The following is a 130613-nucleotide window of genomic DNA, read 5'->3' on the forward strand; positions in this document are numbered from 1 at the left end:
GGCCCGTGTGATTGTGACAGGGCTGTCCTGCAGATGTCTTATGCTGCTTGTTGGAGATCCAGCTGGCTGCTTCTGCTAATCAAAGATGGGCAGTTCGTGTCCTGCAGTCTGAGTCTCTCTGCAGTGTCCAAAACAAGGTATGCTGCACCTGCCACCACCAACTAAAAACTATAATAATTATATTGTGCTGGGGTACCTTCCAGGCTCCCATAACTAATGGAACAGGTGACCAACATTTCAAGGCCCAATCATTACCTGATGGCGTATTCTGTGAGGCCACACCCCCTGTGATTCCACACTCCTTATCTGGGAGCACACGTGCCTTAGGTGCATGTAAATATAACTATTACCGTTCGCCTATCATGGTGCCCCCCCCCCCCCCCCTTTCATTTTCGTCTGGATCTGCCCCTGGCCTCAAGGACATAGACTTCCTAATCTCAGCATGCAGTTTAGCTATCTCCTCCTTCAGCAAAGAATTACATCCACTGCACTGCACTAGCTCAAACAGTGTAACAGATGCTAATGGTATTGGAAATATTTGTGTTCCTGTTTGTGTATGTTAACTCACCTCTTTCTGTATTCTGACTCACCTGCTCCTGTTTCAAACTCACAATTCACTAAAGTATTCAAGCTTCACTATAGTATGCAAGCTTCTCTCAGTGAAACAGTGACGCAACTTAAGTTTAAGAGTTAAGACATTTATTCAATCTGTTTTGGCCGCTGCCTTATTTCCTGGGTCACTCAGACAGTGGCGAGGGGGTCCGCTTTGGGGTGAAGGGCTCGGAGAAGCCCTGGGAAACCATACTCCCCCGTGAGCTGCAATAGCGCTCGGTCTCCAAGTTTTCTGGTTCTCCGTTCTGGATCTGTGGAGAACCGGCCTGGTCTCTCAGCTCCCCTTCCTCGTACCAAGAGCTGAGTGGGGTAACAGAGAAATGGGCCGAGCTTACGATGCTCCATGGGGCGCCTCTTGATGCTGGGGGCGGAGTCAGGGCCCTTACTGCATTGTGAAAGGATTTCAGAGCTCTCTCTCTGCGCTGCCTCTCTTGGCGCTCTCTTCTTTCTCGACGACGCTGCTGCTTGCGCAGATCTTTCACCATCTTCTTGCGAGAGTCAATAAGGTTCCTGGCACACATGGGACAGAAAACAGCAATACGATGAGAGAAAGTATCTGTGGGTTGTGCAATTTGTGCAAAGGGAAGAGGCGGAGATTTGTGGGACAGAAGCAGAAGCGGAGGGACAGAGCAGACGAGAGACAAGGCTTGAAGTTTCCCTCTGACGTGTCCACATGCAATGAGAAACATTCAGGCACATCCTACGTGCTTATGTTAAGACCTCCATATACCTGCAACTGATTGTCGCAATGCTCCAATTCCCGCACTACTGGGTCGAGGGATCGGGATATTCAACAGGCCAGGGCCGAAACTAGGATTTTCAGTACCCGGGGCAAGGTAGTAGTTTAGCTGGCCGGGGGAGCCGGAAAAGTTTTCAGCGCCCTCTCAAATACAGCGCCTGGGGCACGTGACACCTTAGCCCCCCCTAGTTACAGCTATGAACAGGCCGAGAATCATTATTCCCCGATCCCAACCTGAAAATAGGCCTCCGATCGGCGGATCCCATGTTATCAGGGAATCTGGGAAAGGCAGTCCGATGTACAGTATGGAGTCTTTTAGCTATTATACTTTCAACATCTTAAGACATATTGGGGTCTATTTACTAAGCCTTGGAGAAAGACAATTTTTAGGACGGGATCGGCAAATCAAAGAAATTGAACATGTTGAATACCCCGATTCCCCAACCTGGACGTCAGCGGATCAAAGAATTGCAACAAGTCAGTCTGAGGTATAGGCATAAGTGCCTACCTTGCTGCGCCCTCCTCCGGGAGGCTGCAGTGTGGTAAACTAATGGGTGCGTGCCCGGAGGCAATGTGGGCGGTCAGGGGGCATGGGTGACGGGGAAAGTTTGGGGAAAGTTAGCAGTCCGGTGGCGTGGCATCATATTTGCGTCATCGTGGGCCCGCCCCCGCTAGACAGTGCAGAGAAAACAGGCACTGTACAGCAGGGGCGGAGCTACGATTAAGCGATTCTGTGCGAATCGCGTCATCGTATCCCCCTCGGACCGCCCACTTGTTCTCTGCTGTGGGCGGCCGAGGGGGAGTGCGGGGGGCTGCCAGCAAAAGCAGGACAATTGCCCCCCTTTCCGGGGGGCTGGGAGGGCCACCCGAGTTTCTGGAGCTGAGGGAGAGCTCGGAGACAGTGGACTCAAACGCATGACAGCCAGAGAATGGAGAAGCGTTTGCGCCAATTTGGTGACCACAGGTTACAAAGCAGATGCAGGTGTCTTAGAAGCAAGTAGATGTCTATTAGCTCAAATAAAAATGTTATAAAGAGGACAGTAATCTCAGCTGAAGCTGTTGGGAAATCACACAGAATGCAGCTTTTTCAGATGACACAGAACCAGGGGCTGGCTGGCAACTTTCAGCCTGGGGGCAGACTCAAGCAAGTGGCCCAGCTTTTCACAGGGAATGCAGTGAAAAAATTAGGTGCGAGTTTACCAAAAATCTCGCACCTGTGCCACTCTGAGGGGGTAACTGGGCATGCGTGTGCACCGCAATGCGGACACGTGTCGGAACAGCAACAACGGGCATCGCCAGTCAGCGACGGGATGGTGCGAAGAATCCGTTCGCACGGGCTTTCACAAGGTGATTGACAGAGAAGAGGCCATTTGTGGGTGGCAACTGACCGTTTACTGAGAGTGTTCGGGAAAACGCAGGCGTGCCCAAGTGTTTTCAGGGAGGGTGTCTGACGTCAGCTCCGGCCCCGATCAGCCCATTCATATCGCACTGGATGAGTAAGTCTTGGCTTGCGCAGAGACTGCAGAAAGTGGACTTTTGCAACCAGTAGCGGATCTTGCCACGGGCAAGCAGGACTTTTGACCGGGGCGCCGCCTTCCGGAGGGCGCCGCACCATGGCAAGATCCGCTACTGCTGTGCCCCCAGCTGCCCGCTGTGTCCCTCTGCCGCTGCCCGCTGTGTCCCGCTATGAAGGGAACTAGACGCTACGCATCTAGTTTCCCTTCGTGGAGAGGACCTCTACTGTGCGGTGCGCGATGACGTCATCGCGCACCTCACAGCAAAGGTCCTCTCCACGAAGGGAACTAGACGCTACGCGTCTAGTTTCCCTTCGTGGAGAGGACCTTTGCTGTGCGCACCGCACAGCATTTCAGCGGCGCTAATCTACTGTACAGGGAGCGTAACTGACCACGCCCCCTGTATGAAGCCATGCCCCATTTGCCGCCCGGGGGCGCTAAAAGGGCTGGAACCGGCCCTGTTTGCAGCTCAGCTACACATGCGATTGCACACTTACACTGTGAATTTACACTCCCCCTGTAGGTGGCGACTATCTGATCGCAGTACAGCAAAAACTAGCAGCCCAGCGATCAGATCTGAGTTAGGACCATAGGCGGATCCAGAGGGGGGGCACTTGGGCCCGTGCCCCCCCTGTCATTTCTAACTTCTTTTTTGTTTCAAAAGGAGAACAGCAGCAGCACTACTGCTATTTCTGTCACTCAGATTTGATAAAAGAGCCGGCAGGCACTAGAACCCACCGCGGCTCTAACAGCAAGTCCGTGTGGTAACCAATGGGGAGGCCCCCTGCTCACAACGCAACCTACCTCCCCCACTGCCAGCCGTCCAGAGTCCAGCCCAGGCACGAGGTTCAGATGCCAGCATCGAGCAAGACTGTTACTTATGACGGCGCAGAAGGCTTCATTAGCCCTCACTGCACCGCACAGTTTCCCAGCGCTTCCTCCTCCACTTCCTTTACCACCATGCTAGGTGCAGTCACACTCAGCCTCAGCTTTGAGAAGGCGGCCCGTGTGATTGTGACAGGGCTGACCTGCAGATGTCTTATGCTGCTTCTTGGAGATCCAGCTGGCTGCTTCTGCTAATTAAAGATGGTCAGTTCGTGTCCTGCAGACTGAGGGGCAGATTTATTAAGCCTGGTGAAGTGATAAAGTGGAAGGTGATAACGAACCAGCCAGTCAGCTCCTAACTGTCATTTTTCAAACCCAGCCTGTAACATGGTAGTTAGGAGCTGATTGGCTGGTCCTTTATCACCGTGTAATTTATCACTTCACCAGGCTTAATAAATCTGCCCCTGAGTCTCAGTGCATTGCCCAAAACAAGGTATGCTGCACCTGCCACCACCAACTAAAAACTATAATAATTATATTGTGCTGGGGTGCCTTCCAGGCTCCCATAACTAATGGAACAGGTGACCAACATTTCAAGGCCCAATCAGCCTTTACATCAGGGTGAAACATTGTCAATAAACTAGCAGGGATGCACTCCTACAGCCAATCATTACCTGATGGTGTATTCTGTGAGGCCACACCCCCTGTGATACCACACCCCTTATCTGGGAGCACGCGTGCCTTAGGTGCATGTAAATATAACTATTACCGTTCCCCTATCATGGTGCCTCCCCTTTCATTTTCTTCTGGATCCGCCCCTGGTTAGGATCCAGAAGAAAAGCAGCGGCCAGGAGAAGCAGGCGGCCCTGGAACACTTAAATTGCACTGGACCGGGGGGCAGATGGCACCCTGCCCCCCTGTCCAGATACCCCCTGCACAGAACAGCTTTTATGTTACAATGCAGCAGCAGTAATACAGCCGCCCTGTCTCTTTAAACCAGTCCAGTTTCAGCCATGCAGTTTGCATGTACCCCAGATAGGAAACCTGCACAGTATATTTACATTGTAATAAGAAGAGAGGAAAGCATTACCCCTTGGAGCACAAGGTAGCGAGAGAGAAAGGCTCTGTGTCTACCAGGAGTCTCATTAAGATCTCCCACCAAAAACACCCCCCAGAAGGTTTGTTCTGGGTCTTGACGCTCTCCTCTGTCCAAAATGGGCTTCCAGAGGGAGCGTGGCCCTGACCCAGGACAACAGTCCCCTGGCTGATGCTACCGGAGCCCTCACTGATGTTTGTACGTATATTTAATTGGCTATAAGAAAGTGCACCCGCAGGGTTTTCAATGCTGCTAAAAATGCCTGGGCCACCGGTCTGTGTTTGCCTCCCAAGACAAATACTGGGCAGCTAATCAGAACACTGTGCAAAGTTCCCCTTCTCACCTGTAGTCTATAGTTCCTGTCTGATCTCTGTCCAGTCTCTCTATCAGGGAGTCCATTTGGACAGCATCAAGGGGTACACCAGCCATCTGTGGACAACAAATTGTGGCAGCAGAGGGTCATATTTAAGACAGCAACCGTACTATCACTACACTCAGTATTATTATTATTCCTGAGTTTACTGATATCTGGCTCATTCTGCGCTTCCTTTACCAGTTTGAGACGACGCGGCTTGGTCCGAGGTCTTCAGCTCCTCTCTCCCTATACTATTACTCGCTGAAACTAATACACACCTTTGAAGTGTGTCATCTCTGTGTGGATAATACACAATTTACCTATTCACCTCAGCGCCAGTTAAATGTTTCCAGGACGGGGCCCAGGGAGCCTAGTATAGAGTTGGCCATCGACCATCGATGGTTAACCACCAATGTTATATGGTCTTGCCATCAATGTCAGGGAGCCAATGTTCCACCATCAATTGTACAGAGCCCCCCAATGCCAAGATGTGAAGCCTAGATGCACCCCCTGAAGATCAACCCCAGGCTCTGATTGGCCCACAGGCCAGTGAGTAATAGAGCAGGGATGACCATCCATTGGTGAGTGAAACGCTCAATGGTTCCCCTCTGGACAGTTTTAGAACATCGAGGTAAACCCACCGATGACCATCCCTAGGCTAGTGCTTTTTGGAGATGTCACTACACGCTGCATAAAGTGTCATTGCTGCATTCAAAATCCATATCTACAATTTTTCAGAATCTCCAATAGACAAATAGTGGTTGAGGAAGTGAGTGCACAAAATAGGGCCACATCACAACAGGAGCCTGTCCGTCCGTGTCAGAGCAGCGTCGACACAGCAAGACAGATCTGCCAAACTTCTGTATTGAGTCTTCCCCTAATCAGACCTTCGCCTTAATAATCTATTTTGACTGATTTTTCCCTCCTGACAAAATGTTAGGCCTTTTCTGAAGACTCATCTATTCAGACAGCTTATTAAATCCCTGAGCCCCCCCCACTTACTCCACTACCCAATAACCCCCCTCCCACACATTGCAATATACATGATATATACCACCTCTCTATTCTGTTTTAGTCTATAACCACCTCCTGTTCTAATGAGCGGATTCGGTTTTACTCGGTTTTACTCGGTTCTCAAAACCGAATCTTATTGGCTCACGGATGTCACGTGTTTTGGATAGCCAATAAGATTCGGTTTTGAGAACCGAGTAAAACCGAGTAAAACCGAATCCGCTCATCTCTTCTAACTGATTACCATCCTCTATTCTGTATTGTCCAATTACACTTCCCCCCTTAATTCTACATGATTTCCTCCCTCTATACAGTCCAATCACACTTAAATATATTCTTCTTCCGTACTCACAGTTTCAGTCCTATTAAACCAACAAAGCTGCGTGACCGGATCTTACAACCCATGGAGAACGTTAATCTGGACTAATATATATGTGACACTTAACCTGCAAGAGGGGCAACGTTATCTCTTGGTCTCTTTGCTAATACCCAGCATTGTGTTATTAGTGACGTTGTCCCCATATATAAATAATACTTATATGGTGTTCAGGCACGAACAACGATCAGATCTGGGGAACTAGTGGAGTCCTGAGGATTTCCCGAGTTTACTGGGCCAACACCTGTCACTCAGGTCCGCTGAGCCCTTACGGGGGTGTCACACAGGCACCTGTGCCTCACACTCACCGTAATGTATCTGAGAAAGTCACTGACAGGGACACTCATGGTGCCGTCTTTGTCCATGTTCTTGAAGAAATCCAGCATCCGGAGTTTCCGTTCATCCAGGAAATCCTGCAGGGAGGCAGAAGCGGAGTCAGCTGAGGATAGGTCTCACCGACTCGGGAATACAGGGCCCAGGAGGCTCTAGCGATGTTCTTATCAGTGGCTCAGGCTGGGCCTTCACTGTTCATTGCTTATTATTATCATTATTATTGTGTTAGGAGATTATCTCTTTGTTGTTCCTGCTGGTCATCTATACAGCTACACAGCCCACCTTACCTTTAACCCTCCCCCTCAGCCACACTGACATCATTGGCTACATGGCCCCCTCACATTCACCATCCTCCCCCTTATCTACCCAGTCTCCCTCAACTACTGTACATGGCCCTCACCGTTGCATGATCTCCAAAAGCTACACAGCCCCTCCTCAGACACATGGCCCCCTGCGCAGCTACACAGACCCCCTCACCTTAACCATCCTCCCCCTCATCTACATGGTTCCCTCAACTACAAGACTCCCTGCTCAGCTACACAGCCCCCCTCACCTTCACCATCCTCCCCCTCATCTACATGGTTCCCTCAACTACAAGGCCCCCTGCTCAGCTGCACAGCCCACCTCAGCAGCACTGACCTCCTCAGCTGTATGGACCCCTTCATCTAAAGTTCATGGCTGCCCTAACCTGCACCACCCTACCCCTCATCTACACAGCCCCCCCCCCGCAGCAACACTGAGCTCATCAGCTACATGTTCCTCCCCATTACTACATGGCCTCAGCTACATAGCCCTCCTCAACTGCACCACCCTCCCCCTCATCTACATGGTCCCCTCAGCTGCAAACTCCTCCACCTCAGTTATACTACCCACCTCAGCTACAGTACATGGGCAACCTCAATTACATGGCCCCATCAGCTACTCGGCCCTTATAAGCTACAAAGCCCCAATTAGTTACATGGCAACCTCAGCTACACGGCCCACCTCAGCTACACAGTCCCCTTTAGCTACAAGGCCCCCACCAGCTACAAGGCCCCAATTAGTTACATGGCTACCACCTTGGCTACACGGACCACCTCAGCTACACAGTCCCTCAGTTATATGGCCCAATCAGCTGCACGGCCCCTATCAGATACATGGGCCTCATCAGGTGCACGGCCCCCACCAGGTACATGTCCCCAACATGTACCTGATGGGGTGTAATGGTTAGCATTACTGCATGGTCCCATCAGATACATGGACCCCATCAACTGCACAGCCCCCATCAGATACATGGCCCCATCAACTGCACCTTCCCTATCAGACACATGGGCCCCATCAGCTGCATGGCCCCCATCAGACACATGGGCCCCGTCAACTGCATGGCACCCATCAGACACATGGGCCCCATCAACTGCACTGTACCCATCAGACACATTGGTCCCATTGACTGCATGGCCGACATCAGTTGGATGGCCCCATCAGCTGCATGGCCCCCATCAAATACATGGCCCTTTAGCTACATGGCCCCTCAGCTGCATGGCCCCCATCAGATACATGGCCCCCATCAGATACATGGCCCATCAGCTGCATGGCCCCCATCAAATACATGGCCCATCAGCTGCATGGCCCCCATCAAATACATGGCCCATCAGCTGCATGGCCCCCATCAGATACATGGTCCATCAGCTGCATGGCCCCCATCAAATACATGGCCCATCAGCTGCATGGCCCCCATCAAATACATGGCCCATCAGCTGCATGGCCCCCATCAAATACATGGTCCATCAGCTGCATGGCCCCCATCAGATACATGTCCCATCAGCTGCATGGCCCCCATCAGATACATGGCCCATCAGCTGCATGGCCCCCATCAGATACATGTCCCATCAGCTGAATGGCCCCCATCAGATACATGTCCCATCAGCTGCATGGCCCCCACCAGATACATGGCCCATCAGCTGCATGGCCCCCATCAGATACATGTCCCATCAGCTGAATGGCCCCCATCAGATACATGTCCCATCAGCTGCATGGCCCCCATTAGATACATGGCCCCTCAGCTGCATGGCCCCCATTAGATACATGGCCCCTCAGCTGCATGGCCCCCATCAGATACATGGACCACATCAGCTGCATGGCCCCCATCAGATACATGGACCACATCAGCTGCACGGCCCCTATCGGCTGCATTGTACCCCCTCACCTACTCTGCATTTGGTCATGCTGCCATGTATCTGCGGGGAGGACATATGGGCACATCTGTACTTTGGATAAATGATCATTGCTGGGCTGTTTACCTGTGAGAAGTTTCTCTGAGGATATAGAGTGTATTATATAACGTCCTCTAGCTCTGCGGTGAGATGCATCACACTCTGTGCCTTACTGTGATGTATAATATGTGTTATCTTCCAGCACACGCACAGTGTTCCATGTATGTCCATGGGGCCTGTAGTATGGCCTATATAAAGGACGGTATCCGGTCCTTAGGTCGACTCTCATTAGGTCGACTACTATTGGTCGACATGCATTAGGTCGACATGGTCACTACGTCGACGTGGGGAAAGATCAATATGAGTTTTTCACATTTTCTTTTAATTTTTTTTTTTTTAGCTTTTTCATACTTTCCGATCCACGTGGACTACGATTGGGAACAGTAACCTTGCCGAAGCATGGTGAGCGAAGCGAGCCGTGCGAGGGGACACGGTGCACTAATTAGGGTTCCCGGTCGCTTTACGAAGTAAACGACACCAAAAAAATGTTAAAAGCGCATATCGTCCTTTTTCTATGTCGACCTAGTTACTGTCTATGCTGTGATCCCCACCCTAGAGGACACAATGTCAGACACACACCACGGCGTTACACAACACACATATACCCATCACCTGAATGTCAGACACACACTACGGCGTTACACAACACACATATACCCATCACCTGAATGTCAGACACACACTACGGCGTTACACAACACACATATACCCATCACCTAAATGTCAGACACACACTACAGCGTTACACAACACACATATACCCATCACCTGAATGTCAGACACACATCACGGCGTTACACAACACACATATACCCATCACCTGAATGTCAGACACACACCACGGCGTTACACAACACACATATACCCATCACCTGAATGTCAGACACACATCACGGCGTTACACAACACACATATACCCATCACCTGAATGTCAGACAAACACTACGGCGTTACACAACACACATATACCCATCACCTGAATGTCAGACACACATCACGGCGTTACACAACACACATATACCCATCACCTGAATGTCAGACGCACACCACGACTTTACACAACACACATATACCCATCACCTGAATGTCAGACACACACCACGGCGTTACACAACACACATATACCCATCACCTGAATGTCAGACACACACCACAGCGTTACACAACACACATATACCCATCACCTGAATGTCAGACGCACACCACGGCGTTACACAACACACATATACCCATCACCTGAATGTCAGACACACACTACGGCGTTACACAACACACATATACCCATCACCTGAATGTCAGACACACACCACGGCGTTACACAACACACATATACCCATCACCTGAATGTCAGACACACACCACGACATTACACAACACACATATACCCATCACCTGAATGTCACACACACACTACAGCGTTACACAACACACATATACCCATCACCTGAATGTCAGACGCACACCACGACATTACACAACACACATATACCCATCACCTGAATGTCACACACACACTACAGCGTTACACAACACACATATACCCATCACCTGAATGTCAGACGCACACCACGACATTACACAACACACATATACCCATCACCTGAATGTCACACACACCACGGCGTTACACAACACACATATACCCATCACCTGAATGTCAGACGCACACCACGGCGTTACACAACACACATATACCCATCACCTGAATGTCAGACGCACACCACGGCGTTACACAACACACATATACCCATCACCTGAATGTCAGACGCACACCACGGCGTTACACAACACACATATACCCATCACCTGAATGTCAGACGCACACCACGGCGTTACACAACACACATATACCCATCACCTGAATGTCAGACACACAGCACGGCGTTACACAACACACATATACCCATCACCTGAATGTCACACACACACTACAGCGTTGCACAACACACATATACCCATCACCTGAATGTCAGACGCACACCACGGCGTTACACAACACACATATACATATCACCTGAATGTCAGACACACACCACGGCGTTACACAACACACATATACCCATCACCTGAATGTCAGACGCACACCACGGCATTACACAACACACATATACCCATCACCTGAATGTCAGACGCACACCACGGCGTTACACAACACACATATACCCATCACCTGAATGACCCTCATTGGATCTGGACGTGCTGCAGACTTTTGTGTGATAAATCCTTGTTTCCCCGCATACAACACACGCAGTGCAGGACGGCAATTAGAAGCTGCTTCCAAGAGTGAAAGGAATTTTGGGTTGACCAGAACATTCTGGGGAGACACGAAGACACAATATATATATTATTTACTCTATGTAGCCCTTACATTACACTATATATTACTCTATATATTTTCTCCCTACTCACAGAAATGTCCAGTTCTTCAACCTTATTGTCCTGCAGCTTGGTTACTGAGCTCAATAGGGTGATAGCGCCCTCTACTGTCAGGGGGTTCCGGGACAGCTGCAGGTTGGAGCAATCATAGCACAATTACTGGAATGGGTTCTAGTAGAACTGGGGTCACCCTTTTATACCAAAATCAGTGACATGCAGGATGAGTGGCTAGCGCCATGCTCTTATGGACTCTGAACGCCATTATTAATCCTCCGTGGCTTTTCTACAGGTGGTTGCTCTGCACAAGACCTAAGTCTCTCATCCACACTCATTACTCGCCACCATTCATTAGCAATTCCCTAGCTCGAAAATACCAATTGCATTTGCGTACGAACATGAATTTGTTACCTTTAACACGCGCAGGCTGTCGTTATACTCCAGGCCTTTGCACAGAAGCCTAACACCTTCGTTGCTGATCCGGTTGCAGCTAATGTCGAGATGAAGAAGGGAACTATTAACTCTTAGAGCTTCTCCCAGCGCCAGTGCCCCCTCATTACCGAAACCATTGTGCGACAGGTTCAGGACCTTCAGCATCCCGTTCACCTGCATAGAAGACAGGCGAGAGATGCAGATAAATCACAGGACACCTTGTGCATACACATATACCTAGGGGTGTAGTATGGTATGCCGGCGGTCGGGCTCCCGGCGACCAGCATACCGGCGCCGGGAGCACGACCGCCTGCTTACCGACAGTGTGGCGAGCGCAAATGAGCCCCTTGCGGGCACGCTATTTTATTCTACCTCCAGGGGGGTCGTGGACCCCCACGAGGGAGAATAAGTGTCGGTATGCCGGCTATCGGGATTCCGGCGCCGGTATACTGTGCGCCGGGATCCCGACAGCCGGCATACTGAAGACCACCCATACCTAGGATTGCACAGGTTCCATTGTATGATTAGAAGAATAACAGGAAGCCGTACACCAAGGCCACACCGCTCCCAATAGATGGATATGTTCTCCGCAATCGCACGGACCCATCCAGTTGCAGCCCAAAAATGCCCATATCACGCACAGAGTGAATCCTCCACTCTCACATCCTCCATGAAGGTGGGTATGCAGGTGTGGCACATACCCAGTCTGCAATTCCTTTTTATGGCGCATACACTGGGCCTAATTCAGACCTGATCGCAACAGCAAACTTTTTCTCTAATGGGTAAAACTATGGGGGTAATTCAGAGTTGATCGCAGCAGCAAATTTGTTAGCAGTTGAGCAAAACCATGGCCCTCATTCCGAGTTGTTCGCTCGCAAGCTGCTTTTAGCAGCTTTGCACACGCTAAGCCGCCGCCTACTGGGAGTGAATCTTAGCTTATCAAAATTGCGAACGAAAGATTAGCAGAATTGCGAATAGACACTTCTTAGCAGTTTCTGAGTAGCTCCACACTTGCTCGGCAACTGCGATCAGTTCAGTGCTTGTCGTTCCTGGTTTGACGTCACAAACACTCCCAGCGTTCGGCCAGACACTCCTCCGTTTCTCCAGCCACTCCCGCGTTTTTCCCAGAAACGGTAGCGTTTTTTCGCACACACCCATAAAACGGCCAGTTTCCGCCCAGAAACACCCACTTCCTGTCAATCACATTACGATCCCCAGAACGAAGAAAAAACCTCGTAATGCCGTGAGTAAAATACCTAACTGCATAGCAAATTTACTTGGCGCAGTCGCACTGCGGACATTGAGCATGCGCATTAGCGACTAATCGCTCCGTTGCGAGAAAAAAAATAACGAGCGAACAACTCGGAATGATTCCTCATGTGCACTGCAGGTGGGGCAGATGTAACATGTGCAGAGTGAGTTAGATTTGGGTGGGTTATATTGTTTCTGTGCAGGGTATATACTGGCTGCTTTATTTTTACACTGCAAATTAGATTTCAGTTTGAACACACCCCACCCGAATCTAACTCTCTCTGCACATGTTACATCTGCCCCAGCTGCAGTGCACATGGGGGGTAATTCCAAGTTGATCGCAGCAGGAATTCTGTTAGCAACTGGGCAAAACCATGTGCACTGCAGGGGAGGCAGATATAACATGTGCAGAGAGAGTTAGATTTGGGTGTGGTGTGTTCAATCTGCAATCTAATTTGCAGTGTAAAAATAAAGCAGCCAGTATTTACCCTGCACAGAAATAAAATAACCCACCCAAATCTATCTCTCTCTGCACATGTTACATCTGCCCCACCTGCAGTGCACATGGTTTTGCCCAACTGCTAAAATTTTTCCTGCTGCGATCAACTTGGAATTACCCCCCATGTTCACTGCAGGGGGGGGGGGCAGATGTAACATGTGCAGAGAGAGTTAGATTTGGGTGCAGTGTGTTCAAACTGAAATCTAAATTGTAGTGTAAAAATAAAGCATCCAGTATTTACCCTGCACAGAAACAATATAACCCACCCAAATCTAACTCTCTCTGCACATGTTACATCTGCCCCACCTGCAGTGCACATGGATTTGCCCATTAGAGAAAGATTTTGCTTTTGTGATCAGGTCTGAATTAGGCCCACAGTCTGCAGATCATCGCAGGATGTGTCGACTTTAGTCCTATAGATTATACAGCATTTTTAAAGAATATTGCACCTTTAATGCCAGTAGAGCTAATTGGACTTTATCTGGCTCCTGAATATATTCCTCCAATTCTGAGATCATATAGTGTATATAAAGGGCTGAGTTTTTCTTCTGATATTTAATGTTATATTTATTATTATTATCTCATGTATTTATTCCATATGAATTCATGTAATTATCATGAGTATTACATTTGTGTATTTATTATAATCCTTGAGTCTTGAATTTTATTCAGCCACATTGGGGTCTTAAATTTTTATTAGCGCTGGTCTTCAAAAGGTTGTATCGGGGGGCGTGGCCTGGCTAGCATAGAGGAAGGTCGGGTCTCTGCTGAGCTCCGGCTGGCACTGTATCAAAACCCACTTTTTGACCAGATTTGGAGGCCCACCGACAAGGGACTAGTCCCCTAAGCCCCACCACTACACCCACCACCTGGAGGAAGAAGCTGCGGAATCGGGGGGGCCCTGCGTTGCCCCCTGCGGATTGCGGCCTACCTCCACCCCAGAAGCCGGGGCCTCGATTTTGGAGCTGTGCCGGCGTTTCCTGGGACCCGGTTCGGCGACCCTGCAGACTCTCCCACCCACCTGAAAGGCTCTCCCTGGCACTGGGGGACTCACCCACCGGGCGCTGATCCTCGCAGGAGACCAGGGACCGGACGATCGGCGGGAGGTAAGGGCCGAGAAGTGTCTGGCTGGCAGCCGGCGGCCATCTTGCGGTTGGCGCCGCCCGGCCTCTAGACTTTACCTGGCCGATTCCCGACCTCTCCAGGCGCCTGCCCTTCCTCCCCCGTCTCACACAACACTGCAAGCAAGATCTAGCAAGATCTCTTCCCCCGCTGGCGGGGATCGACGACTGGGAGTCCTCCGGTGGACCTAACTCTCACTGATAAGCGGCGGCCATCTTGGGACTGGCAAAGCACCCATCAAACTCCCTGACTGGTGCTGGCTGTAACTAAGGCTCCCTCTTGTGGCGAATACTGGTATAGTCAACTCAGCCACTATACTTATATCTCTATAACCCTGCCTGTTCTCCTATCTCCTGAAGCCAGCACCTACTCCAGAGAAAGGCCGACGGAATAGCTCTAGCGGCTGCGTGCGGCGATTATCATACCCCGCACCCAACACTCAGACCCGCAGCTCCATCCCCCCTCTCCTGCGACCTCAATCAATCACTGGCTCTGTGCCCCTCCTGAGACTGAAGGGATCTCCTCCACCCCTGCCACCCACCTCGAAGCCCCTATACGCTCTCTTGGGAGGTGCCGGCTTGGACCACCCTCAACCTCCGGCTCTCTGCAACCCGCTCCAGCGGCGGCCGCTTGGTGAGTCTCTGGGACCGTGGTCCCTTCTGCCTCCATCCACCTAAACTCCACCGAGGCCTCCACTGGCACCCACCTGGGAGCCGCTTTCACATCACCCTGCGGTCCTCTCCCCCGCCGGGTCCCCGCCCCAGGGCTGCCCCGATCGCCGGCTGGTCCGTGCCCGGGACGCGTCCCTGTGGTCCCCGAGCGGTGGAGATAGTCTCCGGGATCCCCTCTCCTGCGACTTCGGACTCACACTCTCCAGTCCGGGCCGGGGTGCCCTCCCTCTGCTCTCGTGGTCCTCCCTGGGCGGACTCCATCTGCCGGGCTCGGCTGATGACCACACCGTAATGTCTCCTTAAGGCCCCCGAGTCACCTTCCCTGGCCCTGAGCCTCATAGCGGGAGCGCCACCCCCATTCCTCACCCTACTTTCCACCTACCCCCCTACGCCCCCAAGATGACCAGGGGTAACAAAAAATCCCAGGGGTCCGACCTCACACCATTTCTGACCAAAAAAGGCACCCCAGCCACGAACAGGCCTGACAATCCCGGCCCCTCTCAGGCCCCCTCCGAATCGGAGGCCGAAGATGACGATCTCACGCCCCTCACCCGTAAGGACTTCCTCTCCCTCCTTAAGGAGATGCGGGACATTAAGTCCTCAGTCCAAGCTCTACACTCCCTGAAATCCGATATAGCCGATATCGGCTCCAGAACTGACCAACTCGAAAGAAGAGTCGAAGAGGTGGTAACGTTCCAGCAAACAGCAGAGACCGAGTTGCATCAACTCCGTCAGGATGTTGCCCACCTCCGGGAGGAGAACGAGGACCAAGACAATAGAGCAAGGAGAAATAATATGAGGATTCGGGGTATCCCTGAGGAGGTCGAGGCATCTCATCTTGAACTCTACCTTAAACGCCTTTTCGCACACCTATCGCCCGACACCCCCGAGGAACATCTCCTCCTGGACCGAGCCCACCGGGCCTTGCGGCCGCGCTCCCAGGACTCTTCTCAGCCCAGAGATGTCATTCTCCGAATGCACTACTTCACTGCAAAGGAGGCCGTTATGAGGGAGGCCCGACGGCTGGGATCTGTGACTTTCCAAAACACCCCACTCCAGATTTTTCAGGATTTATCCCCGCTAACCTTAGCTAAACGCAGGGACTTCAAACCCATCACTTCCCTGCTCTCCCGTCACAACGTGAAGTACCGTTGGGGTTTCCCTTTCCGGATCTTAGTGTGGCACCAAGGGAAGCTCCTCACAGCTAGAGACCAACCTGAGGCCCAAACACTCCTCTCCAAACTGGGCATCCCCGTTCCTGACCAAGATGTCCACTCTCCACGCCTCCCACCACGGACACAGCGAGATTCACTTCGGTCTCCTCGTTCTGAGTGGTTCACGGTGCCGTCCTCCGGGGCCTCCCAGGCCCCACCTCCAGTGCCCTGAGAACTCTCACCTCTCTACGCTACAGCACCCTACATTGAATTGGGACGATCACTTCTGGTCGTACCCCCCCACCTGAAGTGCTACATTACCTTAGGTTCTTAGTGACCTTACCTCCTGACCCCTCGGTTGCTTCACAATAATATTGTTGTTATCCTCTATTGAAATGTTACATCGTTTGGTAGTTTAAATGTCTAACTGCCCACATATTCAAAAGTTACTCTCTTGATATGTTCCCATGCAGATACTTGACCCACTCTTTCCCCTCCTCCCCCTCCTCCTATTCTCCGCCCCTTGGGGCGGGCGCTCCGGCTATCATCTCTTCCTGTCTTCTCTCCAGCTCTCTCCCTCAGGTACCCCCAGGGGAGGCTTGCCTCCTGTCTTTCCCCGAGCGGCTCGTGACCCGCGATCGGGGCCCCATGCCGCGCCCCCACAGGGCCCCGGGCCCTACCGCTGACCTAGGTGCTTCCCCAACGCCTAGTATTCCTTCCCCTTGTCAGCTTTACCGGTCCTGGCCTCCTCCGCCAGACGACCAACCACCCCCCCACCCCCTCCGGTCCTCTTCCCCTACCACCCCTCCTCTGACCACACTCTCTCTCATTTCATATATCTTCGATCTGTCTCCCCCTCCCCCTTCTCCACCCCCAACCACTCCCGCCCTTTCAAATCCGACCACCTCACTGCTGCCTGCCCATGGGTCTCCGGGTACTCTCCCATAATGTGAAGGGCTTGAACAGCCCTCAAAAGAGAGGCAAGCTATTTACCTCCCTTAAACACCATAGAGGCGATTTGATTTTCCTACAGGAAACTCACTTCGTGCACGAATCTCACCCTACCCTGCAATGTAAACCATTTCCCGTTTCCTTTCATGCCTGCGATCACCTAGCCAAAAAACGTGGAGTAGCGATCTTAATTGCCCGCCACCTGTCTTTTGAACTCCTAGACTCTCATGCTGACAAAGACGGCCGATTCCTTGTCCTAGTGGGTAAACTCAACAATAATATATGCACCCTGGTTAACGTTTACGCCCCTAATCAGCGACAGGAACGGTTTTTTACAAGGATAGATAATCTCCTCACTCGAGTCCGACAGGGCGACCTTATACTTGCAGGTGACTTCAACTCCGTTCTCAATCCACAGCTAGACCGCTCTACCTTTCCCCCTACTCCTTCCCCGTCAGACTCCCTTCGCTCTAGATCCCTCCTCCGACTCATGCGATCCCAACTTCTCTACGACTCCTGGAGGATAAAAGACCCCTCTGCCCGCGACTACACCTTCTACTCTGCCCCGCATAACTCCTACTCCCGCATTGATATGGTCCTGCTCAGTCATGATCTTGCTTTGAACCTCCGCGATGCCCATATCCACCCACTGATCTGGTCCGACCACGCCCCCATCTCCTGCGACCTCGCAGGTCTGGCTTCCCGTCCTCGCCCTATGACATGGCGCCTCAACGATTCCCTCCTACACAACCCTGAGACAAAGTCCCATCTCCAAGACAAAATCTCTGATTATTTCACCTTAAATGACTCCCCCGATATTTCTAGACCCACCCTCTGGCTGGCGCACAAGGCTGTCCTTCGAGGACACCTCATCAGCCTAGCCTCAAAAGCTAAAAAGCAATCCCTTTCCCAATACAACAGGCTCTCCATTAAACTCCATGCACTTGAGACCCAACACAAGGCGTCTTCCGACCAGGCGGTCTTGTCCGAACTTCGCACCATTAAAGCGGAACTCGATCTTCTTCTTACTACACGGGTGGCCAAGCGCCTTAAGTGGCTTCGCCAGTCCTTTTATGAGAAGGGTGACAAGGCGGACAGGATCCTGGCGGCTCGACTCCGCTCCACAAGAGCCAAAACCAACATTGTCACTATCAGAAACTCTCTCAACCAACTTATTCAGGACCCCACAGCCATTAGAGCTGCCTTCCAATCCTACTACACCGACCTATACAACCTTCCGCCCCCTCCACCGGGCTCTTCCCCCCAACCTCGATCCGACCTTATCTCCCACTTTCTCTCTGCTTCTAAACTACCCAGACTACCCCCGGACGCCTTGGACCTTCTCAACGGTGAGATTACGGTGGAAGAAATCACCCAGACTATACTCATGCAAAAAACCGGCAAATCTCCGGGCCCAGATGGGTTCACTGCTCTCTACTACAAGAAATTCTCTGCCCTTCTCTCCCCCCACCTACACTCTCTCTTCAACGGGATTGTCCAAGGCGACCCTTTTCCCCCTGAGATGCTAGAGGCTAGAATTGTGGTGATCCCCAAAGAAGGCAAGGACCCCCTTAATTGCGCAAGCTATCGCCCCATATCCCTCCTGAACCTAGACCTGAAAATCTTCGCTAAGATCCTGGCCAACCGTCTTAACCCATACCTCCCTTCCCTTGTTCACTACGACCAAGTAGGCTTTATCCCGGGCCGCCAGGCAAGAGACAACACCAGACGTGCCATTGACCTTATACATATCTCTAATTCCAGGAGATGCCCCACGATCATGCTTTCCTTAGATGCCGAAAAAGCATTTGACCGGATCTCCTGGGACTTCTTGAGACCCACCTTGGAGGCCTATGGCTTGTCCGGTGGCTTCCTCACCAGCATCCTAGCATTATACTCCACCCCCTCGGCCACCGTCCTTATCAATGGTACCCCATCCGCCCCACTTAGCATCTCCAATGGCACACGTCAGGGCTGCCCCCTCTCCCCCCTAATATTTGCCCTTATTATAGAACCCCTTGCCTCTCAAATTAGAACACATCCAGATATACACGGAATAAAGGTAGGCCCCACAGATCCCAAAATCTCCCTCTTCGCAGATGACATCCTACTCTCCCTGACCCAGCCCCTTATTTCACTCCCAAACCTATTCTCGGTTCTACAAGCCTATAGCCTCATCTCAGGCTACAAGATCAACTACTCCAAATCTGAGGCCATGATGCTACATATCCCCCAACACCAGGCGGAGTCCCTTCGCACCAATTTTAAATTTAAATGGCAACCCTCAAAGATAAAATACCTAGGGATATACCTAACCCCGCGTTACGACTCCCTCTTCCGGGAAAACTTCCCACCCCTTCTTACCAACACACTAGCCGACCTGACCTCTTGGAACAGTCTCTTCATCTCGTGGCTGGGCAGGATCATAGCAGTTAAAATGACCATAATCCCCAAATGGCTCTACCTTTTCCAGACTCTCCCTGTGGCGGTCCCGGCCCCCTTCCTCCGCAATATCCAACGAGCCCTTGTGCGCTTTATTTGGAACCACAGACCTCCCCGCATTGCTGCCAACACCCTGAAAAGAGCAACCTCCATGGGAGGCAGAGGACTTCCCGATGTCAAATTATACTACCTCGCCTCCCACTTATCCCACATTGTCACTTCCTACGCTCCTCCAGGATCGGTTTCTTGGCTGGACATCGAAGCAGCCTTCATTGGCATCCCAGATCTGACCCCCCTATGGGGACTCCCCTCTGCCTCTCGACCCCCAACCTCTAAACTTCTTCCCACCATCAAATTCAACCTCAAAACCTGGGACACCCTCTCTCTGAAGTGGGGTCTCACTACTACACCCTCACCCTTAACCCCCATCTGGCAGAACCCCATGTTTCCCTCCGGACTCTCAGCTACGAGATCCCGGACGTGGATAACTCTGGGCCTTAAATTCCCAATCGACTTTGCCGATCGAGGCCAATGGCTGTCCCTCCCGGACCTCCAGCAGAAAACCCCCTCACAGCCACTCAACCCCTTTCAATTCTTACAAATACGCCACTTTTTAACCTCCCTCCCTTCCACCGCCTTACTCCGTGCCCTTACTCCCTTTGAATCCCTATGTGTCAACTCCCACTCCTCCAAAGGCACAATCTCCCAACTTTACTCTCTCCTACTGGATTTTTCCCTGCCCCTATCCCGGCCCCATGAACTTGCATGGGAACGGGACCTCGGGCCCCCACCTGAAACTCAGGATTGGGAGGACATGAGACTAGGGATTGCTAAAAGCTCTATTGCCACCGCCTTTAAGGAAACGGCCTACAAAGTTTATTACCGCTGGTACTATACCCCCGACCGTCTTAACAAATTTTTCCCGTCCTCCTCTCCAGCCTGCTGGAGGAACTGTGGGGAGAGAGGTACTATGCTCCACATATGGTGGACCTGCCCGGTTATCGTCCCCTTCTGGGATCTGGTCCACTCCCTCCTCAACTCACTTCTAGAATCCCCTGTAATGAAAGACCCTTGGGTCTCCTTACTGTGTTATCCCCCCCCACTCCTCAATAAATTCTCCCAAAAGCTGACCTCACACATTCTAGCCGCAGCTAAATCACTGATCGCCCTCAACTGGAAGAACCCCTTACCACCCTCCCTACTATCCCTCAAAGCTAAAATCTGGCACATCGCCTCAATGGAAAAGATAACCTATTACCTCCACGACCGGGGCCACGTCTTCGAGCGGGTCTGGGCTCCCTGGCTCGCCGCTGAACGTGGTTAGCCGGCTCCCTCCACCTGCTCCAGCTCCTCCCGTAGACCCATGGGCACCCACTTACTTCTCCCTTTGACATTCCTCCTTATCTCATCTCCTATCTTTCTCAATTATCTCTTCCTCCTATTACCCTCTCTGTCCGTGTCTCTTCTCCGTTTCCTCCCCCCCCTATTATGACCGTCCTGTTCTCAAGACTTATATTATGTATGGTTACAAATGTGGTTATTTCCCCCCCCCCCCCTGTTTCTCTTCTCCCCCCCCCCCCCGATTCCCATGTTTGAACTTGATTGTTTTTCCCATACCAATTAACCCTGTTACTCACTGGAAAACTGTGGTCTATTTTGGACACTGGCTATGTTGGCCATATGTCCCTTGTACTCCTAGAATGCCTTCTTTATGTACCTGACCACGCAAAAATAAAGAATTTCAAAAGGTTGTATCACCTTGTTTAAATTTAGCTAGAGCTCTAACAAGGGTGGTTATTCCGAGTTGTTCGCTCGTTGCCGATTTTCGCTATGCTGCGATTTGTTGCAAAATGCGCATGCGCAAGGCACGCAGGGCGCATGCGCTTAGTTATTTAACTAAAAACTTAGTAGATTTGCTGTGGATCCTGCGGCGCTTTTCAGTCGCACTGCTGATCGGTGAATGATTGACAGGAAAGGGGCGTTTCTGGGTGGTAACTGTGCGTTTTCCGGGAGTGTGCTAAAAAACGCAGGCGTGTCAGGGAAAAACCCGGGAGTGTCTGGAGAAACGAGGGAGTGGCTGGCCGAACGCAGGGCGTGTTTGTGACATCAAACCAGGAACTAAACGGACCGAGCTGATCGCAATCTAGGAGTAGGTCTGGAGCTACTCAGAAACTGCAAGAAAATATTTAGTAGCAATTCTGCTAATCTTTCGTTCGCTATTCTGCTAAGCTAAGATACACTCCCAGAGGGCGGCGGCCTAGCGTGTGCAATGCTGCTAAAAGCAGCTCGCGAGCGACCAACTCGGAATGACCACCAATGGGCCTAATTCTGAGTTGATCGCAGCAGCAAATTTGTTAGCAGTTGGGCAAAACCATTTTGCACTGCAGGGGGGACAGATATAACGTACAGAGAGAGTTAAATTTGGGTGGGGTGTACTCAAACTGAAATCTAAATTGCAGTGTAAAAATAAAGCAGCCAGTATTTACCCTGCACAGAAACAAAATAACCCACCCAAATCTAACTCTCTCTACACATGTTATATCTGCCCCCCCTGCAGTGCACATGGTTTTGCCCAACTGCTAAAAAACTTGCTGCTACGATCAACTCAGAATTACCCCCAGTAATCTGATGAATGTTTACGGAGGAAGGATCTGTAACAGACGATCTCTGGGAACTCAATATCAGGGGGTAAATTTACTAAGATGGGAGTTCTGTTTAAGATGGGATGTTGCCCATAGCAACCAATCAGTTTCTACTTCTCATTTATCTAGCACCTTCTAGAAGATAATACCTGAAATCTGATTGGTTGCTATGGTCAACATCCCATCTTAAATATAACTCCCATCTCAGTAAATTTACCCCCAGGTGTATGCAATGATAAATCTAGCATGCATTTAGCATGTGTACATTTGTGTGACGGCTGCCCTGTGTACATGCCATTCTCACACGTGCGGTGCTAGACTGCGCAAAAGCACAGACATTCCGTAGTTGTGATATAAAGTGCGTGTATTCCCTGGCACTGACAAAGCGCACAATCACACATCTGTAGTTACAAGATGATAACTTAATACATAGGAGCAAATTGTGCTTTGTAGATGATAATATTAATGTGCATAATCTCTCCTGTCGACCTGCCCTCACTGCCCGGTTATTACACGGATCTGTGCCCATTACCCTCAGGCCGGCACTCAGGGCGATGGCTCCTTTTATGCGGATGTGATTCCAGCTCACATTCAGTTCCTGCAGACCTTCATTGGCAGCTGTACCGAGAGGAAAGCAAAGCGTGAATCTATATATATTACAGGATTTACACCTTACTGTAACACATCTGCTCCATTTATCTTACACAATAATAACTGACAGCATGTAACCCCTATATATAGCTTCCTATATATAGCTTCCATCATGTAACCCCCACATATAGCTTCCATCGTGTAACCCCCACATATAGCTTACATCGTGTAACCCCCACATATAGCTTCCATCGTGTAACCCATACATATAGTGTGAATGCCAAATTGCTTTCTCACAAATATTTAAAATGCCCGCTCTAATATATATTGCAGACGCCAGGCGCGTCTTATTACCATATACGATAAAAGTGCGCTGTACATCGCAAAACACTGAATCCCATAAGAAAAAAACAATACACCCACACATTATCTGAATTCCAAAGCTCATTGATGTATATATTTGTTATTAAAAGGATATGGATTCAATATATTACAATGTACAGTATACATATAGTTACAACTCATACAGTAAGCAGTTAATACATACAGTTACATACAGTTACAGGCCAGCAATACAATACCATTCCCTCAATGCTTATGTCTCTCTCTCTCTCTAAAATCATGCTGGGACTCCATCTTACGCTGAGACCAAAGCAGGAACTTAGCTCCTGTGTGATCAGCAATGTGTTATCTAGTTTTTTGGGGGAGGGAACTTACTCATTCATGATGAGTCACTAGTCTCTTTGTATATGCTAATCAGGTTCAGCCTTGGGGACGTCCAAAGGGGCTGGCCTGAGCTTCCTGTCCATTACCTGTTTGGAATATCTATTGTTCTAATAAAAGTGATTTTAGCTTTTATACATTTAATCATAATTATTTGTTGCAATGTCCTACAACTTAATAACAAGTATCAAATGAATCTACACATTAATCTGCTTGCTTTAATACCAAATATGACAGGTGTATCTGGTTTCGTTCAAATAATACACATACATGACATTACTTCATTATATAATTTTAAATCATCATGATGTCTGGTGTTTGATATTATTATAATTATGTACTGTATGAAATAAGTGTCGAATCCATCTCTGTGGCATGTCCGTGTAAATGCGTGTGTTACCATATATTGCTGTGCTCGCTGCGCGTATTTGCAAGTATAGCAACTTATATGTGTGTAGTTTGTATGTTCTTTTTATGTAATATTTTTGACTTCGACAGTCCACCCTTTGGCAGTAAACAATAACTGCCATCAATTATTAACATAAGAAAAAAAAATTCATACAATAATCGGTGACCTAGACACAAGTATGTATGCATTTCGCAAATCAGACACTTTACTATATTTGGGGAAGACAGGGAGGAGACCGAGACATCCTCTATATGCACTCGGCGGTCACGGGACCACTGGTTGGGTGTGGGACAACATTCAACCTATAGAGTATGCTGGGACAGTGCTGTGGCCTATAATGTCTGATTTGCGACGAACATTTCACACATACATGTACCTACGTCTTTGTACACTGATGTTTGGATTCGATTGAGGTTCTGCTGGGTAGATGAAGAAGACACAAACAAATCGTGAAAGTGACATATAAAATTTTCATGATCTACATATTCCTATCATTTTCTGAACATTGTTTCCATTTCTGGAACGTATGCTAGGTCTGTTTAATCATTGGACAAGGGTTATAAGTGGTGTCCTTCCTAAATAACATAAACCTTCGGAGTTCGGGGAGAGCCACTCATAAACCTTTCTTCCACATATATTAATGAGCTCTTTATCTGCAATGTGTGAATAGCCATTGTCTGATTGTTCCTGATCACCTCTGAACTCCATAACTACTAGACCTTTGATTTTTCTCTGACTTTAACAAACTGATCGGCTAATCCTGGGATCCTATAAGGAAATCACTCCTTCCTCCAGAACCAGTTCCAGTCCCACACTCGACTCCTCATAAAAAAAACCTCGCAAAAATAGAATATCCTGAAAGAAAATGTTTGTCAGTGGGAAAGAGAGAAAAGATAAATAGAACAAAACAACTCTTGTTCATAACAAATCAATTACAATGACTGGTCTTTCTGCAGTTCTTTAGTACGCTCAGATAGTGTTCAACAGTGCCGCCTCTCAGTCTTCACGGAACAGAGTCTCTGGTGATACTTTTGCGATCTCACTCCATTTACGAGTTCCTCCCGGACTACCGACTTTCCTGCAATGGGAATCGTGGACCCAAGTCTCTCTCTCGGCTACTTTCACTGGGATAGTGCTGTCAACAAAACTTGGTATGGTCCTTCCCACCTGTCTATTAGGCAACCTGAGCGTAAGAACAATCACACAGTCTCTTGGTTCACAATCAAGACAGTTAGTATTTGGCATACCAGCAATCAACAGTTTCAAGTTCTTTTGTCAAGTTCTCAAATGCTGGCTCATCTCAATAAGGTACTGTACTGTCACCTCATTGGTGTATTTCTGATCATTGTGCGGATCAATCATGACATGAGGTTGTCTTCCAAAAACAACCAAAAAAACACAAATACCAAAACAAAAACAAATTTCGAAGAGGGTGATTCGTTAAGTGAAGATCTGGGAGTGGCTCCGAAGCTACATAATACTAGTGGCAGTATCTATGATCACAATAGTACAATTTCAAGCTTTGCTCCTACTTCTAGGGATACCATTATCTACACACAAATTTCTGCGCAATTTTCCTTTGCGGTAAACACAGCAGCATCTGTGGCGGCAGGAAATGCCTCTACCCAGTTTGAGAAAACATCAGTGCACACCAATACATAACAATAATTCCTAAAGGGTGTTAACTGTACGATGTCGATTTGTATTTCCTGAAAAGATCCGTCTGCAGGAGGGATATGGGATGGCTCTGTTGGTATTGCTTTACCAATATTCTTCCTCAAGCAAGCAAGACAGGTCATTGCTCTCTTACCTGCATGAGAATAGAATCCTGGCGCACACCAGTAGACTCTCATCAGCCTGCACCTACCCTCTTTGCCTAGATGAGTCAGACCGTGTGCCACCTCAGCTAGACTTGGAAGGTATGCTCTGGGGGCTACTGGCTTACCGTGTCCACCTGCCCACAGTCCTGAGGACTCCTGGCCATACCCCTTTGTCCTCCAGACTGCCTTTTCCTGTAGGGAACACAAATTTTTGTATCTTAATTTAACTATCGTGTGTGTTTGCAATGTAGAGTACCATGAGCATAACTCAAAAAAAAAAAAAAAAAAGAAACATCTCTAGAGGGGAGAAAGAAGAAGAAAATGAAAAAGAAAATGTCAGGTTTGCCATTCACCAACAGGCATATCAGTGTCTATACAAAATTTCCCTTCACCAGTATTCCCATTCTCCACCCTTTGTGCATGACAAGGCACACTGCAGTAATACTGGTGTCATCGTGCTGTTGAGATATACTGGGTTCGGGCAGAACTCTGAAGGACCTAGGCATGTGGAGTTTGGACTGTACTTAGGTCCATGTATTGTACCACCCTGTGTGAACGCAAAAGATGAAGAGGAAACTGTAGAGAAACAGAATAGAGGTTGGTGACAGATGAGTTTGTAGAGGTGAAGAAGATTTTATAAAAATTTGACAACTGGATTGGGCACTACGGGGAAGTGATTCTCTACTTGGTCTACACCCCTTAAAAATGTTTTTATGTGTTTGTCGTATCGCTATTGGGACTATCCCAGCCATCAATCCAGTGTCCTGTCCATCCTAAGTTCATAGGGAACCCGGTATCTGTGAGATAATTTCCTCTACCTGTGATGGACATGCATCTAGAACAGTAGAATGCGACATTAGTCTTCGTGGGTGTCTAACATACTTTGTACTTCCTGAGCGGGAGCATAGTATATGTATATCATATCTAACAAAATTAAGTTAATCAGGGGCCATTTCTGCTAGGAAAAAGAAGCAAAAGTTTAGAGGCCCCATCTTAACCCCAGCAAGTTTTGTCAAAGGGTAATGTTGCATTTATTTTGTTCTTCCCATTAGCTGAATCTGTGTTTTCTATATGGCGTATGATTCCTTACTATATGTCCCTTGGTCCCGTCTATGTGTTTAATAATGTGGCTTGTGTTTTCTGTCTAGGGGATCTATATTGACTATGTGTCCTACTACTCCTACAATCTCTGGCAAAATGCCCTTCTTTCCTACAAGTGTAACATATTATTGACCATTAGGGATCTGGGGTTTGGACTGATGGGTCTTTCCTGTATGTTCCAGTATACTTACCGTCCTCAACCTCTCCACCTGTTGTTCTCTGCGCCTAGCACTATTCTTGTGATGTTCAATAGCACACTATCTAAGATTAGCTACTGTGACCCCTTTCCAATTTTGCAAAGAAGTCTGCACCCTGACACTCAATGCCTTATTGAGCCCGTCCATTTGCACGGAGACAGCCATCTCCCATTAGCCGAATTAGTGTTTACCAGTGATCTTATCCAGATGGAGAGTTTTCTATTTCTGCAAGAGACAAAAAAAAAAAAAAAAAAGTTTAACAAGCTTCTAGGTCATGCGAAGTATTCATTTAATCCTTCTCATCCCGTATTAAGGGTCTGTACATGGTCCAACAAACATTTCCGAGCTCATCTTGACTAGGGGCATTACTAGGAATGAATACTTCTTATATGGTAACTGAAAGAAATACCCGGGGGTTACCTTGTCTCTGTCCGCTTTCCTACTGGCAAATACTAATGTGCGGACAGGTTTTTTTTCTCCATTTCTGACGTTACTTTCTTGATTTTTTTGTTTTATTTTTGGGTTTTACTATATATGTACACGAATGATACCATACTTACCTGTTCCACTGGTCTCAGACACTTCCCCCACAGGCCACTGCTCTTCTTTTGCCGGTTGGATACTCCTCTGGGTACATGAGAAATGGCTGAAAACAATCAGGTCACCTTCTCCTCCTAAATAAAACTTCAACATTCATTAGTACATATATAGGTTACAGTCATATTTTTCATATTTTTATTATTTTCTACAGTTTATATGCTGGCCGTAACTGCTTTCACATCTACATATGGCGGTGTACTTGCATTCTCTTTTTTTCTTCCTACTTGTTTATTGTTGCTACAAGTTCAAACAGTTCTTATATTTCCATTCTTGTCTTATATGACTTTGGTTAGACATACCACCTGCAATACCTTAGGATCAAACTCACCAAGCCCTTTTGCTGCCACAGGTTTAAACACTTTGTATGTCTGACCCTTTGTTTTCTGGATTTTATCAGACATATCCTTATCCTTAAGTTCTGCAATACCTTTGGTTCAAAGCTGCCCACCTTAGGGAATGGTACCCTATCTTTGTCAGTCATACATAACCATTCATTGCAAAAAGCCTCCGTGTGTGAACCATACTTTTCACACCTAATAAACCTTGCTGACCTTCTCGGTCGCAATTATGACCTTCTCGGTCCCGAGTCTGACCTTCTCGGTCCCAACTCTTCTTCAGCCTGAACCCTAGCTACCAAACGCCCACTGCTTGTGCAATTGGATCCCATCGCTGACTTTTTGCCAATAAACGCAATCCCCAATGCACACCGCAAATAGACGGTGAAAGACACCTAGCGCTTTCACTCGCTCCTTCTCCGCTGAGTACCACGACTCACTCCAATAGTGAACACCGCGTACCCAGTGAGGCCCTATCTAGTTTCTATTTACTGGAAGTGTTAGGAGTGACTTAGCTTTTCCAGTAAATATCCGCCGCTGGAGATCTTCCTGAGAGAGACCAGCGAAAACTCCCTATACACTTTATATACACAAATCACGCTTGCGTATGCTCTATACAGCGCTAATGATACCGCCATTTTACGCAAAAGCTTGTAAAAGGGGTATCAAGTTGCGCTATGTATCGCCCCCACAAACGCGCGGTCCAATCGCACAGCGTATAGGTACTTGTTACCTATCTGCCGTACAACCACGGGTCAATGTACAAACTATGACCCTCAGCTCGGAGCGTAACAAAAAACCTTTTTACTTCAATACTACACAATGCACAATTCCCTATTACGCTCCTCTGCAAATCTCCTCACGAATTGCGTATTTCAATCTATATTAACGTGAGTCAGCCGCCTCACGCCACCAAGCCTCCACTTGATGTACCACACTACGGAATCCCGAATTCCCTGGGTTCAATATCCACTCACTCCGTTCGCTCACTCAAATACACTTTGGTTTTTCTGTACAGAAAATTTCAATTCATTCAGATAGGCAGCTTTACCCCAGAGGCAATACAGTTTTTAAACTAAATTTAGAGTAACCTGCTTTTGAAATCTGATAGTTATATGCTATTGTATTAAATGTCTACTATCCCACCTATGAACTAAACGACACTATTGTGTAATTTGTACTTAGCGCCCGCATTCTTACGCACTTTGCATACACACGCGACCGTGCGTGTCTCTTACGCTGCGTGCGCAGTCCTTTACTTTGTCCGAGACACGTGTACAAAACCATGCGTCCGCAATAAAACAAATCACACAGCTCTAAGTATAAATGTGAACAATACTAATTACTATTGCCCACTAGACACAACTTGTTCTGTATAAACTTGTATGCAGACCTGCGTTTGTGTCTTTACACTTAGTTCCTTACAATACTGTTATTTCAAATTTACCTATATAGCAACAAATGTATCCTATTTCACACAGATCTATAATGACTCTAGCAATAATCAATAATTTAAATGATATGATTCAGATTGGATAGCTATCTTGCAGAACATACACTGATATAAATATACAGTTACACATCATTATAATAATATTATATATATGTACCATTCACTGGTCTCCTATGAGACACCTTACCTCTTATTTGCATATCAAAGCTATTTGCTTTTTCCCTGCTAAAAAAAAGCCGTTACACAGGTTAATTTGCATTTCAATGGCTATCCTATAGCAAGCAGATTCTACAAGTCTTGGAAGGAAAAAGAGAAAAAACAAAACAAAACCCTTTCTTTCCTTTTTCTATCTGTGTGCAATTTTTTCACTTGATGTAAAATAATTACGCACAGAATAGAAGGACAGGAAAAAAAAACTTCTCACCATTTACTCTCACTAGGCCCAATTGAAACTATTTGTAATTGACTATGGCATGGGTTAAATAAATGCATTGGTAACTCATAAATGGTGTTTGATGTGACCAAGGAAACTGATTTTTCTGAGCAGAGTGAAAATCAGCTATTTAGAAAATGACCTTCCTAAAATGGCCACTGCTCCTCCCCTTCCACATCCATGAGGTTTACACAAAATGGTGGACAGGCCATGTGGTTAGTCCAAAATGGAGGACAGACCATGCGGCTTCCTTTGTCACAAAGAAATCACACATTATACAAGCACCAGAAGTTATTTTAGGCCTGAGTTTAAAAAAAACTATATCAAGGCTATGCAGCAACTTTTAAAAGTACTTTTAACCCTACTTAACAGATAAACAATCCAATCTGAATCAAACACAATATGACTTATTTGAACTTTGTTTTGCAACAATAAAAATACATTTTAGCATCTTAAATATTATGAGAAACGAATTGTCCCTTGAAATTTCATATCATTGGCTTACTGATATCACAATACACGTGGATGTTATTTTCATCAGCGTCGCGATGCGTTTATCGGAGCCGGTCGATTACAGCCGCGTTTGTAATGTACAGTGCATCATTAAGACCCTGATATCCCGTAAGAGCCCTTATCTGTGAATGCCAAATTGCTTTCTCACAAATATTTAAATTGCCCGCTCTAATATATATTGCAGACGCCAGGCGCATCTTATTACCATATACGATAAAAGTGCGCTGTACATCGCAAAATACTGCATCCCATAAGAGAAAAAAATACACCCACACATTATCTGAGTTCCAAAGCTCATTGATGTATATATTTGTTATTAAAAGAGTATGGATTCAATATATTACAATGTACAGTATACCTATAGTTACAACTCATACAGTAAGCAGCTAATATATACAGTTACATACAGTTACAGGCCAGCAATACAATACCATTCCCTCAATGCTTATGTCTCTCTCTCTCTCTAAAATCATGCTGGGACTCCATCTTACGCTGAGACCAAAGCAGGAACTTAGCTCCTGTGTGATCAGCAATGTGTTATCTAGTTTTTTGGGGGAGGGAACTTACTCATTCATGATGAGTCACTAGTCTCTTTGTATATGCTAATCAGGTTCAGCCTTGGGGACGTCCAAAGGGGCTGGCCTGAGCTTCCTGTCCACTACCTGTTTGGAATATCTATTGTTCTAATAAAAGTGATTTTAGCTTTTATACATTTAATCATAATTATTTGTTGCAATGTCCTTCAACTTAATATCAAGTATCAAATGAATCTACACATTAATCTGCTTGCTTTAATACCAAATATGACAGGTGTATCTGGTTTCGTTCAAATAATACACATACATGACATTACTTCATTATATAATTTTAAATCATCATGATGTCTGGTGCTTGATATTATTATAATTATGTACTGTATGAAATAAGTGTCGAATCCATCTCTGTGGCATGTCCGTGTAAATGCGTGTGTTACCATATATTGCTGTGCTCGCTGCGCGTATTTGCAAGTATAGCTATTTATATGTGTGTAGTTTGTATGTTCTATTTATGTAATATTTTTTACTTCGACAATAGCTTCCATCGTGTAATCCCCACATATAGCTTCCATCGTGTAACCCATACATATAGCTTCCATCGTGTAATCCCCACATATAGCTTCCATTGTGTAACTCCCACATACAGCTTCTATCATGTAACCCTTATATACTGTATAGCTTCCATCGTGTAACCCCCACATATAGCTTCCATCATGTATCCCCTATATATAGCTTCCATCGTGTAACCCCTAGATATAGCTTCCATCGTGTAACCCCCACATATAGCTTCCATCGTGTAAAACCCACACATACAGCTTCCTCCTGTAACCCCCACATATAGCTTCCATCGTGTATTCCCCACATATAACTTCCTCGTGTAACCCCCGCATATAGCTTACATCATGTAATCCCGACATATAGCTTTCTTCGTGTAACCCCTATATATAGCTTTCATCGTGTAACCCCCACATATATCTTCCTCATTTAACCCCTACATATACTGTAGCTTCCATCGTGTAATCCCCACATATAGCTTCCATCATGTTACCCTTATATATAGCTTCCATAGTGTAACCCCCACATATAGCTTCTATCGTGTAACCCATACATATAGCTTCCATCGTGTAATCCCCACATATAGCTTCCATCGTGTAATCCCCACGTATATCTTCCTCGTGTAACCCCCACATATAGCTTCCACCATGTAAACCCCACTTATATCTTCCTCATGTAACCCCCACATATATCGTCCTCATTTAGCCCCTACATATACTGTAGCTTCCATCGTGTAATCCCCACATATAGCTTCCATCATGTAACCCTTATATATAGCTTCCATTGTGTAACCCCCACATATAGCTTTCATAGTGTAACCCCCACATATAACTTCCATTGTGTAACCCCCACATATAGCTTCTATCGTGTAACCCACACATATAGCTTCCATCGTGTAATCCCCACATATAGCTTCCATCGTGTGATCCCCACATATATCTACCTCGTGTAACCCCCACATATAGCTTCCATCGTGTAACCCCCACATATAGCTTCCATAGTTTAACCCCCACATATAGCTTCCATCGTGTAACCCCCACAAATAGCTTCCATCATGTAACCACCACATATAGCTTCCATCATGTAACCCTTATATATAGCTTCCATCGTGTAACCCCCACATATAGCTTTAATTGTGTAACCCACACATATAGCTTCCATCGTGTAACCCCCACATATAGCTTCCATCGTGTAACCCCCACATATAGCTTCCATAGTTTAACCCCCACATATAGCTTCCATCGTGTAACCACCACAAATAGCTTCCATCGTGTAACCCCCACATATAGCTTCCATAGTTTAACCCCCACATATAGCTTCCATCGTGTAACCCCCACAAATAGCTTCCATCATGTAACCACCACATATAGCTTCCATCATGTAACCCTTATATATAGCTTCCATCGTGTAACCCTGATATATAGCTTCCATTGTGTAACCCCCACATATAGCTTTAATTGTGTAACCCACACATATAGCTTCCATCGTGTAACCCCCACATATAGCTTCCATCGTGTAACCCCCACATATAGCTTCCATTGTGTAACCCCCCCCCACATATAGCTTCTATCGTGTAACCGTGTAACCACCACATATAGCATCCATCATGTAACCCCCCACATATAGCTTCCATCGTGTAACCCCCACATATAGCTCCCATCGTGTAACCCCTGCATATAGCTTCTATCATGTAACCCTTATATATAGCTTCCATTGTGTAACCCCCACATATAGCTTCCTTGTGTAACCTCCACATATAGCTTCCATCATTCAACCCACACATATACATTCCATCGTGTAACCCTTATATATAGCTTCCATTGTGTAACCCCCACATATAGCTTCTGTGGCCGGAGACCCTGGCGGCCACATGGTTAATGGCAGCCACGGCACATAAGGGATTAACACTTAAGTGCCCGGCGACATTTTAAGGACAACATGTCATATGTAGTGCTCTGTGCATATTTAAATGTATTTATATTTAAGATGTGGTCACATATATTTTAAAGCAGGGGTGGGGAACCTTTTTTCTACCAAGGGCCATTTGGATATTTATAAAATCCTTCGGGGGCCATACAAAAATTACCCTGCACCCTATAGTTATGCCCCTTAGTGGTACTGAGTGCGCGCGCCAAAGGCAAGGAAGGAGGTAATTGCTTCATGCACTTACATCCTTTTAAAATGTAATTTATTTGTATTTTGTAAGATATCCTGATTGGAAGGAAATGCAGGCGTGGCCGGACTGAACGGTGGCCAGGGCCGCAGCGGCTGCGTGACGTCATACGCAGCCGCTGCGGGCTGGGGAGCGAGGAGTAGCTCCTGGCCAGCTCGCTAAACCTGTACTGGCCTTTGCACTTCTGCGGGGGGCGGGGGGGGGGGGGGGTTCGGGCGGCATTGACATGCGGGGCAGACTAGCCCTGTGCTGGGTGTCCTCCCGCATGTCAGGGAAGATGATCGTAGCTGTGCTAAATCTAGCACAGCTACGATCAACTCAGAATGACCCCCATTGTCTTAATGTCTACCCCCTTCTAGGGTCCCTCTCAGCATTTGTACTGGTAACTATGTATATTATAAACCTCTTATCATCAGGATATAAAAAAATGTATACAACTCACCCAACATCTGACCTATATATTCTCCTCCTTTTTCAGAGAACTCATTGTGGCTGAGATCCAGCTTCATGACCCGGAAATTCGTCTGTGGGATGACCGTCAGAAAGGGTAATTTGTTATTTTCTTGTATAATGAAGACGTGCAGTAAAGGACAATACAGCCAGTGTGGATACCTATTCAGTTCATAGCGCTAGCCACTGTGCCCCTGGGATGCTCAGGTGAAGGCACTTTGCCACTAGAAGCTTTGCTATATATTAGAAAATTAGCAAAAGACTTTCATACTGTGATATACAGTAATGTGTGAAATGGCGATATGTGGTGCAACATCGCTATGAATAGATTTTCCCCAAATGAAAATGAATTGATGGACACAGTGATAACTCATTGAAGTGGAGTGGGAGAGGAGGAACCAGGTTGAGAAACTTTAGAGTGTGGGGTGAGGGAGCCAGAGAGGTTGGTGTTGGGTGGGAGAAGGGAAGCCATGGAGAGGGTCTGCTCTTGTGGGTGAAGTGGTGGGGCAAGACGTTAGGGTGGGTGGTAATGAAGGAGTAGCCAAGGAGGAATGTCTTAGGGGGGTTAGAGAGGTTGATTTATTTTGGGTGAGCAGGAGCCATGTAGAGACACTTTGGGTGGGAAAGGGAGTGACAGACGGGAAGCCATGGTGGGACACATTTGAGTGGAAAATGCAGGTCGATAGGAGTCAGGGAAGAACATAGGGGTGGTTTTGGAGTTGGCGAAGGGGACAAGGCGGTATGTATTTTGGGTTGTTTATGGTGGATGATGAAGTGAAGGAGTGGGAGGTAAGGAAAGAGATATTGAGTTGTTAGTTGAGTGGGGAAGCAGTGTCACGATCCGGGTATCTGGACGCCATTTCTTACCCATCAGATGCCTCCTAAGGCTGGCTCAGCGCTCCAGGACCGGATCCCATCTGTTATCCTAATGTTCACATTCCTGCATCCTCTCCTGTCTCTCTGAGACGCTGTCACAGTAACGCCTTATTACATCTGGCATGGCGTCTCCCGCGGCCTCCGCCGCCGTCCCTGAGCTTCTGCATGCAGAGTGTCAGAGTGGCGATTACGTCAGCCGCGGCCTCCGCTGTGTCCGCGTGGTTGGATGTGCACTTGTCAGCCTGGCGTCTCCTGTCTCCAGTGGCCGGCGCCGCCATTACTGTTTTCATTACCACATGGATTACAAACCAAACTTCCCTCCAAGTGTCTGCATGGGCGCAGCCATCTTGGATTCTGTCAGCTGATCATTTCCTCCAATCTGTTGTCAGTATTGTTAATCTGCATAATTGCCTAGCCTATCCCTTCCTTGCTGCAGGTATAAATACACTGTGCCTGAGCAAGGAAGGCGTCAGTGCTTTGGTTGTCAAACCTAGTTCCTGTTTGTCTCTCTCCTGTGATTGTCTTCCAGGTTCCAGCTCCTGTCTCAAGACTTCCACCATAGAGACCCGCACCAGCATTCCACCTGCGGTGTAGCCTGACTCTCCAATCCATTGTGGATTCATCTGTTTCCAGCTACAACATTACCTGCTTCCAGCTCAGCTTCCAGCAGAGTACAGCTTCCCTTAAAGGGCCGGTGTCCTTTCTACACTTTACCACTCTCCACCGGTATTATTATTTCTCCGCTCTCAAGTTCTACATTTCAGTTCATATTTCATCGCTCCCAAGTTCATTTATTATTTAACTGGTTCCAGCCAGTATCCACTCCGTGCTAACAACAGTCTGGTTCCAGCCAGTATCCACAGCAGCTGTTTTATCTTCAGCAACCCAGCTTTTCCTGGAACACCAGCTGGCACAATCCTGGGTTATCTCCATTGCTACAGTCGGGCCTGGTAAGGACTTTCCATCTAGAAGATCATAAGAACTATCTCACACTACCAGTGCCCTGTGGCTCCTGCCATCCTGTAGTACCCAGGAACTGTATTTATTCTTTGCTGACTTTTACGTTTTCTTTTACTGCTGCTGTGTTGCGGAGTTGTCATAATAAACATCATTGACTTTTATCCAAGTTGTCGTGGTCACGCCTTCGGGCAGTTATTATTCATGTTACTTACATGTCCAGGGGTCTGATACAACCTCCCAGGTTCCGGTACATCTCAGCCCCTACAACTGAGGCTGCCTCCCGTCAGCTCAGGCCCTCAGTTGTGACAGTAAGCACTGACCTAATGAATCCAGCCGGAGACCAGGATCAAGCGGCCAGGCCGATGCAAGAACTGGCAGCCCGACTAGAACATCAGGAGGCTGCACAGGGCCACATCATCCGCTGTCTCCAGGATCTCTCTACTCGGCTGGATGGGATTCAGACAACTCTCCGTGGATCAGGCGCGTCTGGTGCGTCAACCACAGTGACTCCAGCTATAACCCCACCCACCTTACCCATTTCTGCTCCACGTGTTCATCTTCCAACGCCAGCAAAATTTGACGGATCTCCAAGATTCTGTAGGGGATTTCTCAACCAGTGTGAGATTCAGTTTGAGCTACAACCTGGCAATTTTCCCAGTGACCGTACAAAAATTGCCTACATTATTTCTCTTCTCAGTGGCTCAGCCCTTGATTGGGCATCACCGTTATGGGAGAGGTCCGACACCCTGCTATCTTCCTACACTGCCTTCGTGTCAACATTCAGGCGCATCTTCGACGAGCCAGGCCGGGTAACCTCAGCTTCATCCGAGATTCTCCGTTTACGCCAGGGGTCACGTACTGTAGGACAATATCTGATACAGTTCCAGATCCTGGCATCCGAACTGGCATGGAACGACGAGGCCCTGTATGCTGCATTCTGGCATGGCTTATCTGAGCGTATTAAAGATGAGTTAGCTACCAGAGACTTACCTTCTAAGTTAGATGAGCTAATCTCACTCTGCACGAAAGTTGATTTACGTTTCAGAGAGAGAGCAACTGAGCGTGGAAGATCATCTGCTCCAAAATCTTCTGCTCCTCCTCCTCGTCAACTGTCACCATCTAAAGATGAGCCCATGCAACTTGGCCGTTCCCGTTTAACTCCTGCTGAGCGCCGAAGACGTCTCTCCGAGTTTCTCTGTCTCTATTGTGCAGCTCCGTCTCACACCATTAATGCCTGTCCCAAACGTCCGGGAAACTCCAAATCCTAGCTCGCCAAGGAGAGGGCCGGCTAGGAGTAATGATCTCCTCTCCATCTCCTCAAGATTGTAATCTCCCAGTCTCGCTTCAAGTTGCTCAACGTTATCGGAACGTCATTGCCCTCCTTGATTCCGGAGCAGCTGGGAACTTTATTACCGAAGCCTATGTTAAACGGTGGTCCCTACCCACCGAGAGACTTCCTTCGTCCATTTCTTTAACTGCCGTGGATGGCAGCAAAATTTTTGATGCAGTCATTTCTTTAAGGACTCTACCAGTTCGTCTGAGAGTGGGAGTTCTTCATTCCGAACTTATTTCTTTTTTAGTGATTCCAAGAGCCACACATCCTGTGGTCCTGGGCCTTCCATGGCTCCGTCTTCACAATCCTACAATTGATTGGACGACTACGCAAATCCTGGCATGGGGTTCCTCCTGTGCTGAGACATGTTTGTTTAAAGTATTGCCTGTCTGTTCTTCCTCCCCCAGGTCGTCTGATGTTCCACCTCCTCCATATCAAGATTTCACGGATGTGTTCAGTAAAGCTTCTGCTGATATCCTTCCTCCTCATAGAGAATGGGACTGTCCGATTGATCTCGTTCCAGGGAAGGTTCCACCTCGAGGCCGAACTTATCCGTTGTCTCTGCCTGAGACGCATTCTATGGAGGAATATATTAAAGAGAACCTAGCAAAGGGGTTCATTCGACCTTCTTCTTCTCCAGCCGGCGCAGGCTTCTTTTTTGTAAAAAAGAAAGATGGTGGTCTGCGGCCGTGCATCGACTACAGAGGTTTGAACGACATTACCATCAAGAACCGTTATCCTTTACCCCTGATTACTGAGCTCTTTGACAGAGTTAGCGGAGCTACCATCTTTACAAAGCTGGACTTGCGAGGTGCATACAATCTCATCCGGATCCGTGAGGGTGACGAGTGGAAGACCGCCTTTAACACCCGTGACGGACATTATGAGTACCTCGTCATGCCCTTCGGATTGAGCAATGCTCCAGCTGTCTTCCAGCATTTTGTCAATGAGATCTTCAGAGACATTCTATACCGTCATGTCGTGGTCTATCTAGACGATATCCTCATTTTTGCCAACGATTTAGAGGAACATCGTTTTTGGGTTAAAGAGGTTCTGTCCCGTCTCCGTGTCAATCATCTCTATTGCAAATTAGAAAAATGCGTCTTTGAAGTCAAGTCCATTCCGTTTCTAGGGTACATTGTGTCCGGTTCCGGATTAGAGATGGATCCTGAGAAACTACAAGCAATCCAAAATTGGCCGGTACCCTTAACCCTCAAAGGGGTCCAGAGGTTCTTAGGGTTCGCCAACTATTACCGAAAGTTTATACGAGACTTTTCCACCATTGTGGCGCCTATTACTGCTTTCACTAAGAAGGGTGCTAACCCGTCCAAGTGGTCTGAAGAAGCCATGCAAGCATTTCATCTTTTAAAACAAAGGTTCATCTCTGCGCCTGTTCTGAAACAGCCTGACATCGACTCTCCTTTCATCTTAGAGGTGGATGCCTCCTCCGTTGGAGTAGGAGCGGTGTTATCTCAGAGGGCTAAAGATGGCCATTTACACCCTTGCAGTTTCTTCTCCCGGAAGTTCTCCCCAGCTGAGCGCAACTATGCCATTGGCGACCAGGAGTTGCTAGCCATCAAGCTCGCTCTAGAAGAGTGGAGGTATCTGTTGGAGGGAGCTTCTCATTCAATCACCATACTTACAGACCACAAGAACCTTTTATACCTGAAGGGCGCACAATGTCTCAACCCTCGTCAGGCCAGATGGGCACTTTTCTTTTCCAGGTTCGACTTTAAACTCCAGTTCTGTCCGGGCTCTCAGAATCGCAAGGCCGATGCCCTTTCCCGCTCATGGGAGCAAGAAAATGAGTCAGAGTCTTCAGACAAGCATCCTATTATAAATCCGTTGGCATTCTCCACGGTAGGGATGGACTCTACGCCCCCATCAGGGAAAAGTTTTGTGAAGCCGATGCTAAGGAAGAAGCTCATGCATTGGGCCCATGCTTCCCGTTTTGCCGGACATACAGGTATCCAAAAAACCCTGGAGTTTATCTCTAGGTCCTATTGGTGGCCAACTCTGAAAAAGGACGTCTTGGAGTTTATTGCATCTTGCCCAAAGTGTGCCCAACATAAAGTATCCCGCCAGTCGCCTGCGGGGCAACTGGTTCCACTATCCGTTCCCCGTCGACCATGGACCCACTTGTCGATGGATTTCATTACAGCCTTACCCATGTGCAACAAGTTCAATACCATCTGGGTGGTAGTTGACCGGTTCACCAAGATGGCACACTTCATTCCTCTCACCGGTCTTCCGTCAGCTTCCAAGTTGGCTCAAGTATTCATACAAGAGATCTTCCGACTCCACGGTCTTCCTGAAGAAATTATCTCAGATCGAGGAGTTCAATTCACAGCCAAATTCTGGCGAAGTTTATGTCAAGTCCTCCAAGTCAAGCTAAAGTTTTCCACGGCTTACCATCCTCAGACCAATGGTCAAACCGAGAGGGTGAATCAGGACTTGGAGGCCTTCCTCCGCATCTATGTGTCCTCCTCTCAAGATGACTGGGTTCAATTACTTCCCTGGGCCGAGTTCTGTCATAACAACCAGTATCATTCTTCATCACCATTCTTCACTAACTTTGGATTCCACCCTAAAGTTCCTGAGTTCCAACCGCTTCCAGCAACTTCTGTTCCCGCAGTGGATATCACCTTGCATCAGTTTGCCAATATCTGGAAGAGCGTACGATCAGCTCTGCTCAAGGCATCGTTCAGGTACAAGAAGTTTGCGGATAAGAAGCGTCGAGCAGTTCCTGCTCTCAAGGTGGGTGATCGGGTATGGTTATCCACGAAGAATTCGAGGTTAAGAGTTCCCAGTATGAAGTTTGCACCTCGCTATATCGGTCCTTTCAAGATTGAACAAGTCATCAATCCTGTTGCTTACAGACTCCAGTTGCCTCCCTTCTTAAAAATACCCAGGACATTCCATGTTTCCCTGTTGAAACCGCTGATCTTGAATCGGTTTCATTCCTCACTTCCTCCAACTCCGAAAGTCCAAACTCAACGAGGCGTTGAGTATGAAGTGGCCAAGATCCTGGACTCACGTCACCGTTACGGTCAACTACAGTATCTTATTGACTGGAAGGGTTACGGCCCTGAGGAACGTTCATGGACCAATGCTTCTGATGTCCATGCTCCTGCCTTGGTCCGGAGATTCCATTCCAAGTTTCCTCAAAAGCCAAAGAAGTGTCCTGGGGCCACTCCTAAAGGAGGGGGTGCTGTCACGATCCGGGTATCTGGACGCCATTTCTTACCCATCAGATGCCTCCTAAGGCTGGCTCAGCGCTCCAGGACCGGATCCCATCTGTTATCCTAATGTTCACATTCCTGCATCCTCTCCTGTCTCTCTGAGACGCTGTCACAGTAACGCCTTATTACATCTGGCATGGCGTCTCCCGCGGCCTCCGCCGCCGTCCCTGAGCTTCTGCATGCAGAGTGTCTGAGTGGCGATTACGTCAGCCGCGGCCTCCGCTGTGTCCGCGTGGTTGGATGTGCACTTGTCAGCCTGGCGTCTCCTGTCTCCAGTGGCCGGCGCCGCCATTACTATTTTCATTACCACATGGATTACAAACCAAACTTCCCTCCAAGTGTCTGCATGGGCGCAGCCATCTTGGATTCTGTCAGCTGATCATTTCCTCCAATCTGTTGTCAGTATTGTTAATCTGCATAATTGCCTAGCCTATCCCTTCCTTGCTGCAGGTATAAATACACTGTGCCTGAGCAAGGAAGGCGTCAGTGCTTTGGTTGTCAAACCTAGTTCCTGTTTGTCTCTCTCCTGTGATTGTCTTCCAGGTTCCAGCTCCTGTCTCAAGACTTCCACCATAGAGACCCGCACCAGCATTCCACCTGCGGTGTAGCCTGACTCTCCAATCCATTGTGGATTCATCTGTTTCCAGCTACAACATTACCTGCTTCCAGCTCAGCTTCCAGCAGAGTACAGCTTCCCTTAAAGGGCCGGTGTCCTTTCTACACTTTACCACTCTCCACCAGTATTATTATTTCTCCGCTCTCAAGTTCTACATTTCAGTTCATATTTCATCGCTCCCAAGTTCATTTATTATTTAACTGGTTCCAGCCAGTATCCACTCCGTGCTAACAACAGTCTGGTTCCAGCCAGTATCCACAGCAGCTGTTTTATCTTCAGCAACCCAGCTTTTCCTGGAACACCAGCTGGCACAATCCTGGGTTATCTCCATTGCTACAGTCGGGCCTGGTAAGGACTTTCCATCTAGAAGATCATAAGAACTATCTCACACTACCAGTGCCCTGTGGCTCCTGCCATCCTGTAGTACCCAGGAACTGTATTTATTCTTTGCTGACTTTTACGTTTTCTTTTACTGCTGCTGTGTTGCGGAGTTGTCATAATAAACATCATTGACTTTTATCCAAGTTGTCGTGGTCACGCCTTCGGGCAGTTATTATTCATGTTACTTACATGTCCAGGGGTCTGATACAACCTCCCAGGTTCCGGTACATCTCAGCCCCTACAACTGAGGCTGCCTCCCGTCAGCTCAGGCCCTCAGTTGTGACAAGCAGGAGGCAGGGCTGCAAGTGTTTCATAGTTGGGTGGACTGGGGGAGTAGGAGTGAAAGAGGGGAAGCTAGGAAGGAATGCAGTTTGAGAGATGGAGTGGGTGAGTAGGAGCCAGGAAAGAATGCATTGGAGTGTGGGTTGGAGTGAGAGAAGGGGACCTTGGAAGGAATGCACTGGGTGGGGGTGGGGGAGAGGGGAAATGGAGGAGTTGGAGCCAGGAAAGGATGCATTGGAGTGTGGGAAGTAGCGAGAGTGGGGAAGCTAGGAGGGAATGCACTGCGGGGGGTGGAGTGGGGCAGAACTAAAAGTCAGGAAGGGACACTTTTTTAAAGTGAGGAAAACCAGGGATGGACGAATTCGGGTGTTGGTTGGGATAGGGGGAGTAAGAGAGAGACATGTTGCAATTGGAACTTGAGGTGGAGTGGAGGATAGAGAGAGAGAGGGAAAGCTAGGAAGGAATGCATGGGGGGGGGGAGAGGCGGGTGGAGTGGGGGAGTAGGAGTCAGGAAGGGATGCATTGGAGAGTGGGATGGAGAGACAGAGAGGAGCTAGGAAGAATTGTACGGGGGGCGGGGGGGGGAGGCAGGTGGAGTGGGGGAGTAGGAGTCAGGAAGGGATGCATTGGAGAGTGGGATGGAGAGACAGTGAGGAGCTTGGAAGGAATGCACTGTGTGGGTTGGGCGTGGAGTGGGAGAGAGTAGGAGTCAGGAAGGGATGCATTATGAATATCTATGTTACATTTCAGCTTCCTAACATATCGGGAAGTAAGAGAAATATTGAGTGAGTGAGTGAGTGAGTGAGTGAGTGAGTGAGTGAGGGTTTTCACATTTATATATATAGATAACAGAAAAGAAAACCGTTTCAGCCATATAGACACTCACAGTTAGAGCTTCAGCAAAGTGCTTTGCAGATTGATCAGTAAAATGATTGTCTGAAAAATAAATAAGAAAATGTAACAATGATAATACGTGGTACAGATCATGTGAGAAGCAGGAGATTTATCATGATAAAAATACCTTACATGCATTAACACAGAACATCATACATCTGTCATGGAACAGCATGCATCTGACATGGGACAAAATACTCCTAACATGCATGATGGCACGCAAAATACTCCTGATATGAGACACCATACGCCTGACATGGGACACCATACTCCTGATATGGGACACCATACACCTGACATGGGACACCATACTCCTGACATGGCACACCATACTCCTGACATGGCACACCATACTCCTGACATGGCACACCATGCTCCTGACATGGCACACCATACTCCTGACATGGCACACCATACTCCTGACATGGGACACCATACTCCTGACATGGGACACCATATTCCTGACATGGCACACCATACTCCTGACATGGGACACCATACTCCTGACATGGGACACCATACTCCTGATATGGCACACCATACTCCTGACATGGGACACCATACTCCTGACATGGGACACCATATTCCTGACATGGGACACCATACTCCTGACATGGCACACCATACTCCTGACATGGGACACCATACTCCTGACATGGGACACCATACTCCTGACATGGGACACCATACTCCTGACATGGGATACCATACTCCGGACATGGGACACCATATTCCTGACATGGGACACCATACTCCTGACATGGCACACCATACTCCTGACATGGGACACCATACTCCTGACATGGGACACCATACTCCTGACATGGGACACCATATTCCTGACATGGGACACCATACTCCTGACATGGGACACCATACTCCTGACATGGGACACCATACTCCTGACATGGGATACCATACTCCTGACATGGGATACCATACTCCGGACACGGCACACCATGCTCTCCGACAAGGGAGTATTGTATTACACAAAGTATTGTTTTACACACATGGGGCAATAACATAATGACAATGACAGCAATTAGGGAATATCATAGCAGGAACATGTCAGTAGAATAACGTCTGCAGAAATGACTCCACATAAATGGGAAATGCCTGCAGATATGGTGACACTTCTTTGACTATGTTTGGCCATAAGTGAAACAGGCATGATATTATAAGTACATCAGACTGTGTCACACAATGGGCCTTATTCAGATGTGGTTGGAGTTGCTGCTGCTTACATAGAAGCAGCAGAGGTAGCACTAATATGGGTTGCAGCAGGAGACGTGACTTCTACCTAGGTGGTTCCACAGCCCAGAATGGGATGTAGTCAGGATCCTGGTGGTCACCATCCCAACGGTCACAATACCGGCTGCAGTATCCTAACAGTCAAAATGCAGAGTTATCCAGACGATGAGTATTAGGGTTAAGCACTGGGGGGAGGGTTAGGGTTAGGCTGTGGGAGGGGTGGGTTAGTGTTAGAATAATCACCAAAATTTGTTGGAATTCAGCTGCCGGTATTGTGACCGTGGGATAGTCATTGCCAGGATACTGTAACCAACCTCTCAGAACACCTCCTCCATGTGTGAAGGGAGGTGGAATAACTCACGTGCCAGGTTAATGCGGTGCAGGGAAACATTGTCCATTAACATTCTGGCAAAAACTTCCGATCCTTCTACACCCAGATGGTTGTTAGAAAGATTCTGGAAGAGAGAGACAAACAGTGGCTATACCAGAATGCTCCCCAGTTTATACCATATTGTACAACCACAAGTCCATCACTTCCACTACCAGTTCCTGGATGTAATGGTTTTCTCTGAGCATCTTCACCAGGTGAGTGAGCCCCTGGGCTTGGATCCAGTTATCCTCTAAGCTGAGATGATTGATAGTCGTGTTGGACTGGAAGACACAAATATGCATGTTACACATGACCACAAGTGACCCTTACTGCCCATCCAAGGTAAATGGTATGGAGTTGTTTAATGAGTGAGCTGTGTCCTTTACATACAGAATGTTGCTCCTCCTGGAGTGAGAGATTCCAGCAGTAGACATGACTCCAGCATCAGCAGACCTGGTCACAGTATCCTTGATACCGGATGAACTCAACTTTAACAAACCCTTGAACTCTGAGGTCGACACTCACCAACAGTGATATAGCCACAGCGCGGGCTCCACGGGGCCCCAGTCCATGATGGTTCAGGCCCATGTAGGGCTCGTTCATATGGAGGAGAAAGTATGAAGTGGGCACCACACCCAGTTTGCAGCATGCCTCTATGTAAGTATCCCTCCAACTGGCATCTGGGTTGTTCTTCTCTGACTCTGGGATGGGGTGGGTGAGAAGATCCTAATATAAATATCTGGATCTCTAACACCACATGTAAGTAGTATTAGCCTGTCCTCCCAGAGGTTCATCAGTGAGACCCAGTAGTCAGGTAATCATACATAGCTATGAGAATGAGCCCCAGCATGGAGGCACATGCTGCAGGCTCCTTGCGTTACCCACCCATATACATTACTATGGCGTAGTCAGTCCCAACTAGTTGATATTCCCTTCCATTATTTTTTTTGTGGATTGGTTGCTTTGGGTTATTGCACATGTACCCCATATTAGGAGGTAGTATGGCTAAGCAGTGATGGCCACTGTACCGTCACCTGACCTATCCATCCTAATTTATCCTTCAAAAGGTCCATTAATCCAGTAAACTGAGCAGAAACAAAACAAGGTGTGTTACATGGGGATATTCTTACAACATGACATGCCTGTATGCACCAAAGAGGGGACATCAATGGAAAGAGGAACTCCTGGCATGTACCAGGGACTCACCCTCTAGGTCCAGGTCTGTATCGTAGTCCTCAGCCGTGTCCTGTGCATAGGGTAGATTAAATGAGAGATTCTGCAGTTGTTGACACAGTTCGCCCATTTTGCTGTGTGTGCTGAGCACTAGTGACTGACACTGGATAGTGCGGATCATATAACAGCCCACGCTAAGGGCACCTGTCACCTGGAAGGCTTTAGATATCACAAACCAAAATAAAATGCCCGGCTGTCCAAAATTGGTATAGGAAGGAAGACAACCTGTTACGCATGTCTATAATACAGGTGACAGAGATACAAAATGACTCCGCACGCAGTTAAGATTGAAAATATAGTAATAATATAATAGCGACGAACAATGCATATAATGATGTCCCGCAGGAACGTATTTTGGTTTGTTGGTGGTGCTCATTTAGAAGGATATGTTTGAGAAACAGAAGAGTCTTTGTGGCGCACACTTGGGAAAATTGTAAATAATAAAACTTTTATTTTTAAAATAAATAATATGCTTTCAAAAGCAGACAACACATACAAATAAGCAATACTCTCATCACAGAGAGATAAGGGATTTAAAAGTCCCTCGTTATGTGATATTGTGTCTGGTGTTTATAATGTGCTTGGTAATTATATTGTTAACCCCTTTTCCACTGCCTCTAAAACCCGGGTAATAGCCGTGATAACTCGGATTGCGGCACAGTAGAAAAGGGTTAATCCGGGTCCGGTAACCCGGGAATCCAAGCCAGCTAGTTTGCAGCGTTGGTCCCTAGAAGGACCTGGATTAAGGGGCATGATGGGGGCAGAGCCAGAGTCTCACATACCTCCCAACATGACCCATTCAGGAGGGACAAAATGCTCTGCTCCTGGACTTCCCTCTTATGATTGCCGTCACCTGTGTCAAACTAGTTGTTTGTTAAGAAAGGTGTTTCACCACATCGGCCAGCAATCATAGATTAAGCGGGAGGTCCAGGAACAGAGCATTGTGTGCCTCCTGGAGAGGGTCATGTTGGGAGGTATGGTTACTGCAGCTGAGACTCTCAGCGGCTACTGCAGTGTAAACGGCTATGACCCTGGAATCATCTGGGCTGGAGCCGCAGTGGAAAGGGGCCAGACCCAGGTCTAACCCGGTTTGGAACTGTGGCTCAGATTTATCAAGCCTTGGAAAGTAATAAATTGCTTGGTGATAAAGTGCCAACCAATCAGCTCCTACCTGTCATTTTTCAAACCAACCTGTAACATGACAGTTAGGAGCTGGTTGGCTGGTACTTTATCACTGTGCAATTTATCACTCTCCAAGACCTGATAAATCTGGGCCTGTGTGCCTTATCTCAGGTCAGACCCGTGGAAAGGATGTAATAGTGACCCACACAATGGCAACTATCGCCCTGATTACACCCAAGTAGTCAGGTTTCAGATGCAGGTCTCATCCTGGCAGCCAGGGGATGGGGTGTCTGTTCTCACCCAGGCAGTCAGAGTTCTGGGTGATATTTTTTTTTTTTTTTTGGGGGGGGGGGGGGGGGGGGAGTCAGAGTTTGGGGTGTTGGTTCCAACTTATGCAGTCAGGGTTTGGCATCTAGGTCTTCACCCAAGTAATCAGTTTGGGGTGTCTGGTGTCACCCTGAGTTATTGGAGCTGGTTGTCACCACGGTAGTCAGAGTTTTGGGGAGTCGGTTCTCACCCAGTCAGTCAGTTTGGGGTGTTAAATATCACTCAGGCAGTTATTAGGGGTGGTATTCAGTATGTCGGCTGTTGGGATCCCGGCGCTCAGTATTCTGGCGCCGGAATCCCGACACCCGGCATACTGACAGCTATTCTCCCTCTATGGGGTCCACGGCCCCCCTGGAGGGAGAATAAATAGCGTGGCGAGCACCACCGTGCCCGCAACAATCCCGCAAGGGGCTCATTTGCACTTGCCCAGCTGCCGGCATGCCGGTGGTCCGGATCCCAGCACTGGTATGCTGCCCGCCGGCATAACATACTACACCCAGTTATTAGTGTTAGTTCTCACATACGCAGTCAGAGTTTGGGGTGTTGGTTCCCACATACGCAGAGTTTGGGGTGTTGGTTCCCACATACGCGGCAGTCAGAGTTTGGAGTGTTGGATCCCACATACGCCGTCAGAGTTTGGGGTGTTGGATCCCACATACGCAGTCAGAGTTTGGGGTGTCTGTTCTCGCCAAGGCAGGCAGAGTTTGGGGTGTTGGTTACCACATGCGCAGTCAGAGTTTGGGGTGTTGGTTCCCACATACGCAGTCAGAGTCTGGGGTGTCTGTTCTCACCCAGGCAGCAGAGTTTGGGGTGTTGGTTTCCACATGCGTAGTCAGAGTTTGGGGTGTTGGTTCCCACATACGCAGTCAGAGTTTGGGGTGTTGGTTCCCACATACGCGGCAGTCACAGTTTGGGGTGTTGGTTCCCACATACGCGGCAGTCAGAGTTTAGGGTGTTGGTTCCCACATGCGCAGTCAGAGTTTGGGGTGTCAGTTCCCACATACGCAGTCAGAGTTTGGGGTGTTGGTTCCCACATACGCAGAGTTTGGGGTGTTGGTTCCCACATACGCGGCAGTCAGAGTTTGGAGTGTTGGATCCCACATACACCGTCAGAGTTTGGGGTGTTGGTTCCCACATACGCAGTCAGAGTCTGGGGTGTCTGTTCTCACCCAGGCAGCAGAGTTTGGGGTGTTGGTTTCCACATGCGCAGTCAGAGTTTGGGGTGTTGGTTCCCACATACGCAGTCAGAGTTTGGGGTGTTGGTTCCCACATACGCGGCAGTCAGAGTTTGGGGTGTTGGTTCCCACATACGCGGCAGTCAGAGTTTGGGGTGTTGGTTCCCACATGCGCAGTCAGTGTTTGGGGTGTTGGTTCCCACATACGCAGTCAGAGTTTGGGGTGTTGGTTCCCACATACGCAGAGTTTGGGGTGTTGGTTCCCACATACGCGGCAGTCAGAGTTTGGAGTGTTGGATCCCACATACGCAGTCAGAGTTTGGGGTGTCTGTTCTCGCCCAGGCAGGCAGAGTTTGGGGTGTTGGTTCCCACATACGCAGTCAGAGTTTGGGGTGTTGGTTCCCACATACGCAGTCAGAGTTTGGGGTGTTGGTTCCCACATACGCAGTCAGAGTCTGGGGTGTCTGTTCTCACCCAGGCACTCAGAGTCTGGGGTGTCTTTTCTTGCCCAGGCAGTCAGAGTCTGGGGCGTCTGTTCTCGCCCAGGCAGGCAGAGTTTGCAACGTTGTGCCGTTAGGGGAGTCCTGACAACTTTTCAAACTACTGTTTATATTTCAGTGATTTCGGAAACATTTATTCCTGAATTAAAGGGAAATAATTATGTGAAGTGCATGAAAGAGAGCAAATCAGATATAGAGGGAGCATCTGATGCGTGTACCAAGTCTGTAGTCACTTATTACAGACAATGAAAGGATGCGACGTCAGACTGATGGATCTCATTACCTATAAATAATGGATTTTCCCAGTAGGAGGCTGCAGAGCCACTGACGCCAGAGTATGCTCTGCGATCACAACTGCCTCACTGTCACCAACAGGTCATTATCTGTCATGTCACAATAATCTCCATCCATACAACAGTGACACCATCCTGCATCCGTCATACATCAGTCACTCCTTCCCTAAGACCGAGTCATATTACCACGCTAAACTGGCGAATAGTAGCCTTTCGGAGCCCCTGTTCCTGCTGGTGCATGATAATACATTCACCCGATGTAATCGCATATTGCAGTGCGATGCTGGGTGGTAATATTGCAGCCATATTGCATTGAAAATGCAATTAGTGATGAATGGGCCCCATGACCTTTTAGCCATCCTTGCATAAGCCAAGGCTCCTGGAGGCAATTTATCTTTTGACATTTAACTAAATAGACTGAGCTACAAAAAGGTTCTATAAAATGAATGACTGTGACACGCAGAATCAGAGGTTAGGGCTGTTCTAGTGCTGCTTACTTTGGCATTTATTATAAACAACCAACTGCGCAGCAAAGCAAAAATAAATAATAATGTAAAGCGGATTAGAAAGCCTACCACACGCACCCAATTTAAAAACATAAAATACACAAAATATATCTATAGGATTCTTGATATATAAATAAATAAATAAATAAATAAACACACTTTTTTTTATCAAACAGATTGAGGGACTAATTATTTAATCTGTGCTTAAGCATGGCTATCCTTAAAACCTGGACTGTTATGTTTTCACAGCACTCGAACATAGCATCTCAAACGTGGTCCTTAGGTCTCCATACAGTTCATGTTTTCCAGGTCTCCTCATAGAATTACAAGTGAAATAATTAGATCCACCTGTGTATGTGTAAAATGTGTCAGTGAGTAATGAGTACACCTGTGCACCTGCTGGGTGACCTGGGAAACGTGTCACTAATGAGTACACCTGTACACCTTCCGGGTGATCTGGGAAATGTGTCAGTAATGAGTACACTTGCCAGGGGACCTGTAATGTGTGAGCTGTTTGTCCTGATGACCAAGACTGAGAACATTTGCAGTACTAGACTAGAGTAGCCTCTGATACCACATGAAGTGTCACACAAGTCAGAACTACTTCCATCTCCACCCAGTCATTAGGCTGCTCACTTGAGTTTGACCTCTGAACTCCAAACTGGCAACTACCATGGCAACATGGGGTAAGTACTGTGGATAATTGTTGGGTAATTAGGGCCACATTAAAGTTTGTGGAGGTCCCAGGGTAACTAAATTGTGGGGGCTACTGAAAGGATAATGTGTCCCAGCACCACAAATGTATTAAACACATTATAGTGTCCCCAGTTCCCATTATGCCACAGTGCGACCACACTGGTGTTTGTCTGTGGAGGGGGGGGGTTTGAATGGCCAGTGCGTGAGGGCCCTTGGACAACCTCCCAGGCCACTCTGTGTGACGGCAGAGTGGGGAGAGTACTGCCGGGTAATATGCGTGATGACAGAGTGGGGAGAGTACTGCTGCGTAATATGCGTGATTACAGAGTGGGGAGAGTACTGCCGGGTAATATGCGTGATGACAGAGTGGGGAGAGTACTGCCGGGTAATATACGTGATGGCAGAGTGGGGAGTGTACTGCCGGGTAATATACGTGATGGCAGAGTGAGGAGAGTACTGCTGCGTAATATGCGTGATTACAGAGTGGGGAAAGTACTGCTGGGTAATATGCGTGATGGCAGAGTGGGGAGAGTACTGCTGAGTAATGTGTGATGGCCGCATGAGGAGAGTACTGCCGGGTAATATGTGTGACAGCGGAGTGAGGAGAGTACTGCCGGGTAATATGCGTGATGGCAAAGTGAGGAGATTACTACCAGGTAATATGCATGATGGCAAAGTGAGGAGAGTACTGCCGGGTAATATGTGTGACAAATACTACCGGGTAATGTGTGATGGGAATGTACTGCCGGGTGAGGTGTGTGATGGCAGCATGGTGAGAATACTGACGAGTAATATGTGTGACGGCAGAGTGGGGAGAGTACTGCCGGGTAATATGCGTGATGACAGAGTGGGGAGAGTACTGCCGGGTAATATGCGTGATGACAGAGTGGGGAGAGTACTGCCGGGTAATAAGCGTGATGGCAGAGTGGGGAGAGTACTGCCGGGTAATATGCGCGATGGCAGAGTGGGGAGAGTGCTGCCGGGTAATATGCATGATGGCAGAGTGGGGAGAGTGCTGCCGGGTAATATGCATGATGGCAGAGTGGGGAGAGTACTGCCGGGTAATATGCGCGATGGCAGAGTGGGGAGAGTGCTGCCGGGTAATATGCGCGATGGCAGAGTGGGGAGAGTGCTGCCGGGTAATGTGTGATGGGAAAGTACTGCCAGGTAATATGACGGCAGAGTGAGGAGAGTATTTATTATTATTATTATTATTATTATTATTATTATTATCCTTTATATGGCGCAACAAGGGTTCCGCAGCGCCCAATTACAGAGTACATAAATAATCAAACAGGAAAACAGCGACTTACAGTTGATGACAGTATAGGACAAGTACATGGTAAATAAACAGTTACATCAGCAGATGACACTGGAATAAGTATCAGGTGGCAGAAGACTGCTGGATGTGGTGCAGTTGAAGATTATTAAAGTAAGACAAAGGATAAGCACATGAGGGAAGAGGGCCCTGCTCGTGAGAGCTTACAATCTAAAAAGTATAGCCGGGTAATGTGTGACAGCAGAGTGGGGAGAGTACTGCCGGGTAATATTCATTATGACAGAGTAGGGAGAGTACTGCCCAGTAATGTATAATGGCAGAGTGGGGAGAGTACTGCTGAGTAATGTGTGACGGCAGAGTAGGGAGAGTACTGCTGGGTAATATACGTGATGGTAGAGTGGGGAGAGTACTGCCGAGAAATATGTGTGACGGCAGAGTAGGGAGAGTACTGCCGGGTAATATTCATTATGACAGAGTAGGGAGAGTACTGGCCGGTAATATGTGTAATGGCAGAGTGGGGAGAGTACTGCTGAGTAATGTGTGACGGCAGAGTAGGGAGAGTACTGCTGGGTAATATACGTGATGGTAGAGTGGGGAGAGTAGTGCCGAGAAATATGTGTGATGGCAGAGTAGGGAGAGTGCCGTCACACATATTTCCCGGCAGTACTCTTCCCTACTCTGCTGTCACACATATTTCCCGGCAGTAGAGTCAGGAGAGTACTGCCAGGTAATGTGTGATGGGAGAGTACTGCCGGGTAATGTGCGTGATGGCAGAGTATTGCTGGGTAATGTGTGATGGCTGCGTGCAAAAGTATTACTGGATAATGGGGGTCATTCCGAGTTCATTGCAGCCAGCAACTTTTTGCTGCTGGTGCGATCAACCAATCTCCGCCTATGGGGGAGTGTAGTTTAGCTTAGCAGGGCTGCGTTCGCTTGTGCAGGCCTGCTATGCTAAAAAAGTTTTGTGCAGTGGAAGAGTAACCCTGGAGCTACTTACCCTGTCTGATGGATCCAGCGACGTTCCTCCCGGCTTTGACGTCAGACATCCGCCCTCTGTTTGCCTGGACGCGCCTGCGTTCCGACGTCCACTCCTTGAAAACGGCATCCAACGGTGAGTATCCGCCCCGGAACGCCTCTCCACTGTCAATCTTCTTGTGATCGGCACTGCGTCTTCTTTTTTCGCTGTGCGCACCGTTGCCAGGTGACACAGTAGGTAGGAATTGTGAAATTGCTTCTGTCATAGAAGGGCGGATGACGCAAGGGGCTGCTGTTTACTGTATACAGTAGTATGCAGCCAAATTTAGCGCTATCAGGGCCGGTTCCTGTGTATTAACGGCTAGCCCTAACGTAGATACATAGCAATGCTATACGTCCTGGTGGCTGGCCCCTCCCCTGGGACCAGCCACCTTACAGCATGTTCAGCGCCTCAGCTGCGATGCCGGATCGGTCAATGGCTGACCTGTCCATCTTCCCCCTTGAGCCAAATATCTGATCTGATCCGGCCCGGCTCCTCAGACTCCTCCTCCTTTTCATACACCGCCACTGTTGGGACAGTTAAACGGGCGAGCAAGCTGGAGGTCAGTTGTATATGCATCGAGAGTACTCTGTGGTATATGATGTGAATTACGGGCAAGGTGTGGCATTTTATGTGAGTTGAGAGCACTGTGTGGCGTATAATGTGAGTTAGAGGCACTGTGTGGCATATAATGAGAATTACAGGCACTGTGTAGGATATTATGTGAATTGAGGGAACTCTGTGGCATATAATGTGAATTGAGGGAACTCTGTAGCATATAATGTGAATTGAGGGCACTCTGTGGCAGATAATGTGAATTGGGGGCACTCTGTGGCATATAATGTGAATTGGGGGGGCACTCATTACGGGCAATGTACGGCATTTTATCTGAATTGGGATTACTGTGTGGCATATAATGAGTATTGGGGGCACTGTGCGGCATATTATGTGAATTGAGGGCACTCTATGGCATATTATGTGATTAGTGTCCCTCTGTGGCATGTAATGTGAATCGTGGGCACTCTGCGGCATATAATGTGAATTGGGGGCACGCTGTGGCATGTAGTGTGAATCGGAGCACTCTGTGGCATGTAATGTGAATCGCGGGCACTCTGTGGCATATAATGTGAATTGGGGGGCACTCTGTGGCATATAATGTGAATTACGGGCAATGTACGGCATTTTGTCTGAATTGGGATCACTGTGTGGCATATAATGAGAATTGGGGGCACTGTGCGGCATATTATGTGAATTGAGGGCACTCTATGGCATATTATGTGAATTAGTGGCCCTCTGTGGCATGTAATGTGAATCGTGGGCACTCTGCGGCATATAATGTGAATTGGGGGCACGCTGTGGCATGTAGTGTGAATTGGGGGCACGCTGTGGCATGTAGTGTTTATTGGGTGCACGCTGTGGCATGTAGTGTGAATTGGGGGCACGCTGTGGCATGTAGTGTGAATTGGGGGCATGCTGTGGCATATAATGTGAATTGGGGGGCACGCTGTGGCATATGTGAATTGGGGGACACTCTGTGGCATATAATGTGAATTGGGGGGCACTCTGTGGCATATAATGTGAATTGGGGGCACTCTGTGGCATATAATGTGAATTGGGGGACACTCTGTGGCATATGTGAATTGGGGGACACTGTGGCATATAATGTGAATTGGGGGACACTGTGGCATATAATGTGAATTGGGGGCACTCTGTGGCATATAATGTGAATTGGGGACACTCTGTGGCATATAATGTGAATTGGGGGACACTCTGGCATATAATGTGAATTGGGGGACACTCTGTGGCATATAATGTGAATTGGGGACACTCTGTGGCATATAATTTGAAATGGGGGGCACTCTGTGGCATACAATATAATTTTTTTAAGGGGCCTCACATTTGAGGCTCAGTTTGTGTCAGAAAACTTTAAACCACACCTAAATTACGCAAGCGATACCCTCAACATTGCCACACCCATATTTACATTGCATTCCCTGGTTGAAAAGCCAGACCACTTGCTTGTGTCTGCCCCCCAGGCTGAAAGTTGCCAGTCAGGCCCTGACATGTGTGAGGTCAGCAGACTGCGTATGCACAGTAGCGCTTGATAGTCCCTATAAAGGAGTCTGGGCACATCGCAGCCTGTACCTGCATGTGGTATTTACACATTTGGGTGGTAAATAATTTGTTATTGCTGTGAAAAGGGGCAATAAGAAAATTGTGTCTGAAATCCAATAATTGATACATGAGGGTGCTGGGCGCAAGACAGAGAGGTCCCAAGGCCTATAGGTGCTGCAAGGGTTCTGGGTGCGGGGCTGAGAGGGTGCTGCAGGGGTTCTGGGTGCGGGGCTGAGTGGGTGCTGCAGGGCTGAGAGGGTGCTGCAGGGGTTCTGGGTGCGGGGCTGAGAGGGTGCTGCAGGGGTTCTGGGCGCGGGGCTGAGAGGGTGGTGCAGGACTGAGGGGGTGCTGTAGGGGTTCTGGGTGCAGGGCTGAGAGGGTGCTGCAGGGGTTCTGGGTGCAGAGCTTAGAGGGTGCTGCAGGGGTTCTGGGTGTAGGGCTGAGAAGGTTCTGCAGGGATTCTGGGTGCGGGCTGAGCGGGTGCTGCTGGGGTTCTGGGTGCAGGGCTGAGAGGGTGCTGCAGGGGTTCTGGGTGCGGGCTGAGAGGGTGCTGCAGGGGTTCTAGGTGCAGGGCTGAGGGGGTGCTGCCGGGGTTCTGGGTGCAGGGCTGAGAAGGTGCTGCAGGGATTCTGGGTGCGGGCTGAGAGGGTGTTGCAGGGGTTCTGGGTGCAGGGCTGAGGGGGTGCTGCAGGGGTTCTGGGTGCAGGGCTGAGGGGGTGCTGCAGGGGTTCTGGGTGCAGGGCTGAGAAGGTGCTGCAGGGATTCTGGGTGCGGGCTGAGAAGGTTCTGCAGGGATTCTGGGTGCGGGCTGAGAGGGTGCTGCAGGGGTTCTGGGTGCGGGGCTGAGAAGGTTCTGCAGGGGTTCTGGGTGCGGGGCTGAGAAGGTTCTGCAGGGGTTCTGGGTGCAGAGCTGAGAGGGTGCTACAGGGATCCTGCCATGCCATCTTGGAAACCCCAATTCTATAGAAAAAGGAAGATGTTGACTTATGAGCATCCAAGGAAGCCTCATGGTGTAAAATATTAAGAGGAATGTCTTTGATTTCAGGAGAAGTTTCTTGGTCATGAATGAGTAGAAAGTATTTAAAAGCTATATTAGACAAGATTTTTTTTTTTTTTCCTGAGACTCCTTTATAGACTACTAGCTGGAGCACCCGGTGTTGTCCGGGATTTTAAGAATATCTGTTTACAAAACTAAATTTAAATATTAAACACACCGTATAAATAACATTGTAGATAGCTGAATACCCGTGCTTTGCTACGGGATGAGGATGGTAAATTAGAATGATAGTTGTTCGTTAATTTACGTTGGTTGGAGATCTAGTATATAGGCAAATCTTGCTTCCCTGACGCACTTTGTGTAGTGGCCGGACCCCTTTTGGTCCCCCAAGGAACCCTGCTCTTCCCACTATATAACTCTCAGTCGGTGGCTTCCTGCTGCCTCCATTCCCCTCCTCACATCCTGTCACTGCCCCTATCACATGCAGCCCTGTCCTCACTGACACATCACTCATCTCCTGATATACTCTGTGCTGCTGGGGACCCTGCTCCTCCCACTATATAACTCTCAGTCGATGGCTTCCTGCTGCCTCCATTCCCCTCCTCACATCCTGTCATTGCCCCTATCACATGCAGCCCTGTCCTCACTGACACATCACTCATCTCCTGATATACTCTGTGCTGCTGGGGACCCTGCTCCTCCCACTATATAACTCAGTCTGTCTTCCTGCTGCCTCCATTCCCCTCCTCACATCATGTCACTGCCTCTGTCACATGCAGCCCTGTCCTCACTGACACATCACTCATCTCCTGATATACTCTGTGCTGCTGGGTACCCTGCTCCTTCCACTATATAATGCTGTGAGCAGGCCCCACCCCTCCGTTTTGGTCCTTTTGATGACATCATCTTGATGAGACAGTAAAAAGTCCATTTGTAATGACAGCAATAGGCTTTTACAGAGCTTACCCGGGTTAGGTGGAAACAGATCAGACACGGGAATAACTCGTGTCGAAGTGTAGTGGAAATGGGGGAGCCGACACGGGTTGTAGCCGTGTTAAACATCCCGGATCGGACACGGTACGTAGGTGGAAAAGGGGTATAACTCTGTGTGTGGGTTTGTGCTACCTGCATTCCCCTCCTCACATCATGTCACTGCCCCTGTCACATGCAGCCCTGTCATCACTGACATATTATGCATGTCCTGATATAGTCTGTGCTGCAGGCCCACCCCTAGGGGTGCTAGTAGTGTGTTACCCCCACAGTGTTTGTTCCCAGAGTGTAAGTCATATGTGTACCAAGTTTGTTGTAAATTGCTGCAGGCATTCCAGAGTTATGCTGTCTGCTGAAATTCTCAGTGCTGCTGCGTCACCCCTAGGAGTGCTAGGGGTGTCTAACCCCCACAGTGTTTGTTCCCAGATTGTAAGGCATATGTGTACCAATTTCTGAGTACATTGCTCCAGCAATTCCGGAGTTATGCTGTCTCCTGATATACTCTGTGCTGCTGCCCCCCCCCCCCCCCCCCCCCAGGGGTGCTAGGGATTTCTAATTGTTTTAGTTGCCTCCGCTGTGTTTTAATACGCTGTTATGTCAAATTTCACGATCTTCGCTTGTAAACGGTGGATTTTTATAGAAAGACAGTGACAATTTTTCACTTTTTTTATATAGTAGATACGTGCCTTCAGGTCTTGTAGCCAGCATGGTTCTATATAAAGATGTTGGAGTAGTTAAATCGGGGTCAGTATGAAATCCCGGCGGTCAGGAGACCAATGACGGGATCCCGGCGGCGAGCGCAGTGTGTCCCCTCGCGGGCTCGCGCTCGCCACACTTCACCCAAGTGGGGGAACTAGCCGGCGGTCGGGACCCCTGACTGACTCCCATTAATTCCTTTGTTCGATTTTGGTTGAAATGGTTTTCAAAGACTAATTCATGCTCTCCTCATCCACCAGATGAATGAACAAAAATGGAAATTGAGGAATTTAACATCTATCTGAGTTGGTTGGAGTGGTAAGGATAGCAATAATTAAAGCATCGGGGGATGCGTCATCATATTTGATGGTTTGCGATTCCCTAAATAGGACAGTGTAAGATGAGTCAGTATTTGCTGGGGTTTTCAGGAGGGAAAACCCTTGATAGTACAGAAAAAGGAAAGGAGCCTCTCCAAGAAGGAATGCCACCATAACTAAGTCCTCTCTGGAGTTGCTATCTATGAGAGAAGTTCATCAGCAATGGGCTGTAATATTAATTCCTTTTCAGTCCCACTCGGATTCCCCTGTTAGGGAGCTATTCGATTTTTTTTTTGCCAGATTTTTCAACCAATCTGCAATTATCAGCCGTTTTAGGGCGAATTAGACTTGCCCTATTCAATGCCTGTGCCAATTTTTCGACTGGTCGAAAAATCCGACACTGGTGAAAATCACATGGATCGGCGAATTCGCCGCCGATCCACGTGTTTTGTCGAATTTGCCCGTTTTGGGTCCGTTTTCATCCATGCCAATTAAAAAAAAAAAATTAGTGAAAAGGCATGGGCGAAAAAGGGTTATAAAAATCAGGCGAAAGCACCCGCTATTGAATACCCATGGTTGAATTAGTGCACGGCATATAATTGAATAACCCCCCTTTGTTGGAATTCCAATGTATTTAATTTGTTCTTCATGTTCTCTAATCCTGTTGTAATTTGTTTTTTTTTTGTTTTTTTTGTAATTATACTATAAAACAGTTTCCCAACTTCTGCCATTACAGTCCAGGTTTTAAGGATATCCAAGCTTTAGCACAAGTGACCTAATTAGTACTTCAGTCAATTTTACTTAACTATCTTCACTCGAGCATGGATATCCTTAAAACCTGCACTGTAATGGCGGAGCTTGGGATACTCTGCTATAAAGAGAAGATAATGATGTATGGAGATGGTTTCATGCACGGAGCAGCTCTTCCCTTTGTTATCCAGCCTCTAATGCCCACACAGCGGACCAGCCTGTGGCATGCACCTTGGCCATGAAGAGTCATCACAGATTGGAAACTGCAAAGGATCAGATAACCATGGAGGTCGCAGGGTCAGCAGCGAGAAATGGGTTTGAAGAGGGACTATCTGGCGGCACAGAGACGCCTGGTGCGAAGCAGATAACCACCTGGAAGCAGGTGCAGGAACTGGCGGCCACTAAGAGAGCTGAACCACCCAACTTCGAGAAGTCGTATCTGGATGATCAGAGTTCCATGTTCTACAACAGTGAGTGTAATGTGGACACACGGGGGGGAATCATTACACCCATTACATACACACGCGTGTCTTTACATACTGTATGTGACCTATTTATGTATGCAGAATAGTGACAGGATCTTTGTGCATCCAGGAATAATGTGGAGGGACTGGCAGTACCTGCATGAAGTAGACCTCCCCAGCAGCCAGCACTTTGATTTCACAGTCCTGTCCTACAACATCCTCTCGCAGGACCTGCTAGAGAAGTACATGTATCTCTACCAGCACTGCTCCCCTGATATCCTCCGCTGGGAATACCGCTGGCCCAAAATCCTCAGGGAACTGCAGTACTGGGATGCTGAGGTGAGTTACCTGGAGTATGGGAGGAGGAGTGGCTTCAGGCCAGGCATTTAGTACAATAGTATAAGAGTGCAGACCCGCCATTCACCAAAAATGTACCAAGAAGAGAAAAGTGAGGCCAAAGCATGCGGGACTTGTCCTTATTTTTCTCTGCCTCATAAAAAATTTTCTATCCCATTTTGTTTTCTACTCCTCCCACTTCTGTCTGCTCTATTACCCCTCCCACTTCTCTGCCTCTTACTCCTCCCACTTCTGTCTGCTCTATTACTCCTCCCACTTTTGTCTGCCTCTGTTACTCCTCCCACCTCTTTGTCTGCCTCTAATACTCCCCCCACTTCTCTGTCTGCCCCTATTACTCCTCCCACCTCTCTGTCTGCCTCTATTACTCCTCCCTGTCTGCCTCTATTACTCCTCCCACCTCTCTCTGCCTCTATTACTCCTCTCTGTCTGCCTCTATTACTCCTACCTCCTCTGCCTGTCTCTATTAATCCTCCCTCCTCTGTCTGCCGCTATTACTCCTCCCACCTCTGTCTGCCTCTATTACTCCTCCCACCTCTCTGTCTGCCTCTATTACTCCTCCTACTCCTCTGTCTGCCTCTATTACTCCTCTCTGTCTGCCTCTATTACTCCTCCCTCCTCTCTGCCTGTCTCTATTAATCCTCCCTCCTCTGTCTGCCGCTATTACTCCTCCCACCTCTCTGTCTGCCTCTATTACTCCTCCCTCCTTTCTGCCTGTCTCTATTACTCCTCCCTCCTTTCTGCCTGTCTCTATTAATCCTCCCTCCTCTGTCTGCCTCTATTACTCCTCCCTGTCTGCCTCTATTACTCCTCCCTGTCTGCCTCTATTACTCCTCTCTGTCTGCCTCTATTACTCCTCCTACTCCTCTGTCTGCCTCTATTACTCCTCCCTGTCTGCCTCTATTACTCCTCCCTCCTCTCTGCCTGTCTCTATTAATCCTCCCTCCTCTGTCTGCCGCTATTACTCTTCCCACCTCTGTCTGCCTCTATTACTCCTCCCACCTCTCTGTCTGCCTCTATTACTCCTCCTACTCCTGTCTGCCTCTATTACTCCTCCCTGTCTGCCTCTATTACTCCTCCCTCCTCTCTGCCTGTCTCTATTAATCCTCCCTCCTCTGTCTGCCGCTATTACTCCTCCCACCTCTGTCTGCCTCTATTACTCCTCCCACCTCTCTGTCTGCCTCTATTACTCATCCTACTCCTCTGTCTGCCTCTATTACTCCTCTCTGTCTGCCTCTATTACTCCTCCCTCCTCTCTGCCTGTCTCTATTAATCCTCCCTCCTCTGTCTGCCGCTATTACTCCTCCCACCTCTCTGTCTGCCTCTATTACTCCTCCCTCCTTTCTGCCTGTCTCTATTACTCCTCCCTCCTTTCTGCCGGTCTCTATTAATCCTCCCTCCTCTGTCTGCCTCTATTACTCCTCCCTGTCTGCCTCTATTACTCCTCCCTGTCTGCCTCTATTACTCCTCTCTGTCTGCCTCTATTACTCCTCCTACTCCTCTGTCTGCCTCTATTACTCCTCCCTGTCTGCCTCTATTACTCCTCCCTCCTCTCTGCCTGTCTCTATTAATCCTCCCTCCTCTGTCTGCCGCTATTACTCTTCCCACCTCTCTGTCTGCCTCTATTACTCCTCCCTGTCTGCCTCTATTACTCCTCTCTGTCTCTGCCTCTATTACTCCTCCTACTCCTCTGTCTGCCTCTATTACTCCTCCCTGTCTGCCTCTATTACTCCTCCCTGTCTGCCTCTATTACTCCTCTCTGTCTGCCTCTATTACTCCTCCTACTCCTCTGTCTGCCTCTATTACTCCTCCCTGTCTGCCTCTATTACTCCTCCCTCCTCTCTGCCTGTCTCTATTAATCCTCCCTCCTCTGTCTGCCGCTATTACTCTTCCCACCTCTGTCTGCCTCTATTACTCCTCCCACCTCTCTGTCTGCCTCTATTACTCCTCCTACTCCTGTCTGCCTCTATTACTCCTCCCTGTCTGCCTCTATTACTCCTCCCTCCTCTCTGCCTGTCTCTATTAATCCTCCCTCCTCTGTCTGCCGCTATTACTCCTCCCACCTCTGTCTGCCTCTATTACTCCTCCCACCTCTCTGTCTGCCGCTATTACTCTTCCCACCTCTCTGTCTGCCTCTATTACTCCTCCCTGTCTGCCTCTATTACTCCTCCTACTCCTCTGTCTGCCTCTATTACTCCTCTCTGTCTGCCTCTATTACTCCTCCCTCCTCTCTCTGCCTGTCTCTATTACTCCTCCCTCCTCTGTCTGCCGCTATTACTCCTCCCACCTCTCTGTCTGCTTCTATTACTCCTCCCTGTCTGCCTCTATTACTCCTCCCACCTCTCGGTCTGCATATATTGCCCGGCCGTCTTACTGTCTGCCTGTATTACTCCGACACATCACCATATACCTGCAGTACCCCCCTCCACGTACACACCACCACTCCATCTGCCTGTACTACACCGACACCTCTCCCATCTGCCTATACAACCCTGGCATCTCTCGGCCTGCCTGTACCACCCTCTCACTCCTTCAGCTATCTGTATTGCCCTTGACACTTCTCTAGCTGCCCTGTTGCCCCATCCCACTTCTCAGTCCTTCATTTGACCCTACATGTACCCCTATATCAGCTTCTATTCCTCTAGCTAGCTTTGCCTAGCTACACCCATTTCCTACCTCTCTTCTCACTGACTGTATTGTCCTGACTGCTTGTTTCCTCTGGATGTGGTTCAATAGATCTGCATTAAAAATATCTACAGTCAATAGGTCGATCCCCAAACGGTCGACGGGGTCAAAAGGTCGAAATGAAAATGGTCGAAACAAAAAAGGTTGACACTTTTTTTTTTTTTTTTTCCCTTCACTTTTTCCCAGAAAAAAAACAAACCACCATTAGTGTACCGTGTCCCCTTGCGTTGCGACTAAAGGTAGTCCTAACTGTAGTCCACAAGAATGGTAAAGGATGAAAAAAGTTAAACTTTTTAAAAAACAACTTGTGTTGACCTTTTTGCATGTTGACAATTTGGGGTCAACCTTTATACTGTGGACCTATCATCCGGATAGCGATGCCTCTCAGGTGACCTCTCTCCCCAGGCATATACAGGTTACTCAGTCTCACGTCTGAACGGGACATGTGGTGTTTCTCCTCAGGTTCTCTGTCTTCAGGAGGTTCAAGAAGACCATTACAGGCAGTACGTGCAGCCGACCCTCTCTGCATACGGTAATTCTCCCTGCGGGTGACGTTGGTGCCAGTCAGGAGTGAAGGCTTATGGGACTTGGTTAATACCTTTCCCTGTCTCCTTAGGGTACAACTCGCACTACAAGCGGCGGACAGGCCGGAGAACCGATGGTTGCTGCACCAGTTTCAAAGCTCAATACTTCACGCTGCTCTGCGAGAGGCATGTGGAATATTTCCGACCTGGGATTGAAGTGTTAAACTGTGACAATGTGGGGATCGTGCTCTTACTGCAGCCAAGGCTCGCTGACTCACAAGACGGGTGCCCACCTACTCCGCTGTGTGTGGCAAATACCCACCTTGCCTACCACCCTGAAAGAGGGGACGCTAAGCTGGCACAAGTGGCACTTTTACTGGCTGAGGTAGATGAGCTCTCTTGTTCTAGTAACGGCTCTCGTTGCCCAATCATCCTGTGTGGAGATCTGAACTCAACGCCCAACTCTCCGCTCTACCAGCTGCTGCACAATGGTGTCCTGGATTGCAAAAGAGGACTGCCAGCGTGGAAGGTGGGCAGGGGAAGCAAGGCGTTGGGGTGGGTGGGTACTGTGTGTTTATCTGACATGACTTAAGTTGTACCCAACAGGTCTCGGGACAGCGGCTCTCAGGACCACCTCATTCAAAGCCTCTGTCTTCTCCTCTGTGGCCGGATATACTGGGGATCAATAACCACTGTCAATATGTTACACAGAAGGCAACAAGGACCACAGGTGAGATGATCCAGCGCATTCACACAGCAGATGTTTCATATTGTACTCCAGGCAGACTCAGGTTTGTTGTCCTTTGGTAAGTTGGTTAAATTGACTGCAATTGTATAGAATACATCTGTTGTATCTGAGGGCAAAGCTGGCTGGAGTAGAATATTCTAGGCAGTGTCGGACTGGGGCATTAAAAGCCAACCGGGGAATGCAGTGGGAGGGGCCATGTTTATGGGGTGTGGTCAGTCTCCAGAAGGGGTGTGGCCAGCCGCTACATTGGGTTGCCTAACCATTAGTGAGTGCATGGGCTGGGACCCTTGACAAATATATAAATACTGCTAGTGCGTGCATGATAATGTACCAGATAAATATTGGCAATGCACTGTAGAGAATACATTATAGTCCTGTGCAGTATAAGGTAACATATGTATAATGGACTGTAGAGAATACATCATAGTCCTGTGCAGTATAAGGTAACATATGTATATTGCACTGTAGAGAATACATCATAGTCCTGTGCAGTATAATGTAACATATGTATAATGCACTGTAGAGAATACATCATAGTCCTGTGCAGTATAAGGTAACATATGTATAATGCACTGTAGAGAATACATCATAGTCCTGTGCAGTATAAGGTAACATATGTATAATGCACTGTAGAGAATACATTATAGTCCTGTGCAGTATAAGGTAACATATGTATAATGGACTGTAGAGAATACATCATAGTCCTGTGCAGTATAAGGTAACATATGTATATTGCACTGTAGAGAATACATCATAGTCCTGTGCAGTATAATGTAACATATGTATAATGCACTGTAGAGAATACATCATAGTCCTGTGCAGTATAATGTAACATATGTATAATGCACTGTAGAGAATACATCATAGTCCTGTGCAGTATAAGGTAACATATGTATAATGCACTGTAGAGAAAACATCATAGTCCTGTGCAGTATAAGGTAACATATGTATAATGCACTGTAGAGAATACACCATAGTCCTGTGCAGTATAAGGTAACATATGTATAATGCACTGTAGAGAATACACCATAGTCCTGTGCAGTATAAGGTAACATATGTATAATGCACTGTAGAGAATACACCATAGTCCTGTGCAGTATAATGTAACATATGTATAATGCACTGTAGAGAATACACCATAGTCCTGTGCAGTATAATGTAACATATGTATAATGTATAATGCACTGTAGAGAATACATCATAGTCCTGTGCAGTATAAGGTAACATATGTATAATGCACTGTAGAGAATACATTATAGTCCTGTGCAGTATAAGGTAACATATGTATAATGCACTGTAGAGAATACACCACAGTCCTGTGCAGTATAATGTAACATATGTATAATGCACTGTAGAGAATACATCATAGTCCTGTGCAGTATAAGGTAACATATGTATAATGCACTGTAGAGAATACATCATAGTCCTGTGCAGTATAATGTAACATATGTATAATGCACTGTAGAGAATACATCATAGTCCTGTGCAGTATAAGGTAACATGTATAATGCACTGTAGAGAATACATCATAGTCCTGTGCAGTATAAGGTAACATATGTATAATGCACTGTAGAGAATACATCATAGTCCTGTGCAGTATAAGGTAACATATGTATAATGCACTGTAGAGAATACACCACAGTCCTGTGCAGTATAAGGTAACATATGTATAATGCACTGTAGAGAATACATCATAGTCCTGTGCAGTATAAGGTAACATATGTATAATGCACTGTAGAGAATACATCATAGTCCTGTGCAGTATAAGGTAACATATGTATAATGCACTGTAGAGAATACATCATAGTCCTGTGCAGTATAAGGTAACATATGTATAATGCACTGTAGATAATACATCATAGTCCTGTGCAGTATAAGGTAACACAAGAACACAGTCTAGAACCTGATCACTGGAGGAGGTGGTCCCCCAGGCAGTGGGGCCCATCGGTGGTTTCCCCTGTACCTCTGTGGGCCAGTCTGAGCCTGCTTCGGAGGATGGAGACGGTCTTACATTTTGAGTTTTTGCTTTTAGATAGACGCATGTACACCCGGGAAGACATCCTGCAGCTCCGCGATTATGCGTTACTGCGCCCAGAGTATCTTGCTGTGATCGAGGGAGTGACCGATAAACAGCCAGGGGGTGAGGAGTTGGGGTAAGCTACATCCAGTGTATAAGCGGCTCTTGTCCTGTCTGTTCCATAGATCTTGCAGGGCCAGCCTATGATGTACAACCAGGCAGAGGCCCCACTTCCCGGGTACTTAAGGGCAGTGACCTACCTACTGGGATATAATAATATGCCACAATACAAGTCGCTCATCGGGTCCCTGAAATTTAGGTTGGGTATGTTTTATCCACATTGATAATGTCAACATGATTAGAATGTTGACAGATTGCGTGTCTGGTGCTGCAGCAACTTCACTTATCTGGTAGCGGCTCCAGCGATGTGGCGTTTTTTTCTGTGTCTGGCGTTCACCTGATCCAAGGAGTATGCTACCCCAAGCACTCCTCTTCTGCAAAAAGGAAGAATACCAAAGATAGGAGATCAGGCGCTTGTAGGTGTTGTTTTTCTAATGCTGCTGCTAAGAAATTGGGGTAGTCACATTAGAATACAAAACAAAATAGCAGCGCTAACGAAATTATGAAGTTATTGTGAATAAGAAGGATTGAGTGAAGAATTTTTTTTCCACATTTAATTACTTGGCATATGGATAAAAACAACATTAAAAACACATTAAAATAAAATAGAGGGTCACAATAATAACAACTGCCTTTCAAGTGTGATCCTTTCCTGTTTGCAATAAACTGGATTGCAGATGGGTGAAGAAAGTAGTGAAGGGCTGACAGCACAGTCCTACTGATACACTTTACCACAATAATGCAGCTAGAGGTGTAGTCCCTTGTGAGTGTCTCTTAGATGTACTCAGAACCATTTAGGGTTAGGGATCCTCACTAGAACGCGGTGTCCTCCTCCTTTTGTAGAGAGGGTTGATGGTACTCCAATTGCTGTAAATCACCTCAATTTTTCTGCCAGAATAAAAGTCCAGTCTTGGTCCGGGCACACACAGGCAGTAATCAGTCTAGATAGTGTCCCAAATAACCTCCTGACGCGTTTCGCTGCAGGCACTGCAGCTTTATCATTTGATATTAATGTGTTTTTAATGTTGTTTTTATTCATATGCGAAGTAATTAAATGTGAAAAAAATTGCCTTCACTCAATCCTTCTTATTCACAATAACTTCATAATTTCATTAGCACTGCTATTTTGTTTTGTTTTGTACTCTTCTCCAACCTAACCCAATGACTGCATTCTGCAGAATGTCAATATTGTGAACTTGTCGACATTCATAACTGTCGACATAGCATGTCTGCAATGTCCCATTTACATCTCTTTATCTCCCTTTACTCTCCCACCCGTCCTCTTCGCTCTGCTAATGCGCTCCAACTTTCCTGCCAACTGATCACTTCCTTTCACTCCTATCTTCAAGATTTCATGTGCTGCTCCCTTTCTCTGGAATTCTCTACCTCCCCCCTCAGACTCTCTCCACCTCTCTACAAAACTTCAAACGTGCTCTCAAGAACCACTTCTTAACCAGACCCAACCGTCTCTCATCCTGTACCACGCTCACTGTCTACCCCATCTGTGTCACCCCTGTCTGTCTGCCCCTCCCCTTTGGAATGTAAGCTCTCATGTGATTATCCTTCTCTGAATTAAACCTCCTCAGCGGCACCTAATGCCACGGCTTCTGCCACCCTGATACTTATGTCAGTGTCGCCTCCTGATGCAGCTATGTTTGTATACCCTGTACTTGTCCTGTATTGTCTTCAACTGTAAGTCACTATTGTCCTGTTTGGATTTTTCATTTATGTACTCCGTAAATGGGCGCTGTGGATCCCTTGTGGCGCCATATAAATAAAGGATGATGATGATAATAATGTAATTGACAAGGTTTTGAATGTTGACATGGTGACTGAATCCCCTGCATATACTAGCGATGTCTGTAAATTTAACAGGAGCCAGATTGGGCTGTCTGGGACCCTGATATACGTCACAATATGGATGGATTAATTGAGCCAGGGCAGTCGGACTTAATCCCCTGCTGTAATGACTTAATCCCCTGCTGTATTGTTCTCTCTGTATTGTATTGCAGCTGAGAACAATAGATGAAATGCTTATGCTAATAAGCCTTGGTGCAGCAGAGAAGCCTAGATGACCGAGGCTCCATCTGTACTGTGATATATTTGCGGCTGTTGTTATAGTACATCAGCTCTATACGTAGGTTAATGAACTGGACACAACAATTAGCTGCCGTCTCTTTACTTGCAGGCCACGCCTTCTTCTGCAGCACCGCCTTAACCTGACCTCTGCGTATCTCCATTACCTTGCGGCAAAAAACCGCCCGGAAGTAACCATCCTCTCACTTGGTGTCGGAAGCACTGTGGATTACATCTTTTATTCTGCTGAGCCGTTTCCAGCACGCCCGAATAAAGGTGAGCCCGTAATGATGGATGAGAGCGATGTGTACCGTTACCCCCGTCTTTCCCATTCTTATACCGGTTCCCGTGTCCCAGGTCTACGCTTCTTCGTGGACGGTCAGTTGAAGCTATTGGGGAGGTTGTGTCTTCTCTCTGAGGATGATCTGCTCAAGGCACAAGGGCTTCCAAACCCATGGTACAGCTCAGACCACCTCCACCTGGTTGCCCGGTTCAGTTTGGAACTGTCGAAGTGACCAATTGTGATGTAGAGCCTACCGTCTGGCGTCCACCATCATTACCCCCAGGTGTGCAGCAGAGACCTGACTGACTCACCTGGGTACGGGGGGGGAACATTTGTGTTTAATTGTTAATCTATTTGGTTTTGATTTTAGGTTTGGTTTCATGAAATTGCAACCCCCCAACATTTAAAGCATCACCGAGTGCAGTCTCTCATTCCTAAGACTCTGGGCATGTGGTATCAGATGGTGGCATGTGTTCTGTCTTTCTACGTGTGTTTATACGGAAGGATGTAGCGAGAGCTGAAGCGCGCCGTGCGGTCGCAGACTACAGTCTTGTTTGCAGCGTGCGGCTGTATAGAGCGGATAAGATACCGCGTGCAGCTTAGGCTGGCATGCACCACGGTGACTTGAATATTTTTACACACTGAACAAGAAATAAGACCAGGCCGACTTAACTTGTTTATTGGGAATTCAGTGTAAAAGTGCTGGGATAAATATGGTCAGAAAACAAGGTTCTCCGCTAGGCCGGTGCATTCACACGATACATCGGGCATGAGAGCAATTACTGGGTCCTGACAGGCTGGCACATGTGGCTTGGTGATAAGGCAATCTGCAAAGGGTTAATACGGAGCTGTAGCCCTTTACCCCCCATAGTGGTTATTAACTGACCCCTCCCCAATATTCCATTCACCCTCCACAGCATCTTGTTCCCACATCTCAAGTTTCACATTTCATTGATGCAGGAACAAGTTGGCCCGATCTGGAATTGGCCACGGGTCCCTTTGCGTCACTGTACTAGTGGGGGGAGGGGTATTCCAGGTAGCATGAAGGGGTGAAAAAGGGCAAGTTCATAAGGTGGGTGGTCTCTTCTCAGACCCGGATCTGGTAGCCGCCGAGGTCAGGTAGAGAGTTGGGGTCCGCAGGTTTTTCCCCAGACGGCCTGCGGAGACATAAAAGCAACATAGAAAATGGTCAGAACATGTATAGCACTATGACCGCTCTGCCCACGGCCCCAGTCATGGACTGGGAGGGTGCGGAGGGGAGCCACTAACCTGCTACTTGCCCTTTAAATATTTCTAACTTTTTAGACACTCACGACCAATATAAAGGCTGCGGTAGCAGTTGATTTACCGATGGACACAATACCGACATGGTCAAAATAATGACATTCATTATACCAACATGTTCAAAATGCTGACATAGTCAGAATATTGACATCTGAAATGCCGACATGCATTTTTCAGGAATTTTTGCCCAAATACAGACTTGTTCATGCTTTACCATCCCAGTGGACTTGGAGGGGGAATATAATAGTGCGCCGAGCGTAGCGAGGAACCGTGCCCGAAGCATGGTGAGCGGTACACTTACACAGTGTCCATGTCTACCTATGTCGACATTGACACAAACAAAACACCCCAGAAAAACTCATGTTGGTATTTTGAAATGTCTGCAATTCAAATGTCAGCATTTTGAACATGTCGGCATAAAGTGTCTGTATTTTGACTGTTGGTCAATGGCTGTCGGGATTATGACCGTCTGTAAATCATACTGAACCCAAAGGCAGTGGGGCAGCACCTTCCTATAGCGCAGTGGTTCTCAACCACGGTCCTCAAGTACCCCCAACAGTTCATGTTTTCCAGGTCTCCTCACGGGATTGCAAGTGAAATAATTTGCTCCACCTGTGGGTCTTTTAAAAGGTGTCAGTGTGTAATGAATACACCTGTGCAACTGCTAGGTGACCTGGAAAACATGAACTGTTGGGGGTACTTGAGGACAGAGGTTGAGAACCACTGATATAGCCTTCATTAATACCTTTACACTGAAGCCCCGCGTCCGTCCTGGGATACTGAACATGGGTCAGAGAAGGGGTTTCACCTGTACCTACCCCTCACACAGAGCTGGGACCTAAGCCCAATAGCCCTGGCTCTCAGCTCAGTGTAGAAGAAGGGGTATTAGTAGCTTCTATATAGCCCTACTACTCTGTTGTGCCTTCTGTGCTTAGCCAGATATTTATCTCCTAACACGGAATTATTTTCATTCCCCGGGATACAGCACATTCATAGCTCTGTCTGATGATATGCAGTCATGGCTGAAAACCACAGAAGTATGTTGGTAATTCATATATTTTAGTAAAGGCTGCAGGAGGACCAATCAGACACAGAAAGCACTGTGACAGGAGGAACACTCCTCTAATATAACTACCAAGCTGGATGTTGTATTATGGGCCTAATTCAAGGTTGAACGCAAATGTACTAGCAAACGCAAAGTTGCAATCAATTGCAAAGTGAACGCAAATCTGCACACGAAAAAAAATACACGCCCACAGTGCAAACGAAGAAAAAAAACAAATATACAAAAGAGTCGCCCTGAAAACTAAGCAAAGTAGCGTTAGAAGCAATTCTACTGCAGTTTCTTTGCAGATTAGTGTTCATTTGCACTAAGAGAACCTCTGCTTTAGGGGGGTCATTCAGACCTGATCGCTGGACAGCGATTTTTGCAGTCCTGCGATCAGATAGTCGCCGCCTACAATGGGAGTGTATTTTCGCTGTGCAACTGTGCGATCGCATGTGTAGCAGAGCTGTACAAACAGATTTTGTGCAGTCTCTGTGCAGCCCAGGACTTACTCAGCCGCTGCGATCACTTCAGCCTGTCCGGGACCGGATTTGACATCAGACACCCTCCCTGCAAACGCTTGGACACGCCTGTGTTTTTCCATACACTTCCAGAAAACGGTCAGTTGCCACCCACAAACGCCCTTTTCCTGTCAATTTCCTTGCGAACGCCCGTGCGAATGGATCCTTCGCACAAACCCGTCGCTGACCGGCAATCCACTTTGCAGCTGTCCATTGTGCCTACGCATTGCGGTGCATATGCATGCGCAGTTTGCCAGCGATCGGATCTGAATGACCCCCTTAGTGTTTCCAGTAAATTAAACTACAGACGCAGGGTAATGTGCATATGTTACTAATGTCCTGAATTGTAAAGCATGAACAGTTTGATGCACTCGCCAACATAAGCTAAACAAAGGAATAGACCTGAAATTCAGAATGCATAAGGGTCAAAAACCTGCAGCTAATATAGGGGGTAATTCCAAGTTGATCGCAGCAGGAAATTTTTTAGCAGTTGGGCAAAACCATGTGCACTGCAGGGGGAGGCAGATATAACGTGCAGAGAGAGTTAGATTTGGGTGGGTTATTTTATTTCTGTGCAGGGTAAATACTGGCTGCTTTATTTTTACAATGCAAATTAGATTGCAGATTGAACACACCACACCCAAATCTAACTCTCTCTGCACATGTTACATCTGACCCCCTGCAGTGCACATGGTTTTGCCCAACTGCTAAAAAATTTCCTGCTGCGATCAACTTGGAATTACCCCCATAGTGAGGCAGCACACAAGCTGTGTGTGATGTTACTAAACAACATCAGCTGAGTGTGATTATTCACTAATTGTGCAGCCATCGCATCAACCATCGATGTTACTGCTGCCATTATAGGGGGTCATTCCGAGTTGATCGCTTGTTGACTATTTTCGCAACGGAGCGATTAATGCGAAAATGCGCATGGTACGCAGTGCGCATGCGCCAAGTATTTTAGCTCAAAACTTAGTAGATTTACTCACGGCAGAACGAAGAATTTTCATCGTTGAAGTGATCGGAGTGTGATTGACAGGAAGTGGGTGTTTCTGGGCGAAAACGCAGGCGTGCCAGGATAAAACGCGGGAGTGTCTGGAGAAACGGGGGAGTGGCTGTCTGATCGCAGGGCGTGTTTGTGACGTCAAACCAGGAACGAAACGGGCTGAGCTGATCGCAGTGTAGGAGTAAGTCTCGAGCTACTCAGAAACTGCTAAGAATTTTCTATTCGCAATTCTGCTAATCTTTCCTTCGCAATTCTGCTAAGCGAAGATTCACTCCCAGAGGGCGGCGGCCTAGCGTGTGCAATGCTGCTAAAAGCAGCTAGCGAGCGAACAACTCAGAATCACCCCCATAGTGACTTGCAGAGTGTATGTACCTGCCCAGAATCTGCAGTGACTTTTCCTGTACTTTTAAGCTTGTATATCTGCAGATGTGACTATGCACCGCCCTGACCCAGGTACATACTCCCACTGCACGCCCGTGTTACACGCCCAGATTTGTGACCTTGCGGAGACTGGCCACAGACTCTCCTCAGCCATGCCTTTTTAAAAGTGTTTAGTTGATGGGGTCGTCTTTACGTGCAAGTCTGCTGAATAATTTAGCGGAGCGATTTTTACGCTATTCCGTATAGAAATATAGCGGTGGACATGCGCCGTGCGAATTTTGCACATGTACAATGTATCGATTATCGGCAACTGCGAATGCATTTGCGTTTAACCTTGAATTAGGCCCTACGTCGGGTGACCAGCGGGTGACCTTACAGAGAGTAGCCTCCAGTGCGGCGGCTGGTGGAGAACACCTGCACATGATATGTGATAAAACGGCTGCATCTTACCGTCTGTCTGGCCGCTCCCTGCGATGAGGGCTGGACTGTCCTCGCTGGGGTGAATGGGTAATATCCCTCTTCCGCTCTTTAGGTGAAGGGGGTCCCTTGGATATCTAAAAGGAAAAAAGTATTACCACTGGTCTTTGCCTTTTCCTCCCCCTCTTTGTCACTGATGCCCCCCCCCCCCCCCAAGTCATCACCGCTTCTCTCCTCACCCTGAGTCGCATCTCTCTGCTGTGACGTTCCAGCTCCCTGCGCAGAGCCTCCACGCCTAGCTCCTGCACGTCGAGAACCGAGTGCTTCCAGTCGATCTGCTCCACACTGTGCGGGTCATGTGACACATAGGGGCCGATCTTCACTTTCCGCAGCGTGTGCCAGCAGCGTCCGTACGCTTCCTGAAAGTCCGCCATCAGATCGCTGAGCGTGCGGTAGCGGAGCGGCTTGTACATCAGATCTTCTCTTCGGCTTATTCCAACCGCCCCAAAATGTCCGCCCCAGTGTAAGCCCAGCACAATATGCCTGAAACAACCTCCGGAGAACTGAGTCTTGAAGCTGATGGGGAAACGCTCCAGGCCGGAGATGTTGTTAGTCAGGTAGCTGTGGATGGGGGTTTAGGAAAATATTTCTTCACAGTATACGGGTTACCACATTATGTCCACTACTGCCGAGAGTCCAAGCACGGGTATCTCCGCATTACAAATCCCCTCAGTAATCAGATGGTGGGGTAATGAGAGGAATAACCTACACAGGTATGGTCAGGGAGCAACTCTGCCTACAGTCACTGTGAGGAGCGCTGTTATACAAGGGAGTGTCACTCAGAATACCCCCCACCACCACCTACAGTCACTGTGAGGAGCGCTGTTATACAAGGGAGTGTCACTCAGAATATCCCCCACCACCACCTACAGTCACTGTGAGGAGCGCTGTTATACAAGGGAGTGTCACTCAGAATACCCCCCACCACCACCTACAGCCACTGTGAGGAGCGCTGTTATACAAGGAAGTGTCACTCAGAAAACCCACCATCCCCGCCTGCAGTCACTGTGAGGAGCGCTATTATACAGGGAAGTGTCACTCAGAATACCCCCCACCACCACCTACAGTCACTGTGAGGAGCGCTGTTATACAAGGGAGTGTTACTCAGAATATCCCCCACCACCACCTACAGTCACTGTGAGGAGCGCTGTTATACAAGGGAGTGTCACTCAGAATACCCCCCACCACCACCTACAGCCACTGTGAGGAGCGCTGTTATACAAGGAAGTGTCACTCAGAAAACCCACCATCCCCGCCTGCAGTCACTGTGAGGAGCGCTATTATACAGGGAAGTGTCACTCAGAATACCCCCCACCACCACCTACAGTCACTGTGAGGAGCGCTGTTATACAAGGGAGTGTCACTCAGAATACCCCCCACCACCACCTACAGTCACTGTGAGGAGCGCTATTATACAGGGAAGTGTCACTCAGAATACCCCCCACCACCACCTACAGTCACTGTGAGGAGCGCTGTTATACAAGGGAGTGTCACTCAGAATATCCCCCACCACCACCTACAGTCACTGTGAGGAGCGCTGTTATACAAGGGAGTGTCACTCAGAATACCCCCCACCACCACCTACAGTCACTGTGAGGAGCGCTGTTATACAAGGGAGTGTCACTCAGAATACCCCCCACCACCACCTACAGTCACTGTGAGGAGCGCTATTATACAGCGCTATTATACAGGGAAGTGTCACTCAGAATACCCCCCACCACCACCTACAGTCACTGTGAGGAGCGCTGTTATACAAGGGAGTGTCACTCAGAATACCCCCCACCACCACCTACAGTCACTGTGAGGAGCGCTATTATACAGGGAAGTGTCACTCAGAATACCCCCCACCACCACCTACAGTCACTGTGAGGAGCGCTGTTATACAAGGGAGTGTCACTCAGAATACCCCCCCACCACCACCTACAGTCACTGTGAGGAGCGCTGTTATACAGGGGAGTGTCACTCAGAATACCCCCCACCACCACCTACAGTCACTGTGAGGAGCGCTGTTATACAAGGGAGTGTCACTCAGAATACCCCCCACCACCACCTACAGTCACTGTGAGGAGCGCTGTTATACAGGGGAGTGTCTCTCAGAATACCCACCACCCCACCTACAGTCACTGTGAGGAGCGCTGTTATACAGGGGAGTGCCACACCCAATCCACATCATCCCCATCTACAGTCACTGTGAGGAGCGCTGTTATACAGGGGAGTGTCACACCCAATCCCCACCTACAGTCACTGTGAGGAGCGCTGTTATACAGGGGAGTGTCACTCAGAATACCCCCCACCACCACCTACAGTCACTGTGAGGAGCGCTGTTATACAAGGGAGTGTCACTCAGAATACCCCCCACGACCACCTACAGTCACTGTGAGGAGCGCTGTTATACAGGGGAGTGTCACACCCAATCCCCACCTATAGTCACTGTGAGGAGTGCTGTTATACAAGGAAGTGTCACTCAGAAAACCCACCATCCCCGCCTGCAGTCACTATGAGGAGCGCTGTTATACAGGGGAGTGCCACACCGAATCCACCCCACCCCCACCTACAGTCACTGTGAGGAGCGCTGTTATACAGGGGAGTGTCACACCGAATCCACCCCACCCCCACCTACAGTCACTGTGAGGAGCGCTGTTATACAGGGGAGTGTCACACCAAATCCACCCCACCCCACCTATAGTCACTGTGAGGAGCGCTGTTATTCAGGGGAGTGTCACTCCGAATACCCACCATCCCCGCCTACAGTCACTATGAGGAGCGCTGTTATACAGGGGAGTGTCACACCCAATCCCCACCTATAGTCACTATGAGGAGCGCTGTTATACAGGGGAGTGTCACACCGAATCCACACCACCCCCACCTACAGTCACTGTGAGGAGCGCTGTAATACAGGGGAGTGTCACACCCAATCCCCACCACCCCACCTACAGTCACTGTGAGGAGCGCTGTTATACAGGGTAGTGTCGCACCGAATCCACTCCACCCCCACCTACAGTCACTGTGAGGAGCGCTGTTATACAGGAAAGTGTCACTCAGAATACCCCCCCCCCCCACCTACAGTCACTGTGAGGAGCGCTGTTATACAGGGGAGTGCCACACCCAATCCACACCATCCCCACCTACAGTCACTGTGAGGAGCGCTGTTATACAGGGAACTGTCACTCAGAATACCCACCACCCCTACCTACAGTCACTGTGAGGAGCGCTGTTATACAGGGGAGTGTCTCTCAGAATACCCACCACCCCTACCTACAGTCACTGTGAGGAGCGCTGTTATACAGGGGAGTGTCTCTCAGAATACCCACCACCCCCACCTACAGTCACTGTGAGGAGCGCTGTTATACAGGGGAGTGTCACTCAGAATACCCCCCACGACCACCTACAGTCACTGTGAGGAGCGCTGTTATACAGGGGAGTGTCACACCCAATCCCCACCTATAGTCACTGTGAGGAGTGCTGTTATACAAGGAAGTGTCACTCAGAAAACCCACCATCCCCGCCTGCAGTCACTATGAGGAGCGCTGTTATACAGGGGAGTGCCACACCGAATCCACCCCACCCCCACCTACAGTCACTGTGAGGAGCGCTGTTATACAGGGGAGTGTCACACCGAATCCACCCCACCCCCACCTACAGTCACTGTGAGGAGCGCTGTTATACAGGGGAGTGTCACACCAAATCCACCCCACCCCACCTATAGTCACTGTGAGGAGCGCTGTTATTCAGGGGAGTGTCACTCCGAATACCCACCATCCCCGCCTACAGTCACTATGAGGAGCGCTGTTATACAGGGGAGTGTCACACCCAATCCCCACCTATAGTCACTATGAGGAGCGCTGTTATACAGGGGAGTGTCACACCGAATCCACACCACCCCCACCTACAGTCACTGTGAGGAGCGCTGTAATACAGGGGAGTGTCACACCCAATCCCCACCACCCCACCTACAGTCACTGTGAGGAGCGCTGTTATACAGGGGAGTGTCTCTCAGAATACCCACCACCCCCACCTACAGTCACTGTGAGGAGCGCTGTTATACAGGGGAGTGTCTCTCAGAATACCCACCACCCCACCTACAGTCACTGTGAGGAGCGCTGTTATACAGGGGAGTGCCACACCCAATCCACACCATCCCCATCTACAGTCACTGTGAGGAGCGCTGTTATACAGGGGAGTGCCACACCCAATCCACACCATCCCCATCTACAGTCACTGTGAGGAGCGCTGTTATACAGGGGAGTGTCACACCCAATCCACACCATCCCCATCTACAGTCACTGTGAGAAGCTCTGTTATACAGGGGAGTGTCACACCCAATCCACCCCACCCCACCTACAGTCACTGTGAGGAGCGCTGTTATACAGGGTAGTGTCACACCGAACCCACCCCACCCCACCTAAAGTCACTGTGAGGAGTGCTGTTATACAGGGTAGTGTCACTCAGAATACCCCCCACCACCACCTACAGTCACTGTGAGGAGCTCTGTTATACAAGGGAGTGTCACACCAAATCCACCGCACCCCACCCCACCTACAGTCACTGTGAGGAGCGCTGTTATACAGGGAACTGTCACTCAGAATACCCCCCACCACCACCTACAGTCACTATGAGGAGCGCTGTTATACAGGGTAGTGTCGCACCGAATCCACCCCACCCCACCTACAGTCACTGCGAGGAGCGCTGTTATACAGGGTAGTGTCGCACCGAATCCACCCCACCCCACCTACAGTCACTGTGAGGAGCGCTGTTATACAGGGAACTGTCACTCAGAATACCCCCCACCACCACCTACAGTCACTATGAGGAGCGCTGTTATACAGGGTAGTGTCGCACCGAATCCACCCCACCCCACCTATAGTCACTGTGAGGAGCGCTGTTATACAGGGAACTGTCACTCAGAATACCCCCCACCACCACCTACAGTCACTATGAGGAGCGCTGTTATACAGGGTAGTGTCGCACCGAATCCACACCACCCCACCTACAGTCACTGTGAGGAGTGCTGTTATACAGGAAAGTGTCCCTCAGAATACCCACCACCCCCACCTATAGTCACTGTGAGGAGCGCTGTTATACAGGGGAGTGTCACACCGAATCCACTCCACCCCCACCTACAGTCACTGTGAGGAGTGCTGTTATACAGGGGAGTGTCACTCAGAAAAACCCCCACCTATAGTCACTGTGAGGAGCGCTGTTATACAGGGGAGTGTCACTCAGAATACCCACCACCCCATCTACAGTCACTGGGAGGAGCGCTGTTATACGGGGGAGTGTCACTCAGAATAATCCCCAACACCCCCACATACGGTCACTGTGAGGAGCGCTGTTATACACAGGAGGGTCACTCAGAATACCCCCCCACCCCCCTCACCTACAGTCACTGTGAGGAGTGCTGTTACACAGGGGAGTGTCACACAGAATACCCATCACCCCACATACGGTCACTGTGAGGAGCATTGTTATATACAGGAGTGTCACTCAGAATACCCTGCACCCCTACCTACAGTCAACTTGAGGAGCGCTGTTATACAGGGAAGTGTCACAGAGAATACCCACCACCCCACATACAGTCACTGTGAGGAGCGCTGTTCTACACAGGAGTGTCACACAGAATACCCACCACCCCTACCCACAGTCACCGTGAGGAGCGCTGTTATACAGGGGAGTGTCACTCAGAATACCCACCACCCCTACCTACAGTCACTGTGAGGAGCGCTGTTACACAGGGGAGTGTCACACAGAATCCCCACCTACAGTCACTGTGACGAGTGCTGCTATACAGGGGTGTGTCACTCAGAATACCCATCACCCCACATGCAGTCACTGTGAGAACGCAGTAACTGGTGGGAATGTCACTCAGAATCTCCTACACTATGTTGGGTCTCGGGTAACATTAGGTAGATCTCAAGGAGCTTGGAAAGAACATGATAACTTCATGATGGGGATATCCCCCACACCTCATGAGCTGGTCTTTTCCTTTGCATATGGACCCATTTTATACTGTGCACTTCTCTTGTACCCAAGTCAGAGCTGTGCACAGGCTCAAGGCAGAGGTCCACCTGAAAAGTGGAGCAGCCATGGTAGACAAGATTTCCCCCCATTCCATTGTGCAATGTCCCTGGTTTCAGTGATACCATTGAAAGTATGAATTTACTATCTGTCAGCCCCTCCAACAATCTTTCACCAACTGCTTGGTGGGTTTAGCCTAAACCCTCATTTTCCCAGAGGGTTAATCTTGTGGGTTCTGGTCCCAGAGCTCTGTTGCACTGATCTCACTGCTGATTTCAGTTGGCTGGGTCTTTGTAGTCTTTGTTTTTGTCCTACATGACAAATAGGCTCCCCTCTAAACGTCCTTGTATCACAGATCTGCACAGCTGCTCCAGGTGTGGACACTAGAACTGGTGGTCTTCTGATGGGCCTTAAAAGCTTTTCAAGCTACCCGATTCCATCACCAGGCCGTCTCCTTACTTGCCAGCCAGAACCACCCCAGGCCCTTGGTCATCTGCTTCCCCTCCCCTCTTGTCAAGATTAGATTGTTACTATGAGACATGTCTACTGGAGTCTGGCCCAGACCTTGACTCAAAATACTAGGTCATTTCCAAGTGTAAAGTCTTTGCCCCATTTGTGCTGTCAGTCACCTGCGGCCTCTGCAGACCGCCGCTACACACAGCAAAATTACATTAACAGTAAAAAAGGAACAAGGTTTCCTCCAGCGAAACCCGTCTCTGACAAAACCCAAGGTTGCTTTGTAGTACCAGGTTTTAAATCTGGGTCCAGTAGACTGGCCCCTACATGGCACTCTCCTGCTCCAGTCACCCCTTCCCCAACTAGAGTTGTGTACAGCATCAAATTTACGTACATCATCCTGCCAGTGCTTTAACAGTTTGTGGTCTTGGACCAGCAATTCCCATTTGTGGTGTGTTTCCTCAGCTTTCCGGCAACTCTACATTTGCTGTGTCCGGACGCAGGATACAAACAATATCCTGGGAGACAGGATGCCGGCTGTCAATATACCGACCGCGCCATCCAGTCTGCCTGGAATCCCGGCGGCGAGTGCACTCGCCACGCATTGGGCCACGCCACCAACCGAGTGGGAATACCAGGCAGGTGTCCGGATCCGGCTATCTCTTGGCCCGTGGTTCCCTACTCGTCACTCCATACTGAGCCCCACTTTTCGGGACAGTGATTGGGGGTGGATGTATTAGTGCTTTCTGCCTGTGACTCACGCTTTAGGAATACAGTATTACGTCACAGCAGCAGCTTCTCCAGTATCAAATGTATTATGTTAAACCCTTCACTGTCGCTGTGAGCGGACTGCACTCCATCGTTCAAATATGGGAAGCCATGTTCTAGCCCAGCCCTAAATAGCCTTGCAACTGATGCCCGGAGTCACAATCCTGAGGACAGTGTTGTGATGTGGAGCAGTGTGGAGGTAATCCGCCAGCGCCCTCTGGTCCTCATAAAGACCAGTACACAGCGATCTAATGCACGTGGCCATGTTATCACCCGATGCATGTTCTTTGCTGAGGAGGAAAGGGATCTAGGAGTCACTATTTCAGGTGACTTAAAGGCAGGAAAGCAATGCAACACAGCAATGAGGAAGGCTGGTCAGATGCTTTGTTGGATAAGCAGGGGAATCGGTAGCAGAAGAAAGAAGTGATAATGCCGCTATATAGGTCATTGGTGCGGCCTCATCTGGAATACTGTGTCCAGTTCTGGAGACCATATCTCCAGAAGGATATAAATACATTAGAGAGTGTACAAAGAAGGGCAACTAAAATGGTGCATGGCCTACATCACAAAACATACCCGGAAAGGCTAAAAGATCTTAATATGTATAGTTTGGAGGAGAGAAGGGAAAGGGGGGACATGATAGAAACTTTCAAGTATACCAAGGGTCTTCACAAAGTTCAGGAGGGAAACATTCTTCAAAGGAAGAGAAGCAATAGGACTCGAGGACATGCACTGAGACTGGAGGGGGGGAGGTTACGGGGAAATTTAAGGAAAAAAAACTTCACAGAAACGGTAGTGGATAAGTGGAATATTATCCCATCAGAGGTGGTAGAAGCTAAGACAGTAGAGCAATTTTAACAATGCCTGGGATAAGCGTAAGGACATCCTTACAAAGAATTAAGGTTCAAAAAGGGTTGAGATTACCGTCCTAAAGGATAAAAATAAGGGGCAGACTAGATGGGCCAAGTGGTTCTTATCTGCCTTCAAATTCTATGTTTCAATGTTTGCTAATGGAATAAACTTCAAAGAGGCGAGCTGGACATGCGGAGAATACATCGGCCAATAGGAAATAGGTATTTACACCACAGTAACTAAGCACCAGGCGGGGGCAGTGTGCCACAGCAAGGGTGCGGCCCGGGAAAATCACCAGACACTGGGGATGTAACCTATTCTACAGCTTGTCCCACCAAGAATAGACCGACTTCTTTAGTTCCATGACCTCTTATGGGTGGGGTTCATTAAAGGGGATGGATACACTCTGAAACTGAATGTATCCCAATACTGTAGTTCCACACAAATGGATGAAGATCCGTCAGGGAGTGAGTCTGGTATAAATGGGTTCTATACCCATCGCATATAGCTGTAACTGGGTAATAGTTGCTGCAGCGTATGAAGGATACATGGCGAGAATGACCGCCTCCAGGCATTTGATTGGCAGTGCTTCTTTGGTCATCTCTTTGGCCAGGTCCATCAGTCTGTGGAAGGAAAGAAAGTCGGCATCCATGACAGAACATATCATGTACCTGCCCCAGGACAACAATACCCTGACACTTCCGTATAGTTATCCCACCGGCATATATACCAAGGTACACAGGCGCCCGCTGAGTCACACTGCAGGGACACTGGAACGGAACAGGTGACATTCTGCTCATTACTGTAACAGATAAGACTAGATGCAACGGCCACTAATCCACAAGCCCAAATTCTATGGATCCACAGGGCCAGATTCAGAGAGATATGTAACCCGATGGTTTATGTACCTCTCAGACGGTGGGGCGGCTGTGTATCCGCAGGACTCATTCTGTACAAGTGTAAAACAGGTTCTGCATCCCTGCGAGCAGTGCCCCCAAACCGTAGCCTGACAGACTGCCGCCACTTGGAGCAGGGGTGGCGATTTAGCTGGGCTGCGTTCCCAAAAAATGGGGCCCTTGGAAGCACCATGTACCTGCCCTGTCCCCAATACATTCATCACCTGACCCCTGGGAGCACCCAGTGCCTACCCTGTCCCCAACCATCACCTGACCCCTGGAAGCACCCCATGCCTGTCCTGTCCCCAATCCATCACCTGACCCCTGGAAGCACCCAGTGCCTACCCTGTCCCCAATCCATAACCTGAGCCCTGGAAGCACCCAGTGCCTACCCTGTCCCCAATCCATCACCTGACCCCTGGAAGCACCCAGTGCCTACCCTGTCCCCAATCCATCACCTGACCCCTGGAAGCACCCAGTGCCTACCCTGTCCCCAATCCATCACCTGACCGCTGGAAGCACCCAGTGCCTACCCTGTCCCCAATCCATCACCTGACCCCTGGAAGCACCCAGTGTGTGCCCTGTCCCCAATCCATTCATCACCTGACCCCTGGAAGCACCCAGTGTGTACCCTGTCCCCAATCCATCACCTGACCCCTGGAAGCACCCAGTGCCTACCCTGTCCCCAATCCATTCATCACCTGACCCCTGGAAGCACCCAGTGTGTGCCCTGTCCCCAATCCATCACCTGACCACTGGAAGCACCCAGTGCCTAGACTGTGCCCAATCCATCACCTGACCCCTGGAAGCACCCAGTGCCTACCCTGTCCCCAACCATCACCAGACCCCTGGAAGCACCTTATGCCTGTCCTGTCCCCAATCCATCACCTGACCCCTGGAAGCACCCTGGGCCTGTCCTGTCCCCAATCCATCACCTGATCCCTGGAAGCACCCCATGTCTGCCCTGTCCCCAATCCATGCATCACCTAAGCCCTAGTAGCACCCTGGGCCTGTCCTGTCCCTAATCCATCACCTGACTCCTGGAAGCACCCAGTGCCTACCCTGTCCCCAATCCATTCATCACCTGACTCCTGGAAGCACCCAGTGCCTACCCTGTCCCCAATCCATCACCTGACCCCTGGAAGCACCCAGTGCCTACCCTGTCCCCAATCCATCACCTGACCCCTGGAAGCACCCTGTGTCTGCCCTGTCCCCAATACATTCATCACCTAAGCCCTTTAAGCACCTCGTGCCTGTCCTGTCCCCAATCCATTCATCACCTGAGCCCTTTGAGCACCTCGTGCCTGCCCTGTCTCTAATCCATCACCTGACCCCTGGAAGCACCCAGTGCCTGCCCTGTCTCCAATCCATCACCTGACCCCTGGAAGCACCCCGTGCCTGCCCTTTCCCCAATCCATCACCTGGTCCCTGAAAGCACCCCGTGCCTGCCCTTTCCCCAATCCATCACCTGACCCCTGGAAGCACCCAGTGCCTACCCTGTCCCCAATCCATCACCTGACCCCTGGAAGCACCCTGGGCCTGTCCTGTCCCTAATCCATCACCTGACCCCTGGAAGCACCCTCTGCCTACCCTGTCTCCAATCCATCACCTGACTCCTGGAAGCACCCAGTGCCTACCCTGTCCCCAATCCATCACCTGACCCCTGGAAGCACCCAGTGCCTACCCTGTCCCCAATCCATCACCTGACCCCTGGAAGCACCCAGTGCCTACCCTGTCCCCAATCCATCACCTGACCCCTGGAAGCACCCAGTGCCTACCCTGTCCCCAATCCATCACCTGACCCCTGGAAGCACCCTGGGCCTGTCCTGTCCCCAATCCATCACCTGATCCCTGGAAGCACCCTGTGTCTGCCCTGTCCCCAATACATTCATCACCTAAGCCCTTTAAGCACCTCGTGCCTGTCCTGTCCCCAATCCATTCATCACCTGAGCCCTTTGAGCACCTCGTGCCTGCCTTGTCTCTAATCCATCACCTGACCCCTGGAAGCACCCTGTGCCTGCCCTGTCTCCAATCCATTCATCACCTGACCCCTGGAAGCACCCCGTGCCTACCCTGTCTCCAATCCATTCATCACCTGGCCCCTGGAAGCACCCTGTGCCTGCCCTTTCCCCAATCCATCACCTGGCCCCTGGAAGCACCCCGTGCCTGCCCTTTCCCCAATCCATTCGTCGTCTGACCACCGGAAGCACTCAGCACCCATATTCCCAACATCGGGCACTGGAAAACATTTCTGCAGTAAATAACTCACCCAGTGAAGGGCCGCGTCTTCTTGATCTCAAAGAACTGAGTCCCTGTGTGATTGTATCTGATGGATGTGTGAAGGACTCAAATGGAGTGGACCTTGTTACCTAATATCCGGGGTACACAGAATACCGGCCACAGCCCAGCCTGGGTAATTTTATGCATTTTATCCTCGAACAACTTTGGCTGATAATGCCAGCAGCAGTTGTAGTGGAAGGATTGCATTTCCCCAGTCTAATATATTGTTTAGCATGCTGGGTCTTTATATATTAGAAAAGAATACTAATAATATGTATACATGATTGTGGTGATATATATATATATATATATATATATAGAATAAGAGATCCTTTTTGCGCTCTAAAATTGGACCTATACCTTTGATATATATATCTCACCACAATATATATATATATATATATATATATATATACATACATACACACACACACTGCTCAAAAAAATAAAGGGCACACTATAATAACACATCCTAGATCTGAATGAATGGAATATTCTTATTAAATACTTTGTTCTTTGCATAGTTGAATGTGCTGACAACAAAATCACACAAAAATTATCAATGAAAATCAAATTTATTAACCCATGGAGGTCTGTATTTGGAGTCACCCTCAAAATTAAAGTGGAAAAACACACTACATGCTGATCCACCTTTGATGTAATGTCCTTAAAACAAGTCAAAATGAGGCTCAGTAGTGTGTGTGGCCTCCACGTGCCTGTATGACCTCCCTACAACCCACACAAGTGGCTCAGGTAGTGCAGCTCATCCAGGATGGCACATCAATGCGAGCTGTGGCAAGAAGATTTGCTGTGTCTGTCAGCCTAGTGTCCAGAGCATGGAGGCGCTACCAGGAGACAGGCCAGTACATCAGGAGACGTGGAGGAGGCCGTAGGAGGGCAACAACCCAGCAGCAGGACCGCTACCTCCACCTTTGTGCAAGGAGGAACAGGAGGAGCACTGCCAGAGCCCTGCAAAATGACCTCCAGCAAGCCACAAATGTGCATGTGTGAGGCAGAACTCTGGGAGGCAACGGAGTCATCTACCGCCGGGCTCCTGCTCTGAAGGGGGCACCTCTCCTCCCATTCTGTGACACCAGTGAATTAAGTTCATTGATAGCTGACGCTGTTTTTTCAGTGGCCGACTTCCTCACTGGTCCCTGCACTTTACAAATCACACCCTCTTTATTATACTGAATATACTCATTTTACAAGTATCACACCTAGTATTAGAAACCACAACCTATTACACTGGAAGCAGACACCTTACTGATGAAGCTATTTGCTCCTGTATAGGAAATATGAGAATTTTAACTATATGAAGTTACTTCTCTGACAATTACACGTAACTTAATATACCTGTAGTTAGAATTCTCATGCTTCCTCTACAGGAGCAAATAGCTCCATCAGTAAAGTGTCCGCTGTCAGTATAACAGGTCATGGGTTCTAATCCTGGGTATGACTGCTAAGAAATGTGTGATTTAAAATAAAATACAATTAAATGTATAAATACAGTGTATAAATTGTTTTCAGAACACTCCACACACACACATATTTATCTTAATATAGGAAATAGGGGGGCACCAATATTTATCTTGCCTCCGGGCGACTGTGATGAACTTACGCCACTGTACTCAAACGATCAGAAACAGACTCCATGAGGGTGGTATGAGGGACCGATGTCCACAGGTGGGGGTTGTGCTTACAGCCAAACACCGTGGAGGACATTTGGCATTTGCCAGAGAACACCAAGATTGGCAAATTCGCCACTGGCACCCTGTGCTCTTCACAGATGAAAGTAGGTTCTCACTGAGCACATGTGACAGACGTGACAGAGTCTGGAGACGCCAAGGAGAACGTTCTGCTGCCTGCAACATCCTCCAGCATGACCGGTTTGGCAGTGGGTCAGTAATGGTGTAGGGTGGCATTTCTTTGGGGGGGCCGCACAACTTTTCCAAACAATAAAAGATTTTTTTTTTTTTTTTTTTTTTTCACGAGTGAAAAAATCTTTTATTGTTTAAAAAAAAAATAATCTTTTATTGTTTGGAAAAGTTGTTATTCAATTTTTTTGGCTGTAATGAACAATAACACATTGTAAAAGTGTACATCATTTTTTATCAGTATTGAAATTTAATTATTTTAGCAATAAAAAGCAATAGATGTTTTAAAGTTTAAAGGGTGTTTGTGTGATGTCATCCTCTTTTTGTCAGAAACCAATATAACCATATTAAATTGTATTATACATAAATATATTTATTTCAGTCATTAAGTGCGCTCCACAGAGATATTCTATTTTTGGTCTTGTTCGACAGGGGACCATCTCTGTGTAGAAGCTTGCCCCTTAATAAAATTATTGAGTACAATCAAAGGTATAGGTCCAATTTTAGAGCGCAAAAAGGATCTCTTATTCCATATATATATATATATATGTGTGTGTGTGTGTGTATATATATATATATATATATATATATATATATATATATATATATATATATATATATATTACCATAACTGCAAGACATTTCTTGTAAGAGTTTATAAAACCAAAAAAGCACACTAACGGGCAAAACCATGTGCACTGCAGGTGGGGCAGATGTAACATGTGCAGAGAGAGTTAGATTTGGGTGGGTTATTATGTTTCTGTGCAGGGTAAATACTGGCTGCTTTATTTTTACACTACAATTAAGATTTGAGTGTGAACACACCCCACCCAAATCTAACTCTCTCTGCACATGTTACATCTGCCCCACCTGCAGTCCATATGGTTTTGCCCATCAGTGTGTGTTTTTGGTTTGCTAACCAACCTGAATCAAGCCTTCAGTCCTGCGGACACTGGTGACTTGAAGAGCATCCAGAAAACCTGACTGGTTATATGTAAACCTGCCACATACATAAGCTCTCCCATAAATCTTCCTCTTCACTCTCACACGGTGCAAAGTCATCGTCCCTGTAGACCGTATCCTGCCCCACGCCCCAAGGCCGCTACAGATTCTAGTGTCCGAGCGACCCCTTGTACCATGGAGGCATCAAGTCCCAGTGTATAAAGGATACTGCAGGTCCCGGATGTACCTCTGTACAGCTTCCACTCTCTCTGGGACTGAGACCCCCGGGCCCACCACCGGCAGGGAGGGGACTGGAACCTGTTGAGTAAACACAAGTAAGTTGAAGAGAAATGCAGTCTGAGTTTGTGAAGGGCCGGTCATAGCTCAGTGATACCAGGCCACTGTTGGAATGCTCATAGGCACAAGGTCATCATTGGAACAGCATCAATTAGACTGGATCTCAGTGGATGATAGAATGAGCAATTTGCAGCTATGGTGGACAACCCCATTTAGCCTCTTGTGGTTGCAGTCTGCTAAGTAGGAGTCTGCTGGGCCCTACAGAGCTCAGATGAGTTTGTGCATGGAATGTGTGACTGGGCCCCACCTGAGCCTTAACACCTGGGGGGCTGGTTTTCTACAGCACGTAAACCGCAGTTATGGTTGGGACAGACGAGAGATTAGACGTGGCCGAATATACCTTATGGGCAATTCAGGAATTGTGGAAACGGCTGTACCGAGCTCCCCCTCGTGTTACTTCCTCGAAGACAATTTGAATAGAAAAATCTATGAGACAGAATTAATGAAATGGTATCAATGCCTGGCTACTCCCATTAACTCATAGAAGGCCGATTCTGCTCACAGCCTATGGCGGTACGTAGTGGAATCAGACTACAGCAATTGGCTGATAAATGCGCAATGCGAGAAATTGATTGACTCTGCCCCTCTGCTGATGCTAGAACAGACCATACAAAGCCTCAGCCCTGTCACACTCACCCAACTACACTGCCAAAAGTACAGTATGTGGACAACCATGTGTGCTTGTTGAACACCTCATTATAAACCCATGGGTGTGAATTTGGCACAGGTCTTCAATATGCTGCTATAACAGCCTGTGCACCGCTGGGAAGACTTTCCCCTGGAATACGGCTGCGGGGATTCCCATCTATTCAGCCACCAGAGCATCCGTGATGTCAGGCGCCGGTGTTGGGGATCAGGCCTGGCTTTCAGTCAGTGCTCCAGCTCTTTCCACTGGTCTATGATGGGTCTGAGGTATGGGCTTTGTGCAGGACATTCAGGTTCTTCCCCACCAGTCTCCGCAAACCATTTTCTGACGGCTTTTGTGTCTCGCTGAGACAGGAGAGGGCCTTCCTTACAATACTACCACAATGCTGGAAGCTAAGAATTCCCAACCATGCCACTGTATGCTGTAACACTGAGGTTTCCCATCACTGTATGCTGTAACACTGAGGTTTCCCATCACTGTATGCTGTAGCACTGAGGTTTCCCATCACTGTATGCTGTAGCACTGAGGTTTCCCATCACTGTATGCTGTAGCACTGAGGTTTCCCATCACTGAATGCTGTAGCACGGAGGTTTCCCATCATTGTATGCTGTAGCACTGAGGTTTCCCCATCACTCCGTGCTGTAGCACTGAGGTTTCCCCATCACTGCGTGCTGTAGCACTGAGGTTTCCCCATCACTGCATGCTGTAGCACTGAGGTTTCCCCATCACTGCGTGCTGTAGCACTGAGGTTTCCCCATCACTGCGCGCTGTAGCACTGAGGTTTCCCCATCACTGCGCGCTGTAGCACTGAGGTTTCCCCATCACTGCGCGCTGTAGCACTGAGGTTTCCCCCCATCACTGCGCGCTGTAGCACTGAGGTTTCCCCATCACTGCGCGCTGTAGCACTGAGGTTTCCCCATCACTGCTCGCTGTAGCACTGAGGTTTCCCCATCACTGCGCGCTGTAGCACTGAGGTTTCCCCATCACTGCGCGCTGTAGCACTGAAGTTTCCCCATCACTGCGCGCTGTAGCACTGAAGTTTCCCACCACTGAATGAAGGGGCCCAGGCCAAACCATATGGCTCTGTCACTATGGAGACTACTCTTAGCAATGGATAATAACCAAACACACTTAGAAGAGGTGCCTACATACTTGTGGTCAATCCCAAAATAAATAAGCATTAAGAACATCCCTTCCACACGTATGGTGGGTCATCCTCCAATAATGTCCTGGGCTCATTGCACCCACCCAGTCCAAAGCTTCCCCCACAGCTGGCAACTTACCCGGGGCAGTTCCTCAGCCGTCCGTATCGACTTGACAAGTTTTTCACCATCAGGATGAGTACGTGCCACGTATCCCCACATCCGCTCCCAAGTGGGTTCGTCAACAGGGAGTCCTCCCCTGTTCACAAAAAATGGGACTCCTCCATCCTCATCAACCCCACCATTATGAAGCCCCTCAGACATTCCTGTCACATACACATACCGGCCCAGCACAGCCTACTCCAGCAATGCTATACACTGCCCCGAGACCCCCACACATCACTCCCCGTATCCCGCCGTCTGCCCTCCACACAGCAAAAGTATTCCTCTGAGCGTCCCCCCATTAATTCCTATTAGCCTCTATCAGAAACCATTAATCCATGGGACTAAAGCCCACAGAAACTGCACACATAGACCCCTAATTCAAGGACCCCCAGACCCTGCACACAAACCTACTATTCCTGGGACCCCCGGACCCTGTACACTGACCCCCTGCTCCTGAGACCACCGGAGTCTGTACAAAGACCACTGGACCCTGCACACAGACTTACTATTCCTGGGAACCCCGGACTCTGTACACTGACCCCCTGCTCCTGAGACCACCGGAGTCTGTACAAAGACCACTGGACCCTGCACACAGACTTACTATTCCTGGGAACCCCAGACTCTGTACACTGACCCCCTGCTCCTGAGACCACCGGAGTCTGTACAAAGACCACTGGACCCTGCACACAGACCTACTATTCCTGGGATCCCCAGACCCTGTACACTGACCCCCTGCTCCTGAGACTACCGGAGTCTGTACAAAGACCACTGGACCCTGCACACAGACCTACTATTCCTGGGAACCCCGTACCCTGTACACTGACCCCCTGCTCCTGAGACCACCGAAGTCTGTACAAAGACCACTGGACCCTGTACACTGACCCCCTGCTCCTGAGACCACCGAAGTCTGTACAAAGACCACTGGACCCTGCACACAGACCTACTATTCCTGGGAACCCCGGACCCTGTACACTGACCCCCTGCTCCTGAGACCACCGGAGTCTGTACAAAGACCACTGGACCCTGCACACAGACCTACTATTCCTGGGAACCCCGGACCCTGTACACTGACCCCCTGCTCCTGAGACCACCGAAGTCTGTACAAAGACCACTGGACCCTGCACACAGACCTACTATTCCTGGGAACCCCGGACCCTGTACACTGACCCCCTGCTCCTGAGACCACTGGAGTCTGTACAAAGACCACTGGACCCTGCACACAGACCTACTATTCCTGGGAACCCCGGACCCTGTACACTGACCCCCTGCTCCTGAGACCACTGGAGTCTGTACAAAGACCACTGGACCCTGCACACAGACCTACTATTCCTGGGATCCCCAGACCCTGTACACTGACCCCCCTGCTCCTGAGACCACCGAAGTCTGTACAAAGACCACTGGACCCTGCACACAGACCTACTATTCCTGGGAACCCCGGACCCTGTACACTGACCCCCTGCTCCTGAGACCACCGGAGTCTGTACAAAGATCACTGGACCCTGCACACAGACCAACTATTCCTGGGAACCCCGGACCCTGTACACTGACCCCCTGCTCCTGATACCACAGAAGTCCTGGGACCCCCAGACCCTGCACAAACACCCAATGCCTGGGATCCCCAGAACCTGCACACAGACCCCTTAATCCTGGGAATCCTGTACCCTGCACACAGATTCTATTCCTACGACCCCCAGACCTTAATAACAGTTACCAGTATGCCTGGAACCCCCTGACCCTGCACAAACACCCTATGCCTGGGACAGCCGGATCATGCACATAGACCACCTACTCCTGGGACCCCGGACCCTGCACACAGTCACAGACTCCCTTCTCCTGGGACCCCGGACCCTGCACACAGACCCCCTTCTCCTGGGACCCCGGACCCTGCACACAGACTCCCTTCTCCTGGGACCCCGGACCCTGCACACAGACTCCCTTCTCCTGGGATCCCGGACCCTGCACACAGACCCCCTTCTCCTGGGACCCCCGGACCCTGCACACAGACCCCTATTCCTGGGACCCCCGGACCCTGCAGACAAAGCCCCAGATCCCGGCGAGGAACCGCCCAGTCACAGCTGGATCATCATTAACTCCGCACATGCCGGGAACAGGGTGGAGTCCGTTCTAATGCAGCAGCTCTGAAGTGACATTTGTCACATATGGGGTTAATACCGCCAGCCAATCAGACTGAGGCTCTCTGACGTAATATAGATGCGGCTTATCAGCGTCATGGATTTAGGACGAGGCGGGGCCACGGACAAGTGCCTGTCACCATTGCCCCGCCCATCCTCGTCAGTTTATAGCAGTCTGCAGCATCCAGATTGAGATCATCACCTTAATTATCCTAATACACAGCCCTCACCATCACCCTAATTATCATAATACACAGCCCTCACCGTCACTCTATCCTAATAATCCCTAACCATCACCTTAATTATCCTAATACACAGCCCTGACCATCACCCTAATTATCATAATACACAGCCCTCACCGTCACTCTAATTATCCTAATAATCCCTAACCATCACCCTAATTATCCTAATACACAGCCCTCACCATCACCCAAATTATCCTAATACACAGCCCTGACCATCATCCTAGTTATCCTAATAAACACCCCTGACCATCACCCTAATTATCCTAATACACAGCCCTGACCATCACCCTAATTATCCTAATACACAGCCCTGACCATTGCTCTAATTATCCTAATACACAGCCCTGACCATCCCTCTAATTATCCTAATACACAGCCCTCACCATCACCCTAATTATCCTAATAATCCCTAACCATCACCCTAATTATCCTAATACACAGCCCTCACCATCACCCTAATTATAATACACAGCCCTCACCATCACCCTAATTATCATAATACACAGCCCTCACCGTCACTCTATCCTAATAATCCCTAACCATCACCTTAATTATCCTAATACACAGCCCTCACCATCACCCTAATTATCATAATACACAGCCCTCACGTCACTCTAATTATCCTAATAATCCCTAACCATCACCCTAATTATCCTAATACACAGCCCTCACCGTCACTCTAATTATCTTAATAATCCCTAACCATCACCCTAATTATCCCAATACACAGCCCTCACCATCACCCTAATTATCCTAATACACAGCCCTCACCATCACCCAAATTATCCTAATACACAGCCCTGACCATCATCCTAGTTATCCTAATAAACAGCCCTGACCATCACCCTAATTATCCTAATACACAGCCCTGACCATCACCCTAATTATCCTAATACACAGCCCTGACCATTGCTCTAATTATCCTAATACACAGCCCTGACCATCCCTTTAATTATCCTAATACACACCCCTCACCATCACCCTAATTATCCTAATAATCCCTAACCATCACCCTAATTATCCTAATACACAGCCCTCACCATCACCCTAATTATCATAATACACAGCCCTGACCATCACCCTAATTATCCTAATACACAGCCCTGACCATTGCTCTAATTATCCTAATACACAGCCCTGACCATCCCTCTAATTATCCTAATACACACCCCTCACCATCACCCTAATTATCCTAATAATCCCTAACCATCACCCTAATTATCCTAATACACAGCCCTCACCATCACCCTAATTATAATACACAGCCCTCACCATCACCCTAATTATCATAATACACAGCCCTCACCGTCACTCTATCCTAATAATCCCTAACCATCACCTTAATTATCCTAATACACAGCCCTCACCATCACCCTAATTATCATAATACACAGCCCTCACGTCACTCTAATTATCCTAATAATCCCTAACCATCACCCTAATTATCCCAATACACAGCCCTCACCATCACCCTAATTATCCTAATACACAGCCCTCACCATCACCCTAATTATCCTAATACACAGCCCTCACCGTCACCCTAATTATCCTAATACACAGCCCTCACCGTCACTCTAATTATCCTAATAATCCCTAACCATCACCCTAATTATCCCAATACACAGCCCTCACCATCACCCTAATTATCCTAATACACAGCCCTCACCATCACCCTAATTATCCTAATACACAGCCCTCACCATCACCCAAATTATCCTAATACACAGCCCTGACCATCATCCTAGTTATCCTAATAAACAGCCCTGACCATCACCCTAATTATCCTAATACACAGCCCTGACCATCACCCTAATTATCCTAATACACAGCCCTGACCATTGCTCTAATTATCCTAATACACAGCCCTGACCATCCCTCTAATTATCCTAATACACACCCCTCACCATCACCCTAATTATCCTAATAATCCCTAACCATCACCCTAATTATCCTAATACACAGCCCTCACCATCACCCTAATTATCATAATACACAGCCCTGACCATCACCCTAATTATCCTAATACACAGCCCTGACCATTGCTCTAATTATCCTAATACACAGCCCTGACCATCCCTCTAATTATCCTAATACACACCCCTCACCATCACCCTAATTATCCTAATAATCCCTAACCATCACCCTAATTATCCTAATACACAGCCCTCACCATCACCCTAATTATAATACACAGCCCTCACCATCACCCTAATTATCATAATACACAGCCCTCACCGTCACTCTATCCTAATAATCCCTAACCATCACCTTAATTATCCTAATACACAGCCCTCACCATCACCCTAATTATCATAATACACAGCCCTCACGTCACTCTAATTATCCTAATAATCCCTAACCATCACCCTAATTATCCTAATACACAGCCCTCACCGTCACTCTAATTATCCTAATAATCCCTAACCATCACCCTAATTATCCCAATACACAGCCCTCACCATCACCCTAATTATCCTAATACACAGCCCTCACCATCACCCAAATTATCCTAATACACAGCCCTGACCATCATCCTAGTTATCCTAATAAACAGCCCTGACCATCACCCTAATTATCCTAATACACAGCCCTCACCATCACCCTAATTATCATAATACACAGCCTTCACCGTCACTCTATCCTAATACACAGCCCTGACCATCATCCTAATTATCCTAATACACAGCCCTCACCGTCACTCTAATTATCCTAATAATCCCTAACCATCACCCTAATTATCCCAATACACAGCCCTCACCATCACCCTAATTATCCTAATACACAGCCCTCACCATCACCCAAATTATCCTAATACACAGCCCTGACCATCATCCTAGTTATCCTAATAAACAGCCCTGACCATCACCCTAATTATCCTAATACACAGCCCTGACCATCACCCTAATTATCCTAATACACAGCCCTGACCATTGCTCTAATTATCCTAATACACAGCCCTGACCATCCCTCTAATTATCCTAATACACAGCCCTCACCATCACCCTAATTATCCTAATAATCCCTAACCATCACCCTAATTATCCTAATACACAGCCCTCACCATCACCCTAATTATCATAATACACAGCCCTCACCATCACCCTAATTATCATAATACACAGCCCTCACCGTCACTCTATCCTAATAATCCCTAACCATCACCTTAATTATCCTAATACACAGCCCTCACCATCACCCTAATTATCATAATACACAGCCCTCACGTCACTCTAATTATCCTAATAATCCCTAACCATCACCCTAATTATCCTAATACACAGCCCTCACCGTCACTCTAATTATCCTAATAATCCCTAACCATCACCCTAATTATCCCAATACACAGCCCTCACCATCACCCTAGTTATCCTAATACACAGCCCTCACCATCACCCAAATTATCCTAATACACAGCCCTGACCATCATCCTAGTTATCCTAATAAACAGCCCTGACCATCACCCTAATTATCCTAATACACAGCCCTCACCATCACCCTAATTATCATAATACACAGCCCTCACCGTCACTCTATCCTAATACACAGCCCTGACCATCATCCTAATTATCCTAATACACAGCCCTCACCGTCACTCTAATTATCCTAATAATCCCTAACCATCACCCTAATTATCCCAATACACAGCCCTCACCATCACCCTCATTATCCTAATACACAGCCCTCACCATCACCCAAATTATCCTAATACACAGCCCTGACCATCATCCTAGTTATCCTAATAAACAGCCCTGACCATCACCCTAATTATCCTAATACACAGCCCTGACCATCACCCTAATTATCCTAATACACAGCCCTCACCATCACCCTAATTATCCTAATAATCCCTAACCATCACCCTAATTATCCTAATACACAGCCCTCACCATCACCCTAATTATCATAATACACAGCCCTCACCATCACCCTAATTATCATAATACACAGCCCTCACCATCACTCTATCCTAATAATCCCTAACCATCACCTTAATTATCCTAATACACAGCCCTCACCATCACCCTAATTATCATAATACACAGCCCTCACGTCACTCTAATTATCCTAATAATCCCTAACCATCACCCTAATTATCCTAATACACAGCCCTCACCATCACCCTAATTATCCTAATACACAGCCCTCACCGTCACTCTAATTATCCTAATAATCCCTAACCATCACCCTAATTATCCTAATACACAGCCCTCACCATCATCCTAATTATCCTAATACACAGCCCTGACCATCCCTCTAATTATCCTAATACACAGCCCTCACCATCACCCTAATTATCCTAATACACAGCCCTGACCATCCCTCTAATTATCCTAATACACAGCCCTCACCATCACCCTAATTATCCTAATACACAGCCCTCACCATCACTCTAATTATCCTAATACACAGCCCTCACCATCACTCTAATTATCCTAATACACAGCCCTCACCATCACTCTAATTATCCTAATACACAGCCCTCACCATCACTCTAATTATCCTAATACACAGCCCTCACCATCATCCTAGTTATCCTAACAGCCCTGACCATCACCCTAATTATCCTAATACACAGCCCTCACCATCACCCTAATTATCCTAATACACAGCCCTGACCATCCCTCTAATTATCCTAATACACAGCCCTCACCATCACCCTAATTATCCTAATACACAGCCCTCACCATCACTCTAATTATCCTAATACACAGCCCTCACCATCACTCTAATTATCCTAATACACAGCCCTCACCATCACTCTAATTATCCTAATACACAGCCCTCACCATCACTCTAATTATCCTAATACACAGCCCTCACCATCATCCTAGTTATCCTAACAGCCCTGACCATCACCCTAATTATCCTAATACACAGCCCTCACCATCACCCTAATTATCCTAATACACAACCCTCACCATCACCCTAATTATCCTAATACACAGCCCTGACCATCACCCTAATTATCCTAATACACAACCCTCACCATCGCCCTAATGATCCTAATACACAGAACTCACCATCCCCATTATTATCCTAATACACATTCCTGATCATTACTCTAATTATCCTAATACACAGCCCTGGCCATCACCCTAATTATCCTAATACACACCCCTCACCATCACCCAAATTATCATAATACACAGCCCTGACCATCACCCTAATTATCCTAATACACAGTCCTCACTTCACATCACCCTAATTATCCTAATACACAGCTCTCACCATCACCCCATTTATCCTAATACACATCGTTCAACATCACCCTAATTTTCCTAATACAAAGCTCTGACAATCACCCTAATTTTGTCCAGTCACTTTTGTCTACATAGTTTACAATCACCAGCATGCCAGTGTCAGACAGTGGCTATTGTGGAAGAATAGCATAAAAAATAAATAAATATATATATATATATATAGAGTGGGGCTGCTGAAATACTTGCTGCGGTGCCCTCTGTGATCTATTACAAGATCCAATGTAGTAGAAGGAGAAATCAACGGCACTCAGCAGTCGGACTTATGACGTGAAGAAAACTTTTATTGCAGTCCTACGGCGTTTCGGGGAACAAGCCCCGTCTTCAGGGACAAATCATACACAAATAGACATACACATGAAGCACATTTATACCCAACAAAACAGGTAATCATTGACGGGATTCAACTCACCTGTCCAGTACCGCTGCAGACGCCGCGTCCGTCCGCGCTGTACACGGATCACTGGGCCCTGACGTCAGCAGACGGCGCCGGGCAGGGAGCCGGTCCCGGAAATCACGTCTATGTTGCCAGGCAACTAGAAACAAACAAAACATGTAAAAAGCTTATTATAGAACGAGCTCAGTAAAAACTAAGCGTGTGCTAACAACAAGACATTAAAACACATACAAAATTAACTTAAAATAAATCCACAGATCGAGGCAGCGAACATCATCAAATCCACTGTAGTATAACAAGATTATAATAGGAACTAACAGACATATAATACGCAGCCCCTTATGTGTCAAATCAAAATAATTATGTAATGTGCCAAAAATATTCGAATATTATGAATATACTGACCTCAGCACTCAGTAGGATTAGAGATATGGGCATCATTAACTAATAAATACCACCTCATTGATCATAAAAAACATTGAAGACCCAGGGTCTCATTCAAACCCCGTGGTGACAGGGTGTTTAGAACAAAAATCCACCTGCTTTCACGTTGCAGTAGGATTTTGTTCCGATCCCCGCCACGGTGTGACAATGGGACATGACCTATAATGATGGCCCGCATGCTGGCTACCGTGTGCCGGGCTTGCACACAGTGTCGGGCTACCGGTTGCTCACTGGTGCCTTTCTCGATGGCCAATTTAATGGCACTGCGATGCAGTGCCATACGTTCCCGAAATTGCCTCTGGGTCTTACCAATGTAAGCTAATCCACAGGGGCATTTTAACATGTAAATTACATGGGTGGTGGTGCACGTTACCCTGTGTCGAATGGTATACTTCTTCCCCGTGTGGGGATGACTAAAGGTAGAACCCATCATAAGAGTGTTACATGTAGAACAACCTAAACATCGGAAGCAACCAACTTTAGGTCACAGAAAGTGTGATTGCACTGATTTAGTCAAAGGAAAAATGTCTAGTTTAACAATAGTGTCTGCAATACTTTTTCCCCTGGTATAACTGGGGAGTAATTTAGTTCCTACCAGCGCTGGTAACGTCTTATCTGTGTTAATCATCGGCCAAAGTTTTTTAGCCTGACTAACCAACGAGGTAGTAGCGGTTGTATATTTATTGACCCACGGAATTCTAGGAGTCTCATCAGTCAATTCCTTAGCTGAAGCGGTCGTATTGCTCAATAAGGATTCCCTAGTGTGTCTAAGAGCTTTAGATTTACTTGCCAAAAGATCTGAACGTGGATACCCACGCTCCTCAAATTTAGTTACCATTTGATCCATTATGGCAACAGTCTGCTGTGGATCAGAGATAATTCGCCTAGCTCGCAGTAGCTGAGAGTATGGGAGACCCTTGCGTGTAGAGAGAGGACGAAAGCTCTCATGATGTAACACAGAATTCCTATCTGTGGGCTTGACATATAAATTAGTCAGTAAAACCCCATCAACTAAAGTAATGGCCACATCTAAAAAATATATTTCATGAGGTGAAATCTGATAGGTAAATTTCACAGCGCCTTCAGAGGCATTATGCTCATCTAGAAGCCTTGATAACGACAATGCTGGTCCTTTCCAAAAAATTAAGAGATCATCTATGTACCTCTTGTAGAAGTACATAGATGACCCCTGTGGACAACAAAATAGTTTGGTTTCCACATGATACATGTAGGCATTCGCGTACGATGGGGCCACAGGGGACCCCATCGCACAGCCCGCTAGCTGTAAGTAAATGCGACCATTAAATGAAAAATAATTGCGTGTCAAGACTAAAGTTAAAAGCTGTAGAAATACCTCAATTGTCGGGCCCAAATATAAAGGATTTATTTTAAGTTAATTTTGTATGTGTTTTAATGTCTTGTTGTTAGCACACGCTTAGTTTTTACTGAGCTCGTTCTATAATAAGCTTTTTACATGTTTTGTTTGTTTCTAGTTGCCTGGCAACATAGACGTGATTTCCGGGACCGGCTCCCTGCCCGGCGCCGTCTGCTGACGTCAGGGCCCAGTGATCCGTGTACAGCGCGGACGGACGCGGCGTCTGCAGCGGTACTGGACAGGTGAGTTGAATCCCGTCAATGATTACCTGTTTTGTTGGGTATAAATGTGCTTCATGTGTATGTCTATTTGTGTATGATTTGTCCCTGAAGATGGGGCTTGTTCCCCGAAACGCCGTAGGACTGCAATAAAAGTTTTCTTCACTTCATAAGTCCGACTTTTGAGTGCCGCTGATTTCTCCTTCTACTATATATATATATATATATATATATATATACACGCACACAGTATTCGCCTATTTGCGATGCCAAAAGCCGAATTCCCGCAGTGTACGGGAATAACACGGACTTGTTTCACAATGTTACTTAATGATGTTTACATATCGGATGCACTTTTATAACTTGTTTATTGGTATAAAAATGTCTGACTTATATGTCCTTTTCTGCCAGTTTTTCTCTTGTACTGTATGCGCTAAATCCAGAGGGGCCTTAGAAGGCCAATCACTGTCCCACGTCACACCAAAGGATTCTGGGACTTAGTCTAAAAGTCCTTTTACATCATGGCTAACAATTAATACAGTGTGGACGCACTAATTACCAGGAGATGTAATCTAGTATTGGATTTACTTTATTTATCTTTAAGATTCTCCAGCATTGGCAGCAATTTAAAATTTACTGAGATCTAGTGATTAGAAAAGCGCTGGAAGGTCAGAGAATTAGTGAGTGATTTCCATCACTGTGTCCTTGTTCCACAGACAGACGTACCCCTTCAACCATGAAGAAGTGACTTTACATATAATACTTTATATAAACATCCACCATAGACTTATACTAGACTTATACAGGATTGCCCCCTGTAATATAATCAGTTTATTGCAGTGGACTTTTATTAGCATCTGTGATCAAATGTGTTATAGCTAAATGAACATAATAAAGTCATCAACATGCCAGGAGGGTGATTGCCTTGTATCTGTCTGGGACTGCAGAAAACTGTAATGATCCCTCTAGCTTTAGAACGGGTTCAATCGCCTCTAGTGCCTAACGCTAACCTCCCCTCAAAGGCAAACTGTAGTCACAAATAATAAAGAAATGTTATCTATACCAGACCTTGGAACTATGTAACTCGCCACCGGTATCTGGACTCTAGGTCGACACCCATTGATCGACAGTGGATAGGTCGACACTATAAATAGGTCGACACGGCCATTAGGTTGACATGAACAAGGTCGACCTGAAAAAAGGACGACATGAGTTTTTCACATTTTCCTTTTTCATACTTTACGAGCCGCGTGGACTAGAATTGGGAATAGTAACCTGTGCCGAACGCAGCGGTAGCGGAGTGAGGCACTTTGCCCAAAGCATGGCGCGGGAAGTGAGCCATGCGAGGGGACGCGGTGCACTAATTGGGGTTCCGGTCACTTGACGGAGAAAACGACACAAACAAACCCTAAAAATCTAATGTCGACCATTTTTCATATCGACCTAATGGCCGTGTCGACCTATTTATAGTGTCGACCTATCCACTGTCGACCAGTTGGTGTCGACCTAATTTGTGTCGACCTAGAGTCCCATACGCCTCGCCACCAGTATACTTGAGGATAAAAACTACAAAATGAACTTAGCAGAAGGCAAGTGTACTGTGCGCAATAAGAAAGAGGCGATAATAGCTACTGTTACCTGATGCCAGTACCGCTATGTCTTACATACTGGCCAGTGTTATGCGATGGCTGCTGTTGACTATAGTCAAACTATGGAACTGTGACATAGGCAATAGGGACATTTTAGGGCAATGGAACATACAAAAACTTCAAGTGGGGTTGGAGACAGGAATGACTGTAAGCAATCCTGACCGTCCGGTGTGTGACAGTTGCATGAAGGGTAAGCAAACCTGATGTCCTGTCCCAAAATCCGCATCTAAAGCTGAGGCACCACTATCATTGGTGCCCACAGATGTACGTGGTCCAATGGAATATGAATAGTTTAGTGGATTCAGGTATATCATGACACTAATATGAGTTTACAAGGTTGACCCATGTGTACCCAAAGTGAAGTGATACATCAAATTGTGGACTACAATACTTTAGTAGAAACAGTTACAAAGTAAAGACTTTTGACAATAGAGGAGAGTACCCAAACAAAGTATTTTGGACTTCATGAGAAAATATGGGATCAAACATCAGCTAACCATGCCGTATACACCAGAACAAAACAGTGTGAGTGTGCAAATCTTACTATAGTGGAAAGAGGCCGTGCATTGCTGTATAATGGGGATGTCCAAAAGCTTCCAGAACGAACGGGAACGTGCGGAGACATCTGCAGCACCGCCTGCCCAAACTGGGTATCCTCTTTGGCCAGGATATCAAACTTGTAGAACTTCACAAAGGTGTTCTTCCCCGACCAGGTAGCGGCTCGGCATAGTTGCAAGGCCGAGACTCCACGGGCAGCTGCTCAGGAAGAGCCCACCGATCTAGTAGAGAGGACCTTTAGAGACTTAGGAACAGGTAAGGCTGCCGACACATAGGCCTGTTGGATAGTAAGTCGAATCCAACGAGCAATGGACTGCTTTGAAGCAGGGCAACCCTTCTTCCGAATAAGGAATCTGTCTTTCTGATTCGAGCTGTATGCTTGACATAGATCTTCAAGGCACGCACAGCATCCAATGCCTCCGGAGGAGCAGAAGCGTCAGAACAGGACGGAACCACAATAGGTTGATTCAGATGAAACGCCTAAACCTTCGGCAGGAACTGCTGTCTAGTCCAGAGCTCCGCTCTATCCTCGTAAAAGACCAAATACGGACTTTTATACGATAAGGCCCCCAATTTTGAGACACGTCTAGCAGAAGCCAGGGCCAGTAACATCACCGTCTTCCACATGAGGTACTTGTCTTCTACAGTCATCAGAGGTTCAAACCAGGAGGACTATAGAAATCGTAATACCACATCCACATACCAAGGAGCCGCAGATGGCACAAATGGTGGTTGGATGTGAAGCACCCCTTGCAAGAAGGTCTGAACTTTAGGCAGTATAGCCAACTTCTTTTGGAGGAAGATGGAAAGAGCTGAAAACTGAACCTTAATGGATCCCAGACTTAAGCCTTGATCCACTCCAGCCTGCAGGAAATGAAGAAATCTTCCCAAGTGAAAATCGGCAGATGGATCTGTGCATTCCTCGCACCATGGGACGTATCCCCGCCAGATATTATGATAGTGTGTTGACGTCACAGGTTTTCTGGCTTGCACCATAGTGGCAATGATCTTTTTGGAAAGTCCCTTGTGAGCTAGGATGTTCCGCTCAACTTCCATGCCGTCAAACGAAGCCGCCGTAAGTCCGAGTAGACAAACGGTCCTTGTTGAAGATCTCTTCTGAGTGGTAGAGGCCAAGGGTCTTCGACAGACATGTCCAGAAGATCCGCGTACCACGCTCTCCGGGGCCAATCTGGGGCAAGCAGAATTGCTTGTACTCCTTGATGCCGGATCCTCTTGAGCACCTTTGGGATCAACGGAATCGGAGGAAATATGTAGACCAGCTGGTAAGGCCAAGGCGCCGTCAGTGCATCCACTGTGCATGCCTGAGGGTCTCTGGTTCGCAAGCAATAGGAGCGAAGTTTCTCGTTGAGGGGAGACGCCATCATGTCGATCTGAGGGCAACTCCGCCGGTGAATGATCTGTTGCAACACTGGGTGGAGATCGTGGCGACTCAGGAAGTCCGCCTCCCAATTGTCCACTCCCGGAATGAAGATTGCGGACAGTGCTAGTGCATTTCTTTCCACCCAGAGGAGTATTCTTTATACTTCTCGCATGCAAGCTCTGCTTTTTGTCCCTCCTTGTCGATTGATGTACGCCACAGTCGTGGCGTTGTCCGACTGTACTTGGATTGCTTGATCCCGGCGCAGAAGGGAGGCCTGAATCAGGGCATTGTTGATAGCCCGAAGTTCCAGGATGTTGATCGGAAGTAGGGCCTCTTGCACAGCCCCCAATCCTCTCAGACTCTCATCTGTCGTGAGGAGAATCCAATCCTGAATTCCGAAGCATCGACCTTCCTGGAGATTGGAAGACTGCAGCCACCACAGGAGTGAAATCCTGGCCCGGGGTGACAGTTGAATCATCCGGTGCATCTGAAGATGGGAACCGGACCACTTGTTCAGTATGTCCAGTTGAAAGGGTCTGGAATAGAACCGTCCATACTGGATGGCCTCGTACGAGGCTACCATCTTTCCCAACAATCTTATGCAAAGATGAATAGAAACTCGAGTCGAGCGGAGAACCATGCGAACCATTTCCTGGAGAATTCTCACTTTGTCCTCTGGGAGGAGCACTTTATGTGCTACAGTATCCAGTAGCATTCCCAGAAACAGGAACCACTGAGATGGCTCCAGGTGTGACTTCTGTAGATTGAGGATCCACCCGTGGTGTGGCAGAAGGTGTATAGTGTGATCTATATGGAGCAGTAGAAGCTCCCTGGAACTCGCTTTATCAGGAGATCGTCCAGGTAAGGGACCACTGATAAAGCTAAATATTTATCTTATATAAAACCCTTTATGAGGTCTAAGAACACTGTACGCTATTTACGTATGAAGTACCGTAAGGGTACGCTCGTTGCGTAACGATCGCTTAGCCGTGGTCGAGACGCTCAAGCGTCACGTTCGCTCACGGCCAAGAGATCACAGGCAGGCACGCTATTGGCTGCCGACTAACGTAAAGATTTGCTATAGCGTAGCGGCCGCTCGGGACCACGAGGAGATCACCAGCGGCGCAGACGCTCACAATGTTAAACCTTTATATCTAAACCATAAACAATGTAATATGCTGTAAAACCTTAGTGTAGAGATAGGGTGTAGATGCAACACAGTGTAACCTTATTAACTTAAAAGCTGTTTGAGCGTCACCGACGCTCTGAGAATACTTAACACTATAAGAAATACACAGATACCGTGCTTAGGGTCCAACGCCTAATATATATATTATGAATGCTATACTTGCAAAAGAATTAATACAATACAAGTCATACACTACAATATAACATAGACTACCTAACCAGATAACTACACATGAAATACAATACAATACTATTACGTTTAAGGGATTACGAGAGAAAGAGGAGAAGAGAGAGAGAGAGAGATATGGCCCATAACAACAAGGAAAGACAATATGATTGCGGAGAAAACTTACGCACAAAGGAAACGATCGCATGCGCCTCTGGACATCCAGCTCCCTATTTTCAGCAATGATAACCGTTGAAGAGTGAGAGCTGGATGTGATCGGCTTGTCTATTTATGCCCCACACACAATACAATTCAATGGTCCCTACAATCTCATTGTTCATTGGACACAGGAATTCCTCCTCGCATTATAACAAAAGGTCATAGGTTGATTCATACAGGTGGGCTGTGACTATTTCCAACAGCTCAGGTGGGAGGGAAACTGGGTTTCCCGCCGCATGGATAAGTAAGTGCAAATACAGTAAATGTTCATAAACTTCTTATGTCCATAACTATTCGCACGAGCGATTAATCCGCTTCAAACCAACACCGGAATATTGCTAATTAAAATCTTTTCCGATGGATACTAAACACCACTGTATTACTCCTGTCTGACCCTTCGTATCAAACAAAGGGGGATTTCTCTGTTCATGAACATTCTACATTAACCAAACTTTCTGAATCTATCAAAGGGACCATGATCTACAAAATACAATATATAGTGAAAATATGTAACGATTGAGTCGCACGCTATGAACACATGAACTCTACCGTAAATGCACATACCGCGCGCCCGCGGGTGCCCGCAACAGCGAGTATGCGCACGCACGGGAGAGCGCACGCATGCGCAGCGCAGACCTGTGTGAGGTGCAAATATGGCAGTGTGCATAGAGATATTTTTCTGACTTTGACAGTCCACCCTTTGGCAGTCAACAATAACTGCCACTTCCTAAAACATTTCTAAAAGAGAAAAATATATGTCAGGGGTTAATACATTTACATGGTTGGGTAGGGGAGGAGAGGAGAAGGTAGGAAAAGGGTATGACCTAGTGAGATAGCAGAAGCATGTGTGTATGAATCCGTGCTTGGGGGTCATGTATCATCGTGCCGTACGTGTTTTAAATCAAGCTTCGAGGTATTGCGAAGTATACATTTGAATTCCTTCTTATCCCGTGGTACGGGTCTGTGGATGGGCTGTCAAACTTTACCGAGCTCTTTTCGGATTTTGGTTGCAACAAAATGGGGAGCACATTTTAGTTGATGATACATGAATGGGGGAATATGTGATTGCTGATATTTGTGCCTGTATTCCCTATACTATGTGTGTAATTACCTGAAGGTTGTAGAGATGAAGAAAAGACATAATTACGGTAAATGCAGTGGTATTCTATGTCAGGTAAATGAACATTTGTCGGTTGAAGTCTTGTTCGGTGTCTGTTGGTTGCAGTCTTCTTTGTGCTTTTGCCCATAAGGTGCGAGCAAAAGCTTTGTCAATGTCCATAGATTTACAAAAAGTGTTGGGCTAGCGTAATTTTAACATTTCTAGGGAAACTGGGGATCTGTGGCAAAGTTCATCAAAAATCTGTGTATCAGGTTGTCAAAACTTCTTCTTTAATCCATCTGTTGTCTGTATATCGGTTCATCAAATTCCTCGTCCAAGTGGGTCTTTTTACCTTGGAGAAAACGGAAAAACAGGTGAAAGAAACGGACCGTAGAAATCGCATTTTCATCACATCATTGTTTCTACATTTGGGTCATAAATCAAATCCATGGGAATTACAGTTTCCTCACTCCTTAAACTCATCACCCTGGTACTTCGTTTGCACTTCGTTAAAGCCTGACCGCATCTAAATATCAAGCCAATCGTTATGATAACACCTAAGATACATAGGAGAAACTTCCCTACATCCATTATGATTCCTTGAGCCCATTCTCCTAAACCGGAGAACCAATTTCGCGGGTTCAACCATGACACCCAACCAGTCAGCTCATTACTCACAGCAGCAAGGGTGAGATTGTGTCTCCTGCGAAATTCCCACTTCAGTTGGAGAATATCGTCCATCTTTTGGTCTATGACCTCGACCGGGTCCTCGGTGCTATTCGTAATATATGTGCAGCATTTCACGCCGTACTGCGTTGCCAGTGTGACACAATATTCACCTGTTACTGCTGTGAGATAATTGAGAATCATTCTATGCTGAACTAGTTCTGTTTTATAAGCTTGAAGTTCTCTTCCAGTATACCTAAACGTGTCATCATACATTTCTGTGATATTGTCTAACAAATTTGCGAGCGCAGATATGTATTTATAATTCAACACTCCTCTGGCGGTGCGAGTGAAATCTAACGCGATTAGAACCTGAATCCCGGTGGATTCATGGATCATGTCAGAGGCCGGATGCTCTGTTCTTTCTATCAGGTGCCGTTTAACTACGTGCTCGTAATGGGTGTGAGTATAAGGAGCTTGGGCAACACGGTGTATATCTTTCATTTTGGCATGTGATACAGTCATTACTTCAGGCAGTACTTTTCCAATATAACACAATCCTTCAGAGTTTGGGGCAAGCCACTTATACGCCTTCCTCCCGCATATGAAATATGCATCATCGGGGAGAACATATGGGACGGAGTAGGACATAACCATATTACACATCTTCCATGTGAAATCTCCTAACCCTAATTCTCCCATCTGTCTAGTACACGTATCAGCTTGTACGATATGTGCACAGTATCCTGGTGATACCTCTCCAACTCTCGTAATCCTATTTCTCTAACGTCCTAGTGGATGCTGGGAACTCCGTAAGGACCATGGGGAATAGCGGGCTCCGAAGGAGGCTGGGCACTCTAGAAAGATCTTAGACTACCTGGTGTGCACTGGCTCCTCCCCCTATGACCCTCCTCCAAGCCTCAGTTAGATTTCGTGCCCGGCCGAGGTTGGATGCACACTAGGGGCTCTCCTGAGCTCTTAGAAAGTTATAGTCTTAGAATTTGTTCTTTTCAGTGAGACCTGCTGGCAACAGGCTCACTGCAGCGAGGGACTAAGGGGAGAAGAAGCGAACTCGCCTGCTTGCAGCCGGATTGGGCTTCTTAGGCTACTGGACACCATTAGCTCCAGAGGGATCGACCGCAGGCCCAGCCTTGATGTTCGGTCCCGGAGCCGCGCCGCCGTCCCCCTTACAGAGCCAGAAGCAAGAAGATGGTCCGGAAAATCGGCGGCATGAAGACTCAGTCTTCACCAAGGTAGCGCACAGCACTGCAGCTGTGCGCCATTGCTCCTCTCACACACTTCATACTCCGGTCACTGAGGGTGCAGGGCGCTGGGGGGGGGGGCGCCCTGAGGCAGCAATAAAAACACCTTGGCTGGCAAAAATACCTCAATATATAGCCCCAGGGGCTATATATGAGGTAAATACCCCTGCCAGAAGTCCATAAAAAACGGGAGAATAGGCCGCGAAAAAGGGGCGGAGCCTATCTCCTCAGCACACTGGCGCCATTTTCCCTCACAGCTCCGTTGGAGGGAAGCTCCCTGGCTCTCCCCTGCAGTCTACAAGGGTTAAAAAAAGAGAGAGGGGGCACTAAATTTAGGCGCAGTATACATTATATATATAGATATAAAGCTATAGGGGACATAACTCAGTTAGTCCCTGCAGTATATAGCGCTCTGGTGTGTGCTGGCATACTCTCACTCTGTCCCCCCAAAGGGCTTTTGTGGGTCCTGTCCTCGTTTAGAGCATTCCCTGTGTGTCTGCGGTGTGTCGGTACGGCTGTGTCGACATGTTGAATGAGGAGGCTTATATGGTGACGGAACAGAGGCCGATATATGTGATGTCGCCCCCTGTGGGGCCGACACCAGAGTGGATAGAGAGGTAAAAGGTATTAACCGACAGTGTCAACTCCTTACATAAAAGGGTGGATGAAAGTAACAGCTGTGGGACAGCCGGCTTCGCAGCCCGCGCCTGCCCAGGCGTCTCAAAGGCCATCAGGGGCTCAAAAACGCCCGCTCTCTCAGATGGCAGACACAGATGTCGACACGGAGTCTGACTCCAGTGTCGACAAGGTGGAGACATATACACAATCCAATCCGTGACTTGATCCCGGCAATAAAAAATGTGTTATACATTTCTGACTTTAACCTCTATAAATGGGTTTTAGGTTTGGGGAGAAAAAACAGGCAGTGTTTTGTTCCCCCATCAGATGAATAAATGAAGTGTGTGAAAAGCGTGGGTTCCCCCGTTAAGAAACTGGTAATTTATAAAAAGTTACTGATGGCGTACCCTTTCCCGCCAGGAGGATAAGTTACGCTGGGAGATATCCCCTAGGGTGGATAAGGCGCTCACACGTTTGTCAAAAAAGGTGGCACTGCCGTCTTAGGATACGGCCACTTTAATAGGTACCTGTTGATAAAAAAAACAGGAGGCTATCCTGAAGTCTGTATTTACACACTCAGGTACTAGACTGAGACCTGCAGATAGTGCTGCTGCAGCGTGGTTGGTGACCCTGTCAAACAGGGATAATAGTTGGCAAACATAAAAACATATTAAAGACGTTGTCTTATATATGGGGGATGCACAGAGGGATATTTTGCCGGCTGGCATCCAAAATAAATGTAATGTCCATTCTGTCAGGAGGGTATTAGAGACCTGTCACTGGACAGGTGATGCTGACTTAAAAAGCGCATAGAGAGCCTTATAAGAGTGAGGAATTATTTGGGGATGGTCTCTGGGACCTCGTATCCACAGCAACTGCTGGGAAGAAATAATTTTACCTCTGGTTTCCTCACAGAAAAAGGTACAGTCCTTTTGGCTTCAGAAAAGCAAGCGGGTCAAATGGCGCTTCCTTTCTGTACAGAGACAAGGGTAGAGGGAAAAAGCTGCACCAGTCAGCCTGTTCCCAGAATCAAGATTCTTCCCCCGCCTCCTGTGAGTACACACCATGACGCGGGTGCTCCACAGGTGTAGCCAGGTACGGTGGGGGGCAGCCTCAAAAATTTCAGCAATTAGTGGGCTCGCTCACAGGTGGATCCCTGTTTCTTCCAAGTAGTATTTCAGGGGTACAAGCTGGAATTAGAGATGTCTCCCCCCAGCCGTTTCCTAAAATATGCCTTGCTGACAACTCCCTCAAGCAGGGAGGCTGTGCTAGAGGCAATTAATAAGCGGTATTCCCAGCAGGTAATACTCAAGGTGCCCCTACTTCAACAAGGACGGGGTTACTATTCCACACGGGTTGGGGTACCGAAACCGCATGGTTCGGTGTGACCCATTTTATATTTAAAATCCTTGAACATAAAAAAATTCAAGTTCAAGATGGAATCGCTCAGGGCGGTTATTGCAAGCCTGGACGAGGGGGATTACATGGTATCCCGGGACATCAAGGATGCTTTCCTGCATGTCCCCATTTACCATCCTCGCCAGGAGTACCTCAGATTTGTGGTACAGGATTACCATTACCAAGTCCAGACACTGCCGTTTGGACTGTACATGGCACCGAGGGTGTTTTATCAAGGTAATGGCCGAAATGATGATACTCCTTCAAAAAAAAAAAAAAAAAGGGAGTTGTAATTATCCCGTAATTGGACAATCTCGTTATAAGGGCGAGGTCCAAGGAGCAGTTGGTAGTCGGGGTAGCACTATTTTGGACAGTGCTACAACAGCATAGGTGGATTCTAAACAGTCCAAAGTCACAGCTGGTTCCTATGACACGTCTACTGTTCCTGGGGATGGTTCTGGACATAAACCAGAAATAGTGTTTCTCCCGGAGGAGAAAGCCAAGGAGTTGTCATCTCTAGTCAGAGACCTCCTGAAACCAAAATAGGTAGCGGTGCATCATTGCACGCGAGTCCTGGGAAAAATGGTAGCTTCTTACGAAGCAATCCCATTAGGCAGGTTCCATACAAGAACTTTTCAGAGGGACCTGTTGGACAAGTGGTCCGGATCGCATCTTCCGATGCATAGGCTGATAACCCTGTCTCCAAGGACCAGGGTATCTCTACTGTGGTGGCTGCAGAGTGCCCATCTTCAAGAGGGCCGCAGGTTCGGCATACAGGACTAGGTCCTAGTGACCATGGATTCCAGCCTTTGAGGCTGGGGGGCAGTCACATAGGGAAGAAACTTCCAGGGACTTTGGTCAAGTCAGGTTATTTCCCTACACATAAATATTCTGGATCTGAGGGCCATTTACAATGCCCTGAGGCAAGCAAGGCCTCTGCTTCAAAACCAGCCGGTACTGATCCAATCAGACAACATCACGGCAGTCGCCCATGTAATCAACAGGGCGGCACAAAAAGCAGGATGGCGATGGCAGAAGCCACAAGGATTCTCCGATAGGCGGAAAATCATGTGTTAGCACTGTCAGCAGTGTTCATTCCCGGAGTGGACAACTGGGAAGCAGATCTTCTCAACAGACACGACCTCCACCCGGGAGAATGGGGACTTCCTCCAGAAGTCTTCCAATAGGATTGTACACCATTGGGAAAGGCCACAGGTGGACATGATGGCGTCCCGCCTTAACAAAAAGCTATAAAAGATATTGCTCCAGGTCAAGGGACCCTCAGGCGATAGCTATGGACGCTCTGGTAACACCGTGGGTGTACCAGTCGGTTTAGGTGTTCTCCCCTCTGCCTCTCATACCAAAGGTACTGAGAATAATAAGAAGGCGAGGAGTAAGAACGATACTCGTGGATGGCCAAGAAGAGCTTGGTACCCAGAACTTCAAGAATTTATATCAGAGGACCCATGGCCTCTGCCACTCAGTCAGGACCTGCGGCAGCAGGGGCCCTGTCTGTTCCAAGACTTACCGCGGCTGCGTTTGACGGCATGGCGGTTGAACGCCGGATCCTGAAGGAAAAGGGTATTCCGGAGGAAGTAATTCCTACGCTTACTAAAGCCAGGAAAGAGGTTACAGCAACTCATTATCACCGCATATGGCGAAAATATGTTGCATGGTGTGAGGCCGAAAGGGCCCCAACAGAGGAATTTCAACTAGGTCGATTTCTGCATTTCCTGCAAGCAGGAGTGACTATGGGCCTTAAATTGGGTTCCATTAAGGTACAGATCTCGGCTCTGTCGATTTTCTTTCAAAAAAAGAACTAGCTTCAGTACCTGAAGTTCAGACATTTATAAAAGGAGTGCTGCATAGTCAGCCCCCGTTTGTGCCTCCTGTGGCACCTTGGGATCTCAACGTGGTGTTGAGTTTTCTTAAAATCACTTTGGTTTGAACCACTAAAAACCGTGGATCTGAAATATCTCACATGGAAGGTGGTTATGTTATTGGCCTTGGCTTCTGCCAGGCGAGTATCAGAATTGGCGGCTTTGTCTTGTAAAAGCCCTTATTTGATTTTCCATATGGATAGGGCAGAATTGAGGACTCGTCCCCAGTTTCTCCCTAAGGTGGTGTCAGCGTTTCACCTGAACCAGCCTATTGTGGTGCCTGCGGCTACTAAGGATTTGGAGGACTCCAAGTTGCTAGACGTTGTCAGGGCCCTGAAAATATATGTTTCCAGGACGGCTGGAGTCAGAAAATCTGACTCGCTGTTTATCCTATATGCACCCAACAAGCTGGGTGCTCCTGCTTCTAAGCAGACTATTGCTCGTTGGATTTGTAGTACAATTCAGCTTGCACATACTGTGGCAGGCCTGCCACAGCCAAAATCTGTCAATGCCCATTCCACAAGGAAGGTGGGCTCATCTTGGGCGGCTGCCCGAGGGGTCTCGGCTTTACAACTTTGCCGAGCAGCTACTTGGTCAGGGGCAAACACGTTTGCAAAATTCTACAAATTTGATACCCTGGCTGAGGAGGACCTGGAGCTCTCTCATTCGGTGCTGCAGAGTCATCCGCACTCTCCCGCCCGTTTGGGAGCTTTGGTATAATCCCCATGGTCCTTACGGAGTTCCCAGCATCCACTAGGACGTTAGAGAAAATAAGAATTTACTCACCGGTAATTCTATTTCTCGTAGTCCGTAGTGGATGCTGGGCGCCCATCCCAAGTGCGGTTTATCGGCATTACTTGTACATAGTTATTGTTAACTAAATCGGGTTATTGTTGAGCCATCTGTTGAGAGGCTCTATTGTTTCATACTGTTAACTGTGTTTCATATCACGAGTTGTACGGTGTGATTGGTGTGGCTGGTATGAGTCTTACCCGGGATTCAAAATCCTTCCTTATTGTGTACGCTCGTCCGGGCACAGTACCTAACTGAGGCTTGGAGGAGGGTCATAGGGGGAGGAGCCAGTGCACACCAGGTAGTCTAAGATCTTTCTAGAGTGCCCAGCCTCCTTCGGAGCCCGCTATTCCCCATGGTCCTTATGGAGTCCCAGCATCCACTACGGACTACGAGAAATAGAATTACCGGTGAGTAAATTCTTATTTTCCTAGGGTATACCTATATCGGAAAGATTTTCCTCTACTGGCTATGTGGCGTATAAGCTCTGTATCTGTCGGCATTCTATCTGCTCTATATTAAAAGGTCATGGTTTGGTTACTCCATGACACTTCCCAATTTCCCGGCTTTCGGGGATTGGAAATGTTAAAACATATGAGGTATCTATCCACATGATATTGGTGGAGCTTCAAACTAGGAGGACTGGAGATATTAAACCTCCTGTCCACCGGCCTCCCACCACTTAGCTCAAGTACCTCCCCTATCGTTAAAGGAAATGGTACTAATCCTGATTTGCTATGACCTTGAGGTACTTGAGAGCATACCCAACAATCTGTTTGATTTAGCACACTACCCACTAAGGAATGATAGTCACTCAAGGGATGCCGGTCCATGTGGATATTAAAACTGGATTGGCATTTCTTGATGCACCCATCCTCAACTACGTTGTCACAGAGCCTACAGATACAGTTTTCTTCAGCTAACAATCCTTCACAATTCCTTCTATGGTCAATGCTATCGGATCGTTTTCTGATACTCGCCTTTGCTTGTTGATTATGTTGTTCTCGGAAAACTACGCCTTCATCTCTGTCATCAGAACCCATTCCAGAACCTCTCTCGACCTCCATGGTACTCTCGCCGGAACAGACTGCTCTGGTCAACATCATGGTCAACAGGAAAATCCGGATCACAGTCTCTTGGGGCAAGTCCATCTTATAGGAGGAAACGAAGAAGAATGAGAAGGGGGAAAAATAATTTGAGGGAGGGGGGATGGGAAGTGGGGAAAAACAATAAAAGGGAACAGGGAATCGACAACTGCTTTTGATCTTGTGATCCTCAATGCTCAGGTGCCGCCTCAGTCCTCCTGGAACAGACACTCCAGTGATACAACTTCCTCTACCGTCTGTTCCTTATCACGGGACCTCTCTGGATCAGCAACCTTCTTACAGTGGGACGAATGAACCCAAGTCTCTCTCTCGGCAACCTTCAGTGCTGTAGTGCTAGTCAATAAGACTTGGTATGGTCCTTCCCATCTGTCAATAAGGCAACCTGAGCGTAGAAAATTCCGTATCATTACATAATCCCCAGGTTCAATGTCATGACAATTACTATCTGGTAAATCAGGAATTACTAACTTCAAATTATCATTTTGATTCCTTAGCTGTTTACTCATATTAACCAGGTACTTTACCGTCACTTCATTGTTACACTTCAAATCATCCTGAGGGTTAATCATAACATGCGGTTGTCGACCAAACAAGATTTCAAAGGGAGACAGATTAAGAGGGGACCTGGGAGTGGTTCTGATGCTGTACAGTACAATGGGTAAAGCTTCTGACCATGTCAATCCTGTTTCTGCCATAACTTTGCTCAGTTTATTTTTAATAGTGCTGTTCACTCTTTCTACCTTCGCACTCGCCTGTGGACGGTATGGAGTGTGCAGCTTGCTATCAATTCCCATCAACTTACACATTCCTTGAAAGACATCACCTGTAAAATGGGTACCCCTATCACTTTCAATTATTCTAGGGATACCATATCTACATACAAATTCCTGCACAATGTTCTTAGCAGTAAACATAGCGGTATTTGTAGCCGCAGGAAATGCTTCGACCCAATTTGAGAACACATCTATACAAACAAGTACATATTTCAAATTTCGACAAGGGGGTAATTGAATGAAGTCAATCTGTATTACCTGGAAAGGGCCGCCTGTAGGTGGGATATGGGATGGTTCTGTTGGTATTGCCTTTCCGATGTTCTTTCTCAGACAGGTAAGGCATGACATTGCTCTCTTACCTGCATGAGATGAAAATCCTGGGGCGCACCAATATGCTCTTACCAATTTGCACATTCCTTCCTTGCCCAGATGAGTCAGCCCGTGAGCTGCTTCAGCTAAACATGGAAGATATGCTCTGGGGGCCACCGGTTTACCTTGTCCATCCGTCCAGAGTCCTGAGGACTCCTGGCCATATCCCTTTGCCTTCCAGACTGCCTTTTCCTGTGTGGAACACAAATTTTGCATCTCACACAACTTCTGTGTGTTGATGGTATTAAATACCATCAGTTGTGTGGTGTCTGTCTGTCTGGGGGTACCAGCTGCTAACTTAGCTGCTTCGTCTGCTCGGCTGTTACCAAGTGATACTGGGTCCTGGATATATGTGTGTGCTTTACACTTGATAACAGCCACTCTGTCGGGTTCCTGTATCGCTGTTAGAAGCCTTTTGATGTGAGCTGCATGCGCTACCGGTGTACCAGCTGCTGTCATGAAATTTCTGAGGCGCCATAGGGCTCCAAAATCATGGACTACCCCGAATGCGTATCTAGAATCGGTGTAGATATTGGCTGATTTGCCCTTAGCCAATTCACATGCTCTGGTTAGGGCGACCAGTTCAGCAACCTGGGCTGAGTGAGGTGGGCCTAGCGGTTCCGCTTCTATGGTGCCTTGGTCATCTACGACTGCGTATCCAGTACACAAGTCTCCCGAGTCTGACTGTCTATGACAACTACCGTCCGTGTAGAAAGTTAGATCTACATCTTCCAGTGGGTTGTCACTGATGTCAGGCCTTGCGGTAAAATTTTGGGCCAAATATTCCATACAATCATGTGTGTCTTCCTTTGTGTTAAATTCTCCTTCCCCACCACTCTCATTCTCCACCCTTTGTGCCTGTCCAGGCACACCTGGGAGATATGTTGCAGGATTTAATGCACTGCATCTTCTTATGGTGATGTTTACGGGGGCCATTAGTGCCAATTCCCATCTTGTAAACCGCGCTGATGAGACGTGCCTGGTTTGGGCAGAATTTAGCAAGGCTGACACTGCATGTGGTGTATTAATTGTGAGGTTGTGACCTAGCACTACGTCTTCGCTTTTCGTTACTAGCAATGCTATCGCAGCAACGCTTCGCAAGCATGTGGGGAGGGATCGCGCTACCGTGTCTAGCTGAGCGCTGTAGTATGCTACTGGCCTGCTGGCATCACCGTGCTTTTGGGTTAAGACGCCTGCCGCGCAACCAGCACTTTCTGTTCCGTACAGCTCAAAGGGTTTCCCATAGTCTGGCATACCTAATGCTGGTGCCTGCGTTAGGCACTGTTTGAGTCTCTCAAATGCCATCTCGGACTCGTCTGTATGCGAAATCCGATCAGGTTTGTTTGAGGAAACCATCTCCTGCAAAGGTAATGCTAGAATGGAAAATCCTGGGATCCAGTTACGGCAATACCCACACATTCCTAAAAATGTTCTGATCTGTTGCTGGGTTTGTGGCAGAGTCATGTCTCTAATTGCTTGAATTCTATCAGCGGTCAGGTGTCTCAGTCCTTGTGTTAGACAGTGTCCCAAATATTTTACCCTAGTTTGGCATAATTGCAACTTGTCTTTGGAAACCTTGTGTCCTGTGTCTGAAAGATGAAACAGGAGCTGTTTCGTATCCTTCAGGGATGCTTCCAATGAATCAGAACACAGTAGTAGATCATCCACGTACTGTATTAATACTGATCCACTCTCTGGTTGGAAAGACTGTAAACAATCATGCAAAGCCTGGGAAAAGATACTTGGACTGTCTATGAAACCTTGTGGTAATCGAGTCCATGTGTATTGGACTCCTCTGTATGTGAATGCAAACAAATATTGACTGTCAGGGTGCAGAGGTACCGAAAAGAAAGCGGAGCAGAGGTCAATAACAGTGAAAAATTTCGCAGTGGGAGGGATTTGCATAAGGATGACAGCTGGATTTGGCACTACGGGGAACTGACTCTCAACTATTTTGTTAATCCCCCTTAGATCCTGCACTAGCCGGTAACCCCTCCCCCCACTCTTTTTAACAGGGAAGATGGGACTATTGGCATTGCTAGACGTTCTTACCAGAATGCCCTGTTGTAGCAAGCGCTCTATTACGGGGTACACTCCTAACTCCACCTCTGGCTTCAGAGGGTACTGTGGGATTTTTGGAGCTATCCTACCATCTTTTACTTGTACAACTACCGGAGCTACGTTTGCCATTAATCCAGTGTCCTGTCCGTCTTTAGTCCAAAGTGACTCTGGTATCTGGGATGTCATTTCCTCTACTTGGGATGGAGTCCTATTTGTCATAATGGTATGTGACATTAATTTTGACGGGGAGTCTAACATGTCTCGCACTTCCTGAGCGTGATTCTCAGGTATGTCCAAGAATACACCTTCAGGAGTACAATAAATGACGCACCCCATTTTGCACAATAAGTCTCTTCCCAGGAGATTAGTCGGTGCCGATGCAGCCAGCAAAAAGGAATGCTTGGTATGTAATGGCCCTACTGTAATCTCGGCTGGTTTGCTAACAGGGTAGTGCTGGACTACTCCTGTTACTCCTATGGCTGGAATTGTCTTACCAGTGGTTCTCATGCCCACTGTCGAATTTATCACTGACTTGGCCGCCCCTGTGTCTACAAGAAAGTTTAATGATTTACCAGCTACATTGATTGCAATTTCTGGTTCACTCCCAAGACTTGCAATCAATTTTACTGGCTGCAGATTACAGGTATGGCCACACCCCTATTGGGTATGGTGACCTCCCTGAATCCCGCTGGCAGCAACTGCTTGTGACGGGGTTAAATGGGAACTACCAGTGGCTTGCCAGTCTCTGTTCGGGGGGTATCTTTTTGTTTCCCCTGTATGTGGCTCATAACTCCGTCTCTGCGGGCCCTGCTCCCAATGTCGTGTGTCGTGTCGTTGTCTAGGGGGTTGATATGAGTTTTGTGAATTTTTCACTCTACAGTCTCGTGCCATGTGTCCCTGTCTATGACAAGAAAAACAAGTTACCACATTTGACTTACCCACAGGGTTTGGTGATTTATACAAAGGCTGCCTTGTGGTCAGGGCCTGTATACTTACGGCCATTAACTTATCACCTTGTGACTCCCTGTGTCGGGTGATATTCCGGTCGTGATCAATAGCAGCCTCTCTCAAAGTAGCCACCGACAGACCTCGCCAACATGGTTGCGTGGTCTGTACTCTTGTCTTTAATGTCTCTTTTAAACCATCCATTAGTACAGATACTGCTACTTCTCGATGGTTTATGTTTGTTTTAATGTCCTCTATACCTGTGTACTTTGCCATTTCTAGTAATGCCCTGTGAAAATATTCTGCAGCAGTTTCTGACTCTTTCTGTCTAATGGAGAAAATCTTGTTCCACTTAACTACCGCTGGGAAATACTCCTTCAACTGTAAACTTATTCTTTTTACGTTATCTTTGTTGTACACATCTGTAAGAGGTACATCCTGATCTAATCCACAGTCAGCCAAAAATTGAGCTGCGTCGACATTTGAGGGTAAACATGCCCTCAGCAATACCTGCCAGTCTTTGTTATTGGGCTCTAAAGTGTTTCCTAGGTCTCTGATGTATTTCTGGCTGGCAACTAAGTCTTTCCTAGGGTCAGGGAATTCAGACACTATGGTTCTTAATTCCATTCGGGAAAATGGGCTGTACATGGCAATGTTCCTAACAGGAGTGATTCCTGTCGTGTCAGTTTTCCCATTTGGCACTGCTATTACCCTAACAGGATTAAGTTTACTAACATCACTCTGTGTAGGTTCTACAGCCTGTGGTGAAATGGTTTCAGCATAGTGTATGGTGCCGTACTTACCTGTAGATACGACCTCACCTATCCCTCCGCTAGGGGCTTTTGTTACTAATCTCGTGGGTGGAGCCGTGCCTACTGTTGTCTCTGCTATGGTGGCTGCTAGAGAGAGCGCCGATATTGTTGCCGATTCGTCTTCTTGATCACACTCCTGGGGAAAGTTCAAAACAGGGTACAACTTGCACGGGTTAATACTTGCATTGGTTAACTTATTAACATTTACACAGTTGCTAAGTGTTTGTTTGTTACACCCTAATGCGTCATTCTCCGCAACCAATTTCTCTCCTGATATGTATGGTGGCGGCGGGGCTGTCGCTATCAATTTCTTGATAGGATTAGATCCCGCCGCCAAAGCCAATCCTCTCTGTATTTCACCTTCCTGTTGCCATAACTGCAAATAATCATAATGTTGGATTCGTCTCTTTGTTGACTTAATGAGACATATCCTCCTCCTTAAATTTTGCAACACTTCTGGGCTAAAGCTACCTACTCTTGGGAATTTCTCCCCGTCATGCACTGTCATTCTCTCCCATTCATCACATAAAACCTCTGTATGTGAACCATATTTTTCACACATTACGTACCTTGCCGACCCGACTGGTCGGTTTACTGAATCAACCCGAACCGAGGTTGATCGCCCCCTTCCTGAACAATTGGCCCCCATAACTTGCAGGCGTTGCTTTCACCACCTCTGACCTTATTTCAGGGTCTTCAGCGAACCCTTACAAAAACCAAAATGTTCACGATAGGCTGACGGTGGCGGTTTACCGAGTACCCCACTCACTCGCCCACGCCGACCAATACGACCCACACACTGCCTTAGTGCTGGCGTACTCGACCCAGGGCCCCTATGAACCTCTATTTACTGGAACATGCGAGGGATATCCGCAGAACACTTACTCTTTCCAGTAACTATTGATTGTTGGACAATTCCTGAGTGACCAGCGAACTTCCCTTCAGAAAATAAAAAATTACACAAATCACATCAGAGTGTACAAATAGTTTTACGACCGGGTTTGTACACAACTGGTACTGGTCAGATTAACTAACGTACACAATTACGTGCGGTACAATCGTTCAGCACATAAGCAACTAATCTTATGTGCTGAGCGACCAGTGGAATCGAAAATTTCGGCTGCGAATTCCTTCAGCCAGAGCTTTATTGGCCTATATGGGTTTTGCACCAACCCCCTGGGTTGTGCCCTTTTTCTCTTTTATGGCAGACTTTTTAGTCTGCTGTACCTGGACCTCCCGGTCTGTAGTATGACCTCCTGGTCTACTATTCTCTACTGCTCAAATTTTATGTTTAACCAGAGATGCCTCCCTAGCCACCATGTATGTCACTTACACGTATGTACCTCTGCGAGAACTCGACTTCTTGTGGTTCAACCTGTAAAATTGTATAAACTTATATATACAAAACACTCACTCACCACACGTACACTTTTGCTTCTATTTCTATTTCTGCGCAGAAATTTTCTTTAGACCAGATGTGTTGTGAATTTGGAGAAGGATCTGTTAATCTAAATTTCGGATTTAAAATAGATTTGCGCTATTTATCGCCTGATGCGCTACTTATCGCCTGTTGCGCTATTTATCGCCTGTTGCGCTACTTAAAATCAACCCTGTCGTGTGACCTGAGTTACGTGGGCGTACCCAGTAATTTACGCTGCGTGCGTCGGCCTTGCGTACGCGAGTCTCAGCCCTTTGTTAGAGACACGTGTACACAAAACCAATGTCCACCGTAACACAACTAACACTTTTATCAATGTAGATGATCCTCGATCGTCTACCGCGCAACACACCAATCTCTCCTTTTACCTTAGGTAGAGTTGCGTGTGGGTTTTACACTTTAACTATGAAATAGCGACAAATCTCTCTTAGCACGTTTTATCAATTATAAAATGGCAAACAGGAGAGTGATATATGAAAATACACGAATGAAAAAGAAATGCAGATATGTGCGTGTGTACGCAAGACAGAAATAAACAGTTTTAAAAGACACTAGCGTGTTGTTCTTACCTCCGGTTCCGGATTCCTTCAGCACCCTTTACTAAGCGAAGCAGACGCTTATCCCGTCAGCACTGCGAAGAATATGATCTCCCGCCCTTTGCTGATGGATAATGTCTGCTGAAATTACCTAGCAGAGATATGTGAAGGACAGGACGAGCCGCCAATTGATAAAGCTAAATATTTATCTTATATAAAACCCTTTATGAGGTCTAAGAACACTGTACGCTATTTACGTATGAAGTACCGTAAGGGTACGCTCGTTGCGTAACGATCGCTTAGCCGTGGTCGAGACGCTCAAGCGTCACGTTCGCTCACGGCCAAGAGATCACAGGCAGGCACGCTATTGGCTGCCGACTAACGTAATGATTCGCTATAGCGTAGCGGCCGCTCGGGACCACGAGGAGATCACCAGCGGCGCAGACGCTCACAATGTTAAACCTTTATATCTAAACCATAAACAATGTAATATGCTGTAAAACCTTAGTGTAGAGATAGGGTGTAGATGCAACACAGTGTAACCTTATTAACTTAAAAGCTGTTTGAGCGTCACCGACGCTCTGAGAATACTTAACACTATAAGAAATACACAGATACCGTGCTTAGGGTCCAGCGCCTAATATATATATTATGAATGCTATACTTGCAAAAGAATTAATACAATACAAGTCATACACTACAATATAACATAGACTACCTAACCAGATAACTACACATGAAATACAATACAATACTATTACGTTTAAGGGATTACGAGAGAAAGAGGAGAAGAGAGAGAGAGAGAGAGAGATATGGCCCATAACAACAAGGAAAGACAATATGATTGCGGAGAAAACTTACGCACAAAGGAAACGATCGCATGCGCCTCTGGACATCCAGCTCCCTATTTTCAGCAATGATAACCGTTGAAGAGTGAGAGCTGGATGTGATCGGCTTGTCTATTTATGCCCCACACACAATACAATTCAATGGTCCCTACAATCTCATTGTTCATTGGACACAGGAATTCCTCCTCGCATTATAACAAAAGGTCATAGGTTGATTCATACAGGTGGGCTGTGACTATTTCCAACAGCTCAGGTGGGAGGGAAACTGGGTTTCCCGCCGCATGGATAAGTAAGTGCAAATACAGTAAATGTTCATAAACTTCTTATGTCCATAACTATTCGCACGAGCGATTAATCCGCTTCAAACCAACACCGGAATATTGCTAATTAAAAACTCTTCCGATGGATACTAAACACCACTGTATTACTCCTGTCTGACCCTTCGTATCAAACAAAGGGGGATTTCTCTGTTCATGAACATTCTACATTAACCAAACTTTCAGAATCTATCAAAGGGACCATGATCTACAAAATACAATATATAGTGAAAATATGTAACGATTGAGTCGCACGCTACGAACACATGAACTCTACCGTAAATGCACATACCGCACGCCCGCGGGTGCCCGCAACAGTGAGTATGCGCACGCACGGGAGAGCGCACGCATGCGCAGCGCAGACCTGTGTGAGGTGCAAATATGGCAGTGTGCATAGAGATATTTTTTCTGACTTTGACACCACGTTGACCCCCCTGGACCCTGAGCTGGAACATAATTTCCGCCATCACCTTCGTGAACACCCTCAGAGCTGTAGATAGGCCAAAGGGTAATGCCGCCATCACCTTCGTGAACACCCTCAGAGCTGTAGATAGGCCAAAGGGTAATGCCTGGAACTGGTAGTGATCGTTCAGCAGGGCGAACCTCAGATAGGCCTGATGAGGAGGCAAAATTTGGATATGGAGGTAGCCATCCTTGATATCCAGGGACACCAGGAATTCCTGACGTTCCAGGCCTGTGATCACTGCTCTCAAAGATTCCATCTTGAATTTGAAAACATTTAGGTAAGGATTCAAGGACTTCAGATTAAAAATTGGCCTCACAGACCCGTCTGGTTTTGGCACAACGAAAAGACTGGAGTAGTAACCTTGTCCTTGCTGTTGCAGGGGTACTGGAACAATAACTTGGGACTGGACCAACTTTGTGATGGCCTGCAGTAGCGTAACATGCATATTTTCCAAAGCTGGTAAGCTTGATTTGAAAAATCGTTGGGGAGGAGCACCGTCGAACTCCAGCTTGTAACCCTGAGAAATAAGGTCCCTTACCCAGGCGTCCTGGCAGGAACTTACCCAGATGTGGCTTAAGTGACGTAACCGGGCTCCCATCTCAAGATCCTCCCGGGGTGGGCGGGCACCGTCATGCTGAGGTCTTTGCGGAAGCTGAACTGGTGCTCTGTTCTTGAGAGCCGGCAATGGCTGGTTTCTTAGGTTTACCCCTGGTGCCTCTAGCTGCATTTGATGCACCTCTGGCCCTATATCGAAATCTAGTGGACCGAAAGGACTGAGTAGACGGTCCCGGAAGGTACGTCTAGCAGGCGGAGCCCCCGAGGGTAGCTTTGGAGATCCATGCATCCAGTTCGCCTCCGAAGAGCCATTCACCTGTAAAGGGAAGAGATTCCACATTGCGTTTGGGGTCAGCGTCTGAAATCCACTGATGCAACCATATGGCTCTGCGTGCTGACACAGCCATAGCAGTGGTTCTAGCATTAATATTGCCAATCTCTTTTATTGAGTCACAGAGGACTCTTGCCATGTCCTGAATGTGTTTTAGGAAAGTCACTGTAGTAACTACAGTCATGTCACCCGAGAGACCCTCCCGAATTTGAGTAACCCAGGAGTGAATTGCATGTGCCATCCAGCAACCTGCAATGATCGGTCTTTGAGATAGACCTGCAGCAATGTAGATAGATTTCATTGTGGCCTCAATTTTCCTATCCCCCGGGGTCCTTTACCGTAAAGGAGCCCGGAGCAGGGAGTACCGCCTTTTTAGAGAGGCGACAGACTGAGACGTCTACAGCCAGAGATTCTTATCAGAACTTTCTACCCTCAGGGGCAAAGGGGAATGTATGCGAAAACTGTTTTGACACCTGATATTTCTTATCTGGATTTTTCCAGGCTAGCTTAAATAAATCATCTACTTCTTTAAAATCAGGAAATGTGACTGTCAGTTTGTCTTGAGGGAGGAAAAACGCCTGCTGATTTGCAGTGTCCTCTAGGGGGAGCTTTAGCACATCCATTATAGCTAAAATGAGGGGTTCAATATCCTGTGTAGGAGTGGAATCCCCACCTAAGGGATCCACACCGTCCCCATCATCCTGTATATCATCATCAGAATCTGATAAAAGTGCAGGTAAAGCACGTTTTTGCGCACCTGTATCAGACAGGGGGGGATGGGGAACATCAGGCCTGGCAGCTAGATCTGCTACTGCTTTTTGCAGTTCTTGTGTTTTGTTGGCATTTGCAGTGAGCTGAGATGACATATCAGACATCATAGTTTTGATAGCCCCCAGCCAGGTGGGCTCGTGACTCTCCCCCACATTATCCTCAGCATTTTGTGAGGACTGACTACACTGCTCACATGATAAGAAACCATATGAAAGAGGGGAGAATCTGGTATTATATACGCTGCATAACTTGTGTTTTACAATTATGAAGTACAAACAATACACATACAACACAGACTGATTTACAGTGCAAGCCTCCCCTATTGCATGTGAGAGGAGACGCAGAGGAAGAGAGGACACCAGCACACCCAACGCTGCAGAGCCCCAGTGAGGCTGTCAGTGTTTTTACATAACAGTGAGAACTGCTTATACAATGAATTCCTTCAGAGGAATAATATCTGTGCACAAATAGCGGCTCTCCCCCTAATCAACACCCTGTACCAGTGATCCAGCGTGTGACAGTCTGGAGAAGCTGTGAGGCTGCTGTTGCATATGCAGAGGAAGGCGCCAAAATGCCAACAAGCCCGCTCTGATGTAGCTCCACCCCCCCGTAATGGTGCCGGAGCTAGAGATATATATTTATTCGGGCCATGTCTCCTAACCATGCTGTAGCCTCGCATAAATGATTAGTAAAGCCATCGCTAGCCAGTCTCACGCAGGGGCTATAGCGGGTCCCCCACAGGAGGGACCCGTATGCCTCACCCGTGCTTCTGCCGCACCAGGAACCGAGGGACCCCCCTAGCGGGGCTCCCGGTTTGTACTCACCACTGATGATTACCTTCAGGCAGTGTTAGGGGTGTGCGGTGTGCTGCGGTTGCGACAGCCAAGGCACAGTGCCCCGCTGAACAAACAAGCCCTCAGGACAGTTGTCCTGCAGCGGGGAAGCGGCTCTGCACCTCGCGAGACCGGTGACCGCCCCCCCCAACTCCCATGGCGCAGGTATGCTGTTGACCAAACAGCATACCGAAAGAAAAATAAAAGTTTTAAAATAAACTGAAGAAAACTCTGGAGCATCCCCTCCTGAGGGCACTTTTTTTCTAAACTGCCTGTGGGAGGGGGCATAGAGGGAAGGAGCCAGCACCCAGTGGAAGAAATTTAAACTACACTGGCTCCTGTGGACCCCGTCTATACCCATCGTACTAATGTGTCCCAATATCCCTGATGGATGCTAGAGAAAAAAGCATGGATCTGGCTAGAGATCGCTTGGACTGGGACTACCTGCTGGGTCTCCTTCCAGGGTCCCACCAAAACTTAATCTGCCATGGTCCCACCAAAGCTCAATCTGCAAGAACATAACCCCTGAGCTGCCTCTTGGCCTGGAACATTGTATTGATGATAGACTCTCCCATCAGGAAGAATTGGATCCTCCATTCCAAATCCCACCTGTCTCAGTCATCGCCATTTTCACAGGAGGCTAACTGGATTCTAGCCAGATATAATAATCCAGTGCTGCAAGAACCTCCAGAACTCCAACTTTTATATCTTACTGAGATCCTGTGGAACATAGCTACAAGAGGAATAGATAAACAAGTTTGAAACTGCCATGGAACTGAAATACCATCTGTTAGAGACATCCTTGGGCCCTTGGTTCAACCAAGATGTCATCATGAAAATATCTGGTTAACCCCACTCTAGAATTATCCGTAGAAATACCTTAGGATAAAGGGACCCAGTTCTGTTACATAGAGCCTCCCTACTGACAAAGTCTACTTCCCTGTACTCAAATCCTATATTGAATACTCTAACCTGTCTTTTTTAGAAGGTCCTTCAGGTAATGAAGCGTTCTCACACCACTGGCTCTCAACGGAGCTGCCATGAGTTTAGCAATACCCCAGAGCGCTGCTGTTAAATTGACATGAAGAGTCAGACACTGAAAATGTAGCTATCAGACTGAAAATCCGAGGATGCACTACAGACCCTGCCAGACTGAGACCCCCTAGGTTTGTTTTTCTAATGTCCATTTACACCAATAACTTGTTATTCACCCTACAATATATTCACTAATTGCAGGAACGCCATCCTGAACCTGTTGACAAGAATACGGGTGTTCAGATCCATCAGGTCAAATGGGCATGAGAGGACTTCTTAACGAAGGTCAGAAACTTAGGACTTTACAATATTTTTTTAAAATATTTTTATTATTATTAACAACTTTCATAGCGCCAGTATATTCTGTTGTACTTTACAATAGGGAACAAATTGGCCGAACTAAGTGGAACCAGAACAAATAGTGAGTATCTGGAGCTTGACATGACGAGACCAAGCAAAGTTGGGATACGGTTGTTAGGTCGACACAACATAGGTCGACAGTCATTAGGTCGACCACTAAATGTCGGCATGCATTGGGTCGACAGGGACACTAGGTCGACATGGTCAGGTCGACAGGTCAAAAGGTCGACATGAGTTTTTCACGTTTTTCCAATTTTTGGACTTTTTCATACTTTACGATCCACGTGGACTACAATTGGGAACGGTAACTTGTGCTGAGCGCAGCAGAAAACGACACACAAAAAAGTCCAAAACTTCATGTCGACCTTTTGACCTGTCGACCTAGTACATGTTGACCTAATGGCCATGCCGACCTAGTATCCCTGTTGACATAATACATGTCGACGTAATGACTGTCGACCTACGTTGGGTCGACCCAACGACCCATACCCGCAAAGTTACTGGAGATGTATCACCTTGCAGTGTACGTCACTACATTGAGAGTGCGGTCTCCTCCAGAGTCCAGCCAGTACTGACCACACCATCATGTGCCTGGTTCTGAGTCATTCCTCCATGCGGCCTCTGCAGCCTGCTCATTACCTCAAGATAATGCGAGTAACAGCCGTCTCTGCGATCATCCGTTCCGTCTTCATGCGGGAGGTCGGCCCACTATCCCACTTACAGCTACCATCATATTGCACGGATGGTGTAATGGTTAGCATTAATGCCACACAGTATGGGTTCGATTCCCACCATGGCCCTAACTGTGTGGAGTTTGTATATGCTCCCAGTGCTTGCGTGGGTTTCCTCCGGGTACTCCGGTTTCCTCCCACAATCTAAACATATACTGGTAGGTTAATTGGCTCCCGACAAAGGGGGTTATTCAGACCTGATCGTAGCAGTAAATTTGTTAGCAGTTGGGCAAAACCATGTTGCACTGCAGGTGGGGCAGATGTAACATGTGCAGAGAGAGTTAGATTTGGGTGGGTTATATTGTTGCTGTGCAGGGTAAATACTGGCTGCTTTATTTTTACTCTGAAATTTAGATTTCAGTTTGAACACACCCCACCCAAATCTAACTCTCTCTGCACGTTACATCTGCCCCACCTGCACTACACATGGTTTTGCCCATCTGCTAACAAATTTGCTGTTACGATTAGGTCTGAATTACCCCCAAAAACTCAACCCTAGAGTATAAGTGTGTATGTTCACGGGCAGACTAGATGGGCCAAGTGGTTGTTATCTGCCATCATATTATGTTTCTACTGTATATCCGTCCGCACTGTCAGTCTCCATTCGTGTGTGTATGTGTGGCGAGTCTCTGATAGAAACTAAGACAACATGTGCAATTGTTTCTGTGTTACTGATTCTCATTGGCTGATGGCTGAAGCAGAGCCAGTACTACACCACTTGGCGCAGCGACTTTTGCGTGATGACCCTTACTCCTGCATGCACCACGGGGGCGTGTTTGCGCAATTGCGATCAACTGCAGACAGGGCCACCAAGAGCAGCCACGGGCCTAGGTAATAGGGAAGGTGTGGCCAAATCCGGGAAGGTGTGGCCATGCCCCCTCCAAAAATGAAAAATAGTTTTCCCACTGGGGGTGCCAGCAGCCCTCAGCAGCTATGCAAAGGGGTACAATGTCCCACTTAGCTGCTGACCTGGGTCCATGCCGGGACCCTCCACAAAGTCTGGGCCCGGGTTTTAGTGATATCCATTCTTGAGCACAGGTGACAATTAGTACCTCAGTTATTTTGATTTAACCACCTGTGCTAAAGCCTGGACGTCACTAACACATGCACTGTTACCGTGCCTTGAGGAGAGAGGTGATGGGCAGTAATGGGGTCACAGGATACAATCGGATACGGTTCACACTATCTCTGGTGACATTTATTGCATCAACGTGACAGAAGGACAGGTGGCAGCGGAGGCAGATACACAGCTGATAGATTGCATTAAGCATCATTTCAGCCATGAAAACATACAGTCCAACCTGAAACAATACATGTAAGAAAGTGATCATATACAAAGAAGCATGTGACCAGAGAAATAACATTCTATAGGAGCAGTTTTCTGGTTCATCGTTCAGCCCTAGTGGGGATTACAGAAGCCTATCCCAGAACTATGGGCAAGTACAGCAAAAGAGCAAGTAACTTTGTGTCTGGAAAACACCATGTCGCCATGCAGGGGGAGCGAATACATTATATATGTTTCTGTGCAGGGTAAATACCGGCTGCTTTTGCATGTAGCCCACAAAATGTTAGCTTTATTTGTACATTGCAATATAGATTTCAGTTTGAACACACCCCACCCAAATCTAACTCTCTCTGCACATGTTACATCTGCCCCATCTGCAGTTCAGCATGGTTTTACTCAGTTGCTTGCTTTTTTGCCTTACTTACAGACATGAATTGGGCCCAGTGTTACCTCCCAACATTTATACACCCTTCCCGTTATCTTCCCACTCACAAATGTTACAGTACCACAACTTCCACCACTACTTCTACCTCGACACTTGGGCATGGAGCTGATCCCAGCCTAGCAAATGGAAAACAGCACAAAAATGACTCTAACGCAGGCGATCAGGGACTGGCTGTGCAATTCCAAGATGGCCGCTGTGGCAGTGAAAGGGGGTTAATCCTCCATGCTGCGGGGCCATTTCTACTAGATGTCTGTGCCATGCTAAGCTACAGTCAGAGAGTCTGAGGGTCGTCATATTAGCCTTGGGAAGTGCAAGGACTCGTGGGAGCCCCAGGCAGCTAAGTGCTACATGAGAGACTGCTGCCCTGGGGTTGGAATGTCCACTCTCTGGAGCTGACTTTCACCCTCTGCGCATTACCAAACCATGACACCAGCCATCCCCTGTAGCGATGCCAGCCAGTCCCCATATTATCATACATCCCTGTACAGATGCCAGCCAGTGCCCATATTATCATACATCCCCTGTACAGATGCCAGCCAGTGCCCATATTATCATACATCCCCTGTACAGACGCCAGCCAGTGCCCATACTATCATACATCCCCTGTACAGACGCCAGCCAGTGCACATATTATCATACATCCCCTGTACAGATGCCAGCCAGTGCCCATATTATCATACATCCCCTGTACAGACGCCAGCCAGTGCCCATACTATCATACATCCCCTCTACAGACGCCAGCCAGTGCCCATATTATCATACATCCCCTGTACAGATGCCAGCCAGTGCCCATATTATCATACATCCCCTGTACAGATGCCAGCCAGTGCCCATATTATCATACATCCCCTGTACAGACGCCAGCCAGTGCCCATACTATCATACATCCCCTCTACAGACGCCAGCCAGTGCCCATATTATCATACATCCCCTGTACAGATGCCAGCCAGTGCCCATACTATCATACATCCCCTGTACAGATGCCAGCCAGTGCCCATACTATCATACATCCCCTGTACAGATGCCAGCCAGTGCCCATATTATCATCCATCTCCTGTACAGATGCCAGCCAGTGTCCATACTATCATACATCTCCTGTACAGATGCCAGCCAGTGCCCATATTATCATCCATCCCCTGTACAGATGCCAGCCAGTGCCCATATTATCATACATCCCCTGTACAGATGCCAGCCAGTGCCCATATTATCATACATCCCCTGTACAGATGCCAGCCAGTGCCCATAATACCATACATCCCCTGTACAGATGCCAGCCAGTGCCCATATTATCATCCATCCCCTGTACAGATGCCAGCCAGTGCCCATAATACCATACATCCCCTGTACAGATGCCAGCCAGTGCCCATATTATCATCCATCCCCTGTACAGATGCCAGCCAGTGCCCATATTATCATACATCCCCTGTACAGATGCCAGCCAGTGCCCATATTATCATACATCCCCTGTACAGATGCCAGCCAGTGCCCATACTATCATACATCCCCTGTACAGATGCCAGCCAGTGTCCATATTATCATACATACCCTGTACAGATGCCAGCCAGCGCCCATATTATCATCCATCTCCTGTACAGATGCCAGCCAGTGCCTATATTATCATACATCCCCTGTACAGATGCCAGCCAGTGCCCATATTATCATCCATCTCCTGTACAGATGCCAGCCAGTGCCCATATTATCATACATCCCCTGTACAGATGCCAGCCAGTGCCCATATTATCATCCATCTCCTGTACAGATGCCAGCCAGTGCCCATATTATCATCCATCCCCTGTACAGATGCCAGTCAGTGCCCATATTATCATACATCCCCTGTACAGATGCCAGCCAGTGCCCATATTATCATACATCCCCTGTACAGATGCCAGTCAGTGCCCATATTATCATACATCCCCTGTACAGATGCCAGCCAGTGCCCATATTATCATACATCCCCTGTACAGATGCCAGCCAGTGCCCATATTATCATACATACCCTGTACAGATGCCAGCCAGTGCCCATATTATCATCCATCCCCTGTACAGATGCCAGCCAGTGTCCATATTATCATACATCCCCTGTACAGATGCCAGCCAGTGCCCATATTATCATCCATCCCCTGTACAGATGCCAGCCAGTGCCCATATTATCATCCATCCCCTGTACAGATGCCAGCCAGTGCCCATATTATCATACATCCCCTGTACAGATGCCAGCCAGTGCCCATATTATCATACATCCCCTGTACAGATGCCAGTCAGTGTCCATATTATCATACATCCCCTGTACAGATGCCAGCCAGTGCCCATATTATCATACATCCCCTGTACAGATGCCAGCCAGTGTCCATATTATCATACATCCCCTGTACAGATGCCAGCCAGTGCCCATATTATCATACATCCCCTGTACAGATGCCAGCCAGTGCCCATATTATCATACATACCCTGTACAGATGCCAGCCAGTGCCCATATTATCATCCATCCCCTGTACAGATGCCAGCCAGTGTCCAT

The 130613-nt window shown here is 47.7% G+C and overlaps 3 protein-coding genes across 16 annotated transcripts; 1 reads left to right on the forward strand and 2 right to left on the reverse strand.

Annotated features, from left to right (window-relative positions):
* Positions 1-677: 677 nt before the first annotated feature.
* Positions 678-49644, reverse strand: LRRC74A (leucine rich repeat containing 74A). 3 transcript variants are annotated; one of them, XM_063948255.1, is made up of 14 exons: positions 49581-49644; positions 45951-45990; positions 45270-45445; positions 44918-45025; positions 44736-44829; positions 43116-43165; positions 34532-34613; positions 23183-23268; positions 11898-12092; positions 11523-11618; positions 11284-11427; positions 6837-6941; positions 5130-5215; positions 678-1122 (listed from the first exon to the last, which is right to left on the reverse strand). In XM_063948255.1, exons 1-14 carry the CDS (start codon positions 49632-49634, stop codon positions 738-740), a joined length of 1701 nt encoding a protein of 566 aa, XP_063804325.1. In that variant the 5' UTR covers positions 49635-49644; the 3' UTR covers positions 678-737. The 3 variants fall into 3 exon arrangements, with proteins under 3 accessions (XP_063804325.1, XP_063804324.1, XP_063804326.1); XM_063948254.1 differs by lacking the exon at positions 49581-49644 and having other exon boundaries at positions 45951-46062; XM_063948256.1 differs by lacking the exons at positions 11523-11618; positions 49581-49644 and having other exon boundaries at positions 45951-46062.
* Positions 45320-69199, forward strand: ANGEL1 (angel homolog 1). 12 transcript variants are annotated; one of them, XR_010190517.1, is made up of 11 exons: positions 45320-45401; positions 45812-45963; positions 58927-59225; positions 59350-59558; positions 62721-62790; positions 62875-63311; positions 63389-63512; positions 65563-65683; positions 67856-68019; positions 68101-68309; positions 68397-69199. XR_010190517.1 is itself a non-coding variant. In XM_063948257.1 (10 exons), exons 2-10 carry the CDS (start codon positions 45878-45880, stop codon positions 68256-68258), a joined length of 1668 nt encoding a protein of 555 aa, XP_063804327.1. In that variant the 5' UTR covers positions 45320-45401; positions 45812-45877; the 3' UTR covers positions 68259-68385. The 12 variants fall into 12 exon arrangements, 11 of the variants coding, with proteins under 11 accessions (XP_063804327.1, XP_063804332.1, XP_063804328.1 ...); XM_063948257.1 differs by lacking the exon at positions 68397-69199 and having other exon boundaries at positions 68101-68385; XM_063948259.1 differs by lacking the exons at positions 45320-45401; positions 45812-45963; positions 68397-69199 and adding exons at positions 50344-50586; positions 57949-58006 and having other exon boundaries at positions 68101-68385.
* VASH1 (vasohibin 1) lies at positions 68690-91257 on the reverse strand. The gene is made up of 7 exons (XM_063948276.1): positions 89113-91257; positions 87056-87144; positions 83997-84053; positions 81380-81454; positions 72920-73301; positions 72714-72817; positions 68690-69183 (listed from the first exon to the last, which is right to left on the reverse strand). The coding sequence occupies exons 1-7, from the start codon at positions 89293-89295 to the stop codon at positions 69114-69116; spliced, it is 960 nt and encodes a 319-aa protein (XP_063804346.1). The 5' UTR covers positions 89296-91257; the 3' UTR covers positions 68690-69113.
* Positions 91258-130613: the final 39356 nt, after the last annotated feature.

The sequence above is a fragment of the Pseudophryne corroboree genome, chromosome 12, assembly GCF_028390025.1.
Source record: "Pseudophryne corroboree isolate aPseCor3 chromosome 12, aPseCor3.hap2, whole genome shotgun sequence".
In the NCBI taxonomy this organism is placed as follows: Eukaryota; Metazoa; Chordata; class Amphibia; order Anura; family Myobatrachidae; genus Pseudophryne; species Pseudophryne corroboree.

Bases quoted from the DNA above. Each gene is read 5' to 3' on its own strand.
- ANGEL1 (XM_063948257.1), top strand. From the start codon at position 45,878: ATGACATGCCTGTATGCACCAAAGAGGGGACATCAATGGAAAGAGGAA. The intron at 45,964-58,926 runs GTCTGTATCGTA...TGCACGGAGCAG, and splicing joins GACTCACCCTCTAGGTCCAG to CTCTTCCCTTTGTTATCCAG. The intron at 62,791-62,874 runs GTAATTCTCCCT...CTGTCTCCTTAG, and splicing joins GCCGACCCTCTCTGCATACG to GGTACAACTCGCACTACAAG.
- LRRC74A (XM_063948254.1), bottom strand. From the start codon at position 46,047: ATGGGCGAACTGTGTCAACAACTGCAGAATCTCTCATTTAATCTACCC. The intron at 45,446-45,950 runs GTGAGTCCCTGG...ACCCCATCCCAG, and splicing joins TACAGACCTGGACCTAGAGG to AGTCAGAGAAGAACAACCCA. The intron at 44,830-44,917 runs GTAGTGGAAGTG...TCTCTCTTCCAG, and splicing joins ACCATTACATCCAGGAACTG to AATCTTTCTAACAACCATCT.
- VASH1 (XM_063948276.1), bottom strand. From the start codon at position 89,295: ATGTCTGAGGGGCTTCATAATGGTGGGGTTGATGAGGATGGAGGAGTC. The intron at 81,455-83,996 runs GTGAGTTATTTA...TTCCTTCCACAG, and splicing joins AAGACGCGGCCCTTCACTGG to ACTGATGGACCTGGCCAAAG. The intron at 72,818-72,919 runs GTGAGGAGAGAA...TTTTCCTTTTAG, and splicing joins GCAGAGAGATGCGACTCAGG to ATATCCAAGGGACCCCCTTC.